Genomic DNA, 144,179 nt, shown 5'->3' with positions numbered 1-144,179 from the left:
TTATTCAATAATTTAATTCACAATATATTTCTCAATGAGCAGTGCTACATCCAGCACGAGACCTGTCTTGATAAGAACAAAAATATTTTTTATTTGTTTTCATTCATTTTTTTTATATTTTTAAATATAATTTTTTTAAAAAAATTTACAACATCACTAAAAAATAATTTCTTAATCACTAAATAAAAAATAATAATATCGAGACCCAATCGGGACCCAACTATCGGTGACTAGCATTTTTATTTCTCAATTAGATGTATCGAGACCTCGTTATTCAGGATTAAAGGGATCATTTGTTAAGTTATCACATCATGCATGTCACTTCTAAGTTTACACCTACGGTAAAATTTATTATATATCTACCTCAAATTAATAGGATGGTCATAAAATTAATATGTACCACTAGCTAGGTCCATCGAATAATATTAATGGTTTAATTTGTTGGAACTGTGATTCAAGTTGCGTTTTCTATTGTACATATTTAAATCCCATTATGGAGAATTAAAGCAAATAGCTAGCTAGCTAGCTAGCTTTTGTGTGCTTCGCCATTAATTCAACTTTCTAAGTTGCCAAAAGGAATTGAATAATTCATATCTTTTCATGATCAACACTTTATATTTTCAAAAAAAACACTTTATATTAATATAGCTAGATGCACGTACATGCAGTTTGTGCATATGAATCAGTCTGATCATTATATATATGTATGTACGTGTATATATATATATATAGCTGATTTATAAAAAGAAAAGAAGCTATACTTTAAGAAGACAAATCATGATCAAGGTGATCGTCTTGATAAACTAGCTTTGCTTTGAAGCTTTGCCACATGAGATATTGCTAATTAAGTTATATATATATGGATTCAAATCTGATATTAAAAAAAAAAAAATGCAGAACCCTAAATTGATTGGTTGAGGGGTCAATATCTCCAGAATAAGCCCAGCTGCCAACATTTCTTAAGGTGATGGGGTCATGAAAATGACAAATGGCTTCGTTCATTTGACAACTTCCACCAACAAGCACTACCTTCACTTGTTTAGGCGAACATAGGGGCCCCCAAAGCACGAGGAACACCTGTATCTTCTCCCCCACCACTTTCAAGTACTGCGCAAAAGCCTTTCATGAACAACAACTCCTTTGTAAAGTCTCCGGCCCTTTCCCACGAGTAGTCATGTGTGATCAATATATATATATATATATATATATATATATATATATATAGGTAAATTACTCCAAGATCACACTAATTAATCTCTCTCCACTCATGTTTTGAATGAAAGTAATAAAAGATGTATGGGTTTAGCTTGATGCATGTCCCATTTCAAGGTCTAAACTACGATGATTTCGGCAAAAGGTTGCCATCATTTCCATCGACCAGCTGTCACTGAAAGAAATGATCATGCTCCCATCACTTTATAATGGTTCACACACATATATATATATATATATATATATATATATATATATATGAACTAATGAAAGCAACTAAATAAATAAATCAATCAAACAAAGCTAGCTAGCTAGGCGCACTTGACCCATGAAATCGAAGAGTTTCTTTTTTTCTACTAACATCTTAATTAACCATAGAATGAAATGAAACGGGCGGTGCATTTTGCTGTGTTAATAGATAGATTACATGTACCGGGACCAAAAATGTTTATTGACACAACCTATGAACTTGGTATGGATTTGACACGAAATAATTGAATAATTAATGGAGATTAGATATAATTAAACACGTTTCGGATCAATTAATTGAATTTATATGAAACTGATCATGATTATAATCGGGTCATTTTCGTGTTGACTCATAGGCCGTTAGCTAGTGATGAGTACTTGATCCACCTGACTAATTGATTAGTTTAACTGCTTAAATTATAAAGACATGTTAAGATAGCATATTTAATTGATCACTCGATACAAATCATTTGGCCGGCCCGTTTTATTTTTATATCAAATTAAAACACAACAGTATACAAAAAAAAAAATAACTCAACCTGAATAATTTAACACAACACGACTTGTTTGACAGTTCATTAGTGTCAAGTTGCTTTGATATATGTATTATAGTAGTACTGTACTGTTTTGTACACCATATTCAGACCTTATTGTACAGTTTTATGTTTAATTGATTCGATGGTATCGATCTGAACGCGCTTAAAACTCGACATTTATAAAAGAGTACTGATGTTGTACGTACGTCCCTTTTGTGAAATCCTCACATTATAATCTATATATTCAGAGTTGCAACCATCTTCCTAATCAATTAATGGAGGTTTCACATGTTGCCATACGGCGCTGGTCGGTCGGCGGGTCACTCTAATCTCATGCATAATTGTGACGACTGCGCGCGTGCTTTCTGTTTGCAGAAAGGCTGAAGTACTGATCAATTTAGGAAGTCAACTACTACGTACGATGGATGGAAATTAGAAAAACGAAAACTACGTTGCCAGGGATGTACTCAGTTTGGTCCGGTTCGATTTTAAATAAAACCTAAAATTGAATTGATATGTATAGATTTTATATTTTTTAAAATCGATTACGTACCGGTTATTTTCTTAAATCGGTACTTCTAATTTTACCGATTTTCGGTTCGATCCGGTCCGATTTTTTTAAAATGTAAGTTTCACAATTTGTTATTATAAATTTGTTTATAAAAAAAAAAAAAAAACTAATTTAAAAAATATTATTTTATACTTTTATTATAAGTTATATATTAGTATTAGTTATAAACTATATATTTAATATTAGTATTAGTTATAAACTTTTAGTGATTTAGTATTAACATTTTATGTAATAATTTATAAATTATAATAAGAAATTATTTCATATATAAATATATATAATTATATATAAAATTTTCACATAAAAAATTATAATTATACATAATATATAAAACTTATATATATATATTCATATATATAATATTTTGTATAAAACTTATATATACAATAATATAAATATTATTTTTATATTTTTTTTTATTAACCGGTCCGGTCCGGACCGGTTTTCCGATTTCAACTTACACCCCTAAACGTTGCCCAGCTCATAAGTGTTGAGTGGTGTTCTTGAGCTCCTCTCAACCTCTTAAACTAATTTAAGAGGTGGAGCTTTTACTCACATTTATAAAGTGACCACTAGTACTCTATTTTACAATCGATGTGTGACAACTGACAACCCCAACAATCTCCCCGGCCCTCTCACACATCGGGTCTTGGGTCAAAGCAGCAACAACCTGTTTCTCCAATGGACTGTTGGAATTAACACTATTGGTAAATATGAGCTCTGATACCAGTATTAGGTCGTCTTGGATCTTTCTCAATCTCAAAAGTTAGTTCAAGAAGTGAAATTTTTCCTCGTACATATAAAATGATCACCAATCCCTTCCACAACGAATGTTGGACAACCCAACAGTAAGGAAGTAGTCTAATTACCTCCGAAGCTTCCTAATTGACAAGAAAAGATTGCTAAAATATTACTACTCCGACAGAATGATGGACCCATGATTCGGCTGAAGCACTCGAAATTCTCACTTGACTTAAAATCCTAATCATATTGATTGGAATTCTTTCGGCATGTTTTTTGACTAGTGTGCCGTATTCAAATGATTGCATTTCGTATAGCTCCTTGAATCCAAGTAGTCATATTGTGTTATGCATGCATGCATGCCTGATGGATATATTAATATAGCTTAAACAAAATGAGGATCATCCTGAAAATTAGTTCAGACATATCTTGTGTTTTGAACATTAATGTAGTACTTGATCATTCTCATGATCTATCGTGAGTATATGAAACATATCTTAATTAATTATCTAATATGATCTGTACAGATAACTTTATGTGAGAAGAGGCTGATCGATCTATGCATGCTGCATGCCATGCTAGCTGGCCGGAGTATTTGAGTAGTCATTAATGCAGATATCGAACCTATTTTGTCTAGTTTTATTTAGATGTGTCGTAAAAGAAGAAATATCACTGCAACAAATTTACTTTTTAGGGATGATTTCATCTCTAAAAGTTTTTTAGACGATATGTTTTAATCTCTAATTTGTCTCCAAAAGGATGTCTCAAAAGGATTTTTGAGATGAAATTCAAATTTTGTCCTAAAAAATATTTGTTGAGACAAAATTTGTCATCACTTTCGAATGGATTTTTTTTAGAGAATAGATTTTTCGTCTCAAAAAAATACCGTTCGAATGGATTTTATTTGGGACAAAAAAAAAAAGTCTCTAACAATCTTAATAGAACAGATTTTTATTTTTGAGAACTAGTCGCAAATAGTCATTTGACACGATTAAAATCTCGCAAATAACTATTTGGGGCAACAAAATTGGCCGCAAAATTACTTTTCCTGCAAAATTATCTCGCAGGAAATGAGGTTTGTGACCAAAAGTGTTGATTGTAGCGATCGAATTGATCTCCCAACAAATACTTTAATGTAAAATTAAAAAGAATATAACCATTTTTTGCCTTCACCCAGTAGAAAATTATAGTCATACAAAATCAAGAAAATTAATATAAAAGCTGCAAAAAAATCTTCATTATAAAATCTCCTCAAATTCTTAATTACCATAACAAATTAATTGACAGTATTTACACAACCCATTAAATAGCCTTGAACATGTGAAAAATACAAAATAATGAAACGGACCAAGTTTGAAACTTTAGTACTTCTATTCTTTCCAGATCGGTTCAACTCAAGGATATTCATGTCTTGAACTTTTTATCTTCCCTTATAGTCAAGAACAATCCCTAAATATTTTCATAAACACGAGGCAATTATAGTAAATAATTAAAAGAACAACTTATATCACACCTAACAATTCATAAAGAACATTTTGCTTCCATCTAGGAAAGCACGAAGACCCACACAACGTTTGTCTAAAAACCACTCCCAATTTTGCATCAAGTCACTTCAATTATTCCAACCAACAAAGACCAAATTCATACAAAGGGATCATCACCTCAAATGCGTCTACAACTAGGATATATATATATATATATATATATATATATATATACATATAGCCTTATAGGCATAAACGAAAATTAGTCCTCTACAAATAGCAAATACATGATGCATGCTATTGAACATAGAATTCAATCAACATCAACTTTCTCTTTGAACTAACAATTCAAGCATCTAATGATAACACTTAATTCTAGTTTATACATCATTCAAAAAAATTATTCCATAGCAAAATTGACCGAAGGTATACTTCCTATAAGACCCAACAACATTAATTATTGTGGGTCTATAACTCCTTACACTTGAACCTCTTGGCACATATATTTCAGCCCAATTAGTTGCAATCTTTTTTAATTAGAGATGATATGTTTCATTCCCAACATATATCATTCAAACTTGATTATATCTAAACACCATCTGATATATTTTGCTAGAATCACATACTATTTCCAAACTACATAACAATATTAGCCTACAAAATATTTCCAAGAATAAAACTTACAAAATATAAACATCAAGTCTACACCAAGCATCTAGAATTTGTAATAAATAATATTAATTATAATAATAAAGAACAGCGTAAGGTACCAAAAAATAAAAACAACATTTATAGCAAACAACAAGCTTTTATATATTTCAAAAAAATTGAAAACAAGAATAAAATCTATGTAAATATACCTCAAATACAAACAAAAAAAAGTGATTTTTGAGCACCAAGCATCTCCTATAAGAACAAAAAAGAGAAACATTAGTAGAGTATAGAAAAAATGCACATTCAAACTACAAAAAAAAAATCACATTTGTTTGAAAGAAAAAATAACTCTTCCCATTCCCAACTTCACAAGAATATCCACCAAATATTTTTTAGGACATTGTTGACTGTTTGAACGGTAAAATTTCAAAAAATTAGCACATTCCAAATCTCGGCCAAATTTTACTGAAATTTAACTGTTCGAACTAACACTATTCTTGTTCAAACGGACACTATTACTGTTCGAATGGAAACTATTCTCGTTCGAACGGACATGTTCTAGTTCGAACATAATATTATTGTTCGACGGGTTTGGTACCATTCGAACAGAATTAACATAGTTCAAACGGATATAATAAACCTTTCGAACAATAAAATTTAAAAAATTAGCACATTCCAAATCCCAACAACATTTTATTGAAATTTAACCGTTCGAACAAACACTATTTCCGTTTGAACATACTCTATTTCAATTCGAATGGATAATCAATTTTAGAGACATGATTTTGTCTCTAAATATTGCCGTTCAAACGATAAATTACCATTTGAACGGTAATTATAATTCGGATTTCTTTTAGACGAGATTTGAATTTCATCCCCAAAAATGAATTTTAAAGAAGATAAACATTTTGTCCTAGAAAAAATTAGTCCCTAAAAATCAAATTTGTTGTACGTATGCATGCGTGAAATTGCATATTTTGTTCGTCATATTGTACACAAATTAATAGGTTCTTCTCCATATTATTTCTAAATGGGGCTGACGCGACGCTCGCAGCCGAAAACATAAGTATGACCTTATGTGAACAGGCCGGTTCTGGCTTAATTCTGATTGGTGACAAAGTTTTGATTTTGGAAGTAAAAATGGAAAATAGTTTCCTCGAGAAATTCAATATATATGACATGAATGAGCTTAGCTCTGTTCTCATATTAATTGCATACGCGAGGAGACGTACGTACGTAGTATATGACATGAATGAGCTATCTCCGTTTCATGCACCTCGGAAATCTTAACTGATTGGAAGTTCCGAAAATGCAGACATGCATGCATGCATCTTAAAGCGGATAATATCCAGAAACTAACCAACCTGTCAATCCAAATTCCAATACTTCTAGGTTGCATTTTCCTTTTGAACTATCATGATCTGTACGTGGCATATCCCTCATGCTGTAATATGTTCCATGTGGCTGGCTAGGCGTCTTCTTATTGTAGAGGCTCAGAGTGCAACGTTCTTTGGCCATGAAATCGTATCCGTTCCCATTGATTCAAAGCTTGCTGGGATAAAGTGTTTGAGATTTTGAGAACCACAAATTAAGCAAGATCATTTCTTAATAAGAAACTAGCTAGTATTCAGATCTTTAAATTTTTTTAAGGTTTTCTTAATACATATTGTGGGCTTACTTTATATGTTTATCTCTAAATTATTTTTAGAAAAAAATCAGGATTTAAGAAACTAAGCCTGCCTCTGCACCCAGCCACAAAATAGTTGTTTGCTTCATTTGAATCATGATAATTAAAAGTTTTTATCCGAATTTTATGAAATATATAATTTAAAAAAAAAAGAAAACTCATAACCATACCATTAAATCAAGGATGAGATACAAGAAGGAATATTCTCCAATGTTACAATCAAATAAGAAATGGAAAGAACATCTTTTGCTAATAAGTGAGCCATAGAGTTGTCATTTCTCCTAACATGAGAAATCTCCCACTTAGCAAAATTTTTAATCAACTGCTTTGCATGAGAAACCTCACACACAAGCATAATAGCACTATTACAGCCTTCTTTGTCACTTTCCAGAGCATTTATAATTTGTAATGAGTCCCCCTCAAGAATAAATTGTGTAAGGCCAAGATCCAAACCAAACTTAACTGTTTGTAGTGCTCCATATGCCTCAGCAAGCAAACAGTCAGGGAATAGATATCGTCTTGTCCTCATAGTAGCAATGACTTGGCCGGCCTTCACTATCCCATACTGCCACTCTCACTCCAATTATACACTGTACCTTGTCAACCGCACCATCCCAGTTCATCTTGAACCAGTTTGAATGAGGGGCCTTCCAACCTTCTATTGATGTGCACACCTTACTTGCTCTTGAGAGCCCTGTTAGCTTCCTCCTCAGCTAACATATCAAGAATGCATGTGACCAAGTACATTAGGGTGTGCAAAGTCTTTCTTAAAGATGAAACTGTTCTTTCTCCACCAAATTTTCCTGGCCACAACAGCAAATTCTTGTATAATCTGGCTATCCGTGGACCTTAATAGAGCTTCAAGCAACTACAGCATAGACAGATGAGGGAAAGAACATTTCTACAAACTTTTAGAGCACTGGCTCCACACGTCCCTGGCAGACTCACATCTCCATAGCACATGAACAATATTTTCTTCATCCATATAGCAAATAGGATAGAGGGGGTGTTCCACAACTCTCTTTTTGAACAAATTAGATTGGGTAGGGAGAGCCTCGAGACAAGCTCTCCATACAAATACCTTATCCCCAGGTTGCACTTTGACTTGCCATATCTGTTGCCAGACTTCTTTGAAGGACTTACTACTCAAAGCTTGACCTTTTTCTACCCAAATCCTTGCAGTTTCCATGTGGTAAGCACTTCTGACTGAAATGCCTCCATCTTTTGATCCTTGCCGAATGATTCTGTCCCTACTGTTAAGACAACTTATATGATTTTTTAGGATAATTTATGCTTCTCTTGGCTCAAAGACCTCCTGCACAAGGTTAGAATTCAATTGCTTTGAGACAAGATCAATCAAGTCTGCTACTGTGGCATTACTATCCAACACCTTGATAGTGCTTAGAATCTTGCTAGGATTAGGATGTGCAAGCCATTTATCTGTCCAGATGAGGGTATCACTTTGGTTACCAATCCTCCAATAGGAACTTGCCTCCACAAGGTGTCTAGCTGCAAGGAAGCTTCTCCATACAAAGGATGGTTTAGAGTCCATTTTTGCCTCTTGAAAAGTTTTCTTGGGTAGTACTTTGCCTTTAGCACCTTTGCTGTAAGAGAGTCAGGATGTTGGACCAGCCTCCAACATTGTTTGGCAAGCTTTGATTTGTTGAATACCTTGAGGACCCTAAAACCCATATCCCCTTCAGATTTTGACTTCCCCATCCATTTCCAAGAGACCCAATGAATCTTATGCTCTTTTTCTTGCTGCCTCCACAAAAAATTTTGGATGATACTGTTAATCTCTTTGAGAAGAGAATGAGGCAATTTAAAAACACTCATTGTATAAGTAGGGAGAGCTTGGATCGCTGCTTTGATGAAGATTTCCTTCCCTGCTTGAGTCAATATCTTGAATCTGTGATTGCTGATTCTTGACCTGATATTATCCAAAAATACCTTTTAATGACTTGCATCGATCCCTTCCAACAACAGATGGTAACCCAAGATATTTCTCATAAGACATTGCAGTCCTCATCCCAGCAATGGATGGAATATACTGTTGAGTCACCTTAGTTGTATTATTACTGAAGATAATTGAAGTTTTCTCAAGGTTAAGCCTTTAACTAGAAGCTGTTTCATACACTCTCAACAAGCTAAATAACCTACTCCATTCAATAGCATTGGCCTTACAAAAAAAGAGGCTATCATCAGTAAATAAAAGGTGAGAAATTTGAAGCTGGCCTTTAGCGACTGGGACACCATGAATCAAGCCCTTTCCCTCAGCCTTACTGACCAAATTACTTAGAACTTCAGCACACAAGATAAAATGATAAGGTGAGAGGGGGTCACCTTGTCTTATACCTCTAGTTGGATGAAATAGTTCTTGAGGTGTACCATTCACTAGAATTTCATAAGAAACTGTCTTAATGCACTTCATAACCAGCTCCACCCATTGATTGCAGAATCCCATCTTGTATAGTACAACTCTGAGAAAACTCCAATCAATCTTATCATAAGTCTTGCTCATATCAAGTTTCAGTACCATATATCCTTCCTTACCTTTTATTTTACATTTCATAGCATGCAAAGCCTCGAAGGCCACTATGACATTATCAGATATAAGTCTGTTAGGAACAAATGTAGATTGAGTATAAGAAATAATTAGAGGCAAAATCTTCTTTAACCTATTTGCCACTACTTTAGAGATCAGCTTGTACATCACATTACAAAGAGAGTCGGGTCTAAACTCAGTCACTTTAGAGGAGGCCTTTTCTTTGCGAATTAAAGTTAGGAAAGTGTTGTTGATTTCTGCAAAGCTGCCATTAGAATTCAACACAAATAACATTGCTTCACAGACATGTGCTCCAATAATAGACTAGTGTTTTTAGTAGAAAGCTGTAGGGAAACCATTGGGTCCTGGGGAGCTAAGGCCATCCATTTGGAAGAGGGAATCTTCTACTTCCTGTTGTGTGTATGGTCTTGTAAGCATGTCATTTTAGGCGTCTGTGACACCAACCTCCATGGATTCTAAGCATCCCAAAATGTTACTTGGTTCAGAAGAGGTAAACAGTTCTTTAAAGTAGACTTGGAAGAGTTCACTAACACCCACTTTAGTCTACACTTCTTGTCCATTTTCATCCACCAGTCTGTTAATCAAATTAGTATTTCTTCTCTGAGAAGCACACTGATGAAAGAATTTTGTATTTCTGTCCCATTCCCTTAACCACCTTTGTTTTGCTCTCTGCTTCCATATGAGGTTATCTTCTTTTAGCATTTTGTTCACTGTCTTTTGCACTTGCTTGATTGGCTCATTGAGGTGATCTCTATTGCCTTTTTGTAATTCCAATAAATGAGTTAACTGAGCATCCATGTCTTTTTTGGAATTTCCAAAGTCCCCCTTGTGTACTGCATCAGCTTCTGTTTATATAAGTTGAGTGCCTTGTTAGCAAAACTCAATTTCATTCTTTGCCATTCTAGGTTGGTTCCAAGCTTTTTCCACCAGTTTATTACACTCCTCCCTTAATGACAAGCTTGCCTCGAATCTAAATGGCTTATTCTTCTTGTACATGTAAGAGTGACTCGTATCCATAGTGACAAGTAGTGGACAGTGGTATGAGCTCAAGGCAGGGAGAGTATACTAATGTTTTGAATATTGTTTCGGTTAAGGCACTAGAATGAAATATTTCGATACCAGTACCATTTCGGGATAGTCTATATATAATAAATTAATTAATATTTCAAAATAACATCAATGCAACCTTTAAAAAGTTAAAACACATATCTATAAAATCAATAATACTTCTAAGTTCTCAATTCAACTATTTAAAAAAATAATTACTCATCTTCATCACGAAAAGGGAAGTAGAGATTTGATTTTAAGTCCTCGAGAAAAAGAGATTAAAAAGAGTCAAGAAAACAGTCTTCAGATGTGAGAATTGGAGTGAAAATTATGAAAAAGTCAGAATTTTCTTATTAATTACAAAAAAAAAAAAAAAATCAGTCGATATTGACCAAAACACACTGGTTTACCAGTATTTGACCCGATACGAAACACATATATTTCCTATACCGGTCACTATTCCAGTCGATAAATATCGACCTTAACGACCAGGTACGAAATTCAAAACACTGGAGTATACACCCTCAAGTTAGGGAAGGACTCTGCCCATGTAACATTGCATAGGGCTCTATCAAGCCTCTCTTTAGTGAAAGCCCCTCCATATCTCCCATTTGATCAAGTGTATTTATTACCCCATGTCACATAAAGCACATGCATCAACAATAGCTCAAAATGCCTCAATTGGACTATGGGGTGTCAAGGCTCCACCACATTTCTCTCAAAAACTAAGTACCTCATTAAAGTCCCCTACATACATCCAACCTCTAGGAATCACTGGCTTGATAGCTTTGAGAAGATGCCAACTTTCCTTTCACTTAACTGTAATAGGATTGCCATAAAACCCAGTATGCAGCCACTCCATTGCCTCCTAAACCCCCTTTACCAGGAGATAAATGTGGTTTTGGGTCTAGGAATTAACTACTGCCTCAATATCATCCTTCCAGAGGAATGCAATCCCTCCATTGAGACGGCCTTTACAATCAATTATAAAATTGTTTTCAAATTTTAGTTTTTTTTTTATGGCTTCAACTTTAGTCCTGTTGCACTTTGTTTCCATCAAGAAAACAAAGGATGAGAGCTTTTTTTGCACCATTTGATGAAACTCATGAACTACCTTGGGGTTCCCAAGCCCCCGACAGTTCCAACTGAGGCAACTCATTTGGCTTGGTGTGGCTGTTCAACAGCCTCCACCATGTCTGCATTGCTTGATTCCTTGGTGCCACTTCCCTCAGTTTTAACTTGTTTTTATCCTCATTCTGGTCATTACTAGTAAGAAGGTGACTTGCTACTCTCTTGTTGCTGGTTGAAGGGCCTGTGGAGCCCCCTCCCCCCAGGGCTAAAGACAAACTTTCAAAACATATGTCCTTGGCCTTTCTTTTCCAACTAGCACTTTTTTTGGACTGTTCTAGACTTTATCGTTGTCAGAAATGAATTGGTTAAGTGAGTTAATCTGGGCCATCAGATCATTCGAGTCCTTAGTTCCCTTTGCTGGTCAATAACAATTGCTAGTATCATGTATTGTTTGCTGAGCAACAGTCTCTTCCTTGACTAGGCTAGTTTCCACCACTCCTAGCATGTCACAAGGTTCCTCTTCTGGGTTTGAAAGTACCTTAACTTTAGGGGTATAACCAGTCCTGTCCGGTCCGGTTTTGGACAAAATCTAGGACCGAACCGGTATATACCAGTTTTTCATTTTTCAAAACCGATTACGCCCTGGTTATCCTCCTAAGCCGGTACATCCGGTTTTCTGATTTTTTTAAAATGTAAAAAACATATAATAAAATGTTACTTTTTATGTTTAACATTTTTAATTTTTTTTTAAACAAAACCTCCTCACATTCACGCGGCAGCACCCCCTCCCCCTACTTGATTCCTTCTCTCAGCTCACCCAACCCCACCATGCGCCACCTGCAGTGCCACCGGCCTCCACCATCGGCTCTCCCTCACGCCGACCACCTCCAGCCAGCTTCAAGCCTCCATGACAAATCCCACACGCAGCCCCTTCTCTTAACCCTAAATGGGTTTCTCCTATACGGTTTCTCTCTCTCGCCACTACTATCGCCGCCGCCGTCAACCTCCAGCCCCACCGTCGAGCACCACCAAGCCCTTGACCTCCACCCTAGCCACAGTCGAGCTTTCATAGCACAGTAGCCCTCCCCCTCTATTTCCCGAAATGGGTTTCTCCACCCATTTGGCCTAGATCTGCCATCCTCCAGCCACCATGCCACCTCCCCCTCGCCACCACCAACTCCACCGCACCTCCCTCAGCCCTCCATGCTCAGCCATGCCTCCCACTTGGCCTAGATGACCGAACTTCAAACTGGGGAAATCTAAGAATTTGTTTTTTGTTGCAGGGACAAATTAGTCATTTTGCTAGGCCACATAGGGTGTGATGCGACTGCTTCCAAACAGCTACTCCTCAAATTTTTTTCATATATATATATTTGCACACAGTTGACAGCTAGCGATGATGAACAAACTGAGATCACATGCTGAGATAATTCAAAAATGGAGACCGGGGATTATGTAAACACGAATAAGGAGATGGAATGCTGAGATAATTGGAGAAAGAACTATTACTGAGAAGCATAGCAATGGACGAAGATTACAATGTCGCTTTGCATCTCGCCATCCACAATGCTGAAGGCCTCCATATATAATTACCCGAATAGTTATCCTTCTATTCGCGGAGGGATTTATCGTGCTGTATATTGGGTTAAACCGGATGACAAGTAGTTCGTTATGAAGAATTCTGGGGAATATGGTGGGTTCTTTAACTTGAAGGACCGCTGCTTAAGGCTGAAGGGCATATAGTAACAAAATTATATATCAGTGAAGTCTAATCTCCAGGAAATGTTTGTTAATTTGTTTTATTCAAGTATTTAACATAAAGAATTCGTAACAAAATTATATATCAAATATTCCCTCTTGGAACTTCAGTACAACCATGAAGATCAGCAGATGAATAACACACCATATATGATAAATAATACTAATCACACCATATAAATCTTGGAATGTAATCAGCAGATCATGCTTTTCCACTAGTCCTCCATGCATATATACTTTGGATATACAAATCACGAAATATCAAATTTAAGAGAGAGGCGCGATTATTTTGAGAAAGTATTGCCACTCAGAAAGTACTCTAGCTAGCTAGCATTAATCAAGTGTTCCTCCAGAAGAGGGCAATTCGCGCGGCGGCATGCAGCCATCTTAGCACTGATAAACACCACTACTCGAGATCACGTAATTTATAAGCTGGGAGAAGAAGATAAACAGAGTTCATTTTTTTCCAAGATTGTGACGAAGGTTGATCATGATCTAGCGTACTTCATCCTGGACGTACATAACATTAAGTAGTTAACTTAAAAGAAATATGAAGATAACCATGCATCTTAATTTAACTCGCCCAACAACTGATCAACATCTACATATAACGTCGGGCCGGGAATCTTTCAACGTAGTCTTTGTAAAACCTTCCTTTTGACATTGAGATATAAAAACCTGGGTCCCTGGCTAATCGGTGGCAAGCATGGTTGAGGTTAACGTAAAAGGCAGTACTTCCTTTTTATTTTTCTGAAATATATATTGGTTCGGTAGCTATTAGAAGATTTAACTATTAAAATATAAAATGGCATCACAATGAATTAGCTAAATTGCTATAGTCACTTTCAAAATAATTTTTAAATTTAAAAGTAACTATTTATACATCAAATACATTTTATATCAATTATTTTTCTCTCCTTTTTAAATGACAATTGAAAAAATATAATTAGAATATGATTATTAATTAATATATAATATTATGAATAGTAAAATATGATAAAATAAAATAAATTTATAATTAAAAAAATTAAAATATTTTTGAAATTATTAATTACTTATTACTATATATATAATGAATAAATAAATAATCTAATGTGAAAATTTGATATGAATAAGTAAAATTAAATTTATCTTATTTTATTTTATTATCATATAATAAAAAAATAATTATTTTAACGTAGAAATTTATGTCAAAAATTAAATTTATTTTATATTCATAAAAATATATTTTAATTTTAACTAATTCATTAAAAGTGTTAACTTGGACTTTGACAGCACCTTGACCCTAGCTAACTATTTTAATTTGTTTGACTTGTGGTTCCAGTCGGTGCATGCATTAATCACGGCCGTCAACAATAAGACATGATAATATGTGCCTTTCGGCTTTGTTAATTGACACATTCTGGTGATTGATCGCACAACGTCCTTTAAACTAGAGCCTCTATTTTGAGACTTGAGAAAGTCGGTTCTTTTTTCTTTTTTCCCAAAAGTTAAAGTACTTCTTTAATAGCCCACCTACCCCAGTTGTGTTCGGAATGAGTTGTTCGATCTATTGAATTACCAAAACCGTTGGTTTGCCAAAAGTACAAGGAAAAATGGAACAAGAAACCACGAGATACCAATATAATTAATAAAGTGATCATATGCCAAACAAGATGCCAACGCATTCAAAAGTCTAAGCTCTAGGGAATATTTCTTGAATTTTTTTGGTGGAGAGAATATATCCTCAAAGAAAATTTTTTTTATTAGTTATTATTCACTACTTTAACACTCTTATATTTTATAATACCTCACACTTTATAAAAAAGTTATAAATATGAAAGTATGAAAGTGAATAGTAAACGCTGATGCATAATAAATCTCATCCTCTAATAGTTAGATTGTTTCATACGCCATAAGTATAGTTAGATTGTTTCATACGCCATAAGTATGTCAGAAGCCTTGTGTTATGATCACATTCACATTCACAACCATAATAATCGATCAAAGATATATATAAAGTATTATAACACTAACCTCTTAAGAGAGTAGATCCTCCGATTATGACAAAACGTCGTACAGGCTTAATGAGACAATATGTTCTTGCCAAAGGGCTTGTTAAGCCATGCTTTCCAGCTGCTACTTCGCTTTTTAGCTATCATCTCCGACCTCCCTTCTGTCATCTGTGGCTGCCTCTGCTTCTTGCACAGCACAAAGTTCCTCCCCCCTCGGGATCCTATCGATTCCCACGGATTTAAAGCTACAAAAAAGTTACAAATATAGAAAAAATAGACTATAAGAAATAATATGCATGGGAAACAAAAAATTCTATGAAATCTTTGTCCATCAATACATTGAAAGCAAACATATTGTTCGCTAATGGACAACATAAAGGAGCAATATTCGATTAAAATTCAAAAGAACCGAGATTTAACGAAGTGGGGAAACGTGACATGAATACCATCGAATCCCGCATCGGAGCAATACAGAATGAAATCATTGACATCGGAACCAAGAACCGGAAGCCGGCCTTCACGGGCATAGGTCTTGAGAGCAGTGTCAATGACGCCAGCGACAAGATCATTCTCATACACCACAAACCTCAATGGTCCTGCGCTCCCAAGAACATTGACTGTGATCAAGAATCTGTTATTCTTCTGAACCTTCACGCGTTGAATATCATTGTTAATCTTCCTGGGCTTCTGCGACACCGTCTTCTCCGAGATGACGTTCTTCTTCATCTCTTTTCTGTTTTTTTTATTCGTCTCTCTTTTTCTTCTCTGTTTGGATTCTAAATTTCCTTGGTTTCAAAGACACAAATGGATTATGGAACTAAACTACATACGTTGATTTTTCCTAGAGGGAGAGGGAGAGGGAGTGTCGGAGGTGCCGGGGGGGTGGTGTTTAGGGGTCCAGGCCAAGGCAGCGATAATACCAGGCTTGTTTGCAGGAACCAAAGGAGGAGGAGGAGTAAGTGGAGGGCAACGCGTGTGGCGTACGCGCAGTTGCCCTCGGAGAGACAGGAAGGAGAACGTGCATGAAAGAAAGAGATGTTTCCACCATTCAAGAATCAAGAATGCGTAGAAAGAGAGTCAGAGACTTGCGGGGTTTGTATAAAGGAGAAGAATATAATATCAGCAGATGGAGAAAACCCTGGTTTGGGTTGCAAACTTGCAACAGCTCAGAAACGGACTTGGCTTTTTATGGGATGGCGGCCAGCTTATTTGTGCTACATTTTTATATAATATACACACGTACACATCATTCGTATACGCATACAAACATACGCTCTAGAACGACAGATAAAAATTACGTACAAACATAAATTTACAAACAAGGGAATTTTACACTGTATATAAAATTTTAAAATAAAGATTTTAAATAAATTTTAAAACTTATTTAATATATGACATCAAATTACATCATCGTGCAAGTTTATTTTTTAGATATCTCACTTTGTACATAGAGATACTCTCCAATTCAAACGCTTTATTTTACTTCATTGAATTGAAAATCATCTCACTTCACTAATGACAAAGTGAAGTTCTCGCAGTGATGGAGTCCACTGGGAAAGAAGCTTGCCAGTTGTGGTGAGGTGAGAAAATGATCGTGGTGGCAAGTAAGCATGTTGTGAACGAAGGAGGGTGGCGAGATGATGTGGCAAGGGCCTTCCATGGCTGAAGAGTGCCTCAGCCACTTCGTGGGCAAACAGCTCGTGGCAAACAGCTTGTGGTCAAGAGAGGGTGGCGAGATCCTCCATCCTTGGGCGAAAAACTCATGGCGAGATTCGGAATCCGCTATTGTGCAACCGGTGGGGAAGGTCCCACCAGCACTTTCTTTTGTCGGGGACCATCACGTCGGCGATAAAAAATGCCAGCATGTCCAGTTGTAGCCACTGGCAGCCTAAGCAGAAAACGACTGGTGGGGAAGCTGGCGGTGACTGAGTCGCCTGGACAATCGATGGACACCTTACTGATGACAAAAAACGCCAGTCAACCTAGTGTTGGCCGGTGGTGGCCCTACCCGCCAACAAAAGCCACCGGCAGGGCCTCTTTGGGTGCACAACAATTTGCACCCACTGTTCGCCTTCCCTTCATGGATGCACTCTGTGGTCATGGCCACCATGGCTCGGGGCCACAACAAGCACGACTTTTGTGGGTTAGTGACCATTCTCACTGCAGCAGAAGGCACCGACAGTCACTAAGCTCACGATTGGAGGCTCACGGTGTTTCGTGCACCTTTAATTCCACTATGCATGCAGTGGGTGGTGCATGTGATACGTGCACAGTGCAAAAGTTAATTTATAAAACAAAATTATAACTAGACGTGGGACCCACATGTATCAAATCTCTAAAAGTTAAAACCATCTCATCTCACTTCCTAATCCAAACACACACAATTTTTAAAAATCATCTCATCTCATTTTAACTCAGAAATCTCATTATTATTCATAAATCATCTCAACTCATCTCATCTTTAAATTCAAACGAGCCAGAGCAAATCTATCGTTTTTCATGAAAGATACGTGTGAAATGGGTTTTAATTTTTAATATTTAATGTTCGAAAATTTCAGGCCACAACTTTTTCTTTTCATACGTGCGTGGGGTTTGAATCTAGTTCTCTCATTTATAAATAAGGCTTTATGCCATCTGATTCAAAGGACATTAGCCAGGCCACAACTCTAACGGTTTGGATTAAAAAATCTCTCAATTCATCTAATTTAATTATTACAATTATATCAAATTTTTATATAAAATATAATAAATAATTTCACTTTTTTAAATTTTAAAATAATTATAATATTAAAAAATAATATTCTAATAATATTTTATTCAAATTTCAACTTTCATCTCAACTCATCTTCATCTCATATCAACTCACTATCCAACCTCTCTTGAACTTTAGATCAGTTTGTACCAATAATTCTAAAACATTACATGTACCTCTCTTAAAAATACAAACGGATGTATTTTTTATTAATTTACCTAGTAAAGAATATGAGACAACACAATAGATAAGATGAACGGATATAAATCACCTACCAAATATATATATAGGCGGGTAGCATGGGACGGAGAAAAAATGAAAGTGATGTGGAAGAGCAGGTGGTGATTATGGTGGCGGCATGCGATATATTTCGAGCCTACGTTTTGAATTAAGATTTATTAGATATATGGAGTAATATACAAATAGAAAATGGACATTATTGTTGTATTATATGTAAAGCTTGTCCTATTGAACTGCGTATGTATGGACGGTGCTGAGTGTCGTTTATTTTGTGACTTAAGAATATGGCACGTCGGAACGTCACAGTGCAGCTTGCGTTCTTCTCAATTAACAAATATCATTAAGTAAAGGTTTGATTACCAATTGACCCGAGATTTCCTACACTCCACCATCATTCAGTTTTTTTTTTTTTCAATAAAGATTTAAGATTTCTACTTTTTTCCTTGGGGAGAGCCCTATTTGACTATCATATTTGACACTCATTAGCAATTTTAATATATGTTTTCAATAATTTTAAATTTTTCTAAATGAAAAAAAAAAAAAAAAAAAGAGAAATTTTATTAATATTGGTTAAGTAAAGTGGACGCTAAGCATCATTTTCCTTCAGTTATTGATTCATAGACACAGAGTTGGAAACCAATTATCCATAAATTCTTCTCCTCAGTAATCAACGCGGGAGGGACTAAAGAGTAATAACCCCACCTTATTATTTAATTTTAAAATATCAAGTGACATTTGCCAAACATATTACGTACCATATTTTGTCACCATATGGTTGTAGAAGCCATAAATAACCTTTGAGGAGTTGTTCAAAAATGTTATTTGTACATATCTTGTGCTAATTATATCGATTAAGCAAATCTCACGTTGGTGGTATTTTAAGAAAATGATTCTATGCCATCTAAATTTGTCCTTTCAATTTGACCACTCATATATTTTATTTATTTTTTAAAATTTTTTTACTTAATAATTAAAGAGATGACTATTAATATATTGATTTTTTAAAAAAATATTTAAAGCTGTTTAAAAAAATATTTAAAAGAAAAGGAAAAAATTAAAAAAAAATTTACACTCGAGGCACATCAAGTGAGCAAACTTGGGTGTCATAATAGCACTACCCAATATTTTATTCTAATCACGCTTGTATTTTTTTTAAAATTTTGAATAAAGTCAACTGCTCTGATAATTAGATAAAATATTAAAGATAAAGATGAGATGAGTTTAAGAGATATACATAGAATGAAAAATTCTAGACATAAATCTCACACCTATTTTAAAACATATCATTTTATTTTTTTACCCATATAATGAAAATGATTCCAGATATATTTGTAAATAAAATAAAATAAAAAGGTAAAATAATATATTTTTAAGTGAGTGTGCAAGGTGTGAGACTTATTAATAGTACGGCTCACATAGAAAATATAGAAAAAAACAATGCATACAAATAAGAGGGCATCTATACATAATAGAAAAACCATCAACTTACAGTCTAACTTACAGTCTTACATCACGATCGCTAGAAGTTTGCCTCCAAACGGCAAATGAAGTTAATTAGGTAGGTTTGAGAAGTGAGATGAGAATTTTAAAACATTTAGGTGGCATGTTCTCAAGCCACCTATTGGAGTCAATTGCTTCTGCTCTTCCAAATCACCTCTCTCTCTCTCTCTCTCATGCAAGAGCTTCTTTTTTTCAACATTCGCATTTTTGCAGATTCTATTATGCTTGTGTACTACTAGATTTTTTTTATATAAACAGAGTAAAAAAGGCTCAAACTAGAAAAGAGGTCAGTCAAGTCACTCTCTGTATTTAGCAATATTGACCAGAACAGCAGACCTGCAATTATTCCACAATTAATAAGTTATTTTTCATTAGTCCCTCACCAACGGTAGGATATTCTGGGGATAGGTGCCACTCTCCATCCACCAAGAACTTGATTTCGTACCTTCAAACCATAAATTGACGGTTCAGAAGAAGAAGATGATGAAGATGCAGGAGTGAGTTTTAAGTGTGGCTCAGTTGAATGGTACCTTCCAGGTCTTAGCATCAACGTTGCTGAGAAATTGGTGAAAGAACCAGTGTATTCTGGTGATAAGTGCTCTCCTTGACTCCATCCGTCGAAGGTTCCCATTACTTGCACACTCTGATCCACAAATGAAAATTGAAGATTTTCTTCATCCCAAATAAGAAAGATTTGGATTGCAATTAGATTTGCTTTCCTGTAATGATTTAGTATTTTTAACCAAGTTACATAAATAAATGGAACAAATTGCATTTTTTCATCCTAAACCACTGGGTTGTTTGCAATGTCCACCTAAACTTTGAACTTTTTGAGTAATCAATCTCTGAGCTATGTGATCAGTTGCCACACTCCTCATTCTTAAAAATTTTACTTTTAATAGACAATGCAAAATTTTGCAGTAGATCATAACAATTTTAATTTGAATTAAAAAGAAACGGGTCATCTTTGTAGAATTTTAGAAGTCCTCCCCCGAAACCTGAACAAAATTTTTATAGTTTAACTTCTTTTTTTGGCAAATTACTAAACCCACAATAAGTTTTGAATCTAATAACCACCCTCTCTATTTTATTCTCACAGGCGTAGGAGGTGTGCTAATAGAGCTAAAAAGGAGAGAGCTCTATTGCTCTAGAATCACACCAAAGCTCCACGCTAAGCAATCCTAAAAGTAACTTATCAGAACAGAGGGCTAAGCATATTTATGTTATAAGATTTCAAGATTATAGCTCAACCTTCATCTTGAACTGAAGTGGCCAGTGTCATTATAAATTAATATGTTCTGATTACCTAATATAAGTGACACCCCTTTCATGAGCAAAGAAAAATCCAAGGTGTGTATTAAGAGCATGCTTACCTCAGCCATGCCACACCAGAATAAGGAAACCTCCTTGGATTGCGCACCATCCACATCCTTTATCTGTTCCTTCAGCTTTTCACGTACAGCTTTATACAGACACAAAGGCAACCAAATTATTAAGAGTACAATTTGTCTTCCTTCCCTAGACAGTCAAATAAGACAGGAAATTCTTCCACAGAAACAAAGTGATATCTTTAAGGCCTCGTTTGCTTGTCTTCCATCCCTAGACCGTCAAGCAAGACAGGAGATTCTTCAATAAAGCCCAGTAGAGAGTTATTCATGTAGAGGTATCATAAGAAAGTTATTTGTGTGATTAAGTGCATCATGCCCACCAGAGACTAAGAATCTCACAACTCGCATTCACTAACACAGGCACAAATGTTTGTATGTATATACACGCATCACATCCATCAAAGAAAGCACCAAATCAAATTGGCAGGACTTGGTTAGAAGTGAAGAAATATGTCAATCTGAAGCAAGAAGATGGGCATGAGCATACCTTCTATACGGGAAAGAAGGTGAGATTGAATGTATCTCCCATTAATCTTTCTTGAACCTGCTGGAATGGAAGATTTAGCTATTTCTTCTGCAAGTGTGACCAAACCCTGTCCATGCAAATCAAATTAAAGAATCTTAATGTCAGAAGTTTAGATGTTAATTTTCATGAGATGAATGAAAAGAAAAGCTTTAGCGTAATGCCACTGAAAGCATGTAACAAGAACAAATTAAGGTAAAGACTCTGAAACTATACGTACAGTTAAGAATCAATTTTTGACAAGTCAGATTCTTAAAGCTGGAAGCAGTCCCTATATGCTAAGGAACAACTGTAGGTTCAAGTATTCCGGAAATTTATATATCCACAAAAGAAAAAAGCTGAACTATTATCTTTCAGTATGCTTTAGGGTAATGTTATAAGATCTTGTTTACATAATGTTATTGCTCAAGTGGTGAGACTGCCAACAATGAAACAGTCTGATCCTGATATATTGTTTAAGCAATCATTGGAAGTAGGATCAGACAATATTTAGTCAAGCCACTCCACTCAGCCAGAAGGTGCCATCTTGAACCATTTCAGCAGACTATAGATGCTACATGTACTTGATATAATACTTACTATTCTAGCAATATAGATGCTAGAGCATTTAAAATGTTGCTTGTATTACAGAGAAATACAAACTTTCTTTTTTAGGCAAGAAGACAGAATTTACACTATACAGATGATGTTTGAGAAAGTCGAATATGGAATGAAGAATGTTGACCTAATTGAGACTTGGATTATTCAAATGTCAAGCCATAACCTCGTGACAGACATCATAGATTAATAACAGACCTGAATTTCAAGTTCCATGACAGCAAGTTCACTTTTGAAACTTACCAACGCGTCCTCCTTTATGTACAACTGCATAGATCAGAGATTAAAAGAAGATGTGGGTCTAAAGGCTTTTCTTATAAACAATAATCTGATCAAAATTCTGCTGCTCTAAGTATTTGCTTTGGATCTCAGAAGCGTCCATTTGCACCCTTCCAATCAGAGATGTTAGGAACAATTTTTTACATGGTATCATTTTGCATTAACTAAAGTTTCTCTTCATATGTTTTTCATAGACAAGCATAATGAGCCGTGAAAATGGCCGAGTGTCAGATTTATATTCTACTCAGCAAACTAAAAATGCTTCACGTCAGATATCAATGCTAGAGGCCTAGCATAATTTTTTATGCATGTCATGGAATTATTTATTTAATAATTCATATTTTTTGAGGCATTAGACAAAAGCATTGGATTGTTCAGGAATCTTCCACACTTGCTGTTGTGATCTCTGACTTGTCCTCTACCCTTTTAGGCCTCGTTTGTTTTCATAGTTCATCTCAACTTATCTAATCATTACAACTTTTCCAAATTCTCACATTAAATAAAATAAACAATTCAACTTTTTCAAATTCAAAAACAAAAATATTATAACTATTTTATTCAACTTTTTAACTTTAATCTCAATTCATCTCATCTCATCTCATCTGCAAAAACAAACGAGGCCTAAAGCATCAACCCCACACATTATACATGCTTCGCAGCTGGTAAGCCAATGTAAGGGTTTTGGGGGAAGGTGTGTTTCAGGACAAAGGAGTTGAACCAAGGTATAGTATCCAAGCCCATTTACTTTCTCTTGTATTGACCTAGGAGTACAAAGGTCCTGGTGGAGGACTGCTGTAGAACCCCATATGCTGTGCATGCTTGGACTGAGGATTCTATTTTGAGGGTTGGGCATATTGGGTTGGGGCTGTTATCAGAGCCATCCCAAAGGGGCATTCTCTATTATTTCGTAATTCTCAAGCCATGTTCACCCGTGCCATAACACATAAATGGCTTTGTGGGCTTGCGCAGTAGTCATAATTCTTCTGCCATTCAAAAACCAAAGGTATTGCAGTGACATTTTCTCTGCAACCCGTCCCCTCCCCACGGAGAGAGAGAGAGACAGAGACAGAGCAGACAAATGAAAAGATCTTATGTGGAAATTATATGTCTCTATTGCTATACAAGCCATCACTGTGCAATTGTTCTTGAATCAGAATGTAACCACACCAGTTACAACACTAGCAAAGCTGACTTTAGATCTTAATTTAGGAATATCTTGATAGGCATACCATGTAAATATCTACAAACCTGTCGTTTGAGAAAGCGATTTTGTTGATTTGCTTCACTTAATTTTTTAATGAGCCTTTCTCTTTCAGAATCAGCCAACAGTGACTTCAGCTGACATATAATTACCATATGCATTAGCTCTAAATATCTAAAAGGAGTAATATGTATGCTAGTCACAATAAAGTCAACAATAATATGTGTCAACAACAATAACTAAGCGTTTTAAGCTAAGCTGATTGGGTTATTACTGTGCAATAATTTTTAACATGTGTTTTTCAATACTGATGTGAGATCAAAGTACTTTCGTAGTTTTACTCCAAATTATAGCTCATTGGAAACCCCAAAGGAAATCCCAGTTTACAGTCTCTCATTTTCAAACTCAATGAGATAAAACCAGACTACAGCCCAGTCATGAAGATATATCACTACTAATAATACAGGGGTCATGCAAGGATCCCCATTAGTTTTCCTGTTTTAACTTTTAAGTTTGATATATCGATAAACTACTTCTAATCTTTCCAAATATTTTTTTTTTGTAACACAGAAATTAATTGAGGGAGAGAGGAAGTCTAGTGTCAACCAGAAGTAAATTATAGGTTCTTGAGTGAATAATATTCCATTTCAATAAATGTATCCAATATGTAAGAAAGAATGAAATTTGGATCTAAAGAACAATCCATCAATTTTTTATTTACTTCCCATCTCCAAACATGTGCCAGTGGCAACCAAGAGATTGAGATGAAACTATGCAACTTTAAAGAGATCGAGATAAGTGATCATTTCTGGAAGGTGGATCAAAGAAGAACACATTTCATGTTTTCAACTCATCATAAAATAACTATATAAATAAAACGTGACTTTACCTCGTCACTTCCTAGTGGTTGAGCAAGAACTTCCTCTGGCATTTCAATTGCATCATCACTACTAGAATAATCTTCTGACTTTAGCGATGAAGACTCCTCCAAACTAACAGACATTGAATATCTTCTCCAGGACATATGGGCCATAGGATGCTTTCCAGTAGAAGATTGATGTGAGTGAGTCAACCTTTGGTAGCCCATTCTCAAATTCCAACCAGCTACATTATATGGAAGTTTGTGAATATTTTCCCCACCTGATGTTCTCGGATTTCTTAAGAACCATGTCACGTGTTTGTCCAGGCAATGCCTATACAGATCATAAAGAAAGTGAGTTGGATTCAGAGTTGATCTCAACTCATTTCATCTCATCTCATCTAATTATTACAACTTTTCCAAATTTCCACACAAAATATAATAAGCAATTCAACTTTTTCAAATCCCAAAACAATAATAATATTAAAAAATAATATTCTAACAATATTTTATTCAACTTTCAACTTTTATCTCAACTCATCTCATCTCATCTCATCTCATTTCAACTCACTATCCAAACCTCACCTTAAAGGAACAAAAGGATCATATTACAAACAATTAACACTTACTAAAATCTGAAAAGAAAAAACTGAAAGAACTACAGAAAAAGTCGTCAAACAACTATTACTAAAATAATTGAAATCATAAAATTTACTATCACTAAAGTCGGTAAAATTTACTTTTCTGGAAGACATCACTGATCTAATGTATTAAATGAATGTCAAGGAGGCCTACCTTGCAGTGCCTAAATCCATGTATAAGAGTTTCTACTGAAAAATAGCTGCAAGAAGATGATAATATCAGTATCTTGATACACAGCAGCAATCATGCTAAATCTGAGTAATGGTATCTACGTAATTAAAAAAAACGCACATTAATCTTATGTGACATTCTTCCTGCTAGTACTTATACCAAATTTTCTGAAACAATCTAAAATATAAATCACAACAAATGCCATTTTTATATAAATCCAGCACCCAATTTTTTACTCTCGCAGTCATGCAGATAACAAAATAGCTTGAACTAGAAGTCCAAGTCTACAATAGGTCCAGTTCAATATTGCCTCATCTATTGTTTTATTTATCTTTAGTTGATATCAGATATTTTTCAGCTCATATGGTGTAGCTTAGGAGTCTTGATTTTGTTATTAGAAGTTTAGTATCGAGTAAGCATCTAGGGCAGTAAATGGTGTAACCTTATGCTATTTTCGTGCTGAAGAAGCTGGTGTCGACGACGCCACAATCAAGTTTAGTTCTACTCTTGCTTGTAATGAGATGCCAAAATCACCAATTTGAGAAGAAACTTTAAACTCATTTTCTTCCTAAGGCCTATCTTTATTTTTGCACACTACTGTATTGGACACCAAATTGATGCAGAACGAAATCAATGAAAGAAAAATAAAGATAGGCCTTGGGGAGAAAAGGCGTGTAACATTTCTTCTCCAATGGTTGATTGTGGCGCTCATCACAACCAAGGGTCCAAGAGTAGGCAAGTCACACCTAACACAGTATTTTTGACTGATTTAGAGCACTAGCATTGGATTATGCATCTGCATATGCGTCTACATATTTACATAATATGACCTTAAATTGAACTGCATTGGATTATGCATATCCAAAAATTTGCATAACTATGAACAGTGTTTCTACAAATTTGAAGATGCACTGTTCACTCCTCAAATCTTATTTTACTACTTTTTTCACTCTCCTCCCCCTCTCTCTCTCTCGACACCAACAGAAACAAACTCTCTCGAAACATTTCTTTTTCCTTGCTCTCTCTCTCTCTCTCTCGACACTAACAGAAAGGAATCCAAAAGAAAAAATAATTTTAGGAAAATAATAAATAATAATATTTTTTTATTATTTAGTTCAAAGATGCATAATTCAATGTGAAAATTTTCCTTAATATGCAAAATCAATCTCCAAAATATGTGATTTTGTATATGCATATAGAGAAACCAATGCTAGTGCTCTGAGAAATGAAAATAGCGTAATGTACACCACATAGCCTTAGAGGCTTGCTTGATACTGAACTTCTGCTCAATAACAATAACAAAATAAAGACTCCTAAGCAAAACCAAATGAAGTGAACATAGATCAGATACTAACAAAACAGAATAGCATATAATAAATTAACGCAAATAACATAATACATAAGATAATATTGAACTGGACTTTTGGGCAGAGTTGGACTTCCAATTCCAGCACAAGATGGTTGTCTGCATCACGGGGTCTCCCACGAAGAATTTTAAATGAAGTAGCAACCGTTGAAAAGGAATCTCCAACGCTGAAAACGGTCATTCTTCAAGAAAAATGCAGTAACCAACCCATCTCCATCTACCCCTGTCTCAGATCTTTACCACCAAAAAGGTCATTATAAAAGATATATGTCGCTTAGTTAAGCCAATCAAAAGAATCAGCATTTTCAGCTCTTCTGGACGGAGCACTCAATGGAACAAAGGGGCTTTCCTCTCGAAAAAATTGCAATAACAAAGAAATTTCTCTGAACTTAGGCGCAGGTTTTAATCATCAATCAAATTCACGAATTAGGTAAAAGATGGAAAACCCAAAAACTCACGCGCTCTCTCTCTCTCCCTCTCACACACACCCGCGCGAAACAATCACAATCAAATCGGAGCTTACATACAAACGGAAGCAGAAAACAAACTATAAATAAATGGGCGCAGATGTATAGCCAATAACGAATCAATAATGCTTCATGGAAATTAAATGCACAACTATTTTGAGCGCTTACAAAATGAGTTCAGAGTTCGGTTCGAGGACGGGCTCTTCGAAAGGGCAATCTTCAGGAACAGAGTAGTACTCTTGGTGGCGAAGCGATGATTCTCTGTGTGGCAGCGAGAGCTGGTGGTCCCGTAAAAGTGACACGTGTTAGAAGGTAGTCCGGCCGCGTGGTTCACTGGAAGTGGCCGATCTTTGGGATGGCACAAGACAGATTAGACGGGTGTAATGTCAAACAATTTGACAAGGTATATATAAATTTAAAAAACAAAAAAAAATTTATCTCACTATTAAATTTTTTTTTTTTTTTTTTACATTTTTTGAAGTAAGATTTATTTTTTGAGTAATGCTACATACAGTCGTGGAATGCGCAAACGCCGTGCAGTCGCTTTGAAAAAGAGTGAGGTCCACTATTAAAAAATTAATTTCTTTTCATGTGGGTCCCTTATTTATTCACTTTTTTCAAAACGACTGCACGACGACTGCACGCTCACGATTGCAAGTATCATTTCTCTTATTTTTTTACAAGAACTTAGGACTTATGAGATTTGTCTATTTATACAAATTATTTCTAATCAAAGAATGGGAGAGCACGTGAGAAATACTGTTCGAATTGGATGGCCATGAGTGACAGTGGGCCGGCCCAAAGCCCAGTCAGATAATAAATTCTAACGAGACCCAAAATAACATATACTTCCGTAGGTTAATAAATAGGCTAAGAATGTGATATCAAATTAGGGTAGATTTATTTTTATAGTTCTCCCTAACTAATTATAATGTATTTTCTATCCTTCAACTCGATCGATTATATTCTTTAAAAGAAATGATAGTTTGTAGTTGTGAGTCTACAAACGTCGTACAATTATTTTTAAAAAAATAAATAAATACATGATCCGTATGAAAAGAAAATTAAATTTTTAATAGTAGACTCTATTCTTTTTTAAAACGATTGCACAACTCTTGCATACTTTACGACTATATATAGCATTAAACCCAGACACAAATTGCTCGATGCGAGGAAAAAATATAGTTTTCAAAATAGCAAGGAGATAAAAAGATGAGAGAGAAACGTCCAAAACAATGATAAAGACAATTTCAAGTTCTTAATTGAATTGGAGGCTTTAAATGCAAGAGATAAAAATGTAAAATGTATCTATCATATTTATTATTGTTTATGTAAATATTTACGTTGTGGATTTGTTTTTGTATAATTCATTTATGTACGTAACATTCTCTTTCTTTTACATTTGAGATGTTTAAATTCAAAAAATAAAACTTAGCCAGCTTGATTCAGTCTTAAAGAGGCTAGGCGATTCCTTTTTTATTCGAGTGAGTTTGGATCCCAAACTCATCTCAGCTCATCATTACAATTTTTTCAAATTTCAACACAAAATATAATAAACAATTCAACTTTTTCAAATCTCAAAATATAATAAACAATTCAACTTTTTCAAATCTCAAAATAATAATAATATTAAAAAATAATATTCTAACAATATTTTATCATCTCAACTCAACACAATTCAACATCAAAACATACCCTAATCTTGAATTGAGAGATTCTTGTATATATATATATATATATATATATATATGATTTTTTATATTCCAGGGTATCTTGACAAGGGGACAGCCTTAATAAACTTTTGATTTGGTCATATCTATCTATCTATCTATCTATCTATCTAAATTAACCAAAAGACCAAAAAACACCTTAAAACTAATGGTAGGACTCTTAAAATGATCATAAATCAGACACTATCACATGAGAATTACATGAGCTGCATTAATATATAGAATTTGAAAAACAATTAGTTATTTCTTATATTTAAAATTTAAGGGCAGGTGTGGGGGTGAGATGAGAATTTTGTGTTTTGTTTTGAAGTTTAAAATATTATGTTTTAATATTATTATTGTTGTGAGATTTGAAAATTGTGTATTGGGATTTGAAAAAGTTGAATTGTTTATTATATTTTGTATGGAGATTTGAAAAAGGTGTAATGATAAGATGAAAATTTTATATTTTGTCTTATGTCCCAAACCTGCCCTGTAACGTTAAGATTGTCACGTATGAACAAACCCTCAAAGAAAATAATAATAATAATTCCATTGACCACATTATCACACATTAAAGAATTGATTGCATTAGCTCAACTAATTAGCGCGTATTAATATTCATTTTCGTTGGACTAATATTTTTTGAAAAAAAAATAACATGTCAAAGAGAATCTTGGTAAGGTCCACGTACATGATGATAGAGTTTTGCTAATAAATAATATTATATATATATATATATATAGAAATTGACAGATATATTAACAAAATTAACCAGACTAGCTATATATATATTATTAATCAAGGTGTATGGGTACGTAAGAAAGGACGTTAATTAATTGGTGTGGTTGTAATAAGTGATAACGAGTCAACGACAACATCATCGACGATTTATAGGCCTGCGAGGTTTGTCTCAGACTCTCAGTTAAGGATGAGATGAAATATTTTATTAAAAATATTATTAAAATATTATTTTTTAATATTATTTTTATTTTAATATTTAAAAAATTAAAGTATTTATTATGTTTTATATAAAAGTTTAAAAAAATTATAATAATTATATAAAATAATATAAGATGATATAGTGTAGTTTTATATAATCAAACCACCCTTTTTTCTATCTGATTACGCCAACGTACACGACTCATTGCATGGATTCTGATTATTTGCTGCCAAATCACATCTGAGAATTCGAGGAGTTCAAACTTCAAACACTCGCCCCAGAGAAATGAAAGAAGAGTGATGCTAGAGCCACAGCTGGCTCTAGTATGTGTTTTTTTATGTATTTTTTTTATAATTATTTTTATATAAATGTTTTTAATAATTTTAAATATTTAAAAAAAATAAAATAAAATTATAATATTATTAAAAAACACTTCTTTAATTATGAAATAAAAAAAATTATTAAAAAATACTTCTTTAATCACGAAATAAAATAAAAAAAATAATTTTTTTTTACTTCATAATTAAAGAAGTATTTTTTAATAATATTATAATTTATTTTTTTTTAATATTTAAAATTATTAAAAACATTTATATAAAATTAATTATAAAAAAAAACATATAAAAAAACACATGATAAAACTAACGATAACTTCAGCGGACGCCACCAGGCTCAATCATTTTCTATGAAAGAATACACGTTCAATTAAAAATTGATAGAGCTACTGGATCCAAGAAGAAAAGATACGGGAAAAGGATGGCGGCAGCAAGTTGAACAGTCTAGTTGACTTTCAGGAATTCTTTATTCAAACTATTTAAATAAATTGGGGTGGTTGAGAAGATTATCCTCTGGTTTTTGCCACAAAAAGAACTTGAATAGATATTGGTTGTTTTAATTTAAAAATAAATATAGATAAAAATTATTATTGGGAATATTCATTTTATACACATGATATGGCATCATCTAAACCATATATCTCTCCAAGTAAATATTAGGAACAATCAACTAGAAGTAGCTACACAATGAGTGTAAAATGTACACTGCTATAATAACTTCTCTGTAGCATTACTCTTTAATTAATTTACATAATCGTTTAGGAAAATAATATGTTGGGAATATTTTCAATAATAAATGATCCATGTGCAAACGCTTTGTAAATTAGAATATATATGAAATAACAAGAATAAATTAAAAAAAAGAACTCGATGTTAAAACACGTTGTGATATATATTTTCCTTAGAGTAGATTCTGTTTTCTCCAAATTTAAACTTTAAACGTACACTAAGCTTTTTGATAGTCTATTTTCAAGATACAACGACGTTGATTCCCTTTAATCTCCTTGTTGGTACACACAAAAAGAAATTCTTGAACTCGATATAAAAATAGTTAAAAAGCTAAAGCCCAAAGATAAAAAGAATGAAGAAGTGTTTCTTTAATTTTTTTAGAGTTTGGAGTGACTAATTTTGTGGATGTGGCTCCCTATTTATAGAGAATGAAATGACACTTGTGAAAAATCATAACATAATTAAATGAAACGATATTTGTGAAAAGTCACAATTAAAATGAATGAGCACTTATGAGAAGTCACAACTTCTCAAATATTAGAGAAGACATCGAAAAAGATTTCTAATTCACCAAAAGACATAACCCTTTATTTGGTTGGCAAACGGTTAAAGCTCTTATTCCCAATAGGTATGCATTGGTTTAAATCAACACGGAACATTTTCATTTAAATCTTGATAGTCAAATCGATATATTGATCAATAGTAATGGTTTACATTATTTTTTTACTTAACATCAGATATTTTCATCATTTTTAAGTCTAAAAACCAACATAGTAGACATCAAATATTTTTTACAACCATTTATATAACTATATTTTAAATTATGAGTATTTTTGTAAAATAATTTATAAAAGTAACATTAGTAGGCATGAATAGCAATTCGCGCAAACCATACTTGGGACCGACTCAACCAGACCACAGGGAAAGGCCCCCGCCAACCCGACCCGATTTGACTCACAACTTTCAGATCGAGTCGAACACGTTCTTCTTCTCTGCTTTGGATCATTCATATTCATTTGCAGACCTAAGCGTTCCAACCAGATTTCTCTCCCAACCAGAAAAGTCATTCATTTTTCACAACCACTCCGATTTCATCAACCAACCAAACACACTTTTGCATTGTCTCCTTAGCGTCCTTTGAAATCTTCGTGTTCACCGGCAGTGCCTTCTTCATGATCTGGCTCACGTTCGCAATCGGCAAGAATCGGTCCTGCTCCCAAGGTGACAGCTCATTGGTTGACGTGTTTCTAGCTCTTTCATCGCCTCCTTCAGACTCGTTGTCTAAGTCTTCCATTGAACCTAAAAGTTTTTATTACTGCAGTGCTCTGCAACTCTTGCTCGGCACATACTCTCTCTGCTCGAAGCAGAGGAAGAGGAACCCACTCAATGTTATTTATGTGATGTCCATGACAGATCGTGCTCAATTATACCCATTTTGGGACTAAAGCAATTGGGGAGTTTTGGTTTGTAATATTGAGATCTTGTGTAAGCTTTCGGATTGAGAGTACTATACCATAGAAGCCGTTAAAAATGATGTCGAGATCGCATTTCTTCAGCTTCGTGCTATCGTAGGATTACGAGACCCACTTGCAACATTTCAAGATGACAGCAATTGAGGGGTTTGGTTTGAAATCTTGAGATTTTGCGTAAGCTTTCGAATTGAGAGTGTACTACACTATATAAGCCGTTAAAAATGATGTCGAGACCGCATTTCTTCAACTTCCTACCATCGCAGGATTACGAGACCTACTAGCACCATTTTGGGACAAAAGCAATTGGGGGGTTTGGTTTGTAATCTAGGGTTTTGAGAGAACTGAAGTTTGAATATAAGAAAGTTGGTCGGTTTAAAACTTGAAATCCAAACCTATCATTTATCGAGTTGGTGAACTGAGCATTTAACAACCAGGAAAATGCCGATTCGGGTCTGGTCGGGTCACTCGGGCAACTCAGTTTGCTATGTCATATGCACAAGCCTAAGTAACATCACTTTACATTAATATACTTATTTTAAAACATGATTATAAAAAAATTATAAAAGAATTATGTGTGTATCATTACTCTTGTATTTATCAAAACTCAATTTGTCAAGAGTTCTGTAACTAATCATGTTATCATCTCATAATTTAAAACAAATATGAAAAACATGATAAATTTCTCCATCCCCAGCCCTCCATAATATATATCCTCGAAACTCAATCAGTTATGTTTGTTGCGTTGTGGATCTAATTATTTTGACTAGATGCATGTAATATTTTTAATGAATCGGGCTATTCTGCCGTCTAGAGTTACCTACTCAATCTGACTGCTAGGCCAAATTTAACATTTTATTTTTATTAAACTCACAAATTACCGTGACTTAACGTGATATATCAGATTATAAAATTATTTTTATTATAAAATAAATATAATATATCACATAAATATATATCATTTTGTATACTAACATTTATAAAATCTCTTTATAATTACAATACTTCGATCTCATCTTGATGCCATAGTCCCGAATGGGTTCGCATTACCCGTGCTCGCACCTAAAACAAAGACACCGATTGTTTTTAATTAAGAAAAACAGAAAAAAGAAACCCTCCGATCTTGCGTAAAGAAAAAAACAAATATTTAACATTGACTTGGATACTGTTTTTCTGATAGACTAGCATTGAGACGAGTGGAGATGAATGTTATTCGCATGAGTTATTTTATTAGCAGCCGACCTACTCCACATAAGTAGAATTTTTTTTTTCTTTTTTTAAAGGTATGTGATGTATGACTGTTAAATATAATTTTTTTATGAAAAATATTAGAGAGTACGTTTTGAATTATAAAAAATCTACACAATCTCTATATATTACATTTTTTTAAAATTTTTATTATTTTTTTCTTTTATCAAATATTTAATATATGAGTAATAAATAAAAAAATTGAATTAGTTTAAAATGAATAAACTCAAAAAAAATTTAAAAAAATATTAAAAAATTTTAAAAATTTTAAAAAAAATATGGTGTGTGGAGGTTTGGAGGTTGTGTAGCATTGCTCTTTGAGCTATGTTTGATTTGCCTGATTATGTTTTTTTATTTTTTTACTTAATGATTAAGAAAATATTGTTTAATAATATTGTGAACTTTTTGATTTTTTAAAAAAATATTTGAAAGTGTTAAAAAATGATGAGAAAAAAAACAAAAAATCTTTAAAATTTTTTATTTCACATCAATTTTTTAACACTTTTAAATATTTTTTAAAAAATAAAAAAAGTTTACAATATTATTAAACAATATTTTTTTAATCACTAAGTAAAAAAACCTAGAAAAAAAAAAAATCAATCGGGCAAATCAAATGGGAGCCGAAAATGGATTCCCTAGCACTTTTCTTTTTTTATAGATATTTTATTTGTGCAGAGTTAAAATCATCATCTAATGTTCATTAAAACACTGGCGGCCAATACAAGTATTAATAAAGGAACTAATTAAGTTTACTTCTTTTATTCGAAGGAATAAATATAAGATTTAAATTATGATGGAATCAACTGCCAAGACAAATTAATCGGTACTTTTTTTTTTTAATTGAGGGGGAATTGGCCTCTAAGGTTTTTTCAGTCACTAACAAGATAAAAAGGAATAGTAAAATATAAGTATTTATGCTTAAAAATTGATATGGGTAACATAAACTCTGTATTATTAATAAGATACGATTTGATTGGTAAGATAATGAGATTTTATTGAACATCGAGTTCCAAAATATAATTTCAAATAAAAAATAAAAAAGACAAAATGAGAAATTGAGTAGAAAGAAGCTTCTGAAGTTTAGACATTGTAAAGGTAAAGTCAAGGAAATCATGCCGCGGAGTGAACACATGCACATTGCACAAGACACGAACAAGGGGGCGTCTAGATGCTTTGGACTCGCTAGCCAATTCTGGTCCAAAACCAACATAATCCACTAAGATCCGACTCGAATATAATAAGAAAAATTTTAGACATAAATCTTAAATCTTATACATTCACTTAAAAATATATTATTTTATTTTTTTATCTCCGTAATGAAAATAATTCTAAACATATTTATAAGTAAAATAGAATAAAATAATAAAATAATATATTTTTAAATAAATATGCATAATATGAAGTTTATGGATATCATCGCTTATATAATAATACCCGTTATTCGCATGTCAAACAGTCTTTGGAAGCGCGGTATTTGGCATTAAATCAAGACTATCACCATCTGCGTTTCTACAAAATTTCCAAGACTGACTTGGCTTTTGGTCTTTTGTGGGGTATAAAATATGCACAAGAGGGTTACGTTGATGGAACTCTGTCCAATACCTCTCCAACGAGAAAAAGGGTACCCATACTATAAGCCAGACACAACTTGTCATCCTTCGTAGCCGGCGACTTTCTGCAAATTTTGGAATTTCTCTGAAATGGAGAACATGATGGGTCTGCTTAGAGTTCATATCCAAAGAGGGGTGAACCTTGCAGTCAGAGACGTGAGGAGCAGTGACCCGTATGTTATCATCAAAATGGGAAAGCAGGTAAAAGGATATTTTAAACAGTTTATTTCTGCCTTTGTTGCTTCTTTTTTTGCATTTCTTTGCTCTAGGTTTCTGGGTTGTGATGGGCCATGGCTTTCTTCTTTCTGGAATTTATAAATGTTGTTTTGTGTTAATAGTCACGGGACCTCACTCTTTTATGACTGCAAACGGAGTTATCGTATTTGCGTGTTGTTGGTATTGTATTTGACGTTGAACCCCAAAAGCACTTATTTTCTCTTCTTGCTTTAATTAAAAGCAACTGCTTGCAGATCCTGTTTGCTCTGTTTTTGGGTTTTCAAAATTTACCTAATTGTATCGAATTTAAAGGCCGCAATTTTTGCTATTTCAACCATTTTCTTCCTTGTTGAAGATCTAAAAGTAGTCTTTTTGTGGTTCACCCTTCCTCACAGTGCTAGGCTGCTAGCGAACCCGGCTCTTTGATTAGATGGTCAAATCCGGAGCACAACGATTTGTAGCGTGATTACAGAATTTCTAGTTTCTTTCTGTAGACTGAGGAATATTCAACATGTCGATTCCTTTCTATGCGTTTTCTGAAGATGCGATGTGTTTATATAAGCTAACATAAAATTTATTTTTGATTGCACATAGCTGTCTGGTAATAAATTGTGTGTTAAAAAAAGAGCAAGTATTTGCGCTTTTGATGATAGTCATTTATTTAGTTAGATAGTTTTAGATAAAAATTAAAAGTTAGAATAAAATATTATTAGAATATTATTTTTTTAATATTATTATTATTTTAAGATTTAAAATAGTTAAATTGAGATTTGAAAAAGTTAAATTATTTATTATGTTTTGTTTTAAAAATTAAAAAAATTGATGAGATGAGATGAGATGATTTTTCAATCCAAACGGGCCTTAATAAATTATGCTATCTGTTGCAGAAGCTGAAGACGCGCGTAGTGAAGAAGAATGTCAATCCCGAGTGGAATGAAGATTTGACTCTTTCTATTACAGATCCAATTATTCCAATCAATCTTGTAAGTGATATATTTCTTATGCTGTTGCAATTACATAGAAAACTAAGGTTAAGTTTGTATAGCGAGTTGAAATGAGATAGTTGAGTTAAGAGTGTTTCTAAATCCAAACTGAGCCTAAAATTGGTATTATCACGATTTACATGTACTGTTACAAGGTAAATGAGGTTTCATTTTTCACTCCATGATCATACAAACCGTTCATTAAGAAATAAGGCATTTAAATTATTCCAATGGTAAAGAACTGGGAAAGAATGCGCGTGAGATATCCTGTAAATGAGGTTCATCAATTCCATTCAAGAATGAAACAGTGTCTAGAGCATAACATGCTAACATTTTTGTACCTAGTAACTTAACAATTCGTCCTGACAAAGTCACCATTTTGCTTAAATCCAATTATATTCGTGCATGAAAGAGATTTGAATAAGAACATCATGGAGCACAAGTGGTATATTTACCAATGCACTCTGTTAATTCAAATGAGGGTCTCCTCAAAACATTCAGTTGGCACTAAGACTTGCTGAATTCCATGTGGTTGCAGTTTGTGTACGACAAGGACACGTTTTCTCTAGATGATAAAATGGGGGATGCTGAGTTTGAGATTGGCGCATTTCTAGAAGCTATCAAGTTTCGATTGAAAAACGTTTCGAGTGGAACTATAATTTCCAAAGTACAACCGAACCGGCTAAACTGTCTTGCAGAAGAGAGCCATATTATCTGGATGGACGGCAAAGTTGTGCAAAACATGGTTCTTAGACTGCGAAATGTGGAGCGCGGGGAGGTGGAACTCCAGTTGCAGTGGATCGACGTTCCTGGTTCTCGGGGTTTGTAGATTGCATCTGCTGTGTCAATCAAATATTAGATGCATGCTGTTATGTATATAGGCTTTTGTGATTCAACGCGAGATCAAAAGATCAATATCATCGTTAGTTCTGTAAGATTGTAAGCTTTTTGGATTGAGTAATGCTACCATATTTCTTAATTTATACTACTCACTTTATCTTTTGATGTGACATCATAATGTGATATCACGTGACTTATTAAAAATAAAATAAAAATATAGAGATAAAAAAGTGAGAGTTTTTTAATAGGTGAGAATTTTTTAATAAACTTGAGACAGGGCCGCTATGTGTGGGGGGCTAGCAGCTATTAAAAAAGAAAAAAAAAAAAACCAAGGGCTGATGCCGGTAATGGCCGCAGTTGGACAATATTGACGCAATTCTAACATCTATCTGGCAAACAACGATAGTTCTAATGATTCCCAATTACTTCACGCGTTATTGTTTTAGGAACTATAATTGCTACAACGCTATCAAAAGAATGAAATATTATAATTGTCCATTTTGCCGAAAATGGGATGAAATCTGTAGAGTGGATACAAGAAAGTCTCATAGAAAAAAGTAGCTGTTGGAAGAGTTTCAAATCACTTTCCTCTCCGAGGTGCTGAAAAAACTAACTTTTTTCACTTTCATCTCAATGCAAAATATATATTTATAGATTTATTTTGTTCAAATAGGAAATTGATTAACTGTTGACTCCAACTACTAAAGCCGTTTGACTTTATTGTAGTTGTAAATTTAGATGAAATTATGAACATGTTCCGGTAAGAGCAATCGAGCCCCACTAGCAGAATCCGGACCGTCGGTTAGGCCCATAGATTTGTTCCTGGGCTTCTAAACTTGAGGAAATGGTCGGCTTTGAGTCCAATTTGCACAACTTTCCAGGGTGGAAATCAAGGCTCCGTTTGGAATTTGTATTGAATTGAGATCAATTTACTCTCAAATCATTAAACTTATCTTAATTCAAAACTTTTTTACACGTAAAATCCACAATATTTTTCAACTCAACACCTATTTACATACAAGATTCATAACATTTTTTAACTTCTCATAAATACATCTAAACTCATATTAGGTGAACCCTACAAAATTCACTCTACCATCTAAATTCACTACGATTATAAAGAATCTAATAATTTCAACTCAACTCAACATCCAAATGGATTTAGGTCAGGTTTGGGGGTGAGATGAGACAAAATTCTCATATCATCATTACATATTTGTCAAATCCATATATAAAATATAATAAGAGTAATTTTACATACAACTGGTGAAGTATGTAAACGCCGCATAATCACTTTGAAAAAGAGTAGAGTCTACTATTAAAAAATTAATTTTTTTCTTATGAATCTCATGTTTTATTTATTTTTTTCAAAATGACTACACGACAGTTACACAAATCACAATTACAAATATATTTTCTTATATAACAAATAATTTAACTTTTTTAAATTTTAATATAATAATAATATAAAAATATAATATTTTAAACACTAAAATAAAACATAAAATTCTTATCTCATTCCCTAAATCTGTACTAATCGCGCATCACGAAGCCTTTGTCGTTGTAAAAATGGGAAAAACGGTGACTTCAAAGCCTCGGTTGATCATTGTCATTGTCCTTGACCTTTAGTCCAATCATCAAATAATAGCTTTTTTTTAGAGAAATTTTATGTAAAAGTGTTACATCACATTTATCTAAATTAACATGTGATATATTATTATTAACTTTATATATTAATGTTTAAATATATATATTTAAATAAAATAATAAAAATAATAAATTACATAATTAAGTAAAAGTGTATAATATAATATATAGATATATATATATTTGCAAGGTCCATGGATTCCGTATATACAGCCTAATCACATAAAATAGAAAAATATTGTTTATATTAGAGTCACTGACCCGTAACCGGCCAGGAAATTACTCATTTATCCTTCAATGATTGCAGTGTTGTTACTCTTCAAATAAAAGTCACACGTTCTTTTTTCAAGAACACCAATGTTGACATAAGTGATATTATCGAGGAGAATTTAATCACGGAAATGAGGTCATAAATATTGTTTTTTGACCTATAAATAAAAAATGCAAAAGCTCACTATTAATGTGAAAGGGAGAAATCGAGAAAGAGGAGAGAGAGTGGAGTGACTGTAGAGAGGTTAGTGAGAGTGGAGAGCTTATATTAAACTACATTTATAGTGTACTTTACACTCAAAATCCGTAAATATAGATATTAATGTCAAAACCATATAAATCTTAATCTTCTTTATAATTTACAGCTATTTATTATTAAGTTATAACAATGGATGGGGATTTGATTTTGAACACCATCAAGCACCACCCAAAAAAAGATGAGAGGGTCAAGAGAATAGTGTGCAATCATCGTATAATGATTTTAAAAAAGAGTAGATCGTCTATTATTAAAAAATTAATTTTTTTATTATAATGTGGATCTCATATTTATTTATTTTTTTAAATAAATTATGTAATTTTTATAAACTTCACGACTATAAATATGTTTTTTCTAAAAAAAAAAAAAAATTTTTTTCTAAAAAAAAAAGAAAAAGAAAAAGTCAACAGTTTATACGAAGCAATGCGAAAGAAAGCTCTTCGACCTGATCTTTAATTCCGTAATTGGCTCGATCGCCGGCCAGTAGTGTCCAGTGTCCAGAGTTTGATAACTAAAAACCAGATACTTCCTTGTTGAGGCACCTTCAGAATTAGAGCTGATCTTCTACTATATCTTAATTAATATAGCTACGTCCTCCTCCTTTTTAATTATTATTTTCTTTTTTATTTGAACTGAACATATATAACTTCGTTCATAAAAAATAATCAACCAATACATTGTTTTTCTAGATGAATACAGTTTTTAATCCAATCTGGACCATCTTGTTCTGACCACACAACCTGACTATCATCTTGGATTTCCAAATTTTTGTTTAGTTAGACGGATAAAAAATGATCCTAGCTATTTTGTTTGGGAAATATCGGAATCAACACTACTCCATCGCTCTCGTACTTTACTTGGACCCTGGCCGGTGCGACAAAATGGTTTGTCTGAAAGCCACGTCAATTTTATTTTATTTATTGTTTGTTTCGTCGATAAATAAGCACACTATGACTATCTGAACATGATCAGTACCATTTCAGCGATTTGGGTGCATAGTATTTGGGTTGTTATTCTATATATATCGATCTCTAAACTTTTTCTATCTCTTTGATCACTCTTTAAATCCATACAAACTTTCCCTTTTTACTCTAATTCTCCTCCTTTTCACTCCTCCTAGTCCTTCCCACGTCTGTTGTCCATAGTTTCCTGGCCTCTCTTTATTTTGTTTTTGATCATGATTTACTCTAGATTGGAGATCATATGACGTTGTTGATCTTGAAAACTCATGAGAAGCTCTGCATATATGCCTAGAGATATATATTCGCGTTAGCTCCATACTTCACACCAGATGTGCAACATATATAGCTGAATTTCCTAAATCCATATTTTCTTAGATATATATCTTACCGCTGCGAGTGTATGCATGTGTTGTCATTGATACAGGGCATCTAAGTCTAGTAGGTAGAAGAGGATGTAGAGATCATGATCTCTATCGATCGTAAACATTGACATTAGTTTTATTAAAAGTCTAGTCAAATATAAAATATGATAAATTTTATAAAAAAAGAACTGCATTAGATTAGTCAAAGAGATAAGTGTGAAACTTTGAGCTACAGTAAATGGTGTTCACTCATTAAATCTATTTTTTATTCACTTTTAATCTTCAATAGTCTTTTTTATTCACGTTTAATCTTTAACCGTATTATAATAATAATAATTTAAGAATCAAATTAAATTATTAATTAACATATGATTAGTGTAATTATAAAATATGAAAAAATAAAATAAAATATTATTATTAAAAAAATAATATTATAATAAATTCAATAATTAATACAATATATAGTTATGGATAAAGAAATTTTAGATATATAAAAAATATATACTTTTCATCAAAATTTAAAGATAAATTTGATGAGTTCAAGGTTAGGTATTAAAACAGCAAACTGTAGTACTACTGCTGATGCAGTGCTCCACCAACTAGATTATATGCAAATTGTTATTTCAACAGTCTCGTTCTTGACTCAGTATTCAAACCCATAATCAAATTTGTCGGATACATGTATATGGTCATTTCTTTTTATATTATCTTTCTAAGCTACATCTATGATAACGAAATTTTTGTTAGATCCTCCACTTTTTTCTCTTGTATTCTCTGGACTTGTTTGTATTCTTAGAATATTTTAGAATAGTAATAATGAAATGATTTGTTAATAATAATTAAATAGTTTGAGTTAAAATATTTTATTTGGTTTTAGAAAATGAGAGAGAAAATTGAATAAAAATAATATAAAGTTAGAATATTATTTGAATATAATTTTTAGTATAATTTTTATTTTAAATTTTGAAAAAATTTGTATTATATTTTGTGTTTTGTTTAGAACTTTAGGAAAGTTATATTGGATTTTATGTTTAATTAGATAATGATTAAGAAATAATTAGATAAAAATATTAAAAATTAGAAATTAATTTATACTTAAATGATATTTAGAAAATAAATATCTAAGAATATCTTGATACATAAATAAAGTCTTAATTTAATTTATTTATTTATTAAAAAAATATCGCGCATTACGGACGCGGGTTATAAGCTGGCATTGCCTTTTGAAGCGACGAGACAGTTACTTCATGGTTTTTTCAATAATAAAAAAAGAGAGCAAAAAAAGAGAAGAAAAAATGGCACATGGCACCACATCAAAAGAAAATGCTGGTCATCTGCTAGTTCTCGCTGATTTATTTATTTAATGATTAATTAAATATTTTTTAATAATATTATAATTTATTTTAAATTTTTTAAAAAATATATAAAAAAGTAAAAATAAAATACTCGGGAGCTCCCAGGGTGAGAGTAGAGCCACCCCCACAGCAAACCTTGAAGTCAGGATATGGACAAGTTGCAGTGTGGTGAAGCCTGAAACACACGTTACGTTTGTGGATGCAGGACATGCACGTAGGCCTCTACACTAGGGGAATTTGTCTTTATATACGGACTTCTCTCCGATCAATTTATTATAGTAAAGTAATCCACGTGACTTGACAAGAAAAAGTTAATGCTTTTGCCTTCTTACGTGCTTTTAGGTCCTTTTGGTTGGGGATAATCGATCGAGATCAACACTGGTGGCGATCTATGGAGGGAACTTCTTTGGGTGTCAGAAAGGGTGCATGGACTGGAGAGGAAGATATCCTTTTAAGGCAGTGCATTGAGAAGCATGGAGAAGGAAAGTGGCACCAAGTTCCTCTCAGAGCAGGTACTAATTTTTAGCTTGTCTGTTCTTTGGTTGGTTGGTTGAGCAAGTTCTTTCTTTATTTCTTTCTTCCCCGATCAATCCAAGAGAAAAGAAAGCATATATGTTCTGTTGTAAATAAAGTAATCTTTGTTGGATCTTCAGTTAGAGGGTTTTGCTTGTTAATTTCTTGCCATTTGCAGGTTTAAATAGATGCCGGAAAAGTTGTAGACTAAGGTGGTTAAACTATCTTAAACCCAACATTAAGAGAGGGGATTTCGCAGTAGATGAAGTTGATCTAATGATTCGACTCCATAAGCTCTTAGGTAACAGGCAAGTATAGTTGTACTTTGATCATTACTTTAAATCTGCAATTCTTCTGGTGTGGCTGAATTCTTTTTTTCAATGTTCTAAAACTTATATAATTTTTTTTTTAAATTATAAACTATGAAAATTAATCAAATTCCTAATTCAGTTATGACATGGGAGAATCCCGTGTCATGTCATTTACTAGTTTGAAATATTGTAGTAGAAAGGTAGTGCCTACTGTATAATTTATTTTTCCAATACGAAAAATATAGAAGTTTTGAGACTATATATATACACACACAAAACTTGAAACTATTTTCTTTTTGAGATTTTAATTATATATACGCAAAATGATAAAAAAAAAAAAGATTATCGCCAAAACTTTCATCACTTATGAATTTTATAAATATTCTATGCAATCGTTTTTTAGAGTGAGGTGAGAATATAATTTTGTGAATAATTTGTGAATAATTATAAAATAATTTGTGAATCTTAGTAAAATAGTTTGAAAATAGTAGTGAGATAGTTAAGTTAAAATTTTATAGAATTTTGAGAAATGAGAGAGAATAAATTAAATAAAAAAATATTATAATTTTAAAATATTATCATAATATAGTTTTTTAATATTATTTTTTTTAAAAAGAATTTGAAAAGATGGAATTATATTTTATTTTTTATTTAAATTTTAAAAAATTGTTATGATAAGTTTAAAAATATTTATTTTTAAATGATATTTAAAAATAAAATGAGATGGAAAAAAACATTGAAATGAAATTATTTTACAAAAAGTCCATGTATCATGAGTACTTCCATCTTGTCGGGACACTTTATTCTCTGTCTCCTATACAAGCCTTTTCTATATATCCCTTCAATTATCTCCACAGCAGGCCAGAAAATCTCTGGGCAAGTTTAGTGAGGTGTGTCAAATCGTGTGAATTTTGTTTTAATCGTGTTAAGATATATATATTAAATTATATAAGTCAATTCTAATATGACCGGTTAAATATATCGTGTTAAAATTTTATATATTAACATAATTTATTAATATAATGGATCATGTCGTATAAATCTATTTTGATCCGTTTATATAAATAAGTTGAATATATTCGAAATTAACTTGTTTAATTTAGTTAAATTTAATATAATTTTATATAAATATTAAAATCATAATATTTATAAAAAATATAAAACTAACTACAAGTCTAAAATTACAATTCAAACAATAAAAATATTGAAATTAAAATCCTAATAATTTTATTTTTAAGTATAAAGATATAATTTTAATTTTCTTAATGAATTATAATGGGTCAAAATAGGTTGACCTGTTAAGCAATGATATCTTAACATGTCAACTCATTTTGATCCGAACTTGTTAAGGCTAAACTCTAATCCATTTTTATTATATTGTGTTCATTTTGAATTAACAAGTTGTGTCACATATTACCACCTCTATGTTTAGATACAAAGAATAGATCGTGACAATCCTATAAGCAGGGAGAAAATGCTTTAAGTTAAAATATATTTTATTAAATTTTACAAAATAAGAAAAAAATAATAAAAATATTATAAATTTAAAATTTTATTGATTAAAATTGTAAAATATTTTATTATTTTTTATGTTTCCTTTAAAATTTAGAAAGGTTTTAATGATTAAGTAATTATTAAATGTAAAAGATAAAATTTAAAATATAAAATTTTTTTTAAGCATAATTGATTTTTTAGAAGGATATTATGATAATTAAGATTTGAGATATAACTCACTCTCAAACATGCCCTTAGAAATTCCCTATAGATATTATATATATATATATATATATATATATTTATATATATCAACGATGCCAAATCAACAAAGATCACACTGTACCACCAAATTAATTAACAGTTAATAAATTGCATGATAATTATTTGAGCATGATTTCGTTTTTATTTTTCGTTATTTTTGTGCAGGTGGTCGCTGATTGCTGGTAGGCTTCCGGGAAGAACACCGAATGATGTGAAGAATTACTGGAATACACACCAGCGTAAGAAGTCGATTTCTCCCATTGTAGACGTACTGGAAGAAAAAGAACAAAACATGATCGTCAAAACGAAAGTAATAAAACCTCGACCTCGGACCTTCTGCAAAAAATTAACTTGGTTAAGTGGCAAGCCTAGTACAATAATCAGAGAAAGGACATTAATCCAACCAAAAGACGATATTGCTACAAACATCATGTCTCCAACGTTGACGCCGTCAGAGAATAGGATGAAATATAGGTGGGAATGCTTGTTAGGTGACAACGAGGCGGGCGATGAAATAGCCACACGCGCATTGAATACAGGGTTTGATGAAGAGCTGAGTACTACTATTTGGTCGGACGACGAAATAGCATCGGCAGCAAAAGTGGGGGGAACTTTTGATATTCATGATCAGGATGGCTTCAGTTTTTTGGCTAACTTCTGATCTTTCGACGCGAGCCTTTGGGATTTTCTCAATACGAAATAATTAAGCGTCTTCATGAGCTTTAATTTCTTACTATATATTATTAGAATAATATTACGTACAATCATAAAATGTGTAAACGTTATGTAATCGTTTTGAAAAAAAATATTGAGATTTATTATTAAAAAATTAATTACTTTTTATATAAATCTCATATTTATTTATTTTTTTTAAAAATGATTACAAGATGCTTGCGCATTCACGATTACAATTATAATTTTTTATATTATTATTGCTGTATACATCGGGATATGAGCTGCTTTTAATTACAAGCATTTTTTTTTGCCCTAAGCAATGGATGTGTGCTATTATGTATTTAAGTTGCAAAAAATTCTTTTTGATTATGCAGATAAGATGTGATGTTTTATTGAAGGTCGAATAAAATATTATTATAATATTATTTTTTAATATTATTTTTATTTTAAAATTTAAATAAGTAGAATTTTTATTATATTTAATGTAAGAGTTTAAAAAAATTATAATAATTATATGAGATTAGATAAGATAGATTAATTTTATATTATCAAATCAAGCCTTAATTTTCATGTGCAGAAGCAATTCCTCAAAAGCAAGCGGCCAGCTTGGCTTAAACATTTGTATTTTTTTAAAATGTTTAAAGGATTTTAAAAAAATGTTTGAAAAAAAATACCCGAAACATAATAGGAAGCTCTTCCTGTCTATAGGTTTATACCAATGGATCCTTTCTACACCCACGGAGACTCTCCATTGAGAATGCCAATCTTTCTTTTTTTTAAACATTTTTGTAAGCTCGTTAAACATTACAAAATAAAAGAAAATAACTCACAATCTCATTAAAAACAATACTTCATTAACCACTAAGTTAAAAAAAAAAAACTAATTGGTGAATTTTGACTGTGGGAATATCATTTCCCTTTCCTAATAATTTCATACTAGTACTCTAGCTATCATATCTCCGTCAATGATATTGCACACGTACGATATATATTTAGAGTTTTTCAGAACATCTTAGGTCTCGTTTGGAAGTTGGACTGAACTGAGATAGTTTAGTTTAATTTTAAGCTGAGTCTAACATCCAAATACCAAATTCTCAAATCACTAAATTCATTTCAACTCATAACTTCTTTTCATGTGGAAACCACCACCTTTCGAAACTCAACAACTCTTTACATGCGGGATCCACAACTTTTTTTTAACTTCTCATAAATATATATAATTTCATCTTAACATCAAAACACATCTAAACTCATTTTAGGTGAGTCTCACAAAACTCACACCACCATTTCAACTAACTATTATTTATAAAGAACTCAACTCATATCAACTCAGCTGAATACCAAACGGGACCTATTAAGAGGTAGTCCAGAAGTCTGTTTTCCTCGTTCTCTTTTTCTATTTTATTTAAATTTCTATGATACTAGGTACGGCAAGAAATTTAGTTTTTTGAGACGAGAATTTGTCATAAAAATTTGAGATTTCGTTCCTAAAATTATTTGAGACAAAATTTTCATCCCCATTAGCTCAAACAGCCCGTCCCAAAATGAAAGTTCTTGCCAAAAAATGAGATTTTGTACCTAAAGACTATTTGAGATGAGAAGTTTACGTCCCTGTTTTGTCCCAAAAAATCTGTTCCAAAAAATATTTTGGGATGAAATTGTACTAGACCATTCGAATGCAGTCTAATGCGTTCAAACAGATTTGAGCTTTTGGGATGAAAATATTTTGTCCCTAATACCCGTTCAAACAAAATAAATTTCATTTGAATGGTTCAGCGGACTACCATATAAATCTCATTTGAATGGTAAATAACAATATATCAAAAATATATATTTATAGTGAAAACAAGCTTTTATATATTTCAAGAAAATTAATGCAAGCAAGAATGGAATCTATACAAACATAACTCAAATAAAAACTAAATTAGTAGAGTATAGACCAAAATACATATTCAAACTACAAAAAATAAAATAAATCTCATTTGTTTGAAAGAAAAAATCTTTCATTCCCTACTTCAAAATATACACATTAAACCTACACCAAGCATTCAAATTTTGTAGTAAATAATATTATAACTATAAAGAACAATGAAAGATACCAAAAAACGACATTTATAGCAAAAAATGAGCTTTTATATATTTCATGCAAATTGAAAACAAGCATGAAATCTATATAAACATAGCTCAAATGCAAACTAAATAAAGTGAGTTTGGAGCACAAAACATCCCTTATAAAAACAAAAAAGAGAAATATTAATAGAGTATAGAAAAAATGTATATTTAAACTGCAAGAAAAAAACCCCATTTCTTTGAAAAAAGAAATGAATCTCCTCATTCCCTACTTCACAAGAACATCCCCAAATCTCTCTCTCTCTCTCTCTCTCTCTCTCTCTCTCTCTCTCTCTCTCTCACAAAATTTCTTAGACTTCGTAAAGTTTGGGGTGCTTTATATTTTTTAGGACATCGTGGGCTGATTAAAAGGTAAATTTTTCAAAAAATTAGTGCGTCTTAAATTTTGGCCAAATTTCATTGAAACTTAACCATTCGAACAAATGGTAATTGCATTTGAAAATAACCAAACTTCGTTCGAGCATAAACTATTGTAGTTCGAATGGAATTTGTGAATTGAGAAAAAATGGTGTTTTACTTCCTGGGCAACATCTAGGTTAAATTGCGTTGGAATAAAATATAATTTGTTCGAACAGATGTATACCGTTTGAATGAATTTAATATAGTTCGATTGTAGTTGTAATTGTTTGAACACATTTGTCACCATTCAAACATATTTCTTACCTTTCAAACGGATTTGGTACAACTCGAACGGAATTAAGATTGTTCAAACGGATATAGTAAACCATCCAAATGGACAATCACTTTTAGGGGCAATTGATTTTGTCCTTAAAAGTCAAATTTGCTGTAGTGAGGCTTAATCTTGTGAACTATTTCTTTTAAAGTTATTCCGCTACCTTTACCTCTACAAAATCTTCATCTCCATTCAGCCATGTATGCATTTGGAGTGCCTTTATTAGTAGTGAGCCCTTTTATTGAGTTTTAGTATGTTGTGAGTATTGTTAGTAACTCTATATCATTTTTTTGGCCTTTTGAATTTTGCCCTTTAGTTGATCATGGCCAGATGTAGCCCATTATCGGCTCAATCTTTTAGCCTATTGCTAGCTCTTTATTGGCTTTGACCCATTATCAACCCATTGAATGCCGTAGCTCTAGATTTGATATTCTAGCTGCCAATCACTTCATCACCAACATTATTTTTATCATCTCATCAGTGATTAACTAATATATATGAAGGCTACACTCAAATTTTAAACTTAAGATTTCAAAATTATTCACCTTGAGTTTGATGAAGGATGTTGGGACTAATATCAAATCAAGAATTTGATTTGATTATTATTATGATTTGATTTCATAATTATCAAATAAAATCAAATCAAGATTTTAAATCTCAAAGTTCTAGATTGAGGGGATGATGGAGATAATACCAAATCAACAATTTGATTTGATTATTATCCTAATTTGATTTTATAATTATGAAATCAAACTGATTTAGTTTTCATAATTATCAAATCAAGAGATTTGATTTGTTGAAGATATTTATCTTATTTATTTTTTACACAATCTCCTTATACATATATATAAGGGACCAATACTTTGTATAATTCAATCTCAAATGAGAATAAGAAAATGTAGCAATGAAATTCTCTCTTAATCCTCATCTCATTTTCTATTTTATTTAAATTTCTATCAAATACGAGCTATCAGTATACATGTGTTTCAAAGAGATATTTGCCTTTATAAAAAAATGCAATCTAAATATGTTACAACGACGTCTAGCTAGCTACTGATCTTATATAATTATGCTGGAACAAAAACTAAACCATGTTCAATTCGTCACCATGCAAGACTTTCAAATTTTAGACGATAAATGAATACGTCCGGTATAGTGGTATATATATGTTTCCCTCTTTATAGTTGCCATGTGTTTCTTTTAGGAGCATGATACTTTTGTGATTTCTTTTTAACATCCGTGAAAAGCGAAGTCAGCAAGCACGCGCGTGTTAATAAAATTCGGAGTACTTTTTTTTTTTTCAAATAAAATAAAGGAAATCATCATGTATATCAACATCAAACACAGATTTACATTTTTTTGTTATTTTTTTTAAAAAATATCTGTTCCAATTTATTATAAATAAGAGTACTAAATCTTGAGTTATGTAAGAGTGTAATCATTTAAAAAAAAAAGTAGAATCCACAATTAATTTATTCATTTAAAAAAAAAAGAATATGCACACTTTTACACTTTATAACTACAAATATTATTTATCTAAAAATATATAACTGCTTAAAAAAAACACTCTCGAAATTAGGAAGAATTACTATAATCGTGGTCGCCTTCATTTTCCCCGAGTATATGTATTCGGAGGTCTCTTTACAAGTATTTGAACGTTAGGCAAGTCATTTTCCAAACAATAATGGGCAGGGTTAAACATACATGAAATCATTGGAAGAGACAATATCTCCATGACGCAGGCTCCGTGCGCGTACATGTCGCCGGCATCGAGAGCTAAGATCACATGACAAAAACTGGATGTGGGACATGCACGTGGCGTCGGAGAAACCGTCCATAGGTGAACACTGAATAGTACTGTGCACCTACCCATCCAAAATAATTACATGGGATTTACCAGATATGGGAAACAACACTACTTCAAAAGGGCATCTGAGTTTTGGCACCTTTTTTTAGTCGAGGGATCGATCTCTGCACGTAGCATTAATTCAACTCTGGTTCGTACTGGGTATAAGGCGCTTCATGGAGGGCTCTTTTGCCGTGCGAAAAGGGGCATGGACTGCAGGGGAAGATAAGCTTCTGAAAGATTGCATTGAGAAGGATGGAGAAGGAAAGTGGCACCAAGTTCCTCTCAGAGCAGGTATTCTAGTACTACTGCATGATCTTTGAACGTTTTTATTTCTTTTATCAATCATCTGATCCAGCAAATGTAAGTTTTTGATGGAGTAGTACTGTAAAGGTTTATATATATATATAATACGTTGATATTGGAATTTGCAGGCTTAAATAGATGTCGAAAAAGCTGTAGACAAAGGTGGTTGAACTATCTAAAACCAAATATCAAGAGAGGAGACTTCGAAGAGGATGAAGTTGATCTAATGATCAGACTCCATACGCTCTTGGGTAACAGGTAATTAAGAATACATACATACATACATACATACATATATATATATATATACATTTACCATTTTTCATATATATATATATATATTTCATTCAATGATTTTCTTTCTTGGCCCTTTTGGAAATTAAACTGACTGCACGCATCGATCATGTATGCAGTATGCGTGTCCGAATATTCTATACATACCCATTAACGTCGAGCCAAGCGTTGTCAATTGATTGTGTTTTGGCTTAATATTAGATTGGCCATTAACCAAGCTCGCTCAAAAGTTTGATATGTTGCGCTTGTATCAACAGCACGGCGTTATTTTTCTTTTTCTTTTTCTTTTTTTATTTTTTTTATTTTCAATATCAAAAGCAAAACTAACTTCTGGTCCTAATTTACATATGAGAAAAATGTACTAATTTGCACTAATATTAGAGTGTCTCAACTATCTTAATATATGCTATAAAAATTATTAATTTTTTTTTTAGCAGTACTTTTTATCATATTCCGATTTCAGAAATTATATAATCTTGCTTATAAGAATTGTATAAATAATGTTATTTTCCAAAAAAGTGATAGAAGTACAATTAGAATATATATATTATATATATGTATGTATTGTATATAAGACTGCATCAAAATACATAATTTGGCACTACATACGTTTCTAATTAGAGAGTGTAAGAGATGTCAAAAAAAAAAAAGAGAGAGAGTAAGAAATTAATATTGTCCATTAAATTAAATATAGTTTATTTTCTCTTATAAATATCTTTGTCGTCGTCTCAGAATGGCAGCATTTTTAATTAGTTGTCAACCCTGAGCAAGTTTTCTGTAGAAGGTTGAATTGTACGTAGTCTGATAGATATAGAAATATTTTTAATCTATCTTATGATATTATCTTATCTTATTATTATAAAATTTTAAATTTTTATATAAAATATAATAGATAATTCATCTTTTTCAAATATTAAAATAATAATAATATTAAAAAATAATATTATAATAATATTTTATTCAATTCATCTAAAATCATTTCATCTCATCTCACTATCTAAATAAACACTGAGACTACTTTTAGATATTGAGTTGAGTTTAGTTAAATTTTTTTATAAATAATAGTAAGTTAAGATGATAGAGTGAGTTTTGTAGAGTCCACTTAAAATGAGTTTAAATATGTTTAGATGTTAAAATAAATTTAGACGCATTTACGAGAAGTTGAAAAAGATTGTAAAGTCTGCATGTAAATAAGTGTTGAATTAAAAAAAATTATGTCTAACGTATAAAGAAATCTTAAATTAAGATAAATTTAAAATTTTAAAAATTAAATATTTAAATATTAGATTTAATTTAAAATTAAATTAACTGAATTAATTGATCTTAATGGAGTAATCAAACGGGTAATGTTACAATGCGAGGCAAGATCTGGGAAGTTGCTGTCCTTGTAAACACCGTGGAATTGTAGCTTTCAGCTGACCTTTCGGCCACTCGGTCTTCTTTTGTAATCATTTAACATTACAAAAGAAGACCTGTTCGTCTGATTTAAATATGAAAAATGATTTATATTATAAATAATTTTTTATATAATTATATTTTAAATAATGAATATTTTTATAAAATATTATATATATATCATTACTCTTTAAATATTAAATTTAAAATGTCAGAATCTTGTACAAGCTTTGTGAGTTGTGATGGGTCAGTTGCTGTCTGTTTCCTTTTCTAGAATTGGCACGTGGTGGTCCGGATGGATAATATTTTTAAGTTATTTTCAGGATAACGTTAGTTACGGATCGGTTTGATAGTGAAATGAGATATAATAATTTTAGATAAAAATTTAAAATTAAATAAAATATTATTTTTTAATATTGTTATTATTTTAAAATTTAAAAAAATTAAATTATTTATTATATTTTATATAAAAATTTAAAAAAATTGATAAATAAAATGATCAGATATATTGAGATTAAAGGATACAACTGAGCATATAATGGCTCAGAATCTTGTACAAGCTTTGTGAGTTATGATGGGTCAGTTGCTGTCTGTTTCCTTTTTTAGAATTGGCACGGGGTGGTCCAGATGGATAATATTTTTTATCCTTTTCAGGATAACGTTAAATATGGATTGATTTGGATAGTGAAATAAAATATAATAATTTTAAATAAAAATTAAAAATTAAATAAAATATTATTTTTTAATATTATTATTATTTTAAAATTAAAAAAATTAAATTATTTATTATATTTTATCTGAAAATTTAAAAAAATTAATAAGATAAGATGATTAGATGTATTGAGATGAAAGGATACAATTGAGCATATAATGCCCACGGTTTCACTTGATAAAGATGCATCAATCACTTGAGGCCATTCTGTTATACATTCTGTTATATGCTGTCCATTATTCCTTATTTGTTTGTTATTATTATTTCATTCCATTTTGTAATCTATAAATAGCAGTACACTATTCAATTATCTCTTCTTTGTTTTCTATTGCCTTCCTCTTCTTTGCACTTTGCTCCTATATTCTGCATTCTCTGCATTGCTGTTAACATGGTATCATGAGCCATGACAGAAACACCTCCACCCAATGATAAAAATATGTTCTCCAATCCTGAGAACAACCCACACCACCCAACTAGTCCTTATTATATCCAACCCGGTGAATGAGCTTCTTCTCCATTGGTTCCTGATCTTCTAACCACTGAAAACTATGTAATCTGGGCAAGGATTATGCGTCAAGCCTTGAATATAAAAAACAAATTAGGATTAATTGATGGTAAGATTATCAAACCATCCAACGATTCCGATCCTCTCTATACTGCTTGGGAACGTTGCAATGATATGGTGATAGCTTGGATTCAACACTCCGTTGGCTTTGAACATCGAGCAAGCATTGCTCATGCAAACACTGCCACAACTGTTTGGAATGATCTTCGCTAGCATTTTTTAATCCATAAGGCTCCACGAATTTTTCAGCTCACTAAATCGATCTCAGCACTTATTCAAGATGATGAATTGATTAGTCAATATTATAATAAACTCAAAGGTTTATGGGATGAGTTAGAAATATATGAACCTATGCCTTCCTGTACGTGTGGAGCAGTGAAGACTCTGATGGATTACACTCACCGAAGCAAAGTTATGCAGTTCCTCAATGGACTGCATGAATCATTTGATGCCATTCGCACACAAATATTACTCCATGATCCTCTCCCAACAGTAAATCGAGTTGTATCTCTTATACAACAAGAGGAAAGACGCCGCCAATTTAATTCCACTATTTCACCGATTGCAATGGCAGCACGAGGACTTGATCAATGCAACCATTCCTCCTCGTGTAAAGATCGATTGTTTTGTACTCATTGCAACATCCAGGGACACTCATTGGAACGGTGCTTCAAAGCAAATCCTAATCTCCATGTGTGTTCTCACTGTCGCATATCAGGACATACCAGAGACAAGTGCTACAAGCTAAATGGATTTCCTCTAGGTCACAAAAATAATTCCAAGTTTAAATCACATGCCAATCAATCTTCATTTGAACAGGAACAAATCGGCAATGGGTTCGAACATTCTATTTCCCCTCTCTTCTGTGTTGTCTTACAATTATTTATCACCATCATTCAAAGCATTTATAGCTTCCATCTCAGTTCACACCGAACCAACATCACACATTCAAGCTCTCAAAGATCCCATCTGGTGTAAGGCAATGGATCAGGAACTCACTGCTTTAGAGCTCAATGACACATGGTCCATCGTCAATTTGCCCCCAGGCAAGAAGCTGATTGATTGCAGCTGGGTGTAGCGGTACAAATTCAAAACTAACAGCTCCATCAAACGTGCAAAGGCGAGATTGGTTGTAAAGGGCTTCACTCAACGTGAAGGAATTGATTTCCATGATACATTTTCACCGGTTGCTAAGATGGTCTCCATCCGCACTCTTCTTGCTGTGGCTACCATAAAGGGATGAGACTTACATCAATTGGACGTAAATAACGCGTTCTTATATGGAGAGCTTGACGAAGAATTGTATATGCGGCCTTCACCTAGCCTTGCTTTGCCACATGCAAACAAAGTATGCAAACTACACAAGAGTATTTATGGTCTACGACAGGCATCCCGTCAATGGAACACAGAGCTTTCATTCACCCTTGCAGAATTTGGCTTCGTGCAATCCAAGTCTGACTACAGTCTGTTCATCAAACACACGGCCTCGTCTTTTACAGCTTTGTTGATCTACGTTGATGACATTATTTTGATGAGTTCAGACCATAAATCAACCGATGAAGTCAAGCACTTCTTATCCACCAAATTCAAGATAAAAAATCTGGGTTCACTCAAATATTTTCTCGGCATGGAGATCGCTCGATCACGGGCTGGAATTGAAATTTGTCAACGCAAATACATTTTGGATATCTTATCTGAAACTGGTATGCTCGCTGCCAAACCCGCACCAATACCAATGGAACCAAATATCAAACTTCAAAAAGAGGAAGGAGCCATATTTCATGCTCCCACTCTGTATAGGAAACTGGTTGATAAGTTACTTTATCTGACTAATACATGACTAGACATCAGTTACAGCGTGAATCTTCTAAGTCAGTTCATGGAAGCCCCACAGTTATCTCACTATGATGCTCTCATTAAAGTCATTCGGTATCTAAAAAATGCACCAGGCCAATGACTTTTTTTTTTCCACCAATTCACCATTAAAACTCACAGCTTACTCGGATGCTAATTGGGTCAATTGTCCCCATACTCGACTGTCAACGACTGGTTTTTGCATGTTCCTTGGTCAATCTCTCATTGCCTGGAAATCAAAGAAGCAGAACACGATCTCGCAATCCTCTGCTGAATCAGAATATAGAGCCATGGCTGCCGTAGTTTGTGAGCTTACATGGCTTAGATATTTTCTCAATGATCTATGCATTACGATTAATGATCCAGCCACTTTGTATTGTGATAACTTAGCCACATTGCACATAGCTGCCAACACCGTGTTCCATGAGCGAACCAAGCACATCGAACTAGATTGTCATCTAGTTCGAGATAAAATTTCAGCTGGCCAAATAGCTACTGCACACGTCCCTTCCTCTGATCAATTAGCTGATCTTCTTACCAAACCCGTGCACTCTCCAGCACTTACTAGATGTTTGTCCAAGATGGGAATTTTAAACATCTACTCTCCATCTTGCGAGGGGCTATTGAGATTAAAGGATACAACTGAGCATATAATGCCCACGGTTCCAGGATAACGTTAGATACATGTCAGTTTGAATAGTGAAATGAGATATGATAATTTTAGATGAAAATTAAAAGTCAAATAAAATATTATTTTTTAATATTATGATTATTTTAAAATTTTAAAAAAAATTATTTATTATATTTTATACATAAATTTTAAAAAATTAATGAGATAAGATAATTGGATGAGACACTTTTACTGTCGAAATGATAATAGTGTACGTGAGTCTTGCATATATAGTCACTTTAAAATAAATTGAAATTTATTATAAAAAATAATTTTTTTTTATGCATGTCTAGGTACTAAAAACCAGTTTTTTTAAAATGTTTTTTTTAATTAATTAGTTTATTTATTTATTTATTTCAGACTTGAATACCCTAATAAACTTTGTAAATCATTTTCTTATTTCTGTTGGACCAATGTATAACTAGCAAGCTTCAAAAAGCCCTCGAGTTCATCATGTATGGGGTTAATTTGGATTCCAAGGTTTAATTGCTCATGGATTTAATTAGCAGTACTAGTTTGTAAATGGGTTTAATTGCTCATGAACTCAATTGGCAGTCATTGTGAAATGCACTACTCAAGACTCACTCCTCCAATTTGTTTAGCAAGCATCTTCTAGTTATATAAATCGTCGCTATATAGCTGATCATTGTACGTAAACCCTGCACTGTATTAATTCAATAATCACAACATATACATTTTCTCTCACTCGGATCTCTTAGTTTGCTATCTCTCCCTTTTCTTATCAATCTAGCTAGCTGATCCTAATTTTGTACGTACAAAGATGAACAAGTCAATCGCATGAGCATATATGAAGACGAGAATTTTGCTTATTTTTGTAATCTTTGTTGTGCAGATGGTCATTGATTGCTGGCAGACTTCCAGGAAGAACAGCCAACGGTGTAAAGAACTATTGGTGTACACATCTACGTAAGAAGTTACCTTCTCGCATTAAATTCGAGGTGAAAGATAAACAAAAAGACATGATTATCAAGAAGGTGACCGTAATAAAACCTCGACCTCGAAGCTTCTCCCATTTGTTAAATTGGAAACCTACAATTAAAGAAAGCAGCTTTCAACAGAAGGACAATGCAGCTAGAAACATGTCTCCATCGCTGATGCCATCTGAGAATACAATCAATTGGTGGGAAAGCTTGTTGGATGACTGGCAAAGTAATGAAATAGATCACCCATTCATGAGTTCTGTGGGTGGGTTATGTAAAGAGCCAAATCTTGGGGCTGATGTCTCTTTTGACATGAACGGCCTTCTGGATTTTCTTGGCGTGGAATAATAAACAAGATTGGCCTAATAATGATCTTTGAGAAATGTTAGCTATCGTAATTATAAAAATGAGATTTACAATTTGCATTGATGTTGATGTGACAAATCAGATTTAAAGTGAAATTTTTTATAATTTGACACATCAAATCATATAATTTGTAAATTTTATTTTTATGAATATTTTAACAAATTAATCTAACATTTCTCAAGATCTGCAGCTGATCGATCTTATTATTTATTTCCATGTATTAGCTATTTGGTCATGTAAAAAGTAACAAAAACTCGGTGTTATTCGAAATCTTATATTTCGAAGTTTGGGTGTGTCATAAGACTTTGGCTAGTTTGGACGAAAATTAATAATATATTCTCTTTATGTTGGCAAGAGCGTAAATGCATGTACGTAGTTGATCTATACCGATATGAAATGTAAAATTCCCTTTCTAATAATATCTGGACAGACTAACCAACCAAAAGGATGCTTCTGATCACGTTTTGGGTACCCAAAGAAGAAACAGAAGCTCCAAAGATTCTAATTGCACGGAAAGCCCCAAGAGTTAGAGATAAGCAAGGCGTACTATAATTCAAGTGCTTCAGATCAACAACCAATACAAATTAATTAACCCAATTCAAACTCTAACATATATGATCAGTACTACGTACTTCCAATTACGAATTAAGTTCATGCGCACATGATGAACTAGGAGCAGGGACGAATACAGACGGATCGAGCTGCATGTAATGCCGATATGTATGTGCATGTGTTGTGTATCATGTGTGTATTTTCATGATGAGAAATGATATTTGCAGTCATGAATGTATAAGTGTCGTGTAGTCGTTTTGAAAAAAATAAATAAATACGAGATTCACATGAAAAGAAATTAATTTCTTAATAATAGATTCTACTATTTTTCAAAACGACTGCACGGTACTTATGCATTTCACGACTGTACGTAGTATTATTCTTTCATGATTAATGCTGATAACATCAAAAGCACATGCTAGCTGGCTCATGTCTAATTGCTAGCTCTAGAATATTACAGATGATCATATCATGATCACTTCCAGACAATGTATTTCTGATTAAGATCATGCTCGATCTATTGACAAGTTATACGTCCGGCCGCTTCATTAGTTGGATGGTGGTGGTTTCTGGCGCTTTTACAGATCGAAGCAGACCATAAATATAAATATATTAGCGAGGAAATGGAAAAATGGAGGAAATACGGGAACTTCGTCAAATAACTCTGATGTACGTGTATATATATAAATTATAAAATGTACATTTCGTGGGCCAGTCATGCCTATTATGGAAGGGTACTGATATATATAGGTGGATTATTAGTAGAACGAAAACTAAATCATGTACTTCATCAAACCCCAAACTGATCTTCTCAATCTTCACTTTATTGAAATATGCTGCCAAGAATTAATAGCCCCGAAATTAGGATAAATCTAGAGGTGAAAAATACTTAAAATAGACCAGCGATTCCGCCGCATATTTCATGATCACGATAGAACTTAAAACATTTTTGCACGTCGTTAATCTTTCATTTTCCTCTCTTCTTCATTTCTCTCCAAAGTCTTCTATTTTATTCACACAATCCTTCATTCTATCATCGACTTACAAAGAGGATTGCTTACTTATTTTGCTTAAAGGTAGGAGTGTAAATTTAAATTGAAAAATCGAAAAACCGGTCCGGACCAGTTGGTCCGGTTTTGAACCGGTCCGGTCCGGAATCAGTTCCTATTTTATGAAAATCAGTCGGATCTGGTCCGGTTTCGGTTCCGTAGTTTCCGGGACCGGACCGGATAGGACCGAACCGAACCGGACAGGTTGGAAAAAAAAAATATAAATTAATTTTATATATTATACAAAATATTTATATATATATTATATAATTTTATATTAAATTTATATATATAATATATAATTTTATATTAAATTTTTATATATAATTATATAACATATATGAAATAATTTCATATTATAATTTATAAATTATAACATGAAATATTAATCTTAAATATGAACATTTGTAATTTGTTTGATCATATGTTATTAATATAATTATATATAAGATAATGTTATTATAATTTATAAAATAAAAGGTTAATCTTAAAGATGAAAATATAATTGATCATATGTTCTAAACATAATATATATATATATATTAATTTATTAATAATATTTTATCATAAGAAGTAACACTTTATTATAAATTTTTTACATTTAAAAAAAAATTGAAAAACTGGACCAGACCAGAAACCGGAGGTACCGGTTTAGGAGGCTAATCGGGGCATAATCGGTTTTGAAAAATATAAAACTGGTACATACCGGTTCGGTCCTAGATTTTGTCCAAAACCGGACCGGACCGGATCGGTTAAGGTATGTCTTTCTTTTTCATTTTATTTACGAATATATTATTGATTCTATTTTTTTTTATATATATTGTGTAAGTGTTTATTAGATTAAATTCGATTATTTAAGTGTTTGAATGGTTGTGGTCATGAATTGCAATATAAATAACTTAAAAATAATAAACATAAGAATTATTAATACTTAAACTCATTTTAAATCATTAAAAGATAATAGTTGTAAAAACTATCTTACAACTAACTTAAAAAATAATAAACTAAAATTATAAATAATTTAAAAATAATAAACATAAAAATTATTAATACTTAAACTCATTAATACTCATATTAATGCTTAAAAGATAATAGTTGTAAAAACTATCTTACAACTAACTTAAAAAATAATTAGAGACTCATTCTACAGAACAAAGTAAATAGTTAATACTCATTTTTTTTTAATTAAGATAATTGATAATTCATACGAGATAAATAACTAATATTATTTTATAGAGATAACAATACAATTTTATCACGGACGAAGCACTGCTAGAGGCATGACGTTGGAGAAATATCGTAAAGTAAGTAAGATTAAGGTTAACATTCTTGACGAACATACCGGAGGCAAGAGACAACAAACAGCTTGGCTTGCATCGCATGTTGGTGCTCTTGTACGGACTTATGCACATTTGGTTACGAGTTCATGGCATAAAATCTCGTAAGATGTGAAAGAGCTTAAAAAGAAGCGTTGTTTGTTACGTAATATTTAAATAATAAATTTATATTGATATTATTTAATATTCTAATTGATAATATCTTTATGTATATATTTTTTCAAGGATGACTTCGAACTAAGTTTTGGTTGGAGAGAGTAGCGTAAGACTGATGATGCCTAATGCATTTCGCAAGTATAAGGCGATGTATCACGAGCATTAGAAGAAATACGAGAACAAGAAAGATACACGCCAACATCTTTTCCAAGATGTTCGACCTGAAGATTGGAAAAACTTTACGACATGTTTGAGGATCCATCATATAAGGTAAATTAAAAGAATTCTTTATATGTCATATTTGTAATTTTCACTTACTAATTATTACAACTTCTATACATGAGCGAAATTCTATAAATAAAACAAATAGATCAAAGTTGAAGATTCATCATAATGTAGGCTCAAGATCTTTCCATAGTCTTTCTTAGAAATTGGTAATGTATTTTTTTTTTCTATACAGTTTGTTTTTAATATTTACTTTATATCTTAACAATGTCTATTGTAGAAAGAGTTAGACAACATTTATGATCTGACAAAAGTATATGATGCATCATATACTAATAGTAATGGAGAATGGACTCATCTTGATGCTCGTGAAAATTATGTAAATATTATAATTTTTAAACATATTTAAATTATTATGTTAATATTAATTTTATATGTTGTGTGTAGGATAAAATGGTTACCCTTCGTGCTGAAACTGTATTAGGTCAAAATTCATCAACAAGTGATGTTGAAATTTTTACACAAGTTCTGGGTCAACGTTCAGGATATTTGAGGGGTATGGGTCGCTGTGTAAAGTCTTCAGGCTCTTCATCAATGTCATATATTACTGCCCTTGCGTTTGAGAATGCAAATTCAAGGTTCGAAGAATTAATTGCAAAACAACATGAGTTAGATGCTCAATTGACGAAACAAGCAGATATGAAGATGCGCATAAAACAACAAGAAGATCAATAAAGAGAGATGCAACTCCAAATGCAAGATCAACAAAAACAAATGCGGTTTCAAATGCAAATGCTTATGCAACAATTCAGGCCTCCAAACAATTGATTTTCGTTAGAAGTGTTTTGCATATTGAGCAATTATATATGTACTGATAACATTATTAGTATTATTACTATTTTATTTATTTAGTTTCGAATTATTAGATTAGTTTTATTTATATTGAACAATTTGTAATGTATTTTTGAAATATAAATATCTATTTGGTTTTAAATTAGTATTGTCCATGAAAATACTAACCGTTCGAACTCTCATCAAACGTTCGAACATATATAAATCGGACATAACCATTCGAACCTATCAAGTTAGAGTTCGAATGATAAAAAAAAAGTTGTGCCCCATTCAAACAGACAATTCACTCTTTCCGTCTTAAACACGTTCGAACATCTTAATATACGTTCAATCATCAATTTGTTTGTTTGAACATTTCTTCATGTGAATTTGGTCAAATGGACTGGTATTGATCTACCAGCCATGAAGTACCCGTTCGAATATACATATTGGTCGAACGTTATTTCTGCCGTTCGAATGACTTTCTGAGATGAATTTCAATCATTTTAGAAAAAATTTTCGTTCGAACATGATCAAATGGTCCAGCTAAATTTCATCCCAAAAGATATTTTTTTGGACGAATTTGTGATTTTCGTTCCTATAAAACTGTCCCCCAAAATAAATTTTGAGATTGTTTTATTGGGACGACCTTGAGACTTTTTTTTTCGGCCCAAAATTTATTTTTTTGACGAAATTTCAATCTTTTAGGATGAAACTTTTCGTTCTAAAAGACATTATTTATTGTAGTGTATAATCAATCTCCTACATGAGAAATACATATGAATCGTACTTTTCCAATTTTCAGACCATGACAGGTTGCGGTGAGCTGAATATCACGGCCTATACTTAAAAGCGGCTATAAATTTACTGTTCATAGATGAACAGTAATGAATAGTAACAAAAGTTTTTTTTTTCGCAGGATTTTTTGCCGTTTGCTACTGTTTATAAACAGTAATTATGAACAGTAAATATTAAATACTGTTCATAGATGAACAGTAACAAAAATTTTTTTTTTCACATGGTTTTTTGCCGTTTGCTACTGTTTATAAACAGTATTTATGAACAGTAGGAAAAAATATTAGTTTTTGAGTTTTAAATTTCAACCCTTCATCTTTAATTTTCAGATTTAATCAAACGATAGAAGTTTAAATATTGATTTAAACTAACATAAAATAGATAATTAAATTTTAAAAATTATATCATACACTTAAAATTAACTTCAATTTATAAAATACTAATTTCTCATCATTAAATAAAAGATAAAGTTTTACTGAATATTAAATAAATGATGAAATTTTGTTAAATATTTTTAAAAAAGTATAACAATATAAATAATTAGAGTTTTAATATAATTTAAATATGATAATATTCTTAATTAACTAAAAAGAACTGCTACAACTAATGAAGAAGTAGCCTAAAAATATGTCTTGAATGTGTATTTCACTTTTTTATTTTTATTTTCCTTTTGTCATGTATTTTTTTAATCATCATAAATATTTTTAAAAAAAGTAAAAAATTCACAAAATTATTAAAAAAACACTTCTTCAATCACTAGATAAAAAAAAAATTAAAAAAAAAAAGGGCAAACGTCGCTCGGACGTTACCTACTGCTAGTAAACCTAAAGATGGTTATTAATTAATGTGGTCCATGGAGGTGTTGTCGTTTTGCATGCTGTCTAGGTGTTTTAAGCTTTTTATTACTTTTTAGGGTACGCAGGCACGATTGGTAAGGATTGTTTTGTAGATCACTAGAGTACTTAATATTCCTGTCGGTCCTTTTGTTTAAAAATCTCGCTTTTTTTATTTTATTGACATTCAAAATGGAAAAATCTTTGCGTCAGTGCCTATATAATGGGCACACCCTACATCTTGAGGTGGCAAATAGGACTCACTAACAAGTGAATCGCTTCACAATGAATTGCCCCCTCCCCCCGCGTGAATGTATCCACTAAATCGCCCCCACTGCCCTCGCATGAATCAAGACGAGGAGTGAGGAGTAGGATTGCGCGAAGGGGGATATTGATACCGATGCGGACGCCGTAGGAGAGGAGGAAGCTCTGGCAGAGGTTTCCAATGGCATTGGCGATGCACGAAGGCTCTTTGGTGCTGATGGCGATGAGGGCCCCTTATGGCCATGAGCCCTGTGCTGGTGTCACTGGAGCTCCTCAATGGCTTCGCTGAGGCAGTATTCAGCCTCCCAAAGCCAGTTGTTGGCGTCAGCGTTGTCTTGTACAGGCGGTGGGCAATGGTGATGGTGCTGGTGATAGTGAAGGCCCCGCGTGGCCATGGGCCCTGCGCTGGTGTCACTGGAGCTCCTCGATGGCCTCGCGGAGGCAGTCTTCGGCCTCTCTAAGCCGGCTGTCGGCATCGATGTTGTCCTATAGAGGCGACGTTGGCAGAGACGTTGATTTCATTTTGGTCTAAGAGAGTTGGAGGGACCGAATCAAAATGCACGTTTTGTTAAAAAAAAAAAAAATAGAACCCACGTAGGGTGTGCATTGTGTGCACTGCTACATTTTACTCATTCAAAATTATAAACTTAAGATCTCGACTATTTTTACATTGCATGAACACTCAATTAATAAGAATGAGTTTTCTTTTTAATTTGGGGAGGAGGATTTGAACTCTATACCTCTATTTTGGAGGTCAGGGATTATGTCAACCAAGGCGCCACATATCTTTGTCAATAACAATAATGTGTTTTCTGCACATATAAATTCAAGTCGTTTGATTTATTCGGTTCATTTCAAGGCTGCTACTTCATCCTTAATTTAGAATTGTTGAAAAATTCTGCTGACGTTTATGTATTTTATTCAAATTTGTGTATGTATGGTCTTTGTTAGATCGGATTATATATAGATAATAGAATTATCAATCTGGTTTTGTGTAGTACAGGCTTGTGCTACATCTAAGTTATATACATATATATATATATATGTATATAAGTATATCGATCACATTTTCATTTTAATTAACTAGTCGGGAGATTTGTGGGATGCACAGGATCGGTGAACAAAGCGTAATCAAGTAAATATATATTTTTTAATATATGTTATATATTGAGAGATAGAATTTACAAAGGGAATGCGCCAACGTCATTGCGACAGTACTATAAAATCATCAAATTCTATACAGGACGTTTCTCAGTTCTTTCACTCGATCTCGTTTGTTTGATGGTACTCTGCTTTTTATGAAAAAGAAAAGAAAAGGAGCTCATTGTATAATAATCCCAACATAATTAATTAGCTAGCTAGATTATATAATTAGTATCATGAATCTCTGTTTGTCTAGATGCATGCATGGTCATTTATTGCTGGTAGGCTTCCGGGAAGAACAGCTAATGATGCATGTGAAAAACTATTTGGAAAAGATCGCCAGCACAAGAAGGTACTTTCTTGCATAAAAAACGTGAAAGAAAATGCACAAAACGTGGTGAAAGTGAAGCTAATAATTAAACCTCGATCCCGCAACTTCTCAATATGCATTAACAACATACCTCCAACACTGATCCCGTCGGAGAATATGATTCATGACTGGTTGATCGGAATGCTCGTTAGATCATGATAAGGAAGGTGATTAAAGAGACAGTACACGCACCATAAGTGGGTTTGATCACGAGGAGCCCAACACAGATCTTTTGGCGGTAGCACATGGAGAAAAAGTACGGGGAGCTTTTGATGAGGGCAGCCCTAAGCTGGGCTTGCTAATACAGCCTAAATGCAAGTGGGTTTTTTGGGACCGCTCCATATTGTACGCAGCTTATTTTGGGGGGTTTCCTGTAATGGCTTCTTGTGCTGTCCCCTTATTCGATCTCTTCGTTCTCTTCTTGAACCTTATCGATATCTCTCAAATTGATATCCAGATATTTTTCATTTGGTAACAAGTGTCATGTGTGTGTGTGAGTGAGAGAGAGAGAGAGAAGCATGCACGTGGCCATGGGAAAAAGCAGGGGATGTAGTTTGATTGGAGGAGAAACTCTTGTGCATGCATGGGTGTTGGAAGTTCACTGACCAGCCGAGTGTACTTTGGGCGACTCAATACAAATTGAGGTCTAAGACGAAATTTAAGTGAATAATTCTTTTTTTTTTTATGTCGAGGAACCTCTCCAATGCAGAATCATTCGGATCCACCCCTGTAGAGTAAATCTCGATTCCATGCACTTCACTCTCAAAAGTTTTCCTATACGGAACTGGTTATATTATTGATTTTTCACTAGAAGGTGTAGCCCCAAAGGATTGTTTGCACCCATAAGGTGTTGAACCTTAGATTTTGAAGTGAATGATACCTCAAGACTAAGACCTTCACCACTTGCGCCACCCCTTGGGGTTTATTATTCGTAATTATAATACAATAAAATATAAATTATTATATGGAATTTTTTCAAAATTTTCAATAAAATGAGATTTTAATTAAAATATTAAAATATTTTTTTTAATTTATATTTAATATAGCAACTTAAAACGAAGTCTCCGCCTCAATGCAAATTTGTTGCTTCAATTTATTAAAATCTTAAAAAAGTTGTTTAAAAATATAAATAATTCACTATATTAAATATTAAATTTAATATTATGGGGCATTGCACACATTGAAGGATATAAAAATTATTTAAAATTTAATTTAATGAAATGGTCTATATTTAAAACAAATAAAAAAAATAAAAACACCTCAATTATTTTTAGGGCCTTGCATGGGGGCTTAGGCAATGGCCTTGCCATTGAGCCGGCTCTGGTACTTAACCCAGCTTAATCAAATAATCAAGGAAACCAGAAAGTGGGCACTATTGGGTATGTAAGCTGGTCGTATTTGGGTTTAGAGTTTTTTATGTTCTAATTGCCTCGGTTATATATATCTACTATATATATATAAATGCGAATGTTGGATGAACAGTGTTTTTATCTAACATTTTTGTTTCCAATTTTACCCTTACAGTATTCCAAAATTTTGTTCTCTTTCCGTTTATTTTTCTTTTGCCAAGGGGTGGAGGACTGGTGTGGGCTGGGAAGGAGGGTATGGCCGAGGGGTGGAGGTCTGGTGTGTTTGTGGGCGGTGACACTCAGCTATAGGTGGCGAATCTGAGCCGCGAGGTGGGTAAACTGTGTAGAGAAAGGGCGTCCGTGCAGGGGAAGAGGGAGGAGCTACAGGCCTTGGGCTGGGGGAGGAGGAAGGGCTCGGTGGTGCTGTTCGGTGGTTGGTCGTGGTGGTGCGAAATCGTGGCTGGAGGCGGCAATGATGGCTCACAGTGGCAGATCTGGTGGCTGTGCATAGGGAATCCGTGAGAGAGAGAGAGCATGCGAGGGAAGGAGAGGGGGCTGCATCGGGAATTGAAGGAGAGGAAGGAGGCGGTGACCACGACGAGGCTGTGATTGACAGAGTACAGTGTGGTTGCTGGCCACAGTAGATCTAGGACAAAATGTTTTTGCAAGAATGACGAACAGAACATAAAAAAAAAAAATCAAACTTAAAAGTCCAAAGCCACATGTACCACAGAGTGTGAGGCTATATGCAAAAAAAAAAAAAAAAATGGCCCATATTGACTAATTGAAACCGCATATATATTTAACCAAAAAAACATAAGAAGAATCCAACATAGAAAAAGAGAAATGGGAAAAAAAAATATAGCGTAGATCTGAAAAGTATGCTTTCAAATTTGTTGCAACTTGAAAAAATAAATATCTAAGAAAGAATGAAATAAAAGAAGATGCATGTCGAAGCAAACAAAAAATAAACATGCCTCATCCCGTACAAAGAAAACCGTAGAAGAGCATGTATATCCAACCAAAAAAACATAACAATCCAGATCTAAAGAATAAATAATCAGATCTGTAAAATCTCAACAAAAATTGAAACAATGTAAAAAAAAAAAAGGTAAAAATAGATTAAAAATTGGTATTTATTTGAAGGGAGAGAGCTACTTTGTTAGGTCTTATTTTAAGTTGGTCATGAAATTACCAAATAGTCTGATTGCTTTGTTCCTATCGTCTACACCGACTGTATATATTTGTAAACTTATTTCTCCCAAATAGCCTTTCTTTTTTATTTACTTTCCGAAATAAGTTTCATTGATTGTCGAACAAAATGAACTGCAAGAACACAAAAGAAAAACCGCTAACCTTAATCCAATAGGAATACTCAACAAATCAAAACAGAAAAGTGTGTGCTAACAAGACCTCCAATCAAATCAAGACAAAATAAAGCATAAATTATACAACAAAATATAACACAAAAATGTTATCAATGCTGTATAACTTGTAAACCTGTCTGCTCCATTCGAATAGCTCTTATAATGTCTTTTGGAAGGCTATCTCTGGTATTAAATAAATACTATGTACCTTTTGTACCAGTTATCTAATTTGTCTGCAACATGGTTCGTTTTCCTAAAGAAATGAAAAAGACATACCAGAATCGAACGAGCCGTCAATCTAGCCTCTTTCTTGTATCTCTGCTCTGACTTCGCCAAGGAACTTGCCCATCTTTCTTCCACCAATTAACCACTAGCTTAGAATGTGTTTCAACCTCTATGTGATTAATATTCATTTTAGCACATAAACTAAGACCATCAGATAGGGCTTTTATTTCTGTAATGGTGTTTGAATTAATACCATAGAATCTAACAAAAGCAAAAATTATATGACCATTCTCATCTCGAATAATCCCTCCACATCCACTTCGACCTGGATTGCCCAGACTACTGCCATTAATGTTAAGTTTAGCAAATCCCTGTGTCGGGTGCATCCACTTCAATATCTGCATAGATTTTTTTTGGACAAGCATCATCATTAAACCAAGTTGCTGTAAAATCACCCCATCTGAGCATTTGGTGAAGGGCTTATTCGTTTTTTGTGTGAATGAGTTGGGCAAAAAAAATCTTGATCTTGTAGCACACTTGCTCCCTACTTTGAGAAACCCCCTCCAGTCTAGCTTTACATTTGTATAACCACAAAAACCAACTTATTAATTAAAGAAGAATGCCAATCGCAATGTTGATTTGCCAAACCGTCTGAGCCTTGGATAGCCATTGCTGAATTTTACCATGCCATGTATTAGTAGGTACAAGATTTAGACCCAGAGCTGCCTCAAACAAATTCCAAACAAAAGATGGAATCTCTCCCAAAAGTAACGAATGATTTAAAGATTGACAATCAGCCACTTGACAACATTCACATAGAGGCCATAGAAATATGAAACTTCAAAATTAATATCCTGGTCAAAAGGTAGACCTCTAAACATATATATCTGCATAAATATAGAAATTTTACTCGGAATTAATTTATGTCAGATCCATTTAGCCCACGACACTTTTTCTTTAGGATCGTGGTTGTATTGTCAAGCTGAAAAGGTTGTAAAGTTGCCATTCTGCTCCGCTCTCCATATAGGAATATTAGGACATGAGGAATGTTAAATGTGTTGTAACTTCAATTCTTTACAGATGGGGCTCCTCACTATCTCTTGTATTTTCTCCTAGTTACCTCCCATATCAGAAGAACTACTGGTTGATCGACATCTATTGATTCATACTTTTATAGTTGGCTCGACGAAACCATGCAATATATATGTTAATTGCGATATATATATATATATAATATATATATATATTATATATATATATATATATATATATATATATATATATATATATATATATATATATATATATATATTGGATGCACGCATGTGCCAATCTCTAATGTATCAGAATTTATATACAAGTTCACCTGTTGATCAAGAAGTATTTACATTTGGATATAGGGTCCATAGATTTTCGGTATTCCATATTTTATTTGGATGTATGTTCTAATCTCTAATTTATATCAGAATCTTTGCTAATGATCTCTAATGTAATTGGATATATGTGCTAATTAATGATGATCTCTAATCATGTAATGTTTGCATCAAAGTTATATATATATATATATCTATTAATTTTTTGCATTCATGTCTTCTATGTTATTTAATTTATTGTTTTCTTTTATTTGAGTCCTTATTATATAATGTTTAGATCGATGAAGGTTAAAAGCATTGTTAGTTATTTTACGTAACATGCATGCTGTGAATCAGTACTTATTTGAGTCCTTTATATATGTAGGAGTGTTTTGGATGGATGATGAGTTCTTGTCCCTAATATGTGTCCATATTGTTAAACTATAATTACTTTTAACTATAATTGCTGTAAATAGTTCTATTTGTTGCAAATAGTTATTTTTAACGAAAGGCATGCATGTCGTTGGTAATATTCATATAATTTGCATTAACGATCATGATATCATTGTAAATATTTATATTTGCAACTATAACCCTATAGTACTCGAGAATGGATTACATAATAGCAAAGGATATTGTACAAGTTATCGTGAAGATAGTCCCAACGATGATAAGTTCAACTTGCAACAATAAAATCTCCTTGCAAATAGTCAGAAAATATGACTAATGAACTTAAAACACCTTCAATTTTGGTACAAATGCTTCAAAATTTATTTACTTATATTATACACTGTAACGCAAGTAGTGAACACTTGTAAACCTTAAAATGTTGATACTAAACGTATACAGGCGCAATAACGTCGTAACTCTTTATTCTGTAAATATAAGCATCCAGCAGCGCCCCTTTGTCCACCTTATAATCTGCTAAATCCTTTTAGATTTAATATTTCTGGATCGGGAGCACTATTATTTGCCTTTTCGTATTCACACGACCAGATTGCATAGCCAGCACGCACCACTAATCTGAAGTTTTACCTTGAAACTTTTGTAGATGATCAGCTTAATTTAATTACTACAACATCACCCTCGAGTACTGCGGCTAGTTAAGGTGATCGGCAGATTTTCATCGTCTGGCCCTGTTGGATAGTGAAAGAGTCTATTATCTCATCTCATTATTACAACTACTTTTTAAATTTTCACATAATATAATAAAAAAAAAATTCAACATTTTTTAACTCCAAAACAATATTAACAATATTAAAAAATAATATTTTAACAATATTTTATTCAACTTTCAATTTTTATCTCAACTCATTTCATCTGATCAACTCACCATACAAATGGCGTAAAGCTTCAATTTCATGTCACTATAAGAAAAACAGGTATTTGTGGCTATTTTTTTTTCAATAAAAATGACTATTTACGACGAAAATATATTTATTTTAGTTAAAAATAGTCATTTCGTTAGAAATAATTAGTCGTAAATAAATAATTTTCTTATAATATGTGTTTTCATAGTCATGCATTGGACTCCCTGCCATGTACCCATTCACGTACGTACGTACCCCGAATTAATTCGATTAGTCATATACATGTTAGGGTCGATAAATATTACTGATTAAAAAAGTGGATAATTTTTTCAAGAACTACATTGTAATATATATATATATATAATATATAATATATATATATATATTATATATGAAACAGATCACTTGGGTGTTGCAAGGAATTAATGAAGTATTTTTTTCTTTATAGTGGACAGAAACAAAAACAAACACAAAAAATTTAAGAATTCGGCTTACATCTCTCGAGGAAAAAAAAAGTTGATATCGTCTGTTCAATAACTAAGACAGACATGATTATTTCAGTTGATATAACTAAAAAAATAGAGTAAGGAATCTATGAAAAGCTGGAGAAAACGTACGTAGAGTATATAAAACCACCTCTTGCATGAATAGCATATATACACGTGTGGATAAAAAAAAACACACACACACATCGAAGGACGTAACTAAACATGCATTGGGTTATACTTTTTTTGAGGAAGGTATGAAATTGAATGAGAGGTTCACAGAGGGAAGCGAACCGCACCGCCACGAAACAACATTTAAAAGAAGAGTAGCAGAGAAACTAATGGAAACCAGCCGTGAGAAAATAGCAAAGAGGTTGTTGCGCCCAGCCGACTCTTTTTTGGGAAAAAGAAGAAAAGAAAGGAAAGAAACGTATCCACCAGTCCCGTCACTTCCACCACCTCAAAAATCAAACCAAAGAAGGAGAAGAACAAGAACAACATCTCGTAGCAGAAGAACCACCATTCTCTTAAGGCGGTGGCGGGTTCAAGATCGATGCTGAAGATCAAAAGGGTTCCGACCGTTGTTTCGAATTACCAGGAGGACAATATTTCGGAGAGCGCCTCGGGGTGCGGCCGGAATTGCCTGGGAAAGTGCTGCTTACCTGGTACGCTTGTGTAATTTCCCAATTTTTTAGTAAATAATTGTTTGTGGAAATAAATAAACTTGTGGGTTTAGTTATTTTTGTGTGTTTTTCTTATTCCTTCAATGTGGATTTTGTTCCGGTCTAAGAAAATTCTAATTAGAGGAATAGAAAACCTCAGGTGCAAAAAGATTTATTTTTTAGTTGAATTTAAAGATAGTTTTGATGTTATTGATATCGTTCTCTCTCTCTTTTTTTTTTTTCCCTTCAACTTCTGAGGAAATCATCTAGGTGTATTAACATTAAGCTAAAGTTCCCATTGATTCCTGAGCAAGATATTTAGAAAAAGAAAATTGAATCTTTCTCTGCATTCTTTTCATTCATTTCTTGGATCGTACTCGAACGGTTATTTCAATTAAAGCCCAAACAACCCGTATCTAGGCGCGGTCTTCAGTAACCACTTGAAAAAAAAAAAAAAAAAAAAAACCTAAATATCAATGGTTGAAGACTTGATTGATTACATCTTCTCTTTACTTTCTTGCCTTTTCTTTGCAACCAAGGAGAACATACTGAAAACCATTGCTAAGGAATTTTTCCCAACTAATATTGCTGTTGAAACAAACATAGCCCATCTTTAGTTTTAATTGGCCAATGTTTAGATGGTAAGATAAGATGATTTCAAATAAAAGTTAAAAGTTGAATAAAATATTATTATAATATTATTTTTTAATATTATTGTTATTGTTATTTTGAGATTTGAAAAAGTATAATTATTTATTATATTTTGTATGAGAATTTGATAAAGTTGTAATGATGAGATGAGATAAGTTGAGATGATTTCTCAATCCAAATGGGCGTTTTTTCTCAACATTTTGTTTGTGTATTTATTTGATTTGTTGATTCAGTTTCAAGACTTTCGCTATATGCATTCAAGATACAAACAGAGGATCCTATTAAAGATGGCAATGTTAACTCGTCTGAGGAACAACCTCCAATATCTTTCCTCCACAATTTGTTGCTTGGACAGTGGGAGGATCGAATGAGCCGAGGCCTTTTTCGCTATGACGTAACTACCTGTGAGACAAAGATTCTCCATTGCAAATACGGATTCATTGCCCAGCTGAATGAAGGACGCCACCAGAAGAAACGACCCACTGAGTTTAGGGTTGACCGGGTTCTTCATCCTTTTGATGACAATAAATTCAATTTCACCAAAGTTGGCCAAGAAGAGGTGCTTTTCAGGTTTGAACCAAACAATGACAAGAGCTACTTCTGCCCCAGCTCAGAAGTAGCTTCAGATTTGCAGTCCCCTAGTGTTGTTGTCATCAATGTAAGCATATTTAATATTAGTACCGCACGATTTTCTCTATTGAGCTTATGTCTCTGTAGGACGTGAGATTTTGCTTAAGGTGGAATTGGATTTTGATTATCAGGTGAGCCCAATTGAGTATGGGCATGTTCTTCTTATACCCCGTGTTCTCAACTGCTTATCACAAAGGATTGATCCTGAAAGCTTCTTGCTTGCTCTTCATCTGGCTAAAGAAGCTGCAGATCCCTTCTTCAGAGTGGGTTACAACAGTTTGGGTGCTTTTGCTACTATTAACCACCTGCACTTCCAAGTATGTTTTCTTATCTTATTGGCCTATATAGATTTAAATCTAAATCTAATGCTGATATATTAAGTTGATCGAAATCTTAACTTCTGGTTATTGATTGTTTAATTTCTACACAGGCGTACTACTTGGCAGTGTCCTTCCCAGTTGAGAAAGCTCCAAGTCAAAGGATACTTGCTAAGAAGGGGCTGCATAACAAAGGAGTGATTGTTTCGCAGCTCTTGTATTATCCAGTGCGAGGTCTTGTTTTTGAGGGTGGAAATACGATAAGGGATTTGTCTGATGTAGTAGCTAGTTCTTGCATTTGCTTGCAGAACAACAACATCCCTTTCAACATTCTCATCTCTGATTGTGGGAAAAGAATCTTTCTCTTCCCTCAGGTATTGTTCCTCCTTATAACTGCATTTTCTGACATGGTATCTTCTTGGTGGCTTGGTGGGTTTTTTAAGCATTTAGTCACTTTACAGATAAAAAGGAAAGAGTTTAAATCTTACAGTTAGACTCTAGAGTAGCTCCATCTATTGAAACGAAAATTTGTGACTGAATAAAAGAATTCAGTGGTATCTAGCTAGGTAATAGATGAAAATTCCTGCACTTTTGTCCGCTATAGTTTGATGGTTTTTTTTTTTTAATATATAATATGTTAATTTATGGAAGTGCAGAGATTTACATGGTCTTGGCCGTATTGTACTCAATCACAAGGGAGGACATATTATGCTTTCTGCCTTTGTTGTTTCCATCATGCGGGAGAATATATTAATAGGACAGAACCATTAGATTCTTAACCTCTTCTCTGTGTCGATAAACTAGGTCCATCCTTATGGTGCCTGTGACCAAGGCAACATGCCCTAGTTGATGTTGCCACAAAAGTGTTGGTAGTGTTAGCAATTGGCAATAAATTTCACGTCTAATTGCAGCTGTGTAGGACGTCTTTTTGAAGTCTCTTTCACCTAATTCAAACTCACTGTTCTGAATATCTTCTTTGAAGTAGCTCAGTTTTGTATGTGTCAAGTTAAAATTCTGATAAGCTTAATTAGACCCGTTTGGTGGATCTCTCACCCCTGTAAAAGTTAATTTCTTCATTTACTCTAGCCTGTATTGGGGAATACCCGGCAGAGGGTCAGGGCAGCCACCCTTGCAACTTAGGATACCCGGAAATGGGCATGGCACACATAATGAGACACACTGATTACCCTAGTGATAGTTTGCCAAGTACCTCCCGATGATATTGTGCTTTTCTTTTGGTGGAAAGACTAATTGGTTGCTTCTTCTATGTCAGTGTTTCGCAGAGAAACAAGCACTTGGAGAAGTAAGCCAGGATATCTTAGACACTCAGGTAAACCCTGCCGTGTGGGAAATCAGCGGACACATAGTGCTGAAGCGAAGGAAGGATTTTGATGATGCATCCGAGGCATATGCATGGAGACTTCTTTCTGAGGTTTCTTTATCAGAAGACAGGTTCCAAGAGGTGAAGGCTTGTATACTTGAAGCAGCAGGCTTGCAGGAAGCAAATGTTGAGAATACCTTAAACAAGGAAGAATCTCTTTACAAGCCGCCTGCTGGTCGAGCTGCCCCGCATTTACCTCGGGATTGTCTAGTCCATCAATGAAGGGGAGGCTGAGGATAAAGGTATTCTCTTTAGCAGGCTATTTCCAATGAAATGTTGCAGCAGCTTCGGATAGGAAGAAAGGAATCACCGTAATCTGCGATTGCAGTCGGATGGATGTCTACGAGTTTTTCATAGTTGGACAGTACTATTGCTACATGTTTTAGCACATATTCAACAGGAAATTGTGTTGAATTCTTAAAATTTTGGGTTTTATAGCATTTTTTACAACCATCAGATGTCTAGTCATGTCGTCTCCTGATCAGTGATCAGCAGCATAATAAATCTTCTTGTAACGATTTTTTGTTGCTAGTCTCTGCAAGATAGTAATTAATTACTTCATATGCTTGTTTGTGTTTGAACGTTGACTCTACTGATTCGCGGTGATTGTGACAATTAAAGAACAAAAAACCTACACAACTTTTTACTATTCACATAATCTCTACACACCACACTTTTTTTAATTTTTATTATTTTTTTCTTTTATCAAATATTTAATATATAAATAATGAATAGAAAAATTGAATTAGTTTAAAAAAAATATTAAAAAATATTAAAATTTTAAAAAAATATGGTTTGTGGAGGTTGGGAGATTGTGTAGCATTGCTCATTAAAGAAATGCAGCATGCGTCATCAAACTTGTTAATGCCAAAAATCGCACAACAGTCTGGAAGGAGAGAAAGAGTCATTTATGACCCGCTATGACGATTTGGGCCTCAATCGGTGTGATCTAGAGTCCATGGCATGGTCTAGTGCGGCCGTGCTTACGTTTATGACAGTGAATGAAAAATAAATACTGAGAATATAAAAGGGAGGGGAGATACAGATTTACGTGGTTCATAATAAAAAGCCTATGCTCACGGGGGTTTTGGAGAGGGAGTATCCACTATGATAAGTTTGTTTTACAGTTTCTCATAACATCTCATTTTTTATTGTACAATGGAGACCTTTTTCTCCATATCCACTACGAGACATTTTTCTAGAGGTTGAAGAAGCTGAAGAAGAAGTGAAAAAAATCTCCCTGAAATCATCTAGCCGTTTCCTTTTATATGGCCCCTCTTTTTACGTGCCTCTAGGGAGTGGTGATGATTGATCGTCTTTCCTTTGCATATCTCACATCCTCTATTATCTCCACTTTATCATTTTTTTTCTTCCCGTTCCTTTCTCCTGACACCCTTATTTCCCTTGTCCACTCATTGTCTCTCATTCCTCTCTCTTCATTTGTCTTCTAGTGATGGGATCTCTCCCCTTGGGCTGGGCTCTTCTGGGCCTGATATATTTTACCCATTCCAGTTGCCCGAGACTTTTAAGGGTGCCAATTGTTAATGCCAAAAATCGCACAACAGTCCAGAAGGGGAGAAATAGTCATTTTTGGCCCGTTATGATGATTTGGGCCTCAATTGATGTGGTCTGGAACCCCCGGCGTGGTCCGGTGCGGCTCGTCCATGGCAGTGAATGAAAAATAAATACTGAGAATATAAAAGAGAGAGACACACAGATTTACATGGTTCGGCATAAAACCTACGTCCACGAGGGTTTTAAGGAGGGAGTATCCGCTATGATAAGCTTGTTTTATAGTCTCACCGTCTCTCATTTCTTACTGTACAATGAAGATATTGAATATATTTGTTGGATAAGATGTTCTCGCTAGAGCCCCTTTTCTAGAGGTTGAAGAAGCTAAAGAAGAAGCCTAAGTCGAAATCGAAAAAATCCCCCTCAAATCGTCTGGGCATTTCCTTTTATCTACCCTCTCTTTCGTGTGCCCCTAGGGAGTGGTAAGGATTGTCCGTCTTTCCTTTGCGTATCTGACATCCTCTTTTCTCTCCACTTTTTCCATTTTTCTTCTCATCCCTTTCTCCTAACACCCTCATTTTCTTTGTCTCATCCTTGTCTCTTATTTCTCTCTTTTCCTTTACATTCTAGTGATGAGATCTTCCCCTTGGACTGGGCTCTTCTGAGATTGGTATATTTTACCCATTCCAAAACTTTTCAAATTCAGTTAGTTTTGGTTTACGGTAATTGGACTAATACATTCTATAGCAACTTCGAAATGCTCATGCGGAATCGAGCAAGTGCTACAAACGTATGGTTGGTCAAGAGATTGGATGAATAAAGCTACTGGACAAAGCATTCGAAATTGGTTCATCAAGCTCAAATTCGAGTTGATTATTTTATAGAATGTATCTATGAATATAAAATTGTGATCAATTATTAAATGATATAACTCGTATAAACTTATCTGAACTAGTATAAGTTTATATCAACACAAATAACTTCTTCATATTTATTATTTTTAACTTTATGAAGGGAACATTGTAAGTACTTAAAAATATAAGATGAAATCATACTCTAGTATTTTTTTAACTGGAATATGCATGTTACTTGAATAAACATTATAAATATTGTCATGGATATATGGCCAGAAATGTAAATTATATAAACATATCTACTAACTTAAATTAAGTTTATTTTTAAATTTTATAGATGAAGTTATAATATATAATATAAAAATGTACTTTGTCAAAGTTAAATCACTCTTTTTTCTTTTTCTTTTTTTTTTAAAAAAAAAAAAAAAGAAATATCTCCTCAATTTATTAAAAACCATCGCCTAAGGCGAAGGAATACCAACATTACAAAACCAACCAATAAACCAAAGAGCCTAAATCAATAAATCAACCAACAAATATCTATGTTCGAAAACTTTGCAATCCCGACTTATCCATCCGAACAATTCCCCTCAACAATCTAGGCAAATTCTGATCACCTTCATAGCAAATGGACCTCCCTTCCTCACCTTGTCTTGCAAGAAAATCTGCCGCTTGGTTTCCTTCACAAAATTGATGACCCACCATGTAATTAACCCCGTCAAGTTCCTTAAGTAAATCATCCCAAAAATCCCACAAGTACCAAATCGAACAATGACCCTGAATGAGCCAGTCTACCACCAATTTAGAATCACTCTCAATGATCACATTAAAAAAATTAAGTTGTTTATACAAAACCACACCTTCTTGAATGACTCTTAACTCAGCTTCATTATTAGTACCATGCCCAAAGTGAGCGGAGAAAGCCCCCTGGACCTTGCCAAAAGTATCCCTTATCACTCCCCCACCTCTGCAGATTTCCACGGCAACTCCCATCACAGTTTAATTTAAACCAGCCAGTAGGAGGTCTTGTCCAAGCCACCAAACGATGTCGACAGAACAATTTTTCTAGCTGAGGCACACCCAGGTTGCGTAGGATTTGTTCATCATGCAAAGACAATGGACCAGATGCCGCCAAATCACCTGCAATTGTACGTGTCTAGTATTTTACCGTCCACCAAACAGACTCAATTGAATCATGCACCCCTTCCATACGAGCCCTACACCCTCCTTGTCCATAACCTCCATGTTATCAAGCAAGGGATTAGACCAAGCAAAATACCTTTGACAGAGGACATCTTTGCACAACTAAACCAGACCGATACTCTCGCCCACCAAGACGTCAAACGCAACTTAGGAATTCCCATCTCTATGCTAGCTTTTTCCCATACAAGACTTGCAAACTCACCTCAGCTCAAAACGTGACCAATTGTTTCCATATTTCTAATTGCACAACAATCACAACACGAGGCCATCAATACACCCCTACTTTGCACCCTCTCATCCACCATTAAAGCTCAATATCAGGCTTTCCAAACACATACAGACACCCTTTTTCAGAAGCAACTTATTCCATATCCACTCATGCCACTATAATGGTTCCCCTCTTAGTCTAACCACTTCCCAAGCACTGGTTGAAGAGAAAGCATCATCCTTGGATGGTTTCCCAATAAAAGCACCGGGCCCTGCCTTTCCCATTGAGATACTCTGAATTATTTCAACCGTGATCTCTACTGCCACCAGGTCCACCAACTGATCATAATCCCAGGTACTATTGGACCAACAATCCTTTAGTTACAGCTTCTTATTTTCAATATCCTCCACACGGGCCGAAAGAGGACCCGATACAAGCCATCTATCAAACCAAAATGAAGCATTTCCACCCTAACCAGAACCTGCATGTTCTCAATGACTATAGGTAAAACCGAAACAATTGATTTCCAGAACCTAGAACCTGATGAGGAGGCAAGAACAAGATGATTGGACTACAAATATTTTGCATGAAAGAAATCAATCCACATATTATTCATTGACATAATCCTCCAAGCAAACTTCATGTGCACCGATCTTTGAATTTTCAATAGATCCCTCAGCCCCAAACCTCCCTTATTTATTGGTTTAAACCAAATAAAATGGAATTTATCTGTTGTTAGGTAACCAACGGCACATTATTAATCGAGAGTAAATGTATAGCCATACTCGAAAGGACATGGTGCAACAAAATCAGTCATCCCCCTTGTGATAGAATTTTAGCCTTCTATCCCGCTACCTTATTACAAATTTTAGTAACAAGAGGTTCCAAAATTATCGCCGTAAGCCTCCCCACAACATTTGGTACCCCCAAATAAGTCACTGGGAAACTTCATTCTTTAAAGCCCATCAGTCTCATCAAAGCACGTTTACAGGAAGGATTAATATGCTTGGAAGGATAAAATGCAGATTTTTCTTTGTTAATACTCTAACCTGACCATCTTTGATAAATTTCCAGTGTCTCAATGAGCCTCTTCACTGACCTTCTAAGTTCTACCACCTTTCACAAAAATTAAAATATTATCCGTATATAGCAAATGGGAAATCAAAGGCGCACTAATCGGATGGAAAAATCTACCAATCTGGCCCTCTACAAAATTCTTTTTTAACAATCACGTTAAGACTTCTTCCATTACAATAAATAAATAAGGAGATAACGGATCTCTTTGCTTTAAACCTTGAGAAGGTTGAAAAAAACCTTTTGAAGGTTCCGTTCATCATTACTGAAAACCATGAAGACCAAACACACTCTCCAATTAATCTGCAGAAATTAGGAGAAAAACCAAAAGCTTTGAAAACCACCAAAAGGAAATTCCAGCCCACCCGATCATACGCCTTAACCATATCAGTTTTCACCATTACATTACCTCCCATGAATTTCTTATTCAAAGAATACGTCATTTCTTAAGCACGCGTGATATTCTTAAAAGTACTACGCTCAGGAACAAAAGCATCTTGTTCAGGTGAAACCAACTTATGTAAAAATCCCGTCATCTGCTAAACAAGGATCTTCGAAAAAATCTTATAAACTACCGAACAAATACTAATAAGACGAAATTAGATAATAAATCACTCACGAATAGGCCTAATTAGATAATAAATACGCTAGTTCTGAACATAAAATGTAACTTAATGATAAATTTCGAACTCAACTCACGTTGGAATAAAAGTTATATATAAAAGAAACCAGTTTGATTATCCGCTACTCACCCAAACTCAATTCATTTTCGCTGCTTGATAACACATGCTGAACTTTTCAAGTAACCTTTTAACTTGCGCAAGTTAGTTTAGAGTCTGAACAGAGTGTCATGCAAAGGAAATGAAGGGAAGATTCTGAAAAAGAAAACGAGAGAGGCTGAATTAAAGATGAACGTACAAAATTACAGGTAACTAGCAGGCGTGGAATCAATGAAGCTGGTTCTCAACAAATTCTTAAGGAAAATGCTGGAGCTCCCGCTGGGGGCTCCCGCTGAGAGCTCCCGCTGGAGCTCCAGTGTATTTTATTATATATTTTTTTTAATTTTTTTTTTATATAGATGTTTTTAATAATTTTAAATATTTTTAAAAAATAAAAAAATTTATAATATTATTAAATAATACTTGCTTAATCACGAAGTAAAATAAAAAATTATAAAAAAATATTTTATATTTTACTTCGTGATTAAGGAAGTATTTTTTAATAACTTTTTTTTTACTTTTTGATTAAGAAAGTATTTTTAATGATGTTCTAAATTTATTTTATTTTTTAAAAAATATTAAAAAATATTAAAAAAAATTATATAAAAAATAACTTAAAAAAAAACATATACAATATATACTACAGCCCCCAGCGGGAGGTCCCAGCGGGAGCCCCCAGCGGGGGCTGTAGCATGATCCAATTCTTAATGATATATTACAACGTGGTGTACGTAAGAGGTACTGGGGCAGAGATCAGAGAGGGAGAGAGAGAGGAGCGTACGAGTTAACTGATCATCAGAATAGCAAGCATGTGGAAATAAAATCTCAACTGTCCATTGATTACATTGCCTCATTAACCTAATAAGAAAGCTCCAGCTTTTAGTTGTCTATATTTATTAATATTAACTTATTTACGAATCCACCAACTAATTAACCATTACTTTAGCTTAGAAAAAATAATGAAAAATGTATAAAAAAATAATGATAATTATAGATCAGATTAAAATCAAACACTTTATAAGTAGCATTCATGATTTGATCTCCCGATTGATCTCAATTACCTCTTATATAAAATAGCTACAATTTATTTCAAATAAAATTACAAAGTAGTTATCAGTATTTTTATATATACAGTAAAAAAGTAAAACTAAATATATACGGTCAAAGGACGCAATAATATTGAAATTAGTCTTGAAAGTTGCAAAAGAATTCAGATTTCCGGGAGAGAAAAAGTGGAGTGGCAGAGTTTCAGAAAGCAAACAAAATACTGGCCTGTATAACCGCGTTGAGCTCAGCATTGATGAAGAAGAGATCGTAAAAGCTGCGAATTATTAGGAGTAGTTGAGAATTCTTTTCCCGAGAGGAATCAAAGGCCTAGCCTACTAAAGCAACTACTCCGCGTTGAGCTCAGCAAGTATGCTGCATTGACGTTTGACTGAACTAATGCAATGCCGCGTATACATCACCTCCACAAAACTCTGATCCACATTATCCACGCCAGTACCAATAATGGCCCCCCGATCACAATATAATTACGACGTTGCATGCGAGAAAAGTATAAACTTCTAGTCCCAATTATGTTTTTTAAAGTCAAGGTCAGAGTTATTCGAATAGAAAAATCAGTGATCCGGAAATAAAATAAATCCTATCAGCAACGTAATATATATATATATATATATAAATTTTATACATCATATTATTATTTTATTTTTTATTTTAATAAAATATAAATATATTTATTATTATTAAATAATTATTTATTATATTTTTTTTATTATTTAAAATTAATATATTATATACTATTAAAATAAAATGAGAATATAGTGTATTATTCATAGGACCACGACAAAAGTAAAAAGTAAAAGTTTCGAGACTTTGATGCAATTACCAAACTGCGAATTACCATTAATTCCACCGCCTCTTTTGCTGCTTCCGCTAGTTCTAGGTTAAAGTCAAAGTTATTGAACAGCTAGTTAGCTAGCGAAAACAGTTGTGGAAATAATCAACACAAACCACAAAACATGAAATCAGCATTCACAGGATTTTCATCATGAAACCATTCGTCCTAAATCGAAACATTAATCTGCAAATCAAACCTAATCCTAGTTCAATTCCAATTTTAGCTGCTTTCACATGAACTTCCATGACCAAATTACAGCTTGCGAGAATAGATGTGGAAATTACTGGAAACTACAACCAAGTCCGATTAATATGGATCTACGTCAAATATCTAATGTACCTTTAATCTATGGTTAATTTTTTTTTTTCTTTTCACTATTTTTCCACCTTCAATGTTACGTACCGGTGGTTCTGATGAGACGACGACCAGCCTAACCTTTTTTCATCATGTTCTTGAACTCCTCGAAGTTCACATGGGCATCTCCATCGGTGTCGACGGCGCTGATCATCTTGGAACATTCTACCATCGTGCACTTCTCGCCAAGACGTTTCAGCACCGCGTGGAGCTCGCTGGCGGAGATTAGCCCGTTCTTGTCGAGGTCGTACATGTCGAACGCGTCGCGGAGCTCTTTGGTGGAACCTTGGGAGCCGTCAGATGAAGATCCGCCGAGGTGGAAGTCCGCGAACTCTTCGAGGTTGATGAAGCCGTCGCCATCCTTGTCGACCTCGGACATTATACGCTTGACCTCGTCCGACGAGGTTCTCGACCCGAGCGCATGGAGAATGTATTTGAGCTCGTCGCACGAGATCTTCCCGTCCCCGTTCTTGTCGAACTTGTTGAATATCATCTTGACCTCGTCCATGGAGCCCAGATCAGAACGGCTCGAGTTTCTCGAAGCCATTCTAGGAGGGAAAAAAACACAGGCACGCAGACGGATAAAGAGAACTTGCTACTGTCTTATAAAGTATAAACTCACACAAAAAGCGACAACGCGGTTTTAATAATTTGTATATAAATTGTAGCGTACGGCACGACAAAAAGCTAGCGTGTGGACTGCGAAGGTTTGAGGAACAACTGAGCAAGATATTTTTCTTTCGTACGGCACGGCAATGATCTATATGCCCGGGCTTGGATCATGATTCATGACCTGATTTGTTGAAAGAAGTAATGGTCAAGGTTTGGAGACCAATAAGATATTGACACGTCCGAGATGTATGTAATGAGTCGGGATGCAGGGGATTGATTATCAGGCGGGGGCATATACAAAGGAGTTGTTGCTTGCACACAAGGCGCGCAATTATAGTTCGCATTAGAGTTGGAGTCTCCGCCAGATCAGATTCCTACCTGTTAGCGCGTTAAAACTTAAAACTGTCGAGAAACCTCGTGATCCAACGCATTATTATTATTATTATTATTTATTATATATATATATATAATATGTTATATATGTTAATAATTTATGTATACCAAATATTGGGAATTAGGTAGCTTGTGATCAATGATTATCATCATGTGACGTTCGTTGAATGGCTTGAAGCAAAAGTGAACATTGGAAAGGGACTTGAGTTACGCAAACGCGTGATCCATGATGGATGCTTATATATTAGCTACTACATCAACTTAAGGATCGAAGGAGGAGTCCTCGGGCTTGGCGGTTAGGGACAGTTGAGTGTTGGCTGGAAAAGCGGTTGGTTTATAAGTTACCTGTCAACTTTTTTGTAATACTCCGATCCGTACGTGCTGCTTATATGAGGTGGTCCTTTGAGAACAGCAAATTATAATTAAAGAAATTAAATAACATAATTATTAGTCATATATAATATATATATATTAATTTAATTAGCATGAACCATATATATATAGTCCTCGCTCCTGCCTTTTGTGGGGGCAAATTAAAAAGGTAAATGTGCCTTTCTTGTAATGTGGTTCGTTTAATATTTACCATTTTGATGCAGAAAGATTCTCTTCCAAAAGACAAAATAAGAATGAAATTTAAAAAGAAAATAAAATTGATTCCTTGCGTGGAAACATGTTATAATGTCATTCTTAGAAGGCATGCATGCATGCATGAATATCTCCGGACCAGAAAATGCTATATATATAATATGAAGTAAGAGATCTCTAGCCTTTGAAGCAAGGGATCCAAAACTTAACCCATAATTATTTGGAACACATACTTCCTTTATTAGGGTATTTATGAATACTTTGAACTCTCATGAAGGTAATCCCATGCCAGGCCAGTACTTCCAATATCAATATAATATAATGTCCTAATAAAATTCAAGCTAGCTAGTACTAGCATACCGCGTAGTAGTGCGCATGTACCGTAACCCTTCCAACTTTTCTCCAGTACTGATACGTGTGATCTTAAGTTTATCGTGATCCGTTGATTCTTAAAACCTCAATCTTATCTGTGATGGAAGTTTAATTTGATCTGGTCACGTACTAATTTGTTTCTTCTTAATTTGGTTCTCACTTCTCAAGATGGAAATTACCAATTTATAATGTTGCTTAATTATTCCTATGTCTGCTCTATATATTAAAACTTCGTATATTTGAAGCACGCAGATAATAACATTAATCAAGTCTCGTTTGCTTTCAGGGGATAAAATTCAAAATTTTGAAAACTTTTCATCTCATCTCAACTTCAATTCTTTGAAGATCAAGAGACAGTACTTATTGTAATAATGTTTAATAATCTTGTTGGTGAGAGGTACTCTCTCTCTCTCTCATTGTTTATCAATCTTCATTTCGTTGACCTAATTAATCATGAGTGAGGTTTAAAAAAGCAGATGGTCTCTAATTGCTGGGACAATCCCCGAAAGAACAACGGATGAAATTGAGAAATATGGGAATTCAAGGTATTCCCACAAGCACAACCAGAAATATCACTTGTTGTGGCGATAGGATTTGCCGCAAAAAGCACTGCAAATATCCACAATTCACTTTTTCCTGCTATTTTCCTTCACCCCAAGTCGCGGCAATGATAGTGTCTTAATTAAGAATTTAACACAGAAAATAAAAATGAGCAGCAAATAATAGCTTTTTGTTGCGATTTATTTCACCAGAAAAAGTCCAAAAATTTCACCCAAACAAATATTAACCATGGTTAATTGTCACCAAGAGTAGTTTTTTGGCGCTTTTTAAGTCGGAACTGTTTATTTTCCGCGACACTAAGCTCCAAAAATTAGTATTTGCGGCAAGTTATACCCGTAGAAAATACTCATATGTAGTGAAATTGATCGCTTGGAAAACTTGTATCGGAAAAAATTATTTTCGGAGAGTTTTTGTCTTCGGAAAAGGTCCCTTAAAAAATTAAAAATAAAAATTTTGCAATAAAACTGAAATAAATTCACTAGAAGCCAAAAAGAAACATATATGTAGAGTGCACATCTTGTTACAGCAACTAAAATTTAGCAAATTAAACACAATGCTAAGGCTGTGTTTGGATAACAGAGATACCTCAATACTTTTCAAGTATTCTCATACTTTTGAAAATACTTCACATGCCAAACAACTTAAAATACTCTCAATGGGATCTACAAACTCACTTCAATCTCTACTCATAACTATTCACAACCATTCTATAATACTTATCACTATTATATATTCATAAAAAATAAAATCACTATAATATTTATCACAATTAAATATAAAAAAAAAATCATTATAATATATAAATAAAAAAAATCACTATAATATATAAATAAACAATAAAATCACTATAATATATAAATAAAAAATAAAATCACTACAATATTTATCACTATTAAATATAAATAATAAAATCATTATAATATATAAATAATAAAAAATCACTATAATATATAAATAAAAAATATTTATCACTATTATATATAAATAAAAAATAAAATCTCTATAATATATAAATAAAAAATAAAATCACTATAATATATAAATAAAAAATAAAATCACTATAATATATAAATAAAAAAAAATCATTATAATCACTATTATATATAAATAAAAAATAAAATCACTATAATATATAAATAAAAAATAAAATCACTATAATATTTATCACTATTAAATAAAATCATTATAATATATATATCACTATAATATATAAATAAAAAATATTTATCACTATCATATATAAATAAAAAATAAAATCTATAATATATAAATAAAAAATAAAATCACTATAATATATAAATAAAAAATAAAATCACTATAATATTTATCACTATTAAATATAAATAAAAAAATCATTATAATCACTATAATATATAAATAAAAATATTTATCACTATAATATATAAATAAAAAATAAAATCACTATAATATATAAATAAAAAATATTTATAACTATTATATATAAATAAAAAATAAAATCGCTATAATATATAAATAAAAAATAAAATCACTATAATATATAAATAAAAAATAAAATCATTATAATATATAAATAAAAAATAAAATCACTATAATATATAAATAAAAAATAAAATCACTATAATATTTATCACTATTAAATATGAAAAAAATCATTATAATATATAAATAAATAAAAATCACTATAATATATAAATAAAAAATATTTATCACTATTATATATAAATAAAAAATAAAATCGCTATAATATATAAATAAAAAATAAAATCACTATAATATATAAATAAAAAATAAAATCACTATAATATTTATCACTATTAAATATAAATAAAAAATAAAATCATTATAATATTTATCTCTATTATATATAAATAAAAAATAAAATCACTAAAATATATAAATAAAAAATAAAATCACTATAATATATAAATAAAAAATAACATTACTATAATATTTATAACTATTATATATATATATTAAAATCATTATAATATTTATCACAATTATATATAAATTAAAAATAAAATCATTATAATATTTATCATTATTATATATAAAAGTAAAATAAAATCACTACAATATTTATTAATATTAAAAAATCACTATAATAAAATCATTATAATATTTATTACTAAAAATAAAATCACTATAATATTTATGGAACCCACACATTTTTCAACTACCTACTCAAAAGTCAACAACTCAACATACTTCACACATCCAAACAACTCAAAATACTCTCAATGAGACCCACAAACTCACTCCAATTTCTACTCATAACTATTCACAAACATTCTTAACACTTCTCCACACTTTTCAACACCCAAACGTACCCTAAATCTTTCACTTAAATTTTTTTTTTTATAAGTAATCAAGGACTTTATTCATAAGAAAATGAGCCATAGCCCAATTGTAGGAATGGAAATGTTTTGTTGAGCTTTTATTGAAACTTAAGAAAGGTGTCTATAATTCAATTTTATTAACAATCATTTCTAGTAAAAAATAAAGAAAAAAGAAAAAACTCCATCTACAGACTAATAATTCTTAACTTGTATCCAAACTGGAATAATAAGATCATACCATTCTAAGTTTTGTAGGCTTCACAATTTTTTACCTTACCTTCTTGAATAATCCAAAGCAATAGCAATCCCAAATCCCAAAACAAGTAACACATCAAACGGAGACAAGCAAGAATTATAGAATTTCATACTGAATAGGTATACATTATATTAATTTACCAATGTGTCAAGTGCTAGGGCAGATGGTTAATTTGACGTAGTTCCAAGAAAGAAGTAGACTTCCCTAACATCTTAATGAAGTATGAAAAACCTGGAAAACCATCATGCAAGATTCCATTCTTTGAAAGGAAGATTCTCCCATATGCTATTTTCGTCGAATAGAAGTTGTTTGTACTCTACCTATAACTTGGGAATATCATCTATTCACAACTGAAAATAACCAAGATGTGATCAATGTGAAGGAGAAAATCACAATAGTTTAGTATAAGTTCAAATTTACTTCTCAATTATGACTCATCATGGAGCATGTAGAAGAATCCAATCTATTGTGATGGGATATGCATAACAACATCTTAGAATAATCTTGCACCATATGGAATGGGGATAATATAAATGTTTTTCTTTCAGCTTCTCTTAACTCTTAGCTACTAGTTTCTAGCTTAAATTTAGGTGTTTCAGCTTGTATACTTCCTCTGATGGAGTTTTCCCTCCCCAGGCCCTTGAGACGGGCCCACAAAGGACCATGAAGGGCCCAACCTAGCCCAATGTTCATTCTCTAAAAGGGTCCATGTACCACTTAGGATACCTAGCCCATGAGCTACATTGACCCAAGAGAAAATCCCCACACAGGAAAGATAAATTACAAGAACAGATGGAACTCGCTGCCCTGGTAGTGAGATGTAGCACTCGAAGACCTATACCAACTAGAGGGCGGGAAACACGAATGACCCTCAATTCCCTAACAAAGGATATGGGGCAACACGACGCTGATTATCTACTGGTAAGGCGCCACTCTGGGAGCCACACTGCATTAATGGCACCGTCCCTCATGTTGCATTGATTGCGCCACCTCAGACTCCACGCTGCATTAAAGGATCCTAACCAAGCTGCAGTAGGAATGACGTGAACTCCCTGACATGGGGTACGAGATGTCTCCCCCAGCAATCTCATATAAAAGTCAACCTTGCAAGTACAAGGGACGGGCTCTAAACTCTCGCACTCCCACACAAATTAGTAAGAAGATTAACTAACATAGGCAACAGAGGCTCCCCAAACTCCACCAAGCTCCTTTTGCCTTCATTTGTATGCAGGTACACAAACTTAGACCTGAGTTGTTGGAACTGGGCCCAAGTCGTATAAAACACAATGTTAACATTTCCTACATTTCAATTTTAAATATTGAACCTTTGCTAAAAGGTCTCTCAGAGAAATAAATATATACATAATTTTAACCAAATGTTCTATGTATGTGTGAACACATATGTAGGAGGGTGTGAACTCCACTCCTTCAACATGAGGCCAGCACCTTCCCTGAGTTATTCCTTTCTAGATATTCATTTGTCCAGTATTCTCCTTATCCTATAACTTATTTATTCTTCATTTTTTTCACATGTTGAAAAAGTGAGCAACCAACCTCTTAAGTGAAGGTACAATCCATATGAAATCTATCCTAATTGGAAAGTTTAACCAATTTAGAAAATTTTCCTACTACTCAAATAACAATAGTTCAGGAGGACAGGACAACAATAGTGCACTACTTAGGTTCTAAAAGAACACCGCATTCTCTATTATTTCTTTTCTCAAATATTAATTTCAATGGTGAAAGTAATAGTTCAGAAACATCAATTTGTTTATGAGTTGTTGGTAATTTATATTACAAGATTAAAAAAAGGCTTTTATTGAACTCCAAAAAAAGATGCAGATGAGAGAACTAATAAGGACACCTGATCAAGTAATTGTATTAAGAAGAAGCTATATACAGAGGGGATGTAGGTCATGTAATGGAGGCGCTTAAATACTGAAAAAGAAAGAACATTCCCAGAGAGAGATTGGAGAGATAGTTGCAGTGAAGGAAGGTCAGAAAGAAGAATGTAATATTAGAATAGGAGTAGAAAGTTAGTTGGAAGGGACGGTGCGATAGTGCATTTGGTGGAAATTAATAGTAAATTATTAAAAATGCACACAACACATACTATATAAATAAATAGCGCATGCAAGAAAAGAAACATTCCAATGGAGAAAAAGGCAAAATGTCTCTCGTTTTCTCTCTCCAACCCATTTCTCTCTACCTTAATAGCCAGCAATCACAGTCTCGCCATCCAAGGGGTTGGAGCTTTGGCTCCTCCCTCTCTCCGCTCAACCAACCATCATCGGCATTGTCTATAGGTTTTTTCTCTAGGTTTTTTTTTCAAGCTTTCCAGCAATAGCACCTAGATACTCCAATCTTCTGCTTTCCGGCCTCTCACAGTTGCCACGCGCCCCATCATCGGACTCCTCAGTAGCCGATCTGTCAAACGGTAGGAAAATATCATCCAAACGAATGTTACGTGTGTCTCACGTGCGGCTTATAGTGCGCATGAGATCCACGCACTGTCATGCTAAGAGGAGTCATCTGCCACCACGTGCAGCACCACTAGGGTCAGCGGCTTTAGCTCTCTCAGATCTGAGTGTTCTTTTTTTTCTTAGTGTAGCGCATGATCTACACACGCCACCACAGCCGGTGGCAATCCTACACTGATGTATCGGTTTATCTATAGGTTGCTATTCCCCTATGTTTCTGTTTTTCCTAACCACTGATCAAGATAAAATGTCGGTGATAGTCTCCCCCAGCCAAACCAGATCAGCAAAATGTAGCATACTCCTTTCAACTGCGACTTTTAATCATAATTTTTTAGTCTGTTTATTAGACAATATAACCGGTTTTATGTGACATCCCATTTGCGGGACATGGATTAGAGTCAATCTTTTGATTCGAGAACTCGTTTTTTTATTTTTATTTGTTGATGTTGCTTTTGTTTATTTTGGAACGATTGTTAAGGACTCCCACTTCAAGGAATCTTATATCTTTGTAACCACTATTTAATCTATGATTTTATTGGAAAAAAAAAAAAAAAAAAGAACGCGAATGTCATGGGTAGTACCGTGATTGAACCTTCAACGTACCAATGACTGTAATTTTAAGGACACGTGATCATTTACATGCACACATGATCCAATATCGAGATTTGATTTTTTTGTGCGAGGACAATTTTGAACATTTGCTTCCAAACATGATTATATAAAAAATTGTTAATATAAATATTTATATATATATTTCGGTATTTCAACTTCATTTGAATTTACATAACAAATAAATTTTTTTCGAACCGTACGTAATTATTTCTTTCGTTGTTTATATGATATGGTTTTTTTACTGTACTTTTATTAATGTACGTTTTTTTACATGCATTTTTTTATCTGCATTTTTCTGTACATTTTCATGTGCCTTTTTTTTTTTTTGCATTTTTCTGTTCGTTTTTTGTGTCCATTTTTTTCATGTACGTTTTTTTATGTGCTTTTTTTGTGCATTTTTTCTGTCCCTTTTTTTGTGCGATTTTTCATGTACATTTTTTTCAGTGCGTTTTACTGTGCTTTTTTTTTTTTGGTGCATTTTTTGTGCCTTTTTTCAGGGTTTTTTCTGTGCCTCATTTTAGTGCCTTTTTTTTCTGTACGTTTTTTTCTCTGCTTTTTTTCTTTGCGTTTTTCCCTGTGCGTTTTTTTTCATGCGTTTTTTCTGTGCGTTTGTTTTCTCTGCATTTTTTCTGTGCGTTTTTTTCAGGCGTTTTTTTCTGTACGTTTTTTTCAGGCGTTTTTTCTGTGCTTTTTTTGTGTTTTTTGTGAGCATTTTTTTTAAGAGAAATGATAGTTATAAGTGTACGAGCGCCGTATAATCACTTTAAAAAAAATAATAAATATTAAATTTAAATGAAAAAATTTAATTTTTTAATAATAAATCTTACTTTTTTTTAAAACGGCAACTCCATTAACATTACTTTTTTTTCAGTGCGTTTTTTTGTTCCTTTTTTTTCAGAGCGTCTTTTTGTGCCTTTTTTTCTCATTTTTTTTCAGTGGGTTTTTTTTCCTGATTTTTTTTCTCTGCATTTTTATTGCTGTGCATTTTTTCTGTGCGTTTTTTTTTTTTTTTTTTCTGTTTTTTCCTGTGCGTTTTTTCTGTTTGACCCACATATTCAGTTGACTAGCCAAACTAAACTAAGATTAGGGCACGTTTGGATTCGCAAGTTATTTCAGCTCATCTCAACTCATCTCACTACTATTTATTACTATTCAGCAACTTTAACTCACAAATCTCACTACTATTCACAACTCATCTCATTACTATTCACAATCCATCTCAACTCATCTCAGCTCATCTCAAGTCATCTTCGAATCCAAACGTCTCCTAAAGTGGTGGTTTTTTTTTTTTTTTTTGGTTTTGGTCCGTGTGATTCTTCTGTGTTTGAATCAAGAGCTCTCAGAAATATCGATGCTGATGTGCGTTAACGTTAAAAGTTGGCAACTTTGTGGGCGTTGACATTTCTTTGCCGGTGTAAGAACCACATTGAAAGGCAATACTTAACAGAGGAGACCAAACATGAACCACCCCCCTCCAAAAAAAAGAAAAAAAAAGAAGAAACTGGTTGCTGAAAATGAAGAAATTGTAGTATGATTGTTGTAATTGCCCCTTGTTTATTGAAGATGAGATCGGAATTTGTCTGTTTAATTCAGAGGATCGTAAAATTCTATGATTTTAAATGCTACAATCTGAGTAAAAGCAACAGAAATGTGGATTGGTGATATTTGACGAGTAAAAACATAAAGCAAACGTGGAATGCCATTAATAAAGGAAAAAAAAAAAAGGAAGAGGAACTTATACCTAAAACATGTATGGTTTTTTGACCATTTTAAGAGGATTCTGGGAATCATAAAATTAGTCTTATTAGGACAACTGAAAAAACAAGAGAACGAGGAGCTGCAATACAACACGTCGAAAGTGAGAGCAAGGTAATTTGGGGAGTGAAGATAGGTGAGTGAGTTTTGGTGATTGGTAAGGAATTATAAGCCCAATGGTTCACGGCATGGTGGCCTTATCCCAAATCAATGTGTAGGATTGAGCCAATCCGTGCATTTCTGGTGATCGTAACACCAAAGAAGTGGCATGGTAATCAACTTTTAACGGACTAGAATATGCTTTGGAATGGTTATATATCTTGACTGCGCATCTCGGTTAGGGATAGAGCACAATGGGGGCCACAGTGGTCATAATTGGAATGTGTCTTATCCTTGGTAGGGATGTCAAGTCGTGTTAACGGGTCGTGTTCGTATCGTGTCAAAACATGCATATTATATCATATAAGTCAACCCAAACACGCCCCTCAATTTATTGTGTCAAAATTACAAATCTTAACATGATCCATTACCATAATTGGTCGTGTTGTGTCGTGTTTTGACCCGTTAGTGAATACTACAAAATAGGCCGGTTAACACGACATGACCCGACCCGTTTCAACCCGTTATCAACTCGTTAAGTAATCATATCTTAACGGGTCAAACTGTTTTGACCCAAACTCGTTAAGATTAAACTCAAATCCGTTATTATCGTGTCATGTTTGTGTTTGGTTAACAGGTCGTGTCACATATTGCCACTCTTAATCCTTGGTGAAGACAGGATTCCATATTAGGTTATGGTTTGACAACCAAAGACTAAGCTATCTACTAAGCTACCTACCAACTTCCATGTACATCTAGTTTTTGCTTAATGCGAACTAAATTGCTCTATTATCAACTGTTATTTATTATAGGAAAAGCATGATTTCCTGGTGATGGGGTGCCTGAAACAAAGGAATCATCCCTAGTGGTTTGTTTTGGGGAAATGCTGATTGATTTTGTCCCAACTATTAGTGGGCTTTCATTTGGCTGAAGCACGGCCTGCATTTAAAAAAGCTCCAGGACGTGCACCTGCTAATGTTGCTGTTGGCATAGCTCGTCTTGGTGGCTTATCAGCTTTTATGGAGAAGGTATTGCTTTCAACATACGCGTACAGATTTCTTGGTTTTCGCGGTCGGTAAGGTATAAGGGAGGCGCGATAGTAATTTAATGCTTGAATGTTAATGTAGCCACTTTCACTTCAAGCTGGCCTCCGACTCCTAACCCTTTTCTTGGTCTTTGTGTGCGTGTCTGATTGTTGTGGTTTAAAGGAGGTCCTCTCTATCTGAAGATTGAGTGATTTACCTCCCCCAGTAATAACTTGATTGGTAATGTCCAGCCTGTGACCTTTTCTGAATTCAGTCTACATTCTATACCATTTCTACCAAACCATATATAGCCCCTGTTTTTTTTTCAAATGACCAAGTGGTAATAGACTCCTAGGATATCCCGAGATCAGATTTCAAGTACACTAGTTTTTTTGGGTTAGGTAATCATTTGGCTGGGGAAAAAAGTTCTCCAACCTGCTGCAATAAGGTAGTCCCCAAACGTCTTTCTCCTTGGCAGAGCAAGATTTTGGGAAACTGGCCATTTGATTTAATTGGATCAATCAGAATTTCACAAAACATTAGGGAAATTCCTGATTTGGTAATCATGAGACATCCTGCTCCTGGTTAGAGTGAGATATTTGGAAACTGCTACATCAATTACCATGTATTCTGATTCCATGTTTATATTTTTAACTCTATACATGGTTAGCACAGGTTGGAGAAATTTGGATACATGCTTGCTGATATATTAAAGGAGAATAATGTGATCAACAATGAAGGAATATTGCGTTACGCTGAGAAGTGATGGGGAGCGAGAGTTCATGTTTTTCCGTAACCCTAGTGCTGATATGTTGCTCCAAGAGGCTGAAATTGATTTTGATTTAATTAGGAAGGTAAGTGAAAATATTCATTATATCTAAACCAATATCAGGAAAGATTATAGTTATAATAATAGAAAGAAAGGTCATCATCTTATAAAAGAAAAGGTATTTCATAGAGGAAGGCTGAAGCTATTCGATTCAAGCATCCTATTTGTTATGCTTAAACTAACTCGATCGCGCGTTTCAATTACACATAATCAACAATGAAACAGTGAGCCTCCAAATTTAAAACTTGTGTACACATTTAAACATCTCGTCAATCCTTTTGGCAACCAAGCCCAGGATTGACGTTTGTTTCAATGCCTTGTTGAGCCCATCCTTCCTATGCTCAAAACTGACACCCCATGTCAAATTTATATATGTCCATGCTAGCTAGATGGATCCTCATTCTCCCCCAAGTATTCACCGATTAAATTATTGATGCATCTCTCTTTATCCCCCTATCCGGTGGCAGGCAAAAATCTTCCATTATGGTTCCATTAGTCTTATTACTGAACCATGCAAGTCAGCCCACATCTCTGTAGCAAAAGCTGCGAAGGATGCTGCATGGTGTGATTGTATCATATGACCCCAATTACCTGAGGCTTCCATTTATGGCCGTCTGCAGAAAGTGCTAGAGAAGGAATTTTGAGTATATTGGAGACTGCAGATATTATCAAGGTAGTTACCCAGTAAGAGATGTAGATTATGTACTTTGGGATTCTCAATTGATTTTTTTCCGCTGTTCTAGAAGAGAGGCAGGTACAAGGAAATGCAAAAAATTAAAATTTCTGATTAATTATTTTAATGAATTCAGATAGGTGAAGAAGATATTTCTTTTCTAACCACTGGGGAAGATCCATACGATGATGCTATTGTTCGTAAATTATTTCATCCAAATCTTAAATTACTCCTAATTGTCACTGATCGAGGGCCCAGGCCCCAGATGGCAGATGGTGTGGGCACAGGATTTGAAGGTGGATACTGTGGACACCACTGGTGCTGGGGATGCTTTTGTTGCCGGAATATTATATTATCACAACTAGCTGTTGATCTCTCCTGCTTGCTTCTGGTACTGCCTAACATATACAATACCGGACAATGCTTCTGTCAAGTCAATGCGTCATATTGATGTGTGTCCTTCGAGTGAAACTAATTTGGTTACGAAATGCATGTTTTAATATTTATATTTACTGCATAATCCTTTCCGTTATCAGCTTTGTCATCTCATGAATTATTGACCCAACCATTAGAGTGATCTACCCCTGGCCATCTAATAAATGTCAGTGCTGTTATCATTGATATGAGGTATGAACCAATATACTAGACATGGCAAGAACAGTCAGGCAAAACTAAAGAGTTTGAAATGGGAAATAGTTAGATAATCACTTGAGTGTTAATATACAGTTTTAGGAATTGGTATGTTGTAAATATTAGTCTAATGACATATATATATGTTACCAAAGAGATATGTATGGCCTCTGGATACTTATTCCTTGAAAATAAAATATAATGTCCTGCATGGCTTATATCTGCAGTCATTTACTGATCATACCTCTGGGAGGAAGGTTGGCTGATCTTTCTAATGATAGTTATTGAGAAACTAGGATGTCATCTTGATATTTTGTGAGTTTTAAAAAGGCACCTACTAAATCCACTTTCATCAATTAGCTAGTCCATGTAGGTTGTATATATATTCTTCACCATATATATTTCTTCTACAGTGAAGAACTCCTGCATCGTAATAATGAAATTCGCTTGATTTTTATTTTAATTTTCGAAAAATCCTCAGATACATCAACCAGCCACATTTTTTGTTCAGTTATGTTATTTTTCTTTTCATTTTTTATGCAATGCTTCTCAACCCGCAAGTTGATTCTGGAGCTAATACCATCTTTACTAGCTAGATTCTCATTTTCCAAGTCTTAACCAGAAATAAGTTTGATAACGTTATTTCTCTGTAGCCTTGTTTAATTGACATAATTAGGGTCTGAACAGCTTCTTTAACAACCGTGTAGTGCATCTGCACCTTAATAATTGGTTGGCGATCTATCGTATTTAAATTGTAGAAAGAGGACTTACTGAGAGACTACGCTCTTGAGTTTGCTAATGCTTGTGGTGCAGTACTGACTGTGATGGAGAGAGATGCGATTCCGGCTTTGCCAACTAGAGATGCTGTGCTGAATGCCATGCATGCTTCAGTGTACTGTACATTCTTGTTTCTTTGCTCTTTGTTGAACACGATGATGATATAGCCGAATGAACAAAAATTGATAATAAATCATTTCATCATATGCGTTAGTTTCTCATCTTGTAGTACTGTAATCCTTAGCCTAATATTCCTTATTATTGCATTCCAGCAGATTCAACAGATCATCTTCTATAAGAGCTCTTTGGTAATCGAAAACAATCGAGATGTATGTCAACGCAATAGGTATAACCTATGGGAAAAAACAGCTATATATACTGAATATATACCTTGAGGGATACATGAGCGGCGGGTTTGGCTTGGTACATGAGTTCCTGTAGGAATTGGACGTCCCACATCCAATAGAGGCAACATTGTTTATTGTTAGCCATCGAAGATAAGATCCAACTTAGGAGGCAAATATATTTTGAGGTTATGCTAATACGTACTGAGACTGGATATATGTTGTCTAAGTTTTTTTTATGAATTTTGGAGGAAGGACAAGAGATTTACTATCAGAGAAGTTGGATTAATATAGATTTTCCTTGCGTTTTCTCCCCCTGGCCGTTAGCTATGTTGCTTGATCGGCTTATTTTGGATAAATTAGTAGGTAATTCAGTCGACCAGTAAAACAAATTAGAAAATAAGATAGGAAAATTAATAATTAATGGACAACCCGCACTTGATGATGATCGAGGTTTTAGTCAGACTTGCTCACGTTAAAATAGTAAATGATCTCCATGCAGCGAATACATAGGAAATGTGAACACTCGTAACTACCAAGCGTCTATTTAGGAGAGGTCTTTTACGATTTCTTGTTCTTGGATCTTTTGATTATTCAGTACTATCCTCTTCTTTATATATATATATATATATATATATATATATATATATATATATATATATATAATAAATAAATAAATAAATAAATCTGCATGCGACATGTCTTAGGCAACCCCATCTTGATTCTCTTGTATCTGGTAAACGGAACCCTTTAGTGGATGGACTGGTTATTTTGATGTATGTAAGAAGTTAATTGCTTCTACCTTAATTTCAGTAGAACAGTTGGGGGTTACATTTGATAGGTGATCCGAGTCTTATGCTAAAACCACGAGAATGAAGGACGGCCATAACCTTTGGAAAACCATCTCTTTTTAAGATCCCAAGTCCTCAACATTCCAACAGTATCTCAATCTCCCATTCATTCCAAACCAAAACCAAAGAATACAGTGTCGATATCACCAACGCAACAAAAAGAAATGGCTGATGATTCACAGGTCATTGCTGAACGTGAGCGCATTTTCAAGCACTTTGACGCCAATGGTGATGGCAAAGTCTCCGCGGCGGAGCTTGGGGATGCCCTGAGTAATGTTAGCTCGGTCACAACGGATGAAGTGACACGTATGATGTCCAAGATTGACACTGATGGTGATGGGTTCATTTCGTACCAAGAATTCATGGCTTTTGCCAGTGCTAATCCTGAAATGCTGAAGGATGTTGCCAGGATAGTTAAAATTTAATTTCTCACCAAGTGATCTTCTTTTCATGTCTTCCCCATATTTTGTTTGTTATTCATTTGCATGACTACTAGAGTTGAGCTGATCATGAGGGTCCTCCATTTGGATTTTTCTCATGATAGAATTGTTTTGGTGGTTCATTACTACAACTGTTACTTCTTGAATTCTGATATGAATGTTTGTTACTGTTCGCTAGACCAGTCTGTATTTTAAGGCCCAATTGTGCCGAAAATCTATCTTATTTGGACTTGGTCATATATCTTCATTCTTTGCAAAATACAATACTTGTTCGTTCATTTTTACTTTTTATTTATTGAGATGTGTTGTTGGTTTATCTTTGTTCTTTTTCTTTTTCTTTTTCTTTTTTTATAAAAAATACAGATTTTTCATTTAGAGAATCGGATCACACATATCCATGGCGGTTTATCTCGTAATGACCCCTGTTTAGGACTTGCGAGGATGACGACATGTTGTGCTCCACACTCGTTCCTTTCCCACTGACCAAATCATGGGCATTAACATATATTAATTCATCAATTTTTTTGTTCTAATATTTCCTTTCACTCCTGTGGACCGGACTTCCTTTTAATAAATTGAATCAAAAGGCAGCTAGAATTATGCAACCATGTTTCAAGATCAAATGAGGTTCATAGCCATAGGAACTCTGAACTTGAAAAAATCTATTACACTTTTCCCTCGTAGAAAAGGGACAGGTAATTGAAGATATGTACACACCAATCATTCAATAGACTCCTATTCCTATTTACAAATTCAACCCTCTTCCACTTCTAACTTCTCAGTCTCTTAAACAACTTTAAGAAAAATGGGAAAATCCAGAAAGTTCAATTTCACATGCCTCATCGGCAGAAAAAATTATCATCATCTTCAAACTCAGAAACTCCTAGCATTGCCAATGCTAAGTGACTTCTCATCTCACTATTGGTTTGCTGTAATTGAGGGTAACAATCAATAACACATCCGTTTCCCAGAAAACCGGGCTTCTTCCTTTTGGAGAAAAGAGGTGATTCTTCACCCTTCAATATAGCAATAATCTCTTCAATGCCAGGCCTCCGAGATTCTTCATTGGTTACGCAGGAAGCCGTTGCTTCAATCATTCGTGCTATTTGATTCGAATTTTTCAAGGTACATTTGATCTGTGGATCAAGCAACTCTTCAATGGCTCCTTTCCCTTTCTGCAATAGGGGCTTTGCCTGCAAAAGAATGTCAAGTTCATCGTTTCAAGTTTTCACTTCTACAAATATATCAAGCAGAGATATTTAAAAAGCATTAGAATTCTGCCCCAAAATACGTCCCAAAGGGGGTGGTAAACTCTTTTGCAAGTGAATGAAAAAAACCACAGGTATACTGTCTACAGGGCCACGGGCACCAAGTAGATTTGAATAATATCTGTGTTTAAACACCGCTTTAAATTCTGTGTAAATTAGGTTCAAACACTAATTCATCCAAGAGATCAACCGAAGTACAGCTTCGTAGCAGCTCAGATACAACCATTCAGTCCGTCAATCTGAATAATTTTTTCTTTTTTTGGGTAAGATAATCTGAATAAGGTTCCAAGTGAGAAAACTCTGGTCAGATTTGTTTCTCATTTGCCATCAATTCTTAGATAATCTGATTCTTACTTTAAAAAGCCAAGAAGTCTTAGGACTATAGAGGAAATATACAAACGAGATCTTCCTGGATTAGGTGCTTCATAAAGTTTTTAGAGATCTTATTCTCATACAAGACATGATTTCTAGATGGAAACACTAGTAAGTGGAATAACTGTTAACAACTTAGACAAAAATGAAGGTTTCATAATTTCCCTTTTTTCTTCAAACAGTTAACTTGAGAATAGGCCTCCTCCTTGGTGCCAAGATAATAAAAAGCAAGCATACAGGATATTTTGTTGTCGTCAGATGAATTGTTGGTCATTATGATGTAGTTTTCACATAGAATTATTGATATAAATGCTTAATTTTGACATCAACAGCACAAAATAGCCAGCCTATATCAGGAACGCGAATTCATGTAAAGAAATGAAGTAAGTTTTGGAGAAATGCATGTTAGCAAGGAACTGAAACATGCAAATACCAGTCAGGTGTCCTGTTATAGTTTTCCCTACTTTCCATTCCCTCTTGCCAGAGGACTACGCAAATTAAACTACAATATTTTGGGTTCCACCAATTAGAAACCATGCAAGAACCTATGGGAGTGCACTTCAAACTAATTTTAGGCCACTAAAAGTATGAAACCAGTGGCTTTAGAGAATCTGAGTGCAGTTAAAGTATTAATGTAGCCGTCTGTGAATCTTAAAAAATGTGGAACGAGGGGATTCCTTGGACCAAATGTCTAAAGCTCAATTTCAAATTCAATCCAATTTGGAAGTTTATTAGTTTCAGTGTGGACTCAAAACTAAATTGTCTGAATTGTCTGCTTTAAAATGCAACATTCAAGGTGCAGCACCAAACAGTTTTGGCAAGGCATAAAGAATTTCATACTCCTAGTCATGAGAATAATTTTGTACAGTTTAATAGCTATATGCCAAGGTCATATATGGTGTTCACCCATTTATATCTGCCTCCTTATAGAGAAAAATGTTGATCCCATCAAAAAACAATCTTTAGAGAAAACTAATCAAATGGAGAGATTATCTAATATCTCAGAAACTGATGCAGTCTGGGACACCATTGATTTATAAGTTCTTTACCGATTGAGTGGTCCACCTGATCGAATGAATGTGTGTTTGACCGTTTGGGCTATGGACAATAATTTGTTATTGGAGAACTTTCTTTTTCCAATATGAGAAGCATATGGAATTGAAGGCAACTTAAAAAGAAGCGGTAGTTTAACCTACCCATAGGACCAAGTTTTCTTCTCCCGGTGGCCTTCTTGCTTCAATTGGCTTCCGGCCAGTAATGAGTTCCAGTAAGACTACCCCAAAAGCATATACATCAGTTTTATCGGATACTTTCCCGTGCTGGAAATACTCAGGAGCCAAATAACTGCGTATATAGTTCGATTCAATTCATGGAAGAAAAACAAGTCTTTATGTAACAATCAGCGAAAAGATTTCCTTTCTTAATGCCTAAAGAAGTTTCCTTGAGATCATACCCAAATGTTCCTTTGACAGTTTTGCAGAGGAAAGGAACTGATGGTGCAGAAGTCCACGTAGCTAATCCAAAATCGCATAACTGAACAACACCGTCAGCACATAATTATCCATCAGAACGACTTGGAATACCATAAGTTAAGTGGGAAATTAAATAAAACCCAAAAGAAAATGCCCTCTACCTTCGGCCTCTTCTTTGAAGAAAGGAGAATGTTAGAGGGCTTGAGGTCTCTATGAACGACACATCTCTCAGTTCCATTATGTAGATATGCAATTGCCTCTGCAATCCCAATAGCTACCTTATACCTCACAGACCATGGAAGTGAAGAACCAGCTCTTGAGCCCTTCTTCTTCCCTGCAAACGTGTGTCACAAAATCACTTCAAACTCATCAAATCCAGATCAAATTCCCAAATAAAAAACCTTCAAAACATACCATGCAGATGGCGCTCTAAGCTTCCACCAGAGACATACTTGTACACCAAGAAAAGGCCCTCCTCTGGATCAATACAAAAACCCACCAGAGGAACAACATTTGGGTTGTGAAGAGAGCTAGCAATCATCAATTCCCTACAGAATGCCTTTGCAGATTCCTTATCTTCCTTGTCCAATCGCTTAATCGCCACGGCCGTTCTCAAGAGCCCAACTCTCGCCCTAAAGACACAGCTCAAAGCCCCCCTTCCCAAAACTCTGCCTACCAATACAACAAAATCACTTACAATCATATAGAAAGAAACAAAATTTATTCAAACAAACGAAACCCATTACAGTACCTTTCGAGAAATTGCGAGTAGCCGAAACAATTTCACCATAGCTGAATCTGATCAGAGTATTGGCCACTGGGGAAATGCTCCTCTCCAATGACTCGATTCTGCGCCACTTGAGCTCTCTTGCTCGAGACTCCGTCATTCCACTATCCAAATTCACCATCAAAATGGTAGCAGCAGTCGACGAATTCATGTTCAGAGTATCGAGTTCAACCTGGGAGCAAAAACTGAACCTGAAAGATGAATGAACTGATTGTGGCTCGGCATTTGTCAACTCCGCACCACACCCACCAGACTCTGCGAGCAGCCATGCCTTGTTGTGTTCCAAATTCTTGTTGCTAATGCTGTTGCTTTGGTCAGCCTGGCTCTGGTTCTTGCTAGAGCTTCGCCTGAGGCGAGCTGGAAGAAAACGTGCCAAACCAAGTTCCCAAATCATTTTCCTCAAAATGGACCTGACTTTGTGCTCATTGTAGTCACAGTAGTGATTTTTAGTTAGAGCGGAAGAGTCATTCGGGCCGTAAGGTGCCTCCCTTGAGCTACTGCAAGTGCCTTGGAGAAGCCCCATTTTGAAGCAGATCTCGATGAGAGAGCACGGAAACCCAGAAACCAAAAGGAGAGAGAAATATAAAGAAAGGTAAAGAACCCCCCCAAAAAGAAAAACGAAAACAAAGTGAAAGCTGCTTTGCTTGCAGGGTGGGGGAGAGAATTTCTGTACAGAAAAAGAGACCGAGGGAGATGGGTATATGGTGTGGGCAATATATATAACATGGAATTGGAATAAAGAAATGCTACATTATAGTGGGAGATGGTGAAAATGTAGGGAGGAGAGGTGTATGGTGCTGGTCCCCCAAGGAGACTTCAGATGAAAGAACGTGGTTATACACTAACATGGTTTTTGTTTATCAGTTTCCGAGTAATGCATATATTTTAAGAGAGGACCGTGGGTTGAATCAGTCGATGCTCAAACAGAGAGAGAGAGAGAGAGAGAGAGAGAGAGGGGCTTGATCTTTAATGACAAAAGTGGGCTAGCGTTAACCCACGCAAGGGTAAGTTCCATGGATAATTTTGGATGTTGACAAAAGAAAGAGAGGCGGTCAGTGCCAAGGGAAAAGGAGAAGCTTGTAGCTTTTTTATGGGATTTTGCAAATTGGATTAAGAAATTGATACCACACAATAATCATCCAAATCAAACCGAGAAGACGGAGAGAGGGAGAGAGAGAGAGAGAGAGAGAGGGTTTTCTTTTCTTTCCCCTTCTTTTTTTTTTTTTTGGGTTTGGTGAAGAACGCGAGGGACCAGTGTTATGATGATGTGAAGAGGTAAAGGGAAAACTTGTGACTTTGTGGTGAGGGTCCTTTAGAATTGGATTTGGAATAAAGATAACATTAAGATTAAGATTAAAATAAATAAATAAAGAATTATACTAAGCTGAAATTTGTAGTTTGGTGACCAGCCAACACCATCCAACTTCCAACAACCCCTCTTGACAGCCCAGCTTTGCTACGATTAATTGTCATGGAACCTCTCCTACTGGGGCTCGGAAATATGGTCCCTCAGCCAATTCTCAAAACCAACCCATAGTTATCCGTCAGATTACGACTCCTTTTTGTTTGTCTCTAATAAACGTATGATCAAAATTATTGTATTCAGTTTCAAAATTTAAATGCACCGCGCACACCTTTCTTCACTCATCTCTATTCTCTAAAGCCTGCGTATTGCCATCAGACTCTGATATGTTGGGTACATATATAGGAAATCTATTATTATTAGAAAAATAATAGTTACGATCATGAATATATAAATATCGTATAATCACTTTAAAAAAAATAATAAATATAGAACTCACATAAAAGAATAATAATTTTTTAATAGTACTTACTCTTTTTTAAAGCGACTGTACAATATTTACGCATTTCACGACTGCAGTAACATTACTCTTATTATTATTCATGTTCTCTACTTCTAATCTAATTTTGCAGCCACGTACAAGTTTTCAAACTATCATAATCAACAACGTTATTTTTTATTAAATTTTATCATCTTTAATATATAACATATTTTAATTAATTTTAATATTCTGTCACGTAAACATAAACTACCTAATATATGTCACATAGCAAGTTATGACATAAAATTTAAGATGAAAAGCATCATTTCCCTATTCCTTTGAGAAGGTATATGATTGGAGACATGATTTTCATCTATTCTTCTGAAGTAAAAAGCTCTTGAATACTTATGAAATAAGAAAACCAAGGAGTGGCCGAAAGGCACAGCCGATAAAACAACCGAATACGTACGATCGATCTGAATTTATGAAAATTAGGATCATAAATATCATAACACTGCGTTAGTCTTTAGTTTTCTTTTCAATCATAAATATACGAATAAACATTGATCAAGCAGGCTAGCTAATGTGAACGGAAAGACCCACAAGTGTAACCACTTCTGTCTTTTTATTCCTTTTTCCTCTTCTTTTGTCGGTTATTTGTTCTTTCGAGGACTATGAGTAAATAGCATGTAACATATATTAATGTGCAACATGTTCAAGTAGCTGCTGGCTTAAGCTTGAGCCAAGCTAGGGTGCCTGCACGGCTAACCTAGTACCTACTAACAACTTTTTTTTTTTTTTTTTATAATAACGGATCAAATTTCATTCATTAAAAAGGATATATAAAATTAACTTAAAAATAAGTCAATTACAAACGTTAATAGCTTTTCAGCACACTTTCATGACTAACATGATTTAGTCTAAACTACAGATCTCTAAATACCTAAGTCTAAGAGATAGTACAATTTTATCCACGACAAAATTAACAATAACCGGATGACAAAATCTCATATCCCGACTAAGCGGAGTAGGGTGCACAACTCTACAATAAGCACCACCTAAGTGGAGGGGAGACCACTCCATTCAGACTAAGGTCCAAAGGTACCATTTTTTGGATTTATATTTTTCTAAAAAGTAAATATAGGACACAAATTAAAATATAATGGAAAAACACTGTGAAAATGAAAAACAATACTCCAAGAGGTTGTTGTGGCACGTGCAGTACACGAGCCACTTTGGGAGGAAAATCAACAGTCGATCTTGAAAGTCCCGGACTCACAGGCCATAGAAACGCCATGCGTGTCATCGGTAGAGTGCTTCTCGGTGGCACATGAGAGATACACGCCGAACGTCTCTGAGATTTTCGTCCCACGTGTGCAGGCTACTCACCTCTCCATTTGGCGCCACATTCGATGGACTTGAAAATCAATGGCTGGGCAACACTGTGGAGGGGCGGGCGCGTGCGGGTCTATAGATGCTGGAGGTTTCAGATCTGTAATTCTTTCTTATTTGGTAGGAAAAAAAAATATTAAATAGAACACTGCATAGAGAGGAAGAGAGGGAGGGAGGGGGAAGGGAGCCGAAACTCCCACCCCTCTAGCCGGAATTATAATGAAGGTTTAGAGAGAATGAGGAGCAATTTTTTTCTAGAGAGTGAGCGTCACTTCAACCATTCTAGTACTTACTAAATTAACCATTATTAATTGATCACAAAAAAGTGGACCCAATTTGGTTCCCTAGCTAACAAATTTGTTTCATCTCTTTCTCATGTCCATGGAGCCCAAAATATCGTGCGACAAAAGGAGGGCTCTCTGGTACGGTTGGTCGCCTCTTTAGTTCAGATTAATTGGTCAAAAAAAGTTTAAGGCAATTGGATAATTATGAAGATATATGTCCCTTGCATGTGAGGCAGCCAACTGTCGGTACCTAATAAACTGGACCTACAAAGTAAATCAATTATGATCTTAACATTTTGGCTTTCTATAAAATAATCCATTCTTTTGAAGGTGCAAAATCATTGTGTATGGCACAAGTAATTAGGTTTCATCATTTGTGCTACTGCTCTCCTCACTCTTTGAGGTATTTACAACATTAATGTAATCATGATGGGATTGTTATGATCAGATCAATCTGTTTTCTCATTTTGAAATATGATCAGCACTAATATTTTTTAATTAGACCCAAGATCATTTGTTAATTAGAATTAGGGGATCTATAAGAGTAAATTAATGGATCTGAATGGCTAGCTGGAAGAAGTACTGTCGTTTTGGGACAAAGTATCACACCCACTGTAAACGTCGGTTGGGTGCTTCATCGACCGTTGACGTGATGAGAGTTGCCATGTAAATATTTTAAATGAGTTGAGTTGAGTTGAGATGAGTTAGATTCAGATATGAGTTAAGATAAATTGAAATAATTTATGAATAATAAAATAAAAGTTAAATTATTTATTATATTTTGTGTAGAAATTTAAGAAAATTATTTTGAGATTTAAAAGTTTTAAATTATTTATTATATTTATGTAGAAACTTAAAAAATTAGTAATGATGAAATGAGAGATGATAAAAATTTGTGAATAGTAAAATAAAAGATGAATTGGATTCAGAAATGCAGAAAAGTAGTAATAGTGAGTTTTGAATGCAAACGAGGAGTAACGGCAAACTTTAGTCTAGCCGATGTAAAATTTAATGGAAATAATAGCTTAATTTATTATAATGCATTATACTACAGAGAGATGATAAAAATATAGAACGTCCTAGCTGCGATTGTCTTAACATGAGTTTTAATTATATCAAATATCGTAACTAGAATATAGATATATATAAGAAATATTTTAGCCACAAAAAAATTTTATAAAAATAAATTTATAAATTGATGTAACTTGATGTAGTATGTTAAATTATAAAATTATTTTTATTTTAAAATTGATCTAACATATTATCATATATACCACAAGTAGAAGACAAGGGTAATACAATTATAAGTCCATAGAAATTTAATTATATGGGGTTATGTGATCTTTTAGGGAGATATTCCTCTTAGAAAATGTTTTAGCGAGATCATGATCATGATCATAATATAAAATATATATTGAGAAACTACTCGACTCTTGTAGCGAGATCATGATCCAAAGCTTAATTAAGCATATGATCAGCTTATAATGGGGTCCAACCATGCTAATATCTATTAATTACCACTCATTCTTACTACGTACATATTTAATTGCTAGATGAAACTTAAACATTTTATACTTACACGTGCTACTTTATTAACGATATTCCCTATTTTTCTCATTTTTTTAGTAAAATTTTCCAACCAGTGGGATCCAAATGCGGTCAAGGAAAAAACACAATGGCGGCTCATAATGAATTAGATGTTGGTATAATGTCACATGCAATCGTGGAGTACGTAAGTGTCGTGCAGTCGCTTTAAAAAATAATACAGTCTAGTATTGAGAAATTAATTTTTTTCATATGAATTTATTTTTTTCAAAATGATTACGCGGCGTTTACACACTCACGACTGCAACTATCATTTATATATATATATATATATATATATAATAACATAATATTGTTAATTTTTATTCTAAATTGTAACATTCTAAATAATTTTATGTGTCAACCATTTAATTGACAGACGTTACTTAAAATTTATCATATAATAGATATGATTGGAGATGAAAAATTTTAAAGTAAAAAAAATATTTTTTACACAAATATATATATATATAGACACATACGTGTGTATAATTTATCCAAGAGAAACATATATGCAGCTAGCCCCCTAATTAAGTGGCATATGCCAAGAAATTCCAACAAATATTATCCCGGCCAGAAGAAGGATGAAGCAAGAGCCATTGGATCGTACGTACATACATAAAAAAATGCAAACTATATGAAATTGGACCCAGTAGTACTACTGCATACTTCACCACGAAATTATAATAAATAGCTTGGCCAATGAGGAATGGTTTTTTTCCATGAAAATTTGGGAATATTATTCCTTGCATGTGGTCCTTCAGAGTATATAGCACCATATATATTATAAGGTACGTAGTCTATTTCCCAAGAGATCGAATTAAGTTGCCTAATTTCTTACGCATCAAAATTCCTATCTAATATTTCTCCATCGGCGATATATGCATTAATTGATCTCGTAAGCACTTTTTTTTTTTTTTTTTATAGGAAATCATTTCATTAACAAAATGAAAAAGTTAGAGTTTGTATCAAGCCATAGAGCTTGTGATACCGACATTGGGACATTTGCCCCCCACGATTCTATACCCTCCACATTCCAAGCATAACGGGCAAGTTTATGAGCTAACTCATTATCTTGCCTATGGACATGCCGGATTTTGCACTCATCAAAAGACTACATTAAACTCAGAGTTTCTTTAAGCAAATTTCCAAGTAAAGATAAAGAACAACTTGATGTTTGTAGTTCTTGAATCATCATTAAGCAATCGCTTTCAAGAATAATATGCCCTTGTGAACACAAAATTGAAGCCTCCTAAACATAGGAAGGAGTTCGATTGTTTCTGGGTGAGCAACTGTTAGTTTTTCAACTTAGAAATGATTAAAATATTTGATATAAAGTAAAAATAATGTGAATCATTACATTTGTTCAATGTATCGGTTCGATTGTCTAGATTTAAATAAAAATGTATCTTGGTACTTTAACCAATGTATGCCTCTTGGAAATATGAGCCTTAACCGCTTCCCAACCAAACAAAAGGTTGTATCCTTTGGTGAATTAGAAACACTTTCAAAGTATTCTCTAATATTTGAGAAGTTGTGACTTCTCAAAAGTGCTCCTTCATTTAAGTTGTGACTTTTCACAAGTACCATTTTATTTATGTGATGTAACTCTTCACATGTACAATTTTATTTAAATAAGTTGTGACTTTTTACAAGTACTCTTTCATTCTTTATAAATAGGAAACTCCACCCACAAATTCGAAAAACTCCAAATTCTCTACAAAACTTAGAGAAACACATTTTCCTTCTCTTTGTCTTTCTTTCTTTGGGCTTTGACTATTTTATATCGGGTTCGAGGATCTCCTTTTGTGTGTACCGACGAGAACTTTAACGGGAACCGACGCTGTTGTATCTTGGGAGTAGACTATCAAGAAGCCTAGTGCATGTTTAATATTGGAGGCGGCAGAATCTACTCTAAAGAAAGTGTCTATTATAACATGTCTCAACATCGGGTTCTCTCTTTCTAATTTATTCTTGTTATTTTACATATTCTCTAGTTTACAAAACCTTTCAGAATATATTCCCAACAGCAACTTCCTCTTCAGCTTTGCTAACAGCCATGATGACTTCACATTTCTCATCTTAAAGGATAACACTCACTCCTGCCTTGTGTTGATTAAAAAACATAGCATCATCTACATTGAGTTTGAGAAAATCTAAGGGGGGAGGTTTCCAGCAGCATTGTGTTGCCGAGTTCGAGCTTGGCCACTCCTTGTGAAATTTCTGTAGAGATAAAGCATGGGCAATCACACTCTGGATCATAAGAGATATTATCACGAGGCATCTTATTTCTTCTAAACCACAACCCTCAAGCCATTAGGAAGAAAGTTGTCAAATCCTTCATTGTCCGTTTCTCTATCAGCAGTAGAGCTACATCCATAATACCCTGAATTCTCTCAATATCTTTCAAAATAGGTAGAGAAATATCACATACAGTGCCAATATATAGTACTCGGGCAGTTGATTAGTGCATGTGGGAGATCCTCTGTCTGACCTTTGCAAAAATAGCAAATGTCTTCATGAACATCAACATTTTTTTGCACTAGATTGTGTTTAGTGGGTAAACAGTTTTTACGAGCTAGGCAAAGATCTTGACCTTTTAAGTTTTTAGGATAATTGTTGATTTCACATAGTATCAAATTAAAAATCATAAGTTTAAACCTTTAAGAGAGTCATCCACACGTGAGAAGAAGTGTTAAGAATATAATATAAATAATAAAAGTTACATATTCTAATCAATTTAAACTTTTGGGATAAGTAATAATTTTAAACACATGAATGGAGAATAACTATATAATCTAACGTCTGCTAATTAGCTTTAGCTGCAAAGACATCCCACAAAACTAAATTTATAAATTGATGTAATTTGATATAATGCGTATCATATAAATTCATGTTAATTTATAGATTTACTTTTGTTTAATTTTTTTATATCTGTAACACTTCTTATATATACAATTGTTGAAGATTCCAAATAGTAATAATAATAATAATAATAATAATAATTGAAGTTACGAAAAATTGTCTGCTTGATTAAGGCAGGCATGCAGTATTATTTTCTTCTTAACTGATTGAAAGAATATAAGGATTCCTATACAGTGGATTACACACATGTTAGTCGACCAACCTATCTTGTTTCCAGCTTTGATCGTGATCTGCAATTTTGTTTTGCAAGAGCATGCATGCATTAAAGAGCAGCAAATCAACAATATATATATATATATATATGTGGTCAGTAGCTAGGCAGTGTACTAACTACTGAGCACCAACACGATTAAAGAATTAATGAGATCTTGGGGCGCGCGTCTATTTCAAAATTAAGAAAAAAGGAAAGAGGATGTAACAATTCAAGTCTAGAAAGCACGTCTCGATCGATACAATAAAAGAAAATTAACCTCCCATGCAGTTATACCCAAACTCTTAGAATTAATGCCCAGCTTGTGACCCTTCAACCAAACTCATGTGCTCTTAATTAGAAGAAAAAATAAAGAAAGTCTTTCACTGCATAAATGAAGAATTTGGCAAATTAAAAGAGATAGAGAATATGGGGTAGTTGGGCTAAACTCTTCTTCATCCAATGGCAAAGAAACGTAATTACTTGGGTAAAAGAAAAATGGTACTGAGTTGGCGTTCTAACTCCCTCAGCCCCCCAACCACAAAATTAAAATATATATATATATATATTTATTTAATATTAACTAAAAATAATATATATGTTTATAATATAGCCTTGGCATGGGTCCTAGCTAGGCTGGTGGTTCATGAATCGTGACCAATGCCTTAAACCTAAACCTATGAATTTAGCCGTAATAATATATATGCATATAAGGACATATGGCCTTAAACATGATAGCTAGCTAGGTATGTGTGATGTGATGCATTACCTTGCATGCGCACTGACTCGAATATTTTATTTACTCAAATCTGCGTTCATGCAAGTTTAGTTGAGTATAGAGTTGTGGATAAGTACTAGGGTGATCAGCCTAAAATGATGCCTTGCGAGAGAGACTAGGTACGTACTCGAGATGATTAATTTTGTACCTCCAACAGATTAATGTGGGTCCATTTTCTCAACAACAAAAAGAAAACATATTAATGTGGGTCCCATGCATGCTTGGCCTTTATTCTTGGAATTGCTGTTGATTATATAGAGATAGAATAATATTGTAGCATAAAGGCTAAAGGCTGATTGAGCTTTATAAAGAGGTTTTCAGGAGGATACAGGAATAAAATTTCATATCATGAAGATTTTGGTACAGGATCGAGAATTAGTAAATTGCATGCGTCATCTCGGGCCTGGAGCAGTAGCTTCTCCGTAGCTCGATCCTTCGAAACAAAATAAGATAGGTGAAATTCACAAAATGTGTTAGTTTCTTTTGTGAAACGCTGGACAGAAAATAAATTTTTGCAAATATAGAAAACATGTAAAATATTTTTGAGTTGAGGTTTAAATAAAGGAGTAGCAATTTGGATGGTTCTAATATGGTGAATAGGAATACCAGTATCATTGTCGACACGAATTATGTCAAATCCAGAATATTCTTCAACTTTAACATTTAAATTGGCAAGTTCCGAAGTGAGGTGATGTGTAGCACCCGAGTCCTAGTACCAGTTTGCATCAGTCGAATTTTGAGAAGCTGATAAATATGCTTGGCTTTGAAAGGAGTCTTGCTAGTAAGATTCATTATACCTGTAATAACAATCCAACACCACATAGCCCATTTTGTTGCAAACTTGGAAAACGGGACGAGAGTTATTGGAGGAGGATGGAGAACTTCGACCATGCCCCCTGCCTCAGTAGCTTCGAGATTGTGAGTTCTGATAATTTCCTTGTCCATTTTGGTTTGGAGAGCCGCGACGATTTCCACGGCCACCACGATTTGTGGTGTTGTAGGAAGTGAAATTAGCATTGGTGACAGTTAGATCAATTGCGGCCTGATGCTGCTCCAATCGCTTTTCATGAGCAATGAGATGACCGTAAAGGTCTTCAATCGATAGAGGTTCAACTCTAGTAGTAACAGATGTGACAAATGAGTCATAATCTGGTCCAAGGTCGTCAAGAAGAAAGGAGACAAGCTCATAATTGTTCAAGGGTTGATCAACGGCAACAAGGGTGTCTGTGAGATTGGTAAATTGCTGGAAATAATCAGCAATTGAGAGGTTGGCTTTTTTTAGGGTGGCAAGCTAGAAATGGATATGGGTGATCCGAGCATGAGAGGTGGAGGAAAACATTCATTCTAGTGCAAGCCACATATCACGTGAGGTAGTGCACTTAACGACATGAGATAAAAAAAAAATTTTGCGAGGGAAGAGGTAAGAGCACTCAAGAGGAGTTGATCTTGAAGATGTCAGATGTGGAAGGTAGGATTTGGGATGGTATGTGTTTGATTATTTTTGGTGGAAAAGATATGAATAGGTGGTGCCGGGAGGGAACCATCAACATAGCCGAATAAATGGGTGCCTTTGAGATAGGGAACAATTTGGACACGCCAGAGTAAGTAATTGTCACGACTTAGTTTGATGGAGATGAAGGGATGAGGAGTAAGAGAGGTGGGTGGGGTCGGGAGAATAGCATAGGACGAAATGGGAATATAGGAGGCCATAAGGATTCAGACGTTAGTCACTTAAGCTTTTGATACCATGTCACAATTCAAATATTTGGAGAATTGCTGCCTTACCTTAAACACAGGTGTAGGCGTATATTTATAATGATGTAAAATATATTTTGTTACAACCAAATCATGGAAAGATAAAACAGAGGAATACATTTGAATTTAAATTGATTACATATCTAAACAAACGTATCAAGGATCCTAAGAAATATTTGAACTGGTCTTCGTGTGACTACTTTGTGAGGAGCCGTTGTTTGTTGTTGTGGATAAGTCTCTAATTGTTGCTATGGATAAGTCTCTTAACACTTTCTAATGAATTGTGTAAAGATGGAGTGAGGATAAACTGTTTGTGAAAAAACCTCAATTGAATTTGGGCAGAGTAATTGTCTTTCTATTTTCCATTCTACTTTCTTTTAATACATATGCTGACCAATATATAGACATAATTTCATAACAGAATCCAATCCTCAAATCACACCACCGTGACGCCTAGCTAGTCAGGTCACTATATTCTGTTACAAGGTATCCTTTAGAATTTTACAAATTATTCTTCCTGAGTATTCTCAAGTGTTCTAGAATCTTTCTTTTGACTATGTTAATCTAAGGCAGGGAAATCTGTTGCCTTAACACTTTCTAATATATATCATTGTTTTTGTGATCAACACAGCTTGATTCACCGTATCCGTTAGTCGTATGGATGAGCTCGGATTATAGACTCCACCAGAGAGTATTTTTGGATTGCTATACCTATTTTAATAACATCTTCGATGCAAGTTTCTTAGAAATCCAGATAATAGTTGCCTAACACGTTAGAAATTCAGTAGTTCTGTCCAATTCCCTCAGAGTTGCAGAATGTATATAGCCTGTGCTAAGATGGTGGCATTTTTCTGCTTCCATCTATATATCGTCGACCATTTATCGTGGGCCACCATTCCCAGATCTTTCATTCAACCAAGTGATATCAAAGTATTGGGGTTTTATTGTTGTTGTTTTTTTTTTCCCATTAATTAAGAATTTAGTTATCTGGTCAAACCTTTCTTCCTTAGTTTTTTCTCCCATTGTCTTTGTTTCTGTTTCTATTCTCTCCAGTAGCTAGCCTCTGATAGATTGATCAAAAGCAAGGAAAACAACCCCCCACCCACCAACAAAATCTAGTAATAATAATAAATAGAATAATGCTAATCCAAATTTGGAAGTCACCTCCAGGCTCCCAGATTACTGAAAAAAAAAATACCCATACTTCTAAATAGAGCTACAAAAGAAATACGTTACAAGTAATTGAGGAAAGCCCAAAGAAAGTGGACCGAGTTGAGCCTTTTCAAATTAAGGCCATGTTCACGATAAGGACTCAGGACTGCGGCATGGAAGCATTTCATTTCAGATGTCCCAAAAACGTAAGAAGAGAAGAAGAATATCATTGGCACTAATGAGTCCTGGACTTGTGGCCACCAAAAATCAAGAAATAAGTAGAAAAATAAGAGTTAAATGAGTTTCAACAATATTGTTGACTGCGGTTAGCTATTTTCCTACTTAATATCATTTTTCATATATATATATATATGTAATTATATATTCTACTATTACTTTTTTTTTTTTTTTTTCATATGATGTAGAATAATGGTATTATATAAACACAAGAACAATATACGTTGTACAAGTACAGTAGTGGTGGCAGTGGTGCATTAGACATGGTACCGTGGGATTCTTGTGCACCAAATAAGAATAGCATTGTAAGTGTCAAAAGGATCAGTTCTAAGTCATTTTACTTCTTGTCCGAGACAACTATGCAGCAATAGTAATAGCAGCAGCTTGAATAGCTTGCCAAGGCTCAATTTGGGGGACTTTCTATGGACTTGGTACTCAAAGATACCTTGCAGCTCAGGCTGTTGAAGAGGCGGCAGCAGCCATAATCAATGCGGAGGAAAGCTCTTTTAAAAAACATATGAGGAAATCAGAACTGAACAGAATGGTAGTGCCAACGGGATGATTAGCACCACTGTATCGAAGTCTATTCACGAGACCTCCAGACCTGTTTGCCATCCTCACCGATTTATGCCTATATCAGAGCACGGTACTTCTACCTGGATCCCCCCTTCTTCGACGAGACTTGAGGCCAAAAGAAGTTTAAGCAAACTATAAGTATTGCTGAATCCATAGCACCAGCAGCTTGAATAGATGCCAATGCTCAATTTGCAGGATCTTATATGGACCTGTACTCAAAGATATCGTGAAGGTGAAGCTGTTGAAGAGGCGGCAGTGGCCACAATCAGTGCTGAGGAAAGTGACAGTGAAGAAGATTGGAGTGCTGATGCGATAAGATTGCAATTCAAAAGTGGTAAATTTAGCATAAAAATGGGAACTATTTAGACTTCAACAGATCAAAATCATAGGCAGATTATTTTAATGAGATCCTTCCATTTCACAAGCAAAATATAAGTATACAAGTTACGAACATTAAACACTTCAATCTTATCAATCATGAATCCTGCCTAAAAGTTGTTAAAAAGTGTGTAAGCTATCATGATTCCACAAATTCAGGCTTGGCCCTTATCAAAGTTCAAAATCTGTGTTTGTAGCAGGTTGGAGAGATGCCTCAACCTCAACCTCAATATAACTTTTGAAGAGGTGAGGGAGAGGGCTCCTAAGTCCTTACCAGTTATCATTATAACCACAAATGCTGCAATTAAACGAACCTTTTGATAGATTTTGAATTATATTTAAAAGGCACAGAGAAGTAAAATGCTTATATCCAGTTTCATGAAACTAGAAAGTAGTTTTTTTTATTGGCACCGGGTGTCCGAGAACAAAATTCCGACTAATCCCAGGAGTGCACAGGCCCTCGACAAGAAGTTTCCCACAAGGCACCTTAGGTAATTCAAGGGGAAATTTCCTAGTCCGATGGCCCCTAGAAATTGTTTGTACCAAGGAGAATTTGAACCTTAGACATGGAGGGAGCATACCATCAAGACCAAGGCCTTTACCACTTGAGCCAACCCCTAGGGCTTAACTAGAAAGTGGTTTATGAAAGCAACAACCTTTATAAGACAATAAGAAAATCCAATTCTACATTCTGAGAAAGCAGCAAAAGCCAGCTTTTGAAATTTCTAGTAACAGTGGTTTCTAAGACCTAGTGCCAACAAGGATATCCTAATAACCTATTTGAGCCCCAAATCATTTAGCTTTTTCTTTCCCTTTTTCTTTTGAAATTGCCAAACAGAAATCAAATATTGTCCATTTCCATAAAATAAATCTGCAGCTGTTTAATCTCACAAGTCATACTCTGATCTGTGTAAAAAATGGAAACAAAAGAATCCATTCCTGCATCTCCTTTTTTGATAGGTTCAAAAAAAGTTGCAGGAATTTATTATTTTGTCACTAATGCCTGCTGTTTTGTTTGTCACACACACACACACACACACACACACACACACATATTTTTGATTGAGAGGTTTATTGATGAGATAAATAGGCATAGTCCAAGTACATGGACATATACTAGAGGGACAACTAGGCATGGTTAGTTTATTAGTAATAGTCTGCCGACTTCCGCAATATGTCAGCTCCACTCTTAGCAATCTGTTTGAAGTATAAGTTTGCTTCCTGCGATATCACTTTGGTCTCCTTACTACATGATCGTAGTACAAAACATTCACATAGGGCAAATCCTCCAAAGTGGGAAACTTTGTAGAAAAGCCAAAATTTTATATCAACAATGGTATATCCAACAAAAGCTCCATAACCAAAGCTACACTTACTTGAGTAAACTATTGACTAAGTGATTTATAGACCTTGAGGATGTATTTTCTCCATTGTTTAAGATTTCAGGCTGAGTCGTATGAAGCAAATTTCTAAAATGGTGGTAGAGTAAATGCAAAAAATTTATGAGCTAGTGAAAAAAAGGCGTTTCATACTTTGCTGTCTAGTGCTCATACTTCCATTCCTTGAAGATTATCGATCTATAATGAAGAATGTACAAATATTTCAGAAAGCTTTCACAACTGATCCAGACAGTGCATTCTCAAATAGTTGTTATAGCTTGTTTCAATGTCGTTGACATTTCATTTTTCTAACACAAGTTATACAATTCTGGTATAAGTCCGAACCATGTGAAATGAAACCACATACTCCGGTGGAATGATATGGCAAACAATAAAACCATATCACAGACTCACAAGGTCCATGGAACTTCCATGTAACACTTGGCAAAAAACATCAAAATGTATATAGGAGATTACCTACCTAATGGAATTCCACTTTCTAAAAAGTTCATCATACACAAGCTGCTTTCCCGCTTTGGCAAGGCTCTGCTTCAGCTTTGACAATGTGGTAGAGTTCACCTTGATTCTTCTACAAATCATATCTTCTGCATACTTAACTGCTTCCGGGGCCCTATTAATATCGCGTAGCCCTACAACCAATAGATTCCCAGTGTCCTCCAAGTCATTATTATAATTCTCTATCATGCATTTCCATACTTTTATAGCCATATTATAATCCCCAGAATCCATAAAAATCCTAACTGCTGAACTACAATTGGCATGGTCCGGGACACACTCATTTTTAATCATCTCATTGTATATCATCGAAGCCTCCTTTAACTTCCTGCTCTTCATTAAGAACTGAAATAGAACATTATAAGTTTGTGAATCTGGAAATGACCCATTGTAAACCATCTCATCCAACATCCTATTCGCTATATCAGTACCCTTACACCGACAATACAAAGCAATAAGCGAATTATACATCTGGGTATCGGGTCTAAAACCAATTTCACCAACCATTGCGTCCCAAAGCAATGCGGCTCCACGGGGATCGTCTTTCTTCGAACACTCGTCGAGTGCAGCCTTGAAGAACTTCAACCCCGGATAACAACGCCTATCTTTCATCGTATCGAAGAACTTCATCGCCTCCTGAACCCCATCAGGGCCCTTGATCAAAGTGCTCAGGAACGAGTCGTAAGCTGGCACATTGCCCGGGTCCCAACCCGCCTCAAACACCATGTCCGCAAATATCTGCCTAGCAGAACCCACATTGCCTTCCTTCTCGCACCCTTCCAACAGAATCGCATACGTATCTACGTCAGGCCTGATCTTCTCTTTCGCAAACCGCAAGAACTCCATCGCATCCGCAGTCTCCCCATCCCTACAAATCGCACTCAGAAGCGAATTTAACGCCACTACATCGCGCGGAACGCCGTAGTGGTCCACAACCTCAAACGTCGAGATTGCTTCTTGGACAAGGTCCGCGATGACATAGCTGCTAAAGACGGAAGCAAAAGTGGCCAGAGAGAGCAAACGACGCTCTCTACTCATGGACTTGACGGCGTCCCACATGGCGTCGAACAAGGAATTCTTGCCCAACAAGTCCACGAGGAGGTTCCAAGCGTAGGGGCTGTGATTGTTATTGAGCTGGTGGCCGGACCAGCGAAAGAACTTGACGGCGGGGCCGGGGAACCCATATGAGAACTTGAGGACCTGTTCGACGTCTTCTTGGGTGACTCGGAGACCGGTTTCCTGGAGAGCCATCTCGACGGAGACGGAGGGAGTGGTGGCGATGATTTCGCAAAAGAGCTTGACTTTGGGATGGAGGTCTGGGGCGTCAGAATATGAGGCGAAGGCTGGCCGTGAACGCTTATTGGGGAGGTGGGTTTGCGGCGGAGAATGATGGGAAAGAGGTGGGTTTGTGGAGAAAGGAAGGGATGGAGTTGGGGTTGAAGAGGAAGGATGGTGCTCAAGATGACGTCTTTTTCTGTTCTTGTTCCTGTTTTTGTCCATTGATTTTTGGGAGGTGAACATTGAGACGAGCTAAAGGGGAGATGAGAATTGAGATGAAAGAACCCTAGGAGGGTTTGTAGAGGAGAGTGGACTTCTATTTACACTTTACAGTGTTTTCTTCTCTTTTCATTGCAGCCTTTCTAAACATTACTTTGGTTTTTTATGTGAACAATTCTATTTAGGCGTTGTATAATTATAAATTAAATTTTATAAAAATAATAACAACAATAATAATAATAATAATAAATATTATTTATCAATTTTTAAAAAAATATTATAAAAAGTCATTTAGCAAAAACAATAGAGTTTGTAAATTCAGAGAATTATTTTGTGTTTTTTTAATTAGATATTCCAATTTGAGAAGGAATAAACGTAACAATTAATATTGTTCGTAAGAATTTTAGGGACATTCAAATTTCACATCAATCTTAATAATTGAATATTATGTTCTTTTAACTATACAATCTAACTTGAACAAGAAATTGAAGATATCCATCCTTGAAAGTGCCAGAGGTTTATCTCAATAATTTCTTAAAAAAACTAATTTTATCCATATAAATTAGTGCGTATTTGGTGTGTCTTATAATCCAAGAAAAAAATTGATGCGTGAATACAAAAATAAAGACGCCAAGGTGATAGCTCTACGAGCTGGTATTTCATAACTTCGAGATTAAGAGTTTCAATCAGAACATAAGTTAAAATTACTTGTGATAATAAAGTCTGACATTTACTTGTGATAATCACGCCTAAGAAAGCTTACTACAATGATCCCTCCTCCCTTTTTTTAAGGAAAAAAAAAAACAAAAATAAAGCATAAATTGAATTTATTGATTTGATTTGGTACAATCTGTATCCATAACTCTATACCTAAATTACATAAATATCTAATACTTCTTTATTTGAGTTATTCATAAATTTTATTCTTATTAAATTTGATTTTTATCTTTTAAATCATGCATTAGAAATATGATTCTCATACATTGTATTATTCTTTATTAATAATAAATATGTAAATTTTTTGAGAATGAGGTGACTGTTGACAAAAGATAAAGGATGCGTATGAATACTGATGATCTCAAATGATCTATGAATAGTAATATTTTGTATGTCTCATTGAAATTTGTTTGAATATAAATAAATTAAGATGCGTGTTTAAATATATTAAGTAGGTTGAGATAAATTTCATTTTTTATAAGAAATTAAAAAAGTAATTGAACTCATCGGTAATTAGTTTGAAATGAGTTGAAGTAAGTTTATGTTCAAAATATAGTTGAAAAATACTTAAAAACGTAAGAATAAAGAAAAAAAATAAGTTGAGAAGTAATAAAAATGGACCATTGATTGAATTTGGAGAGAAATAAATATAAGATTTGATTTATAAGAAAAATTAATCATTGATTGAATTAGAAAAAAATATATATATATTCTATTCTCAAGTTGCGTAGAGCATACTATTTATATTATTTAAATGATAAGATTTGATTTATAAAATTTTAAATTTTAAAATTTATCTTTAAAATTAAATTATATTATATAAGCAATATATTGGGTAGAGGGTATAAAATAACATTACTCATATTAATTCATGTTATTAAATATTCTTATCAATTCATCTTCAAAAGCATCACATGAACAACAACGATAAGAAGTCTCACACTCCCTTCTCATCGTTCTAGAGTGTGCCTGGTTCACTATTTCTGATACGTGAATAAGAAGTGAAATCCATAAATAAATTTTATAAAACTAAATTTATAAAGTAATATAATTTTATAAAATAACGTTATGTCTATTTTATAATAAAAAATATTTTATAATTCAGCTTATATATCAACAATATGTCCACCCGTCAACATGTGTACTTACTTATCTGGTACGTCTACTTGCATAAAGCATTTCTCTATTTGAATCCTTTTCAGCCCCAGGTTTCATCTCCGGCTGCTCCTTCTGCTTCCTTTCCAGGTCCGCCTCCGTCTCCCGCTGTTCGTCCGGTTCCTTTTCCGGTTTAGCCTCCAGTTCCAGCAGCGCCGTCCGCCTCTGGTGAGTAAGAGAGAGTTCACCATGGAAGTAAAATTCTTGAATTTTTTTTTTGAAATTTTTGTGCTTAGTTTTCTTACTAATCATTCTCACGTATTACACACTATATTTTTTTTTATTCTTCTTAAACTAATTAATTTTTTCTACTTCTATACACATTCAGTAAGAAGAAATAAAAAATAAAAAATAAATTATGAATTATTTGTGGTGCAAAGATCATGAGCAAAATTTTTACTTTGATAAATCTCATTGTTTATATTCTTTCTTCTTAGCATTCCTAAAGATAGTATACTCTACTCTTTTTTCCATTTTGCGTTTTAATCTCCTAATATTTCTCAACAACCCATGGGCAACTCTCTCTCTCTCTCTCCCCCCTTTTCATTCCCTTGTACAGCAACAAAAACTCTAATGTGTTGCGTGCATATTGTTGCTGTTCTTGTTTGTTAAAGCTATGTAGTTCTTGTACACGTTTTTTTGTTGCTTAATTGAAAGTTCGTTGTTCTGAAATTTTGTAGGCAAGACTCTTGCCTACGAGTCAAGCCCCCATCCTGTTCGGTAGCCCAATAAACAAATTAGCATTTATTTGTTATGGATTTAGTTTAGTGTGAATCTAAGCTTCTTCTTAGATTTGGATAGAAATTTGATCTCCCTTGTTTTGTGCATCGTAGTTAAATCGTTTATTTGGATATGTGTAACTTTTTGCTGCCCATGACTGTTGTGAATAGTTAGACACATCAAGTGATCGGTATTAGTCATCAAGCCAAGCTTGCTATTTTTTCATCTGTGTTATGTTCTAGTGAAAAGGTATTACAACTCGAGTATCGATCTCAACGATTTGGAACTGATATCACTAAAACATTATGTCGTTTTATTACATGTAGAACTTCTGGACATTAGCATGATTAAGAGAAACACACCAATATTTATTTAGAAAAACATAGCATGAGGGTGTTAAATTTTATTTCTTTATTTTAGTTATAAATCTTGATTGCAAGGAGTAAGCTACATAATGAACAATGGCATACGATTGGAATCTATGCAAGATTAATTGGATTTGTCAATTTAAGGGGTTCTTTATGTAATCATAATGCTAAAAGAATAGATGAAGTGCTTTAATTTTCTAAATGTTATCTTTCTATTGTCCCTGAAATGCATTTTTTGGGCCCCTAATCCAGCATTGGATTAGAGGTGAGAGTTACCAAGGATGGTAACCATTTCACTTTATTTTGCTTTCCGTATGATCATTTATTAGAGTGCAGAAATGGTTTTGGCTGGAGTAATGGAAGCAATCTCTTTCCTTACCTCCTTGTGGAGCCTCTCCAGCGATTCTGGTGGCAAAGAAATCAAAGCCAACACCCCTTCAACACCCTCCTCATTCTTGTGTCCTATAACTGAGGTCACCATTCCTGGCACCATCCCAGTCCCAGCTCTTGCTGGTCCACCGTACACTCCTCTTCTCCATCCAAAATCAACATCATTAAACCTCAAACATCTCATGTCGGATACCACAAATGCTTCTTCACTGTAAAATCCCCTGCGCCCATTCGACTCAATGAAGTCCAAGACTGAAGCTCGATAGTCGTCTCCACCAACATCCTTTTTCACTTCCGAAATCAGCTTTGCAGCATAGTATAATGGTTCCTTCACAAGCTTGGCTGCCTTTGTAATGGCACAGGGGAATACGACAGTAGCTCCATAGTAACCATTCGGTAATGATTTGTATCTAAAACGGGTGTCAATAGGAAATATCAGTCTTGCATTTGATTTAGGGTTAATGAGTGTTCGAGTTCTTGCTCTCCGGAGACATGATGTGACTGCATCAAAGGTGGCACATTTGCTGCCTGTAGTCTTGTTTTTGAGGGCTGATATGTCAGCACGAGAGAGAAAAATGGAGGTTTGAGCAAGACTTCTAAAGCTGGATACACTGTAAGTGATAGGGTTGTCTGATTCATCATACTCATGATGGGGATAGGATATGATAGGAGGAGAACGGGGTCTCAGTATTTCTTGTTCCCAAGAGGGTAGGGTGGAAGGAGCACTTCGGTTTGGATCTTTGCTGAACTCTGACACTGCTGTTATGAATTGGTAAGCACCGTATGCATCACAAATGCAATGGTCACAATCCCGGTATGAAAGACATGGGTTATGGGCCTTGGGCCAGTTTAATTCCATTTACAATTCCAGACTCAGCATGTAATTGGACTTCAAGATAGTAGTGGGCCTTGGGCCTTAGTTTTATTCTCTTTTATGCTTTTAGTATGTTAGCCTGGGCCCATGTTGGAGTCATCCCCTTTATGTAAGAGCTAAAGGCTCTAGGGTTGAGGATTCAGAAAGTTAATGAAAATGTCACTTTTCCTTCTCTTATCATTTTCTTCTTTTCTTCAATGGAGGTGCTCCCCTCGAAGTGAGTAATTTTCTTGTATATTTTCTAGTTATCCAAACATCTACTATCAGGTGTGTTACAGCAAAAAGTGAGAGAGCGTATATGGCTGGCTTTAACCTTTGGTTAGATGGAGTATGGGACTCAGCATATCCGACTGTTGTAACTGTTTTAGCGGTGGCTTTCCAATGTTAAAGCTCCCTGACATTCCTCGTTCCTGTGGGTACACATAGCTAACCATCTCTTTGCTCCAAACATCATATTTGATGTTAGAGTTTTACTACATACAATTATTTTTATATATTTTTTGTGCATTTTACTGATGTGATTGGTCAAAATAGTTATTTTATATTAAAAAAATGACGCAGCCAATTACATTAGTAGAATGTACAAGAAATATGTAAAAGTGAATGTATATAAAATTTTCCTTTATGAAATCTTGGAATTATATATAGTAATTATTAAATAAATAAAAAATCTCTAATAATTCCATAATTTGAATCAGGTTCGGCATAGAATATTCCTACTTTTTTGGGTTCGGGTGTAAGTTGTGATGCTCTGGCCCAATACTTACTGGGTTTGATCCCTATTCGGTTTATGGCCTCTGGCTTGTACCCAATACTGCGAAGCTGCAAACTTCTAGACATATGCTGATTGTTGAGTGCATCATCGTTAATGTGGTGCAAAGTGAATAATAGTTGTAAATAAATCCATTTTTGACCAACCATAAATAACAGCTTTAGTGTGATTTTTAATGATCTTCCCAAGGAAGGAGGAGAAAATGAAACAAGTTTTCTTTCTTTTCAAGGTAAAATAAAATTGGAAGATGTGTTATTCATTTATTTAATGAGTAATGATAGACGTACAATTTTTTTATAATCATATTTTAAAATAAGAGTATTTATATAAAATATTATTATTTTTATAAATTATTTTACAAAATGCACGTCTTCTAAAACATAGCTGTATAAATGGTATTACACTTTTTTTTTTCCAAATCCTACATGTAAAAGTACATTATTCTTTTTTTTTTTTTTTTTATAGACCATATGCTAAGTGCAAACACATAATACACGATGGATATAAATGTTCATATGCTCATGGAGAGTGCATGTCTGCATAATGCATGCACTCGATTATGTATGTGTCGGTGTGTGTCTGTGCACGTGTTCGCGAGAGAGAGAGAGAGAGAGACAACCCAGCGCTAGTTTTCAACTTTAATTAAGAATTAGGATTTGTAACAGATAAAAGAATGATTACAGCCTTATAAACTAGTTTAGTTGGGTTCATTAAGCGGATTATTATTTATAATTCTAGGTGTCTGTCTGTAGTTACGGTTTTCTTTTGTTATAAGTGAAAATTATTAATAAACTTGAATACCATTCTCTTCTTAATAAAAAAAAAATACACGAAGACTCTAAAATATTTAATGTTGAGATACGCATTCCATACTATTTACAATTAGCCTTTAAGATTATGAAGTCCTTAATCTGCTTTTATTTTTATTCGAATAATAAAGAGTGTTTTGAGACAAAAAAATTATATGAAATCATTGAAATGTTAATCTTCAGTATATGAAATAATTATATAAAGAATATCAAATATAATTTTATATTGGTTATCATTAATGCTTAAATCTTGAGATAAGATGAAATGGCATATTATATATTAATTATATTTATAAGCTTGATCATTGAGATATCAAGTTTAATTCTAAGTTCATCATCATGATCAGGAATGACACAGAGTACTCCTTGAGATAAGGGACAGCTCTACCTTCAATGCCAGATTTGTTTCTCTCTGTTCAAATTTATCTTGTCTGGAAGACCAAACATGTGGACGATGATCTTCATTGGGACGTAAAACGATATTCTTTAACAATCAATCTTTTTATATACAATTTATTGACTTGAAGCACTGCAATTGTCTAATTTAACAGTCCGTGTCTAGCTAGGGCAGCTTAAGCAAGTTTTGATCCTATGGCCGGTATTTTATAATGATCATGCACTTTTAAGATATAAAAACTTTGCGTACTTTTTTTTTTTTTTAAAATTGAGATTTATTATTAAAAAATATATATATTCATTATTTATTTTCTCATCATTTCATAATATCATATTAGATAATAAATTCAAACGTAAAATATAATAAATAATCTTTAATCATTTAATATCACATCATGAGATGATAATAAAAATTAGAATAATGAGTAAAATTACTCTTAAAAAAAAGATTTTTTCATATAAATCTCTTATTTATTTATTTTTTTCAAATAAAAAGTGTCAAACTTGAACATACTAAAACAGTAAATATCATTTATATTTTGTAAATTATTTGCTCTATCATGTCGCCACTGAGTTGAGTGGCATGCCTAGTTATAAATAGAAGCTGCTTCTTCTTCTTCTTCTTCATCTGTACAAACTCTGGTATACAGAAATGATTAATTGGACGGTTAGTACTAACTGATAACGACATAATAAAATTAATTGAAAAAATAATCAGGTCAGAAATTTCGTCGAACAACACTTGTATATATATAGAGACTTTTGTATCCTCTTCGAAACCACTGCACTAAGGATTTCTTAATTCCTTTTCATATTTAAAGCCTAACTTTTTTTATAAGTGAATTAAGATCTGATCATAACTTGGATATTTAGTTACATATAATTTGCATAGCTTTTTAACTAAATTCTCGTGTTTGAGTAGTCATATTCTAAGAGAGTACTGCATGGGTTCCAGGAGGACTGATACCATGTTGATTATTAGAAACTACCTTCAATATTATTTATTGCCAGCTCTTGGTTTAACAATATTATTACTAGGGTTTACTGCATCATATCAAAGGAGTTTCAAACCATTTAAGTAATTCTTAATCACCTAATTAGTAAACGCCTCAATTTTGATTTTTTAAAAAAAAAAGAAGCCAATAACTATTCAAACATGTGGGAATTCTGGTGGCAAAAGCATCTTTTTTCAGTAAGATGCTGCGACTGGAGTTAAACCCAGCCATGCATGAAACCACATTTCCATCAAGATCGACCAGCTTACACACAGGATGTACCAAATTGTATAAAATTAATAGATTACGAGTCCACGTGCCGAAGCAAGGAGGAAACGACGCAGGAAGATGGGAATCTGAGGCCTTAAAGCTGGAGAAAACAAGAGATGGGAATCTGAGAGACGACGTGATATAGCGAAAGATCCGGCGAGCTTGTTGCTATCTAGTTTACTCTCTTTTTTTATCCATTTTCTCTTCTTCCAATCTATTCACTTCTGACAGCTAACAATCCCAATACAAAAAAAAAAAAAAAAAAAACGTTAATTATATGAATAGTTTCCAAGTTCATAACATCTATAAATTTTTAAACACTTTTCCTCTTCCCATAGCCATTCAGACTTACTAACTACTCTCATTAAACACACATTTTAATTTCTCTTTGTTTGTTCAAACTGCAATAAATTCTATCATCATTGATATAATAGTTTTAAGTCTCTACAAATAGGCCTTTCCTACAGTTGTTGCCATTCTGCAATATCCCTGCCTACTTGAACTAGCCTCAGTAGCTCCAATTCTAGGCAGTTCGTTACCCCTCAAATGGCACTAGCCAAGGACCAAATGCCACATGACTCGTGCATGGGCTATGTTCAAGTTCCTGGTTTTTCCTCGCCAGGACCTTATGCCGTAGATCATGATCATGGACATAGCAAGGCAGTTCTGCAAGAAGAAGACTTTTTAGAAAATGGGGTTGTGATTAAGGATATTGGCATGGGCCATTCATCTTCAGTACTTTTCGGTCCCTGCAGCAGCGTGAATTCTAATGCGTCGTTTGTGTTTACGGCTACAAGTAATTATCAACCTGAAGAAGCTGCTGATCATTCCTTGATAGATTTTAAAGGCGGGTACGGTAATTTCATGCATGCTTGTGAATCTTTACTTAGCTTTGAGCAGAGTGAACGGGCTTCGCTAAACAGCAATTTCTTGAAAACTAACAATCACAAAGATGAGTACTCAATGTGGGAGCAGGCTAATTTCAGTCAGAATTACCAGCGGAATCAGATTAGTACTACTACTCCAAAATGCGGCACCGACCCACGCCTTTTGGAGGAGTTGAGTTGTTTTCAGACAGCAAGCAATGACAGCTCCATCACCAACACCTCTGCAAAAGAAAGAGAGCATGGGGAAGATGGGACATATGGATGGTTATACTCCGAAGCAACTGTGGTCACTGATAGCATCCAGGAGTCTACACATGAAACAAGCTTCCACAAGCGTGTCCATATGGTAATTTTCTTCAATTTTTTTCCTTGCAGTACAATAATCAATCTTTGGGCAGAATTATATTATCTTGATCTCTTTAGATAACAGGCCGCCAGACCTCAATTTTTATGCATCTTAAACAAATTGATGTTGGTGACAAGATTACCAAAGTTAGATATGGACTTAATATTGTGAAATCTTTTGTTATAGGGAGAGAGAACGCAAGCTTTAAAGAAGCAGTGCACCAATGCAAATAAGAAGCCCAAACCAAAGTCAAGTTCACCTAAGGATCCTCAAAGTATTGCAGCCAAGGTTTGCCTCAATTCCAAGTTAATCTGACATTGATACAAAGTTTAAGTGCAAATTATGGAAAAAAAAAACTATAAATAAATCTCAGGGGTGAAAGAATGTTTGTGTTTCAGAATCGGAGAGAGCGGATTAGCGAGCGGCTTAAGGTACTGCAGGAACTTGTGCCCAATGGTTCCAAGGTGATCAGCATTGTTTTATGCATTCTTGCTTCTATAGAACTCAAACTAGGAACCAGGAACTGATTATTGTCCTGGAATGTTGACTTTCTATTGGAATTTCCCCCCTCCAATTTTTTGGCGGTGTCTTACCCAGGTTGATCTGGTTACCATGTTGGAGAAAGCGATCAGTTATGTCAAGTTTCTTCAACTGCAAGTTAAGGTGTGACTTAAAAGTATTTTATTATTATTATTCTTTGCTATATATTTATTTATTACCCAATTCCATGGCCTAAATAGAAAAACATATGACTTTTGTTTTGGTTTTAGGTGTTGGCAACGGATGAATTTTGGCCTGCTCAAGGTGGGAAAGCTCCTGATATTTCTCAAGTAAAGGAAGCAATTGATGCCATTCTCTCCTCTCAGAGAGACAGAAATTCGAGTTCAAAGTGAATTGGTTAAATCGAGAAGAAGAAGAAGAAGAAGAAGAGTCAATAGAATAATAAATGTCTGAGGCCAACTTCAAAGGCAATTAATGGAAAAGATTTGCTTTGAAACCTAACTAGCATGCTCTAGTAAAGCATTAGAGATATTATTAAATAGCTGACATATCCTTTTCTTTTATGTCTGAAGCTCTTATGATCTAATTGTGAATTTCCCTATGTAATGAAAGAACTGAGACTGCAACCTAGCACCAGTTTCATTTACTCGGAATCCCATTTTCCGACGTTCATGTTATCTACTTCTGAATTGAAGCACCTGCATGACTCTAGTCGAAAGTCCAACTCCTTAAGATTTGTTACTATTTGGCAGTTAATGTATGAAACTAAACTATGGATTTTATGTGATAAAAGATAATTACACAGATAACAAGTTGCAAACATGTCCAAATGGAAGTGCATGAGAGAAATATCTTTCATAACTCTGGCATTCCATTCCTGAAAGGATTCATAGTTATCATGATTTGCCGTCCAGAAGTTGGAAATGACTTGGAAGTTTAAGAATTAAGATATGCAGTGTTGGAGTAAATGCAGATTATGCAGAATTCTAACTCGCAGGGGTGAGTTTCAGAAGCAGGAAATCTGCATGCCGAGTCTTAAATATCAGATAGCACGGATCATTTATATTGTGCCTGCAGCTTCAAGCTGAGAGCACTGCTGCTGTTGCTGGAAGTCATCATTCCTATGGAAAGCCATCCATATTGATTTTGGCAGTCATCATTATATGCTTCATGATTTTGTTACAAACTATTTAGATGATCAGATCATCAATTGCTTACCGCTAGCTGAGGAGTCTGACAACCTTTCTAATGGCTTACCCAAGACAATGACATAATTAAACAAGCTGTTTTAGTTCCAATCGCCATTGACTGGTGTGAGTTTGGATGACAAAACTTCAAAATGCGTCCCGTGGCTAGCTACTTCGATTAGTCATGAACAACTTACTTAATTCTCCATTGTAGTGAGTAGTAAAGAAACCAGGATACAATACCATTTGTCAGGACAAACTGAACTCAACAAGTCAAACCTAATCACTCACTCAAATTGCTTGCAAAAAGCGAAATATAGAAGAGTAGAAGTAGCACCCAAAACTTAAATGAAAAGATAAATATAAATGATTAAGTTTACATCTTTCCATCAGTTTTAAGTTTTTTAGACAAGCATAAACCGTTGGTTAATATATAGTACATATCATGCACGTTGAACCATCTCCTTCGTATATAGTTCATTATGCCCAGCTTACAAAGAAAACAGAAAACGCCATTAAGTCCGATTGATTAAATTAAGTTGGCCTCGAAACACTTGTATTTATCCTAAACCAAGCAGCTTTCAACAAGATGCACGCACTCATGTACATCCTGTGCATGCAGATGTGAAACGTCCGTACATTTTTTTTTTCACTGTCGATTGTAAGATCAGTACTACTAAGGTGACAAAATGTTGAGATCTGAAAATCATTGGTGTTTATTTATATCTTTCTGTCTCTTTTCTTTTTTCCCCCAAGGAAGAGGGACCACTGAGCAAGCTCGAATTAATAGGGCTCACATGGACAATCACATGCCAAATCCCATCAAATGCGCTTTTACCCAGCTTTCTGGGTTTTGGGTTCGGAACCACATTATGCCATGCATATAGTATACGTACATAATTACATTAATTCTTCAAATAAAATAAAATTAAATGAATCCACCGATCGAATGTTATCTAATGAACTTCAACATTCAATTAATCTGTCCAGATCATCATCTCTAGGACATATCTCTTCAGTTGCCCTTAGAGGTCATGTCACTCATGCATCCAGTGCATTGCCTTGAAAATGCTTTAATTACTGCCTATCGAGCTAAACATACTTCCCAGTACTGAAGACTACATAGATAATTAACATAATTTTCTTACAGCAAATATAACTTCAAAAGGTAGGGACGGAAATTGGCTTTATAAGCACTTGGGTACTCACATATATAAAACAGTTTTTTGAGCATAATTGCAATGAATTTCTCCCTCATGATGAGTCACGGAGAAGTAATCTTAATTAAGGTGTATATATCGTTCCAGCTAGCTCTGCCATAGTTGAGACTTGAGATTGTTCTGTACTTGCAGTGGAAAGTAGTTCTCTGTTTCTGCAGAAATAAAATAGCTCTACCTTGACTTGCATTATTTTAATTGTCTTCCTCTTCTGCATGTATCTGTCTGGAATTCCATGCAGGCATTTACTATTAATTAGGAGATTATGATATGTCTCCATAACAGCCAGAGGTTCAAGTTCTCTTGTTTCCCCAAATTTGGTATTCTCTTTTAGTTTATTGCCAAATGATTGAATCGTGTCTTTCTGGCCGTACCATAGCAAGATACAGGACCATCCTTGCCATTGATACTTTTCACATACGAAATTCAACTCCAATTGTCGGATGCCTTCCTCCCTTTTTTTTTTTTTTTTTTTTTAAGTACTACAAATTATACTTATATTCATTATTATCTTGATCTAACTGTCTATGATTCCAACTACGTGGTCTCCAACTCTTCGTTTTGCACTTATAATGTCTTGGAGATCTTGAGACTCGCATTAGCTCCATAATTTATACGAATTGCCTATCTTGAATTGTTATTTTCAAACTGAAGCTTATCAAACTAAAGCACAAGCATGCAAAGGTACCAATAAAACCATGTGCATGTGGTGGTACATCATGTACTGTCTGTTTTTTTTTTCAGCATTGAATAAACTTGATCTGTTGTCTGCAGGAAGAAGATAGGATCTTAATGATCTGGGGAATATATACCAGCTGATCTGTGATGAATTTTTCTGGGGATTTCAAGACCATAGATTTTTTGCTTTTGCATATTTCTTAGGGAAAAAGTCATAAAACTTTCGATTTTTCAAAGATCCAAAAGCCATGGAAGGTGGGGGTTACAGAGCTCCATTATTGGGGAAAATGATGATGAGATTAGGAAAAGAGATGACCAAGCTGTTAGCATGCGCGTAATTGCACATGAGTGAGATAAGGAGAGCATATACATTCCCATTAAAATAATTAGCAGTCATGTGAGACCAGGGAATGGCAGCTTGGACTTTCATTATTTATACCAAATCATGTACTACTTGGGCTGGTATGCACTCAATGTTAGAACAAGTAATCCACGTGGGAGATTGCGTCATTGAGTAATTAGTGTGTCTGAGTTGGGGAGATATTCTTGACACCAGAATGCTAAGAAGTAGAATTCAACATGTTGCTGATTGTCTTTTGCCAAACTTCTGGAAAATGGAAAACAGATTGGTATGGGGAACCAGTTTTAGCAGCAGAAATCTTAAAAAAAACAGTACCATTCCATATGGGTTGGCTGGCTAGGAGTTTGAAGTCTACACGCTTGACATCCTAAATGTTTCTTCCACTTCCCTCCTGTTTTGATTAATTCAGGAAACAAAAGAGCCTCTTTCAAAATTAAAAAAAGGTTTCTTCTTGAAACACAAAGCGCAACGCATATATGCACGTGAGGAGGAGGTGTAAGCTCAGCTGGAATGTTAAGACCGTACATTGTGATTCTCAAGTTTATAAGAATTCTTCTCCTCAATGATTAATGTTCACATATATTGATTTACCATTGTTATTGACGATCATTAATACTTTAATTATCAAAAGATTCTATAAAAATAAATACATAATCTGACTTGACTTCATATAATATATTAGATTGTAAAATTATTTTTATTAAAAAGTATATTTTACATATTATATAAAATCATATCAATTTATGAATTTATTTTTATAGTAAATATTAGTTATAACAATTCTCAATCACTTATGAATTATATAATTTATATGAATGGAGGAAGCCGGCGTATACTAGCCGGTAGAGTAGCGTCATATTTTGTTTTAAGTACCTCAAGTATCTTAATTACTCTCAAATATTATCATTATTATTTTTTATTTTATTATTATTTTTTATTTATTTTTTATATTATTTATTGTTTTTTATTTATTTATTATTATTATTTAATATTTTTTTATTTTTTTATTATTATTTATAAATATTCTCAAATATTTTTACTATCTAAACTTAGCGGACAGTGAAGTAATCTTAGATGATTGAATAATGATAAATAATTAATAATAAAATATTAAATAATAATAATAATAATATATTAAATAATAATAAAATGATCTCTCATATCACTCCACTAGCCGAACTGAGTCTTAAAATTCGAATAGAAATTATGGAAAAATTAATCCCACAGAACATCATAAAAATAATATATCCTTTTTTTTTTTGAAATAAAAAATAATATATCCTTAAAAACTATTATCATGGAGAGAATTGAGAGTGGCTAATTTAAGACAATTGCACATTTTCCAAGCGGATGATGATGAAAATGGAATCAATTAAATGAGCTGTTTTTTGGACCCCACACGTAGCTAAGTTGCATGAACCCATTACAGATCCCGCAACACAAGGGAGCATTTATGCAAAAAAGAAAATTAAAGGGTATAATGTCACGTGCGCCATAGCGCTATGTACAGGTATTTTTGCGCACACCCTTGTGCATGTCGCTGATGTGGCAGCTTATTTTATATTATTAAAAAAAGAGATTTGTTAAGTATAAATAGTTTGTCATATCTAAGAATATAATCAGTCCGATCTGGTTCGGTTTTGAACAAAATCTAGAACCGAATCAGTATGTCCTGATTTTTTATTTTTTAAAACCGATTACGTCCCGGCTACCCTCCTAAACCGGTACATCCGGTTTACCGATTTCTGATCCGGTCCGGTCTGGTTTTTTGATTTTTTTAAAATGTAAAAAATATATAATAAAATGTTACTTCTTATGATAAAATATTATTAATAATTTAATATATATTATATTTAAAGCATATGATCAATTAAATTTTCATTTTTAAGATTAAACTTTTATTTTATAAATTATAATAACATTATCTTATATATAATTATATTAATAACATATGATCAAATAAATTACAAATATTCATATTTAATATTAACATTTTATGTTATAATTTATAAATTATAATATGAAATTATTTCATATATGATATATAATTATATATTATATATAAAATTTAATATATTATTATATATTATATAAAATTTAATATATTATTATATATTATATATAAAACTTATATATATAAATATTTTGTATAATATATAAAATTAATATTTATATATATATATATATTTTTTCCAACCGGTCCGGTTCGGTTCCAGAAACTACCGAACTGAAATCGGACCGGTTCCGACCGGTTTTCATAATATAGGAACCGGTTCCGGACCGGACCGGTTCAAAACCGGACCAACCAGTCCGGTCCGGTCTGATTTTTCGGTTTAAATTTACACCCCTAGTCATATCAAACTATATATCAATATTCATATAGTTTTTTTTATTAAAAAATAAATTAAAAAAATTGAGAAAAGAAAAAGATTTTTTATCTTATGAAAATTATTTTTGTCTTCAATTCGCACTGTTTCATTAAATGAATGTTTTATATTTAATATTGGTGCAGTTTGATTCACGAAATCACTTACAATAAAATTTTTCCTTTAAAAAAATGCAACAAAAAGGAGGGGTTCTGTTTCTCCATTCCCATTCGAGATATGGCTGAATGTCGTCTCCCCCAAGCATTTTTGGCATTTTGCACCCCATTTTGCAAGCCATTTTCACGTTCTCCATTCATCTGCAACCCACGTCTCTCTCTTAGATAGTGCTTTATCGGCTGCGCTGCACTCCTTCGCTACCCACATGAACTCCCTCATCAAATGTTTTAGAGAGAAGCCCCCTAGTTAAGGGTGTTCATCCGGATTCCAACCCGGAAACCCGGGTCTACCCGGACCGGGACCCAGGTTTCAAACCCGGTCCGGTTCAGACTCGGGCCGGAACTCGGGTGAATCCGGATTTTTTAAAACCCGGGTTCCGGGTTGAACCCGGATTTATTTATTTATTTTATTTTTATTATTAATTTGACTTCAAATATTTTGTCTCCATTTAAAATTTCAAATCATATTCTCAATAAAAAACCAATATAAATCTCTTTAGTCTTGCTTCTTAATACAATATAAGCCTATAAACAATTAATTAACTTTTTAACTAAATACATGTTAAAATAAAAATAAAAATCAATATTCATCATGTAAAATGCATGCAACATACAAGATGCAATCAACTATATATGTTTGAACTAATTTGCTAAGAATATTACAAAATACATACATTGCTTTAATCAAACTCTAATACACAACAAATTGTTTGCAAAAAATAAGATATTTTTTCAGCAATTAGCTTTTCTTCCAACAATCACAGGATAATAGTTTTGACAAGCTCTATTGGCTGAATCAGAAAATAGTATTTGATGTTGTTGCACGCCATATGGGGAAGGAGCATTTGTTACAACCTGTACAAACTAGAAGCAATATAATAGGTGTTACATAAACCTAACAAAAATAAAACTCTAAAAAAGTGGGTTTGATATGATTAGATGTTTTTGGTGGTCTACAACTTGCCTATTTAGAATCTTTAGTATACAAGCTATGCATGAGATCAAACCCTAAAAGAAATGCCAGTATACATGATTTCTGGTTGAGGGATTTAACTCAATTAGAAATTTGGACCAACTTTCAAACAGCACAATCTTCATGAGTTTGCAAGTAGTAAAAATGTATGCACTTTATTCTCAAAATTGCTACTAAAAGTTTAAAACTCCTTCCACCCCCGAATGGAAGGTAATGAAAATCCTGACCCTTCATTTCCATTTGATCATGTTGACCAAGCTTATCATATGAGTAGATAAAAAATCTCTCAAGCAAAAACTCATATGGGTCATTCCATTGCTCCAGGTCCCTCATGATGGCATAGACATTAATCAGCACTTTAGACTTGGCCTTTACATGAAATCCATTGATCATGCAATCTTTGGTGCATTCTCTATGGATGAGGGGTACTAGAGAATGTAGTCTTAGGGGTTCCTTCACAATGGCTTGCAAGTAAGGAAGATTTGGGACAAACTAGCAAGGTATTCCTTTTGCTCTTAGGGGTTCCTTCACCATGGCAAACCTTAAGTCACTCACCTATTTATCAACTATGAACATAAGGCCTTAAATTTGGGTTATCCTATAAAGATGTTGTATTAGCATATTGTAGTGTTAATGTGATCATTATTATTATTATTCTTATTTTCAGTTGCATGAGGCTGAAACTTGTAATAGATATTTACAATTAAATATAGAAACGTGATTAGAGGACTAGCTGCTTCACCAAACATGATTAGAAACCCAAAGGCCCCAATTTTTTTTCCAAACTCCACCCAGAAACACAACTAACTTTTAAAAAATAATCTAGAAAAATCAAATATACCACATCCTAAAAACCATTTCTTCCAAATCATAACAAATCTTCATTATATATATATATATATAAGTTTTTGGATATAACAGATCTAAACAAATCCTAAACAGATACTCAAACATTCAAACAGATTTAACCCATAAAAATACTCCTCAAACATTCAAACATTATCATAAAAAAAAAACCTAAAATCAACAAAAAGAGAACAAAACAGAGGGACGAAATAAAACATACCCAAACGGAAATAAGTTCTAATCTCTTGGATCTCAAGCTCAAGCACTTCCACCGTTCGGCATCGCAAATTGCAGAGAGGGAGATAGAGCAGTGAGAGAGTGATTTCGAGAGGGGCTAGGGTATCGCAAATGCAGAGAGAGAGAGAGAGAGAGAGAGAGAGAGAGAGAGAGAGAGAGAGAGAAGGCATGAGAGAGGATTTTAGAACTAAGCATGAGAAATGTGAGAGAGAGAGAGTATTATATATAATATGAAGGATAATGGGCGAGAGAGAGGGTTGGGGGGGGGGGCTAGGGCATCTCCGTAACGATGGCTTTTATATCTAAACCCGGGTACCGGCCCGGGGTTATTCAGGGCCGGAACCCGGATAACTGGGTTCCAGACCGGGCCGAGAAAAAACCCGGCCAGGATGAACAGTCTTACCCCTAGTCGTCGGCGTCATCTATGGTAAGTGGTTACATTTTTCCCATTTTCATGAAAGTCCATGTGTTAGAAGAAACATTTACTTCAAATTTTTAGATATATATTGTCAATACTTTGGTTTCTATTGTGTAATCTGTGGATTTAACTGCCAAGTCAAAATTCAATTTTGATTCTGCCCTCTGTTTCCTTCGCATTATGGTGTGCATAATTCACATCTCCAGTTTCGTTTAAAGGGTTTTGAAGGGAAATTTTGGGGTACTCTTGTTGCAAAGCCCACAACTGGAAGGCAGGCCCAGCAAAGATCACATGCATCTTGAACGATGCTTTCTTGGTCTTTGCCTGCAATATGGTTGCAAACATGCATGTAAGGTGGTCTATTTATACGTTTCCGCATGAAGTCTATTTATAATTTTTTTTGTGCTAAAAAATGGGTCCATGTAATTTATTAGTATTGATTTTCTGTTGAAATTAAATAATTAATTTTTTCCATCAAATACTTACTTATATAACATAATATTAAAGTAGCAGTTATGAATTTAAACAAAAAATTTAGTAATGGCACCTTTATGCTCGCATTTTATGCATTTAATGTTAGTATTTCCGCTACGAATCAATTAGCACGCCACAATTGTGAATTATTACTAAGCTATAAAGACTAAAAAATGCATTGTCACATAGAGTTTTACACCATAAATGATCTCTTTGGTGGACTTCGTGCCGTTTGGATTGAGAGTTGAGGTAAGATGAAATGAATTAAATAAAATATTATTTTTTAATAATAATATTATTTTATAATTTAAAAAAATTAAATTATTTATTATATTTTATATAAAAAATTTTAAAAATTATAATAATGATATGAGATCAATTAAAATCAATTATTTTAATTTCTTCGTGAAATGAATTTGATCTAGCTAACGCACAAAATGCTGGTAGAAAATAATAGAAAGAAGCTCTCATTTCAATCCTTTTCCAAAGTCTCAACCCATCCATTTAAATGAAAAGGAGAAAAAAGATAACACGTGGCCGTGGGAGAACTTCCTAGAGGAACAAACTCGAAGCTTTGCTTGGAAATCACTTGAAGGTCAGGAAAGGAACCCATGGAAATTTCTTTTCGCATTAAAACTTGTACTCTAAGAACTCTCTCACACGTGGCAAAAATCGAATTGAGAAGGACCCGCAAACTGACAATTCTGAGTTCCCACCAATCACGTGGCTTTTACACATTTTGTAAACACAATGTACAGCTGATAATCATGATCTATGATTCTATATACAATAACAACTAGAACACAACCCTGTCTTGGTTAACGTGGCAATTCAGCCACGTAGATACTTAATTGATATATTTCATTGGTAGATACCATAATGAATATTGCATATCTAATGCGTATATATTAATATAAATACTAAAAAAATAATTAATTTGACAGATGAAACAAAAAACTGCCAAACTCCTGACGCAAGCAAATAAAACTCCACATACATATTTTTTTCTAGTAAAACAACAAAAACATTTTTTAGAAGAGAAAGGCACCTCAATAAAATACAAATGCATAGAAAGGGCAGAAAGGTACGATAATGTATTCGAGCTACCTTATAATTTATGATAGCTTCTTACATATAACGATGGTTGAACCAAAGTCATGAGGTAAAATTGCACGTTTGGATACAAAAAGTATTTTATCTCATATACTTATTATAATTTTTACATAAAATATAATAAATAATTCATCTTTTATAAATTCTAAAATAATAATAATATTAAAAATAATATTCTAATAATATTTTATTAAACTTTCATCTCATATCATATCAACTCACTAAAAATGATATTCGCATGACATGGAGCGGGATCAAGGCCAGCTCAATAGGTTATGGGGCCTAAGGCTAAAGTTTTGAGTAAGGCTCATTTCTTCTTCTTCTTCTTTTTTTTTTCAAAGTAAAATTATATAAAATTATTTTTTATTTTTATATTATATTTTATTTAAAAATAAATCTTATTATTTTGTAAAGTAAAATTATTGATTAAGATTTTATACCACATTTTCAACTAATAACTGACTTAATCTTTTTTAGGAAATTTTTTATTTAAAGGGAATTTTATCAAATCTAGTTTTATAAATACTTTAGACTCTTAGACACAATTATAATCCTTATTATCAATAAAATTCTATAAACAACTTACACATTTGAAAAAAAAAATGGACATTTGCCTCTTCAAAAGATTATACAAAACCTTGAAAATATGATTTTGTTATTTATAATTTTCCCATTAATCATATATTAAACTAATGATGATAAAAAAGAAGTATATTCTTAGAAGAAGAATAGGTAAAATACTTATTATCTGTGATACTTTTAAAAACTAACAATGACATAATATCTATTCGATATTGTTTATATCTTCAATCTCATTGAGTTAATTAAAGTGTTTTATTGGATATATATTTTTAAAAATTCTACTTTCTATTTTTATTTTTATTTTGCCTTCTTACATTAAGGGCCTTAAGCAATTGTCTAACTCGCCTAATGGAAGAACCGTCCTTGGGCTGGATAGCGGAATGTGAACTCATGTTATCCAACCCTATAACTCACTATCCAAACCTCCTCTAAGAGGGGCATGTCAAATATTTTCCGATACCAAAAAGAAAGTTTGGCTTTGTTTGCTCTGTAGTTAGAGTATATAATTTCTAAAACTAATTAATTATCACAAAAGAATTTGGTTTCGCATATTTTTGGAAGACATATAGTTAGTTGTAAGTCAATTCAAAACAAAAGTAGGTGTCGGAAAATTGAAATTAAAACCCTCTCACTAGAGAACAAGAACAGTAACTACTCTAACAATTAATAATGCAGACAAACTTGACTAATTAGGTTCATGTTATATATATATATATATATATATATATATATAGAATGGAGTTTATTTTCTAGGAGAAGATGCCTTGATCTGATACTTTTGTATTTTCTTTAAACAAGCAAGAATATGTGAGTAATTGTTTTGGATAAGCTGTTGGTATTCTCTAATCAAATAAAGAACATAGCGATGTAAAAACCATTATGGATAACGATAAAAACGAACATTAAAAAAATATAGGTTGACAAAATATGTGACTGTGTACCACATTGTCGCATTGTCGGTGGTAAAAGGTGAATCAAATACATGCATAGGGTATGGAACATACCATTTGTATGCTCTAAAAGAAAAATAAAAGAATACTGATTTTATCCTTTTCCCATGTTTTTGTTTTTTTTTTTAATATTGATTTATCCGAAGTAAAGGCCAAAAAAACACCTGTAACCACAAGCTGCTTTTTTTGCTTATTGTGTTTTATTTTATTACATTTTATTCGTTTTTGTAGACTTTTTACCGAACGACCAGAACCAACAACTGCCATCCAAAGTTTAAATAATTAAAAGAAAAAGAAAAGCCGTTGAAAGGGAAAGACAATACAAAGAAAACAAACACCGGAAACCAACCCTCTGCCCTCTACCCCCTACCCCCATCCCAACCCTCACCTCCTTCCTTTGTCCCATAAGTGCTGCTCGACATCCCATTCTCTCACACCTCGCCTCTTTCTCTCTCTCTCTCTCTCTCTGAATCCACTTTGATCTTTAACTCTCTCTAGCGTACCGGCTTTTCTTTTCTACCATGGAGTGCGCTGGGGATAGCCACGGTACCGACACGAATCCCGACGGCGGCAACACTCCCCAGCAAGGGTCGTCCCCGTCCCCTGCCGTCGACCGCGCACTCCAGCTCATCCAATCTGACGACGCCGACGGCAAGCTCCAGGCAGCCCGCGAGATCCGGCGGCTCACCAAGACCTCCCACCGCTGCCGCCGCCAGCTCTCCCAGGCTGTAAAGCCGCTCGTGTCCATGCTCCGAGCAGACTACCCCGGCTTCCACGAGCCCGCTCTCCTCGCCCTTCTCAACCTTGCCGTCAAAGATGAGAAGTAAGTCACGCCCCCCCCTTCTTCCATATTCTTTTATTGCCGTTAGTTATTCAAAATAAAACTCCTTTTGCAATTAAACGAATTTTCAAGGGCCTCACTAAAGTTCGTGCAGAATTGGTTTCGTTTTTCGGGTATTATAAAAGTTACGCTTTTTTAACAATCATGTAGATTAATGCCCTCCTCAATTTCTGTGGCATGAATATTGAATAGTACTCGCAAATTCTGCTCTTTATTCTATATTTTCCTATTTATATTTCCCTTTTTTCTATCTTTTTTTGGGAGGTAAGTATTTTTTATCTGATTGGTTGGTGAGAAAAATTATTAAACTTTCCTGCGTTGCAAGCCGAGATGTGATTTTCTTTTACTCAATTTTCTAGCACACCAAACACGCAAATGGTTTCATATGGTTTTATACTTGACTATCTTGTCCTAGACGTGAATGAGTTTTGGAAAATATTTGTTCCTTCAATTGGTTGGATTCCGATACGTATGATCGATGAGAGATCTAGGACTTAAAATGTGATGGGCTCATGGTATGGTTTGGCTTTCAGAGGAAAAAGGAACAAATAACTCATGCTTGTCATTCAAGAATTTTGCTTTTTCTTATTTGTGTTTTATTTTTTATTTGTTGTAAAACAGAGTACTTTATAAAAATCGAAGGAATTGGAGAAGGAACTGATGAAATGAATGAAATTTTAGTCTGGTGATAGGAATGAGTTTGCGTAGTATTGACCTCAGGATTTAATATGATTTTATCTGCTTTTTGGTGGTTCTTAAAGTTTCAATGGCTATGCCTACCTTTATATCAATAAAATAACTTATTACTTATCAAAAAAAAAAGTTTCAATGCAATTCCCATGGCGTCCTTTGCCCTTTAGAAGGAATTAGATGCTTTTATGGTTGAAAACCAATCGGATTTTGGATGGTGGGTGTGCGAGTGGTGGTGGTTCTTTCGTTCACATGTTTCTCTTGCTTTTTTTTGCTTTTCTCGCCTTTGCCTTTTTCTTGTCTGTGAAGTTTTCTTATTAATATATTATAATATGGGTTTCTGCTGGTGAGGAAGAAAACTTATACCTTATGTGAGAATGAAGGATCCTTCCGTTTCTTTTTTACCCTTTTGTATGTCTGTTACTTTTTGCTATCAAGGTGGTGGTATTACTTTTTATCTTCTTTATTTTATTTTGTTACCTTCACTTATATATATATATATATATGTATATATATTATGATGTCTATATATTTGAAATTAGTGTATATGCTTTCTTTTTAGTTAGTTGACAATTTGGGGGTATAATCAAATACTTTGTAACCTTTGTTTTTACTGGAGAAGCTATATCCAACTGTTTGTTTTGTTGTTAAACATTATATTTCTGTCAAAGGAATTATTCTTGGTGGGGTAATTCACTTAGTTTATAAAGGTTTCTTTAGTACAGGTTCCGCTGAACTCTAGTTCCTTTGTTAATTGTTTTACCCTTATTTTTCAAACTGCTCTTGTGCTGCATTAAGGATGTACACCCAACTGTTATAAATCTTATGTTGGACAGAGGGAATTCCTTAGTGCACAACCACACAACAGCCTCTAGTTTCATTAAGGGGGGCGGCTTGATTAATGAGCCTGGATGACAGGAACGTATACCTTCCACTTTGCTAGCAGATATTGTAGACAAAACTAATTGTCTAATGAAAGCATAAACTTGCCCTTGTTTTATCTTGCAGGAATAAGATCAGCATAGTGGAAGCTGGTGCTTTAGAACCCGTAATCAGTTTCCTCAAGTCACAGGATATAAATCTACAAGAGTGTGCAACTGCATCTTTGCTTACTTTGTCTGCTTCGGGCGCCAATAAGCCGATTATAAGTTCCTCTGGTGCCATTCCTCCACTTGTGGAAATCCTTGGACATGGAAGGCCACAAGCCAAGGCTGATGCTGTAATGGCCCTTTCCAATCTCTCAACGCACCCTGATAATCCTCAAATCATTCTTGAAACAAAACCCATTCCTTCGATAGTTAGTTTGCTTAAAACCTGTAAAAAATCTTCAAAAACTGCTGAAAAATGCAGTGCTCTTATAGAATCTTTAGTTGGGTTTGATGAGGGCAGGACTGCCTTGACATCTGAAGAAGGTGGAGTGCTTGCAGTTGTTGAGGTGCTTGAAAATGGCTCTCTCCAAAGTCGGGAGCATGCAGTTGGAGCATTGCTGACAATGTGTCAGAGTGACCGATGCAAATATAGGGAACCAATTCTTAGAGAGGGCGTAATACCTGGACTTCTTGAGCTCACTGTTCAAGGAACACCCAAATCCCAGTCCAAAGCTCAAATGCTCTTGCAGTTACTGAGAGACTCTCCATATGCAAGATCTGAGCTTCAAGCTGACACGCTGGAGAATATAGTATGCAACATAATCTCCCAAATTGATGGAGACGATCAATCCGGTAAAGCAAAGAAGATGCTAGCTGAGATGGTGCAAGTTAGTATGGAGCAGAGTTTGAGGCACTTACAGCGAAGGGCTCTAGTATGCACACCAACTGATCTGCCTATTGCTAGTTGTACTTCCGAAGTTCCTTCAAAATGATTGTTTTGGTTTTTAAGGCTTTGTCTTTGTGCACATGGGGTTTGTAAAATGTAACTTCCCGTAAGAAGAAAAAATAAAATAAGGTATAGTGAGTGATGCCAGTCCAGGTCGTATATGGTGGTACCGGGTGACTGGTAACTGTCAATAAACTTAAAGCTGTATGAAGTCTAAAAGCATAATTTTGTAGTAGATTTGTAAAGGAACTTCTGTATTACTTGTTATACAGAGATAGTAAAGTACTTCTTTCACCTCTACTTGGTTTTCATACTTTTTCAGTCTCTCTTTTGCTTGCCTAGGAGCTCCCCTGATGGTAGTTCTTCCACTAGCAGTTACTATCATGCTTTTCTGGAATCTTTCTTCGGAAAACTCCCAGGTCGACACCAGGTTCCTAGGCATGATATTGCGATGGTGAACATGTAGAATATTCCTTTGACTGATGTTCACTTCTGGTTCAAGATTGATGGGCGTGGAGTCGGCATCTCTGTTGTTTGTAGAATCGACCTTTGCTTTTGTGAGTGTAAAAGATTTCTGGTTTGCTGACTTGAATTATCCGCCTGTTTTCTGTTTCAGAATTTTCTGGCATTTTTATCTCACAATTCCTAAATTGAAAAAGGAAAAGAGAATTAGGCAGGATAACCAAACTAGAGTTGTCGTTAGTGGAAGGAAATTCTTATAGGTTGTTTAACGGTTTTTTCTTTAGCTTTTTTTTCTTTAGATTTTGCTACGAGACCGGATTACTGAAGAATGTGGCGTTAAGTTGCGTTGCCATGCATGGTGATGGCTGGCAAGCTTATATCTCGATTTGCAGTTGCATATTGGAAGTCAGTTCTGCAATATTGATTCAATTCATCACGTTGCATGTTGGAAAACTAGGATCGAAGACTTGGAGTCATAGAAGTTCAGGGCTATTTTAAGTTTCTGTAATTGTCATAATTTTTTTTTTCAAGGGAAATTATCATCATTCATTAAACTTACATCTATGACCGGATACATTCTGGAATGTCCTCATATCAAACATGACATCATAAACCAAAATAATGCATCTAGAACTCCACTACTAGTACACTATTTCCTTTTGTGACTAGTCTTGTCTTCATTATTGTTGATACTCTTTACTGACAAACGTCAAAGGGACAACACTATCTGCCCAAACATAAACTCAACATCATCTTTCATAGAAAGAGAGGACTCAATCTCTACAGATACACGTCCAAGTGACAACTTTTTTTTTTAAAAAAAAAAATTAACAATAAAGAAATAAAAAGTGAAAGCAGTAAGATAGATGTAAAAAAACAACATATTACAGTTTGGATCAATTCTAGTAAATTTAGAAATTTGTGATGGCCTGCGAAGGTAATAAACTAGTCTCTTTTCAACCGCAAAGGTCTGATAGTAATGAATTTGGTGAGCTAATGCGTGTGTCGAGAAAAGTTGTTGGAAGAGGTGGCGCGTGAAAATCATG

At 33.9% G+C, this 144,179-nt stretch overlaps 13 protein-coding genes and 1 pseudogene across 18 annotated transcripts; 8 read left to right on the top strand and 6 right to left on the bottom strand.

The window, feature by feature from the left end:
• Positions 1-14,043: 14,043 nt before the first annotated feature.
• On the bottom strand, positions 14,044-16,746 carry LOC108987947. Its single transcript, XM_018961029.2, has 3 exons — positions 16,017-16,746; positions 15,593-15,815; positions 14,044-14,086 (listed from the first exon to the last, which is right to left on the bottom strand). Exons 1-2 carry the CDS (start codon positions 16,294-16,296, stop codon positions 15,640-15,642), a joined length of 456 nt encoding a protein of 151 aa, XP_018816574.1. The 5' UTR covers positions 16,297-16,746; the 3' UTR covers positions 14,044-14,086; positions 15,593-15,639.
• A 3,254-nt stretch (positions 16,747-20,000) lies between these two features.
• LOC108988205 (protein PTST, chloroplastic) lies at positions 20,001-27,825 on the bottom strand. Of its 4 annotated transcripts, XM_018961378.2 has the most exons (9): positions 27,724-27,825; positions 25,705-25,750; positions 24,940-25,243; positions 24,098-24,187; positions 22,769-22,837; positions 21,938-22,043; positions 21,436-21,524; positions 20,593-20,705; positions 20,001-20,507 (listed from the first exon to the last, which is right to left on the bottom strand). In XM_018961378.2, exons 2-9 carry the CDS (start codon positions 25,722-25,724, stop codon positions 20,405-20,407), a joined length of 894 nt encoding a protein of 297 aa, XP_018816923.1. In that variant the 5' UTR covers positions 25,725-25,750; positions 27,724-27,825; the 3' UTR covers positions 20,001-20,404. The 4 variants fall into 4 exon arrangements, with proteins under 4 accessions (XP_018816923.1, XP_018816926.1, XP_018816927.1 ...); XM_018961381.2 differs by lacking the exon at positions 22,769-22,837; XM_018961382.2 differs by lacking the exon at positions 24,098-24,187.
• A 7,736-nt stretch (positions 27,826-35,561) lies between these two features.
• LOC108987956 (protein C2-DOMAIN ABA-RELATED 4-like) lies at positions 35,562-37,787 on the top strand. Its single transcript, XM_018961041.2, has 3 exons — positions 35,562-35,799; positions 36,702-36,797; positions 37,336-37,787. Exons 1-3 carry the CDS (start codon positions 35,689-35,691, stop codon positions 37,624-37,626), a joined length of 498 nt encoding a protein of 165 aa, XP_018816586.1. The 5' UTR covers positions 35,562-35,688; the 3' UTR covers positions 37,627-37,787.
• Positions 37,788-42,761: 4,974 nt separating this feature from the next.
• On the top strand, positions 42,762-45,915 carry LOC108987948 (transcription factor MYB1-like). Its single transcript, XM_018961030.2, has 3 exons — positions 42,762-43,001; positions 43,181-43,310; positions 45,237-45,915. The coding sequence occupies exons 1-3, from the start codon at positions 42,881-42,883 to the stop codon at positions 45,730-45,732; spliced, it is 747 nt and encodes a 248-aa protein (XP_018816575.1). The 5' UTR covers positions 42,762-42,880; the 3' UTR covers positions 45,733-45,915.
• Positions 45,916-50,571: 4,656 nt separating this feature from the next.
• Positions 50,572-57,480, top strand: LOC108988081 (transcription factor MYB114-like). The gene is made up of 3 exons (XM_018961184.2): positions 50,572-50,689; positions 50,830-50,959; positions 57,045-57,480. The coding sequence occupies exons 1-3, from the start codon at positions 50,572-50,574 to the stop codon at positions 57,478-57,480; spliced, it is 684 nt and encodes a 227-aa protein (XP_018816729.1).
• A 14,026-nt stretch (positions 57,481-71,506) lies between these two features.
• LOC108987964 (GDP-L-galactose phosphorylase 2-like) lies at positions 71,507-75,341 on the top strand. The gene is made up of 5 exons (XM_018961046.2): positions 71,507-71,806; positions 72,688-73,112; positions 73,216-73,401; positions 73,515-73,775; positions 74,675-75,341. The coding sequence occupies exons 1-5, from the start codon at positions 71,695-71,697 to the stop codon at positions 75,002-75,004; spliced, it is 1,314 nt and encodes a 437-aa protein (XP_018816591.1). The 5' UTR covers positions 71,507-71,694; the 3' UTR covers positions 75,005-75,341.
• Positions 75,342-82,347: 7,006 nt separating this feature from the next.
• LOC108988239 (probable calcium-binding protein CML23) lies at positions 82,348-83,231 on the bottom strand. Its single transcript, XM_018961450.2, has one exon. The coding sequence runs from the start codon at positions 83,151-83,153 to the stop codon at positions 82,683-82,685; it is 471 nt and encodes a 156-aa protein (XP_018816995.1). The 5' UTR covers positions 83,154-83,231; the 3' UTR covers positions 82,348-82,682.
• A 6,971-nt stretch (positions 83,232-90,202) lies between these two features.
• LOC108987993 lies at positions 90,203-96,825 on the top strand (annotated as a pseudogene).
• Positions 96,826-97,872: 1,047 nt separating this feature from the next.
• On the top strand, positions 97,873-98,499 carry LOC108988221 (polcalcin Ole e 3). Its single transcript, XM_018961405.2, has one exon. It carries the CDS (start codon positions 97,946-97,948, stop codon positions 98,204-98,206), a length of 261 nt encoding a protein of 86 aa, XP_018816950.1. The 5' UTR covers positions 97,873-97,945; the 3' UTR covers positions 98,207-98,499.
• Positions 98,500-98,831: 332 nt separating this feature from the next.
• LOC108988220 (probable serine/threonine-protein kinase PBL21) lies at positions 98,832-103,160 on the bottom strand. Its single transcript, XM_018961404.2, has 6 exons — positions 102,085-103,160; positions 101,748-102,005; positions 101,495-101,667; positions 101,315-101,394; positions 101,058-101,205; positions 98,832-99,414 (listed from the first exon to the last, which is right to left on the bottom strand). The coding sequence occupies exons 1-6, from the start codon at positions 102,641-102,643 to the stop codon at positions 99,061-99,063; spliced, it is 1,572 nt and encodes a 523-aa protein (XP_018816949.1). The 5' UTR covers positions 102,644-103,160; the 3' UTR covers positions 98,832-99,060.
• An 11,251-nt stretch (positions 103,161-114,411) lies between these two features.
• Positions 114,412-118,713, bottom strand: LOC108988234 (pentatricopeptide repeat-containing protein At1g77360, mitochondrial-like). 3 transcript variants are annotated; one of them, XM_018961436.2, is made up of 2 exons: positions 117,016-118,713; positions 114,412-115,081 (listed from the first exon to the last, which is right to left on the bottom strand). In XM_018961436.2, the coding sequence occupies exons 1-2, from the start codon at positions 118,569-118,571 to the stop codon at positions 114,910-114,912; spliced, it is 1,728 nt and encodes a 575-aa protein (XP_018816981.1). In that variant the 5' UTR covers positions 118,572-118,713; the 3' UTR covers positions 114,412-114,909. The 3 variants fall into 3 exon arrangements, with proteins under 3 accessions (XP_018816981.1, XP_018816982.1, XP_018816985.1); XM_018961437.2 differs by having other exon boundaries at positions 114,412-115,048; XM_018961440.2 differs by having other exon boundaries at positions 114,412-114,986.
• Positions 118,714-120,413: 1,700 nt separating this feature from the next.
• LOC108987994 (benzyl alcohol O-benzoyltransferase-like) lies at positions 120,414-122,756 on the bottom strand. The gene is made up of 2 exons (XM_018961073.1): positions 121,887-122,756; positions 120,414-120,584 (listed from the first exon to the last, which is right to left on the bottom strand). The coding sequence occupies exons 1-2, from the start codon at positions 122,754-122,756 to the stop codon at positions 120,414-120,416; spliced, it is 1,041 nt and encodes a 346-aa protein (XP_018816618.1).
• A 3,803-nt stretch (positions 122,757-126,559) lies between these two features.
• On the top strand, positions 126,560-128,139 carry LOC108987995 (putative transcription factor bHLH086). Its single transcript, XM_018961074.1, has 5 exons — positions 126,560-127,246; positions 127,433-127,534; positions 127,645-127,710; positions 127,844-127,909; positions 128,017-128,139. Exons 1-5 carry the CDS (start codon positions 126,560-126,562, stop codon positions 128,137-128,139), a joined length of 1,044 nt encoding a protein of 347 aa, XP_018816619.1.
• An 11,494-nt stretch (positions 128,140-139,633) lies between these two features.
• On the top strand, positions 139,634-142,971 carry LOC108988217 (U-box domain-containing protein 4). Its single transcript, XM_018961400.2, has 2 exons — positions 139,634-140,148; positions 141,865-142,971. Exons 1-2 carry the CDS (start codon positions 139,847-139,849, stop codon positions 142,715-142,717), a joined length of 1,155 nt encoding a protein of 384 aa, XP_018816945.1. The 5' UTR covers positions 139,634-139,846; the 3' UTR covers positions 142,718-142,971.
• Positions 142,972-144,179: the final 1,208 nt, after the last annotated feature.

This window comes from Juglans regia, chromosome 1 (genome assembly GCF_001411555.2).
Source record: "Juglans regia cultivar Chandler chromosome 1, Walnut 2.0, whole genome shotgun sequence".
NCBI classification, from domain to species: domain Eukaryota; kingdom Viridiplantae; phylum Streptophyta; class Magnoliopsida; order Fagales; family Juglandaceae; genus Juglans; species Juglans regia.
This window is presented reverse-complemented; position numbering and strand designations above follow the sequence as displayed.

Bases quoted from the DNA above. Each gene is read 5' to 3' on its own strand.
- LOC108987995 (XM_018961074.1), top strand. From the start codon at position 126,560: ATGGCACTAGCCAAGGACCAAATGCCACATGACTCGTGCATGGGCTAT. The intron at 127,247-127,432 runs GTAATTTTCTTC...CTTTTGTTATAG, and splicing joins TCCACAAGCGTGTCCATATG to GGAGAGAGAACGCAAGCTTT. The intron at 127,711-127,843 runs GTGATCAGCATT...TGTCTTACCCAG, and splicing joins TTGTGCCCAATGGTTCCAAG to GTTGATCTGGTTACCATGTT.
- LOC108988081 (XM_018961184.2), top strand. From the start codon at position 50,572: ATGGAGGGCTCTTTTGCCGTGCGAAAAGGGGCATGGACTGCAGGGGAA. The intron at 50,690-50,829 runs GTATTCTAGTAC...TGGAATTTGCAG, and splicing joins CCAAGTTCCTCTCAGAGCAG to GCTTAAATAGATGTCGAAAA. The intron at 50,960-57,044 runs GTAATTAAGAAT...TTTGTTGTGCAG, and splicing joins CATACGCTCTTGGGTAACAG to ATGGTCATTGATTGCTGGCA.
- LOC108988220 (XM_018961404.2), bottom strand. From the start codon at position 102,643: ATGGGGCTTCTCCAAGGCACTTGCAGTAGCTCAAGGGAGGCACCTTAC. The intron at 101,668-101,747 runs GTATGTTTTGAA...ACACGTTTGCAG, and splicing joins CTTAGAGCGCCATCTGCATG to GGAAGAAGAAGGGCTCAAGA. The intron at 99,415-101,057 runs GTAGGTTAAACT...ATTCTTTTGCAG, and splicing joins AAGAAAACTTGGTCCTATGG to GCAAAGCCCCTATTGCAGAA.
- LOC108987948 (XM_018961030.2), top strand. From the start codon at position 42,881: ATGGAGGGAACTTCTTTGGGTGTCAGAAAGGGTGCATGGACTGGAGAG. The intron at 43,002-43,180 runs GTACTAATTTTT...TGCCATTTGCAG, and splicing joins CCAAGTTCCTCTCAGAGCAG to GTTTAAATAGATGCCGGAAA. The intron at 43,311-45,236 runs GCAAGTATAGTT...ATTTTTGTGCAG, and splicing joins CATAAGCTCTTAGGTAACAG to GTGGTCGCTGATTGCTGGTA.
- LOC108987947 (XM_018961029.2), bottom strand. From the start codon at position 16,296: ATGAAGAAGAACGTCATCTCGGAGAAGACGGTGTCGCAGAAGCCCAGG. The intron at 15,816-16,016 runs GTATTCATGTCA...ACTTTTTTGTAG, and splicing joins CTCCGATGCGGGATTCGATG to CTTTAAATCCGTGGGAATCG.
- LOC108988205 (XM_018961378.2), bottom strand. From the start codon at position 25,724: ATGGATTTAGGCACTGCAAG. The intron at 25,244-25,704 runs GTAGGCCTCCTT...TGATCTGTATAG, and splicing joins ATGGATTTAGGCACTGCAAG to GCATTGCCTGGACAAACACG. The intron at 20,706-21,435 runs GTAAGCATGCTC...TTTGTGGATCAG, and splicing joins TCTGGTGTGGCATGGCTGAG to AGTGTGCAAGTAATGGGAAC.
- LOC108987964 (XM_018961046.2), top strand. From the start codon at position 71,695: ATGCTGAAGATCAAAAGGGTTCCGACCGTTGTTTCGAATTACCAGGAG. The intron at 71,807-72,687 runs GTACGCTTGTGT...TTGTTGATTCAG, and splicing joins GGGAAAGTGCTGCTTACCTG to TTTCAAGACTTTCGCTATAT. The intron at 73,113-73,215 runs GTAAGCATATTT...TTTGATTATCAG, and splicing joins CTAGTGTTGTTGTCATCAAT to GTGAGCCCAATTGAGTATGG.
- LOC108988221 (XM_018961405.2), top strand. From the start codon at position 97,946: ATGGCTGATGATTCACAGGTCATTGCTGAACGTGAGCGCATTTTCAAG.
- LOC108988217 (XM_018961400.2), top strand. From the start codon at position 139,847: ATGGAGTGCGCTGGGGATAGCCACGGTACCGACACGAATCCCGACGGC. The intron at 140,149-141,864 runs GTAAGTCACGCC...TTTATCTTGCAG, and splicing joins CTTGCCGTCAAAGATGAGAA to GAATAAGATCAGCATAGTGG.
- LOC108988239 (XM_018961450.2), bottom strand. From the start codon at position 83,153: ATGGCTTCGAGAAACTCGAGCCGTTCTGATCTGGGCTCCATGGACGAG.
- LOC108988234 (XM_018961436.2), bottom strand. From the start codon at position 118,571: ATGTTCACCTCCCAAAAATCAATGGACAAAAACAGGAACAAGAACAGA. The intron at 115,082-117,015 runs GTAGGTAATCTC...TTATCGCATCAG, and splicing joins AGAAAGTGGAATTCCATTAG to CACTCCAATCTTCTTCACTG.
- LOC108987994 (XM_018961073.1), bottom strand. From the start codon at position 122,756: ATGGAATTAAACTGGCCCAAGGCCCATAACCCATGTCTTTCATACCGG. The intron at 120,585-121,886 runs GTAAGGAAAGAG...CTTACTCACCAG, and splicing joins TGGAGAGGCTCCACAAGGAG to AGGCGGACGGCGCTGCTGGA.
- LOC108987956 (XM_018961041.2), top strand. From the start codon at position 35,689: ATGGAGAACATGATGGGTCTGCTTAGAGTTCATATCCAAAGAGGGGTG. The intron at 35,800-36,701 runs GTAAAAGGATAT...TATCTGTTGCAG, and splicing joins TCATCAAAATGGGAAAGCAG to AAGCTGAAGACGCGCGTAGT. The intron at 36,798-37,335 runs GTAAGTGATATA...ATGTGGTTGCAG, and splicing joins CAATTATTCCAATCAATCTT to TTTGTGTACGACAAGGACAC.